The sequence below is a fragment of the Cygnus atratus genome, chromosome 3 (genome assembly GCF_013377495.2).
Source record: "Cygnus atratus isolate AKBS03 ecotype Queensland, Australia chromosome 3, CAtr_DNAZoo_HiC_assembly, whole genome shotgun sequence".
In the NCBI taxonomy this organism is placed as follows: domain Eukaryota; kingdom Metazoa; phylum Chordata; class Aves; order Anseriformes; family Anatidae; genus Cygnus; species Cygnus atratus.
This window is the reverse complement of record NC_066364.1, coordinates 51,542,507-51,686,685: the sequence shown is the minus strand read 5'-3', so window position 1 is coordinate 51,686,685 and position 144,179 is coordinate 51,542,507.

Here is a 144,179-nt window from a genome sequence, read left to right as displayed (position 1 = left end):
GTTGAGAGCAAATACTGCCATTTGTGTTCCAGGACCTGACACAGATTGAGGGGACTTATTTCCAAATAAGAGAAGGACAAAGAGATGGCTGGAAATTTATCAAGGGCAAGTTGTGCTTGACCAGTCTGGCTGCTTTCTATAATTAGTTGAATCAATCTGTGAACCACAGGAGATCAGTGGATTTTGTAAATTGACTCTGGCAAGGTATTTGATAGGGTGGCCAGTAATTTTTTTCTATCTAGATTAGTGAGATATGGATCACAGCACACTAAGGTGTTGCCTGGAGAGGCTATGGAATATCTGTCCTTGGATATACCCAAAACTTCACTCAATGTGGCCCTGAGCAACCGGATATAAATTGGCATGGCTTTGAGCAGAGGTTAGACTAGCTGACTGCCTGAGGTACCTTCCATCTTACATTACTCTATGTATTGATGGTATTGTGTGGTGGTGAACGTCATGCAGAAGTACCAGTCACTACACATGCTGGATCCAACAGAGTGATTACAGATGCCTCCCAGATTCTGTTTGCACATGGGCTTGAACCATGTCGCCTCCACCTTCACTTGGATGCTTCCTTGCTACTGCAAAAAGGAGTGTCATGTGAACTGCTACCTCAAAAAAAAAAAAAAAAAAAAAAAGCAACAACAACCAGCCATTTTCCATAGGAAGAACAGTAGGAGAAAGAGTTGTGCACTCCCTTTTTCTTTTTCCTCCAGCCCTTTTCAATATAACTGTACAAGGTTGGGTTCATGTATGTTTCTTATAGAAGTTGAGAAAGACAAGGAAGGAGAACCAAAATTAAGTCTCCAATCACTGTCATGTTGAAATATCCCATCAGAGCTTTATGTGCTAAGTAAACTCAACGAACAGGATAGAAAATGATGTCAGTGATTGTAGGGGACCACTTAAATGAAGACCATTGAAGTTGCAGTTAAAAAGTCCTAAGGTTTAATGAATCTCCACAGGTCGGTTTATCTCATAATTGCAGATTAAATTTAGAAGAACAAGACTAATTAGAGGTGATTTATAAATGTGTTTATGGTTAATTGAAAGTAAGATTTTCCCGCGTTAAGTTCAGGATGATTCTGTGTTAATATAAAAACATCCATTTTATGTAGATGTTGCATATAACTAAAACCTCATATTCATGTGTCTTTTTCATAAGTATTAGCCTTCATGCTTCCTCTTTTCTATCAAATGCTAAAATATATTTTAAGTAATTAAATTATTTTAGTGTTGAGGTATTTGATTTTCAAAAATAGTCCCAAAACACTAACCCTACAAATTATTTGCAAATATTTTATTTCAGAGCTCTATTTAGAACAAATAATAAAGAAATAAAAGGGCAAAATTCCACACAGACCAAATAGATTTTTGAATGGCTATATTTGTTAGCTGAATGTTTTACATCCACTATAGCTACAATATATGTAAGTTTTTAAATTATTACATATAAGAATATGAATGATATTAATAGGTATATGCTATTATGAATTAAGTTTCTAATTATTATTCATAAGTTCGGGGATTTTTCATTAGCATTATGGACTTCTGATTTACATGGTAATGTTATTATGTCTCATAATTAGACATCATATAAACACTGTTCATGACTGATGATAAGAATGGTTCACTACTCCTCATTGCTGAATTTTGAGGTGATTAACAATGTGCAGCTTTCATAATCTGAGAGTCTTGCATGGAGCCTGTAACTTCATGGATGTAACAGCTCTGCTTGCTAGGTTTCACAGGGTATGAAAAGAAAATACTATTTCACTGCTACATATTTACTGGAAAACAAAATTTCTTGTGGAGCTGTGTCTTTTAATGTTGAAAATGGAGAAAAGACTGTGAAACATAATCAGAAGATAAACTAGATTTCTCTGATTAGTGTGCTAAGATATGAATACCATACTTTGCCAATGAAGTCTGATAGATCGGTAATGGATGTTGAATACTATCATTTAACAGCTGTGATAGAAATGTATAGGAAGTAAAAATTCATAAGCTATTTGGAAGTAAATAAGCCTGTCATTAAGTTTCAAAACCTAAATCATCATAACATGACTGATTCAAGAATTCACTTTTCAAGTATATAGGCCTCTTTTGTACGTATGCTACCTGATCAAGCAGCCAAACATCTGATATGGCTGTCCATGGAAAGGAGTGTCTCTGTACTCTGTACAACATTTTTCATAAGATGTTTTACTGGATCTGGCAGGGATGGAGTTAATCCCAGTTGGTGAGGTAACAAGAATAAATCTACTCTTCTCATTTGAGCTGCGAGTCTGTGGTTGTTTTGTTGCCTGCCTGTGCTGACTCACACCGAGGTGCACAAGATGTTGGGAGAGGTGCAATCTGTCAGATGACCTGAACTAACCAAAGGGATATTCCATATAGCGTCATGTTCAGAAATAAAAAGGGAAGAGGAGTGGTTTAGGAGTTAGCCCTCCTTTTGCTCAGGAACCAGCTGGGCATTGGTCTACCTATGGGAGCTGGTGAGTGTTTCCATTTGCATCACTCTTTTTAGTTGTTGTTTTGTTTTCCTTCTCTCTTTTTCTACTTCTTCACTTATTAAATAGTTTTTATCTTGACCCACAATTTTTTCTTGTTTCTACTCTTCCTTTCACTATCCCCAACACCATTGGGGTGGTGTGGAGAGGGAAAAGTGAGTGAATGGCTGTGTGGTGTTTAGCAGTCTAACAGGGTTAACTCACAACAGATGTCAAGAACAAGTGTGGATCAGCAGGACTACCTTGACCACACATATTGCTTGAGAGTTATATAAACTTGGACACGAAGAAGGACTTAAGGTCTTCAGGTGGAGGTGAGGTTTTGACCAAGACACTTAAGTGTCTACATGAAAATATCAACACATGGAGCAGATGTCTAACATTGGATTATAATCAGCAGAGGAATTTTCAATGTATTCAAAGATCATCTCTTCTGATAAATAACCCCTAATACTCAATGTATACTAATAAATTAAATCTGCCTGGGCAGAAATCTGGGCACTGACAGCAGCTGACAGAAACTGGCACGTGTTTATGCCAGTTAACTTTCTTGTATCTACAAAACGCCTATTGTAATGGTCTCTGTACTGTTTTAATAATTAGATCATGTCATAAATTGTCCAAAATTAATTATGGTTGTAATTAATCAAATTAATGGCAGGAAATGCTCTAAGAGCTTGCTGTTATGGACACTTGCATTACACTGCCAGGAGCATATCCAAGACATGCCTGAATTCACTGTGGTAGAGACAACATAACTGTCTACTGCCACTTGAGATGCTTATGGTGTCCCACCTGCCCCTCGGCTGCTGCTCTAAAAGGAGAACAATCTACCGTGGCTCCTTTATCATCTCTCTCAGGCCTCTACGAATATCTTGCATATCCAAGAACATCTGAGATGACACTACACAACTAAACATGGGTAAGGGAATTTAATTTCAGGTGAGCTGAATTGCCCTGTAGACCCCTTCAGACCTTACAGGTTATAGCTCCATCACCTTTAATAGGAGTCTAAGAACCTCAATGAAATGCAAATGCCTAAATGTAGGTGTCTTAATCTGATTCTGAAACTTATCCTAAATGCCAGGAATTTTCTGTTTATTTGCAAGAATAAAATAATCTTTTAAATTAAAAAATAATACTACTTTAAAAGCTGTTCATTAATGCTCTTCAGCAAGACTGTGTTATATCATGAATGTTTCACTGTTATACAGTTTTGTTTGTATCTATTACAGTAGTTTTAATGTTGATAAATTTTCTTCTTTAGAAATATGGACTATATCAAACGCCAACAAATTTGGGCAGCTCATTAGATATAATACTGAAACAAGTTAATGACAGGAGAAAAAAGGCCATTGGGATGAAGTAAGGTACATGTATACATATATATATATATGTATACAGCTGCTGTATATATATATATAGCTGTTTTGGGGTAAGAGTTTAAATTCAAAATTAGAAATGTGTTACCTGAGCAAAACACAGAAAACAAAGATAACTTCTCACTCATGTTTTTTCAGCAAAATGAAATGGAAATAACGATTAGTTAGATTCTGAAAGAAACCTCAATCCAAGAACTGATAGAGGATGGCTTGATTGCTAGATCTCTGTACAGCCCTATCAGAGTTAATAGAGCTCCATATAGCCAAAACAATCTGCCTGAAAATGACCAATTTCTGGGTCATGGTTAGATAGAGGACTATTATATGCTATTTCAAGAGATAGTAGTGAAGGAGAAGTAACACTGTTTGAAAGAAGCCATTCTGAAAAAAATGAAGAAAAGACTAAAACAAACCTAACAACAGATAATAATCAACAATAGGCATTTAGGGAATTAAAAATGACACATCTGAGAAGATATATTTCCTGCCTGTGGAAATGGAAAAATGGCTGAAGGAGAAAAAAAGTTTAATTGTTTTGGTAAAGTAATTCGTAATTGTTAGTGGTTTGAATTAATCCCATGTCTGTTTTGTTTTGTTTTGTTTTGTTTTGTTTTGTTTGTTTGTTCTTTCCTATCAGTTTGGTAAATGCAGAGAGGAAATGTTCTGATTTGTTGTCCTTTATTTCTTACAACATCATTAGCATTTTCCAAGAAGCTTTGAAGAAAACTGCTTGTGATAAAGTTACATATATTTTATATATGTTACATATGCATTTTATATATGTTACATATATTTTATTTTAATATAAATATATTTTATCAGAGGTCTGGCATTTTAATTTGGGCACCTCTTATTAACATGGTAGTTAGAATTGTGATAAAAATCACTAGATCAGGTAGAATAACTCATCATTTACACCCTGGATTAAAGTCAATATTGACACTCCCAATGATCTCACATGCACCTTTCATGTATAATTGGCTAATGCTATTATGTGTCTGTGATCATGCTTTCCAGGAAGGAAATTCCTGTAAGGTTAAGTTCAATAATCCTCACCAGAAATTATGATTAAAGGACCTGAATATTTCTGATAAATTTTAGATTAACAGACAAGACGACATTTAAGCACAAGATGTGAGCAATGATTAAAAGAAGATTATGAAAAGGGGATCACACTGTGGTTTCACTTAATGTGTCATCTTTTCAACAGTTTATGCTTCTATAATGATCCTTAGATGCTTTCTCCAGCTACTCTGGGGAAAAGAATCCCGGTGTCAAAGGTTTCTTCATATCACAGTTAATGGTTCAAATTCTTCACCTTCTTCTTTACTAAACTTGCATTAACATTTTTGCAAAATTAGAATAAAGCTGTGTTATGCAGCCAACTGTACAAGGTAGTGCTTTGCTTATCCTTATTCTCTCTTTGTTTATGGTAGTATAACGTACAATTAAATAGTAAAGATCAAAACCCTGAGGGAAGTGAGGAAGGCAGTAGCAGAATACAGAGCCTGGGCTTTCCTAGAACAGACTTTGGCTTGCTTGGAAATGGTAGATAGGATACTGTGAGATGCAGATGTGGAGGGCAGAAAGGCTCAAAAGAATTGGCAGATCTTCAGATCTTTAAGAACAACCTCCTCCAAGTGCAGGAATGATTCATGCTCATACTCAGGAAAACAAGCAGACCTATCAGGAAATTGTGAAGAATAAAAAGGGATATGCATGATTAAGCTCCATTACAAAACAGATATATACAGGAAGTTGAAACAAGGACAGGCCACAGTGGAGGAACACAGAAACACTTCCTGGGTATGAAGGAATGCTGATGGAAAAGTTAAAGCTCAGACAGAACTTTACTAGAGCTTTGTTTGTGGAAGCCATTTTGTGTGCACAAAGAATTTGACTGGAAGCAATAGCATGGATTTACAGCAAATTGTGTCTGATAATTACCTTCCATGATGAAATGACTAGATCTGTGGAGAAAGTGGTGACTTTCCCTTAGTCATAGATAAGGAATGCTTTTTGACTTTAGTGAGGTTTTCAGCATAGTCTCCCATAGCATTCTCATATTTAGTTTTCTCCATGATGATATAGGTAGATGTATTACAAAATGAGTGAGATACTGTCTGGATTGCTTGACTCAGAATAGTGGTTAATAGTTTGTAATCTGGCTGGCAGTGAATTACAAGTGGAATTCCTCATAAATCTTTCCTGTCACCTGCTAGTCCTGTCTAATCTCTTTATCAGTGGCCTGGAGGAGGCAAGGAAGCACGCTCTGATCAAGTTTTCAAATGACATCAAGTTGAAAGACAGCCTATAAGCTTGAGGACCGGGTTGCCATTCAGAGATCTAGACAGGCTAGAGAAATGGGCCAACAGGAATGGAGAAAGAAGAAATGAAGAAGAAATGAGCCTTATGAAATTAACTGAAGTCCTGTACCTGGGATGTACCGTCCTCACGAGATTACAAGTAGGGTAAGTAGAACTGAGGAAAGGACCTGGGAGTTTAGTACAGCAGAATAAACATGAGCCAGCAGTATGCTTGGACAGCTAAGAAGTTTAACCACAGCCTGGGCTTTGTCAACATGAGTGTAACTAGTAGATTGGGAGATATGATTATTTTGGGTACCATGGCATTTTTTAGACCGTATCTAGAAGACTGCATCCAGACTCAGACCCCCAGTAGAAAAAATAAAAATATAAATGTTGATAGACTTTAACAAATTCAGCAGAGGGCACCCAAGACAGTTGGGAACTGAAGGCTGAAGGATTTTTTTTTATTTTTTTTTTCAGTCTGGAGAAAAGAGGGCTTCAGGGGGAACTAAGAGCAGCCCTGCAGTACCTGTGAGAAAGTCATCAAGAAGATGGAGCCAAGATTTTAACTGAACTGCACAGCAGGAATTTAGAAACAATGGCCATAAATTGAAATGCAGGAGAAGCCAACTGGTTATATGGGGAAAAAAAAAAATCACAAACAAACACCAAAAACCTCTGCGAAAAGAATTTAATATTGAAATTGGTTGCCCAAAGAGGTTGTGGAATTGCCATCATTGGGGATTTTTAAGACCTGACTGCATAAAGTACTGACCCTGCCTTGAGTAGGAGATGGGACTAGAGACTTCTTGTCTCTTGAACCAGAGACACTCAAAGATTTTATAATAAAAAGATCTAGAAGATAGGATAAGTATACTTAGTAATATTTTTAAAAATATTTTGTAAAATTGAAAGAAATTTGGTAATGCATGTGTATATATAGTTATAAAGCATTATTCTTACAGTCCTAAATTGGAGTTTGTTTTAAGGCTGCTGGGACAGGCCACTGATTAACTAGCATCCCATCTGAGCCACAGGGGAAAGACTGAAAACAGATGCTAAACTTATGATTTATGAAGGCATTGGTTTTCTGAGTTCATTTAAAATAAAATTAATATTATGTGACCGTAAAGGATATAATCAACAATACTTGTAGAAAGTAGATAAAAGAGATGATATGCTCTAGAAACTTGTATTAAAAAGACATAAAAACAAGGTCCATCTATTATCCATACTTAAATACAAAGTATGCAAACCTATATGTATCTGTCTGTCCATCATTCCATAAAACGGTTGCTTGCTTTTTAGTTTATTACCCAGACAGACACACATAGAAAAGCAATGCAGGGTTTGTGGTGACCTCCAGAATTAAATTTTCACCTTGCTACTGCATGCGTTCGTAAAATCAAAATATTTGCTTTAGTAATTGCTTCATGCTCACTAGAGATGTGCAAACTATTTTTATACAGGTATTATGCAGGCATCCTTCTTCTACTTCTTCTTTCCCTGAGTTAAGATTACACATGAAAAAGTTAGAGATTTTCTGCTCAGTGAGTTTTATATACTGAAGATATTGGTTTGATTCTCTGATTCATCCTGCTTTGCTGGCCTCCTTGTCTCATGCTTACATCATCCTCAGTATCTAAAACTGTTGTTACTAGAAACTTTAACTGTCTGGAAACTTCGGTATGATCTCATTTTTAATGAGTGTTTCCACACATTAAAAAATAAAATAAAATAAAATAAAATAATAAAATAATAAATCCCTAATACAATGTGCTAGACACCACAACATGGTGATGTCAGCATCATCTATACCTATGTAAGTGTGCAGATGCATTACAGTGGCTGTAGGACACCTGTGCACACTCAGGTTATCTTGGCTCAACTTGAACATATGCACTAGATCAGATCTCAGCATGTGTAGTCAAAAACGGTGATTTTAACAAATCCTGCCACAAACAAGCTCATAGAAGTACTCAGGTTATGAGGGACAAGTTTACATTTGTCTACATGATTTGTAGTTGCTGCATAGATAATTTTCTAGAAGTATTAATTATTTTACCGCTTAGAAGGAGGTTTTATTCTGTCCTGTCACTTATCCATGGGTATTAAAGAAATTCCTTGGTGTTAAAAGAACTATTATTGTTTTTACACAGGATAAGCATAGTAAATGGAAGCTATTGCAGTGCAACCAGTTTTATAATGGCAAGTTTCCTACTGAAACCAGTATTTTTTTTTTCCCTCCTGATTACTCTTGCACTTTGGAAAAAAGACACTGTTAAATAAAACAATCAGCATTATTGCACCATAGATTTGGCACAGTCAAGCTGGTCAGTACACAAACAGTGATAATGCTATTGGTTAGATCAGACGTTTTCAGATTGGTGAAGGTTGACTTGACCACTACTAAATGTTAAAGCAGGTTTAAGATACTGAAATTGCTATACTTTTTGCTTGCTTGGAGTCACTGACATATTGTGTGGTATGGCAGTGTCCTTGCTCGTCTTACTTTCCATCAGTATGTTCCTGTTCTAAAGGCAGACGAACAGAAGCAGGTAGTGTAGATCTAAATGATAGAAAGAAATCTCGCATGGAATGCATCTCAGATGGAGATTTCTTTTATTTGTGCCTAAAGAACAATCAGGTGAAAATAACAAGGAGGAAGACGACTGTATTAAGAAATGTGGGCAGCTTTATTTCTCAGGAGGAAGATGACTGTATTAAGAAATTGAGGCAGCTTTATTTCTCAGGTCTCCAGGTAATTAGAGTGTCAAAGCTTCAGTTCAGCCTGAGCTTCTGTGGAGGGCAGCTTCCTGCTATCAGAGAAACATGAGTGTAGGCTTTCCGTTCACATGCTGAACATATTTAAAACCAAACTTGCAGCAACTAACCTCCAAATTTTACTGCCCCAAGCCTTTAGAATAGAAGTAATAATCTGGAAGAGTAGTTGGTGTCTTTCACCTCTGAAGAAGGACTTTTCTAATTCATTTGATCCTACCGTTCTTGTAATGGAGACATTTTTACAGCTCTGAGAAAAATACAGCTCATTAGCTCAGTACATGAGGGATATCAGACACTCTGCTTCCTTGCAAGCATCTTTGGCTCTGCAGCAAAGACCAGTTTGATACGTATTGTTTTCCCTGAAGGGTTTAAAATAGAATTTGACCGTATCCAAGATAAGAGAGTAGACGGGAGGAATGGAAGAGAAGGAACGCAAAGGGAAATCAATATCATCAATGTCCTTAACAAATGAACAACTGATTCTGGCCAGATTTCTAGGAGAAATATGATTGTGAATAAAATACAATCACTCTGAAATGGATTTGTTGTGGCTGATCTCATGATAGTCCAATGTACTGTATTATGAATGTGAATCACAAGATTAATTTAGAAGGCTGTTTGCCACATAAAATAAACTGTTAGCCCCACAGAAATGTATGCTACACACCCTACCACTCACTGCAGAAAGAGCATATTTGCTTCAGCATTTTTCATTCCTATCTGCGGATAACTATGCCTTGTAGTTAAGGAGGAACTGCGGTTGCATTAGACACTACTGGTTTCTTTACAGTCATGTATTATTTCCTACAGAAAATAAATAAATCTGATATAAATGTTGATATCAACCAGTTGATGTCTTTACTACTGAAAAAATAGGGAAAAAGTAAAGGTTAAGAACGCAAGGTTTGAATTGCGTGGTGTGAGAAGATATAGAAAGATTTTTCTTAAAGAGGAAGGTTTTTCTAGGCACAATTAAATATATATATATATATATATATAAATACCTCTGTGCTTATGAGTCTTCTCAGACCATGGTTCAGTAATGTAGTAAATGATAAATATTAATATACATCTCAGTTTGAGGTCAGAAATGCTGTAGAGAAGTGCTGCTGCAGAGTAATACAAGCTTGAATTTCTTTTCCATCTTTGTTCAAAAAATTTTGGTAGGCTTATCTGGTCTTTTTTTTCTTTTTTTTTTTTTTTTCTCCTTGGGTCAGTAATTGTCTCTCCACGCTATTCTAACTTTGTGCTGAATCAAACATTTTATGACAAGTACAAATGGTGTAATACAGGTGTAAAATCAAGGACCCAGAAAAATCTGAGAGGCAGTCTGCATTGTATTCTAGCTAATTCTGCAGAAATGTGATTGTGTACCTTTGTCTGATATAAATCAGGTTAGTGCTGCTGGGCTACAAGACAGTGAAGTGGTCTGGTATTGGCAGCTGTGGAAGCAAAACATCCTTACTGCACATTTGTTACACAACCTCTCAGACTCAGGTCTGGATTTGCCTGTGGTGTGAAAGCAGTTCTAACAGAGAGGAAAATTCATCCTTGTGCAAAGCCAACATCTGAATTAACTCTGAAGTTTCATAATGCAATCTGTGCACAAGGAGTAGACTATACCTGGCAGGAGTAGACTATTGCTGGCAAAGCTGTGGAACTTGCTCTAACACGACATAGTAGGATTGTTCAAAGAAATGTTGAACATACTGAGAAAGCCAATAACCCTATTAAGAAAAAAGTTCTGATGGATTATGTGGTTTGCCTCACACTAATCTACCAGTGCTGTTTTTTTTTTTTTTTTTTTTCCTAACACAGGTATTTCAAGGTACAAATATCACACAGTGAGCATTTGTTTTTTTGTCACATTAATGCTGTGAGTCTTGCTAAGACATTACAATGAATAGTCATAAGCAGCTTTCTACTTCTAGCTTCAGACAGCAAGGGCATGTTAGGCATGTGGAATGAGTAAAAAGAATCCCTCAAAATGGTGACTGCTTTAATTTACAGCGGAAACAAGTATAAATATGGCTCATAGTATGACAAGTGAAGCTTTACTTATGTGTAAGCTAGTGTTAGACCAAGTGGAAATATGTATCTACTCTGTGTGAAGATGATGGAGCTCCCACTAGCTGATCAGTTTTGCATGTTTGCTATATCAGTACTCGCAAGTTCCACCCTTCAATAGTTTGCATGGGTGCAATTTGCCTACCAAAGTCAATGGGAGTTGTAAGTATTGGCATATGCATATTTTGGTACCATCACTAACCACTGTCTCCCATACATAAATTAAATTGTTCAGGTATTGTGTGAGAAGGAGGGTTAAATTTTTCTATATACTGAACCAAGCAAGATTTTAAGAACAATTAAAACCAATGCAGGAACCATTTCCTTTTAGTATGAAAAAAAGAAAAGAAAAAAAAAAAAAGGAGTTAGCAAGTCACCTGAGTAAAGTGGGAATACTGAAAATCTGAGCTACTTTTACTTTACCTCTCATCTATTTGCCTTTGAAATTTCTTTCCTGTCATCTGAGAAGGCGGAAAGACAGAGAGAGGGAATGGAGAAAAAAAGAAAAAGCAAAGCCCCAAAGCTTTAATAAAGTGTTACATGTGACAGAGCAGACAGACAACTAGTGAAGAGAAGAGACATCTTTAGCAAAGTGACATTGACAGCTTTCAGAAATGCTTGCTGCGTTCATGCTGGAGGAGCCTTTGATGTGTGCAATAATCTACAGCCAGAGACCTGAAAGTTTCTTTCTCTATATATCACCTTTCCCCTTCCTGCCACCATAGTTCTCAACACCAGAAAACCAGCAAAATGAACTGGAAAGCTCTGAGCTGGTTTTGTTAAGTAGAAAAATAAAGAAATAAACATTTGTTGCTTGTTTCTTGGTGGTTTAGTTTTTGTTTTTGTTATTCTAGTTTTGTATTTTCCTCCTGTATGTCGCTTTTAGTACTTGGTGGGTTGGGTTTTGCTTATTTCAAAGAAAAAGCTGTTTTACACCTTCACAGTGCTGCTACCACCAGTGAACATCAAGAGTAATGGACTTCATGTATAATTAATGCAATCAAAACTTTGCAACTGTGCAAAATTGTGTACCCCACATCCTGTGCCTCCAAATCGGCTTCCATAAACTGTCAGAAGTTACAGCAGTGTGGCTCACTGAGTGGCCATAAACTGAAGCACTAATGAAGCTGCCTGAACAGCACCATAGAGAGTCATTTAATCAGCCTCTGTTTTTAATTTTGATCGGCTGACAGGTGGCCAAAAGTACTGAAAAAATAAAAAGAAAAAAGAAAACCTGATCCAGTTACCACTAAACAGAATTGGAAACACACAAAGAGATTTTAATCAAGGCTTCACTTTTGATGGCCAAAATTAAAGACTACTTTGAAAACACCTAGGCACTTGTAGTATTAAATGTCGAAAATACACTATTCAGCTTAATAATTATGGAATTAGGTACGAATTACTGAAGTAAATGCCTTTGAGGCACCGTGACCAGGGAGGTGTGTTATCTCAAATTTACATATGCTTTAGAGTTTTTTATAAGATTTAAAATATCATCCACTTCCCAGCTCCCCAAATTATACTTGTGCTCCTTTTCTTTCTTGCTCTCCCCATTTACACTGACTTGGTCTAATCAATGGCTTCCTGAATTTAGACACTACTGGCTGTGCTGCTTCAAAGATTTATGAAATCTGAATCCATTCTCTTTTATTAAACTGTGCCAAGTGAAATCTCAACTGCTGAAGACAATGAATGCTTATTTTTGTCATTGAGCTCAGTGAGTGTGGGAACTTGCCCATGAGTTGAGCTCAGACACAGTAAAAAATTGTCCTGTCCAGAGCCAGTAATGGGTGGTTTACCTCCATGCAGTCTGAGTATCCTTTTATTTTTTAGAACATTATCTACAACCTGATGACAAATCTGTATGCTATTTATATGCATCTGTAACCTCTGCTTCTTACTTTTTAAAGTCCTGATACCGGAATTGCACAGGGATGTGAGAGGTTAATTATGCTTCTGTAAAAACACACTTGATTTTATCATTTGGAGGTGTGTCAGTTTTCAGTGTTGCTATGTGGCCGCCAGATTTAGGACTTAGACAAAGAATAAATAGGAATTTGCCTTCCTTGAATTACTTATGTTTTCTCCTTCTATCAAGCCCTCTCTTTTTTGTTCAAACCTATAAAGTCTCAAGCTTTTCAGTCTCACAATTTGTATAGTTCTCACTGTGCCTGTGTCATCCATGACACTAAAAGCAACACTTACAATTCCTTTTTTTTTTTTCTTCCCCCAAGGAAATTCATTAAAAACTAAAAATATAAAAATATCATGCATTCAGATTGCCTTACGTTCTTGAATTCTCTATTCTTGGAAAAGAAGAAAAAAAATAAAATAAATAAGCTTGAAATTTACTTAGACAAGAGTGAAGAATCTCCACAAAAGACTTTAGTATTTTCTTACCTTCTCTAAAATTTCATGCAGTTTCCTCAGTATCTCTACATGTGTTAGTATACTTTATTGGTGTCCCACACCTTCAACACAACATACATGTTTTTACAAATTTTTCAAATTGTTTCATTCTCTTTTAATTTAAGCTTCTGAGAAGAACCAGTGTAGAGCTCCTGTGGAGTGCAGACAGAAAATCCAACGTAGTAATGACATACAGGATGGCAATATGTTTGAGATCAGAAAAGAAATACCATAAACTTTTACTCAGAAGTACATAAAAAAGCATCTTTCTGCCTACAGCTGCTGTTTGATCTTTTCAAAACAGGTCTGGATATAACAAAATCCCATTGCAAATCTAATACATAAATGGCGAATGCTATGCTTGCAATTCTGCCTCTGAATCTCATATCGTTGCCTACTTTTAGCTGCCTTTTCTCCTTCATCTTTAACATGAGTGAATTAAGTCAGTCTTTGTCCAGTCTCCGATTTTATTAGTGCAGTGGGTTATTCATTCTTCTAGGGTTGTTGTGTCTGATTCAAGTGATCTATAAAAGATAGCCACCTTTACTTTGAGTATCTTTTATCTCATTACAATTCCAAAAAGACTTCTACATACAGTGAACAAAAACAAAATAAATCCTGGCAATATTAACATGCTTAAAGCAACTAAGCAGAAGTACACAGAAGCAAATAATCATTTGGAAGGATATAAGCAGAAATAGCTCAGAAATAACTCTTTAATGTCTGCTAGTAACCATTGACACAATAAGAAAACGTATTGCAAATAACAAGCCCTCCAACATCTATATTTAACATTGTTCACCTGTTACTAAACAGATCAGTATGCCTCCTAAACAGACCCGTTTTCTAAAACAGAGTTTAGAAAATTTTGAGTATTACATAAATTGCTCTCTCACTTTTTAATAGACTGCCTCATTATTTTCAAAAGAAAACAATTTTTTTTTGCATGTGTGAGCAGACATGTAGATACTGTTTATCATGGTGTATATGCTACATGGAGGAATTTCAGTCAGATGCTGCCCATTAAGATCTTACATCTTCTCCACCAAGGAATCAACAGAACTAGCTCCTGCAGAGTAAGAGAAAAAATAAAACAAAACCTCTGTATATTATGAACTATCTTTTAGACTCTGTGTTCCCAGTTTGTCTGCAGGTTCAAAAGGTGGCAGCAAAATAGTTGAATGTATCTTCTGTGTCTTTGGTAAGTGGGCCAGGTAGATTAGAGCACAACAGGGGCTCCATGTTAGAATATATAAAGAACTGTAAAATGTGGAGGTTAGACCAAGTCATACCACAGCCCCTTTTAAGCCTCTTACTGGATGTGGAGGCCGGCCTAAGATGGAGGTCCTGTACTTTTGTGAAGCTTGTACTCAAATGTTTAGTAAGATTTTTTATTACAAAACCCTGGCAGCTGTAAGAAAGAACTGTGCTTGCCAAATGGCACTACTGAGCAAGAGAATCTGGCCCAGATTCCTTAGGACTTCTTCGTATTTGTGCATTACTTACCTATGTATGTAATCCTTCCAATATGAAATTATAAAACTGATATCTGAAAAAACATGAAAAACAAACCTAAATTTGGTCATTAATTTTACAATACCTGGGTAATGTTGCAATTCATCTTAGATTTTTCAGTCTTACCAAGATTTCTTATTTAGGCAAATTGTTATAGAATTCGTGTTTCAAACAAAATTTTACTTTCACTCTTCATTTCCATCTTGGCAGTGTAAGAGTTGCACACATTGGGATATTTCTGGATAGATCCTTTCAACACCTGAGCAGTGAATATTTCTCTTCATTACCAACAAATAGCCTCTCCCATGTTTCTGAATAAATAGAAAGAGATTTAAATTATTATTTTTTTTTTTTCTTGCAAGGATAAATATCTTTGCCCTTCTTGGTTCTGCAATACAATTAGATATTGTTTCACACATGACATCATATGTGCATTTTCTCTATAACTCCATTCAGAGCCCATTTCTGACCTTGGACAAAATGAGTTTATATATTTTACATGCCTTTACATGTTGTATTTCAATTTCTAACCCTCTAACTACTGGACAGATTCATGTTGATACTACAGGGAGAATTCATTGATTTCTCTAACCAAGAGTAGTCAATGTAAATACACTAGATTTTTAATTTTAAAATTTTATTCTTAATGTTAGTAGTGAATTTGGGCTTCACATCCAATAGTAACAGGTATGATACATTATAATTAAATTATAGAATATTTCAAATTACACTCCTATATTTAGGACTTCTTGCACAGCTAATAGTTAATTTCTTGCTCTGTCAATTGCCGTTTGGCTACTCAATATATAAAAGGCATTAAATGAAGCCAAATCCTGACCCAACAAACCTGTACTTGCATATGCATGCACAGTCACTGATTTTACAAGACACACATAGTGCCTGCATATCTGAAAGCAGACCTGGTTTCTGTAGTGCTTAGAAATATAATCATTTGCTGTTTCCAAGGCTGTGCTTTTCCTTGCCTTTTATCTGTGAACTGGTAAAGTATTTTCTATCACTCCATAAGAATTAAGGTTGCAAAAGTCAATAATAGATGCCTGAATCCCCATCAGAATAAGTCTCTCTTATGCAGCCTCATGTTTTATGCAGATTAGGTTTTTGCTTGATTTTCTATTGCTAGAATACATTAAGCTTTAATGGACCCAGACAGGAATTGGATTACAAAAATTAGAGCTACTGTCATAATCTTTATGGACAAATGGAGGAAAGAATGCAAAAAAATAAAAGTACATGGGGTGAGGAGTGGTAGGATTTGTGGAGGAGAAATTTTGCAAGACACTTAATGGCAAATGTTCTGAAAATTGTGATTATAGATATACAATGAGATCTTATATTATCCTCAGTCTAGCAGGATGAATATTTTCATCATGAGTACAGCATGAGTTCCTCCATAAGTTTTACTATTGCAGCTGAGGTAACTTCTATGAAAAATTTTGTTTCCTCCAGGTTAGACTATCATAATCTGTATGTTCACATTAAGCGGAGAATTTACTACAAATATAAATTCATCTACAGCTATTAGTAGCTGTGGTGGTTTTACCTAGCTGGGCAGCTGAACTCCACCACAACTTCTCTCACTCCCCCTCCTCGAGGGGAAAGGGGGAGAAAATTTGATGAAAAGGGCTCAAGGGTTGGGATAAGGACGGGAAGATCATTCAACAGTCATCGTCACTGGCAAAACAGACTCAGCATAGGGAGATTAATGAAATTTATTACCTATTACTAACAGGCTAGAGGAGCTAGAAACTAAAAGCAAACTAAAAACACCTTCCCTCCATCCTCTCTCTTTTATGTCCTTCCCCTCAGTGGTGCAGGGGAATGGGGGCTGCAGTCAGTCCCTAATGCTTTGTCTCCACCACTCCTTCAAGGTCACTCTCTGCCCCTGCTCCACGTGGGGTCCCTCCCACGGGATGCCGTCCTGCCCGAACTGAGCCTGAGGGGGCTGCCCACAGGCAGCAGCTCTTCAAGAATTGCTCCCACACGGCTCCGTACCACGGGGTCCATCCTCCAGGAGCAAACTGCTCCAGCACGGGTCCCCCACGGGCGGCAGCTCCCCCCAGCCCCCCTGCTCCTGCGTGGGCTCCTCTCCACGGGCTGCAGCTCCGGCCCGGGGCCTGCTCCTGCAGGGGCTCTCCATGGGCCGCAGCCTCCTCCAGGCCACATCCACCTGCTCCACCGGGGGCTCCTCCACGGGCTGCAGCGTGGAGATCTGCTCCACGTGGGACCCATGGGCTGCAGGGGGACAGCCTGCTCCACCAGGGGTCTCTCCACAGGCCGCAGGGGAACTGCTGCTGCGTGCCTGGAGCACCTCCTGCCCTCCTGCTGCACTGACCCGGGGGTCTGCAGGGCTGCTTCTCTCACACTTTTTCACTCCTCTCACAGCTGCTGTTGCTCAGCAGATTTTTTGTTTATTTGTTTTGTTTTGTTTTCCCCTTTCTTCAATCTGCTCTCCCAGAGGCCCACCCAGCATCGCTCACTGTCTTGGCTGTGGCCATCAGTGGGTCCCTTTTGGAGCCAGCTGGAGCTGGCTCTGATCTGACCTGGGGCAGCTGCTGGGCTCTGCTCACAGAGGCCACCCCTACAGCCCCCTTGCTACCAAAACCTTGCCGTGTAGATCCAATATAGTAATAAAACAAAGCACTTACATGATTAGTTGCAAATGTTAAAGAAGAAGTATAAAGACCTGCAAAGGTGAACATACTTGTAAAGTGTCTTACTGTGGACTTTATTCCTGTCTCATTAAAGTCATTGACTGGGTATCTGGTTGCTCCATGTCCTCCTAGCTCAATTAGAGATGTTATTCTTTGTTTACAGATCCAAATAAGTAATTTAAATACTTGTGACATTTCAACGTGAAGGATTATACATAAAGTACACCATTTAAAAATTGTGTTTCTGTGTCTCTGGCTGAAAACAATAAGAATGTGACAGGATATGAAGGATTTTAATTCCTTCTACCTAATCTCCATCTACGATTCAGAGATATCCTGAGGTATCCTTATTCTGTAAATAATTGCCTTATATTTCTCTTATAGCAAGGGGCATCTGTGATTAGCAAACTCATTTTTTTTTGTGTCTTGGATTACTCAAACACAACAGAACTTTTATCCCCTCATATGTAAATATTTTAAAAATTGCATTCTGTGGGAAAAAGTAAGGGTTTTACATAGTTTATGTAAATCCACAGTTTATGGATTATTATCTTCATATTTGCATTAGAAACAAGAATTAGACAGATTCTTTCATGAGGTAACATTTTCATGCCAAAAGAGTATCTTAGACTGAACATATTTATTACCTGTGTCATGCTATAATGCAGTAAACATCAATAACTTTGATTACTAATGGGAAATCATGCCATGAGCCTCCTTCATCATTTCTGGATGAGCTTGCTATGTCTTAAGAAATCAGGAAGCCTGTAAATGATATTATGGTATAGTGGGAACACAGGTAATTTCATAATAACCTGCTTAACTTAGGTAAGAATACATAATAAATACCAATTGGCCAAATATATATTATTTATTTATTTTCCCCCACCCCAAGGATTACAAACAAGGTACTTTCCTACTACAATTCAAATGAAGAAAGAAAAAAGCATATTACAAAGAAATAGGTTAAAAAAAAGAGTGGAAAGACTCAGTGATGTTCATGAATACAAACAATGCTCTTTGAACATCTTTCACATTAAAAAATAAATACAAGTCCTATAATCACTAATATTGATCTTAATATTAAGTATCATGAAAGTATTTAAAGGAATCAAACCTATAGAGGAAAGCACTGAATTACTAATCTGAATTACCAATTCAGATTCAGCTTAGTAGTGGATAGTCATTCTTCTTTTAAGAATGAGTCCAGGGAAAATGTCTGACCTTGATTAAGTTATTTTATGTATGTAGCATAGAAAATTCCATCCCTGTCATTACCTATTTGGATGCAAATATTATAAATTCATATACCTGTTAATACACATAAAACCACATGAAGGTATTGATACATATATATATTTATATATATATATGTGTCTTAGTAAAATGTCTTGATTGTGGAAAACAAAGATATGTTGCGAATGACATTACCCACACATTCAATTTTTGTTTGATGTTAGAGATAACATGACAGTTTGCTCAAAATATAAAAGGGACAGCATGGTAATAATGCATAAAATTACCTTTTTAAATTATGCTGGACAATGATTTTTCAATTTTAATATTGTAGAGATCACATTTCAAAACACTGCCATTATTTTTTTTCACTGAATTATTCTTTATCATCTGTTTGTAGAGAAAGCAATAGCAAAATGGTATCCTACTGAACTCAGTAAAAAATCCTGACTCATACATTAACTATATAGCTCCAATAAACTTTGATATAAAGGGCAACAGATGAGATGATAATACTGTGTACAACATCATCACCAAAGAGGTGAAAGGAGAATATAGGATTTTAAAAGAAGGATCTTTTTTTTTTTTTTTTTTTTTTTTTTTTTTTAGTATAGTTTTAGGGATAGCTTGGGTAGTTTTACAGAAAATGAAACAAAGATAAGGAAACAAGGAATGAAAAAACAAATGAGAATTTCAACTTTTCAAAAAGACAGTTAACTTCAGCTTAATATTTTTTCATGAGATCTGTTAAATGGTCATCACATACTGACTGAATTTTTCTTAATAAAGCATGCAGAGCAAGGTCTTTTTGTCAGAAGACATGCCATTTTTGCAGTATTCCAATGTTACCCCTTTTACTCAATGCTCCTTGAGTAAAAATAAAATCCTTCTAAGTTTTGCCTATATAAGGCTCAAGGCTTCTTTCCTTTCCTTTCCTTTCCTTTCCTTTCCTTTCCTTTCCTTTCCTTTCCTTTCCTTTCCTTTCCTTTCCTTTCCTTTCCTTTCCTTTCCTTTCCTTTCCTTTCCTTTCCTTTCCTTTCCTTTCCTTTCCTTTCCTTTCCTTTCCTTTCCTTTCCTTTCCTTTCCTTTCCTTTCCTTTCCTTTCCTTTCCTTTCCCTTCCTTTCCTTTCCTTTCCGCTCCCCTCCCCTTTTCCTTTTCCTTTCCTTTTCCTTTTCTGCTTTTCTTCTCTCCTCTCCCCTCCTCTCCTCTCCCTTTCCTTTCCGCTCCCCTCCCCTTTTTCTTTTCCTTTCCTTTTCCTTTTCCGCTTTTCTTCTCTCCTCTCCTCTCTCCTCCTCTCCTCTCCCTCTCCCTCTCCCTTTCCTTTCCTTTCCCTTTCCTTTCCTGTCCTTTCCTTTCCTCTCCTTTCCCTTTCCTTTCTTCCTGTCTTGCCTTTCCTTCCTTCCTTCCTTCCTTCCTTCCTTCCTTCTTCCTTCCCTCTATTTCAGAAAAATTATTCATACTAAATTTCTTGGTGTCCTGATAATTTACTAAACTTAGAATAGAAAACTGCATGCTAGTCCGTCTTAAATGAGCACATTCAGACAATAAATCTACTTATTCAGTTAAAAAGTTATTCAAATTATTAGAGGTCTTTTCAATCTTCATCCACCACATCCAGTGTTTTTTCTCTCAGTTTTTCCATGAAATCCCGTACAAACATAAAACTTCTAAAAAATTATAAAGGTGTGTGCAGTTTCCTTTGTTATAGTTTGGATTACTCTTATTATTATTATTAATTATTTATTTTTGACTAGAAGTCCTTAAAAGGGGTAGAACAACTGGCTATGATTTCTTATATTAACATGAAGGTAGGCAGTCCATCTTTGTCAGACATGTTTCTTCCACATTTCTCTGTGTCACTGCCTTGTTTCATGAAAACTGTGTTTAACATCTGTGTTCCTTATTCTTATTTATGTTTCATGCCTCAGTTTTTAAAGTGTCTCTATGGACACTTTTTATGTCTTTGCCTCACTCTAGTTTCCAGCCTCAGTCTCCCCGCTTCCTAAGACACTTGTTATATGTCTTGCGGTACACCTAGATCATAGAATCATAGAATCATTTAAGTTGGAAAAGGCTCATAAGTTCATCAAATTCAACCACCACCTAACACTACCATCAAATACTGACCCATGTACCCTCTTCATTCAAGAGGGGATAGTGGTTTCTGCACAGGAAAAAGACACAAATCTGTGACTTCAGGAGACAATCCAGAATCAACCTTAAAGCCCTGGTCATCCTTAAGCCCTTAGTTCAGCTTGCAGGATAGACAGTAGCAGTCTAATCAGCTCTAAATACAGTGAAGGTTAGACAGAGTGTGGTCAAGTTAGAGTTTCCTAGAATTTTAGCTACTGAAATCTTATTGGTTTCTCTGATATACACTGAGTCAAATTTGGGTGGCATTGAGTGTGGCAAATGACACGAATCACTTACTTAAAACCAATCACCTGTAAAACTTCATGTCCCCATTCCAAAGTACAGGAACATTTATTTATGTAACTTCCAAAAACTCTTTCTCAGCAGCTGTACTCTTTTGGAAGAGACCTAATTAAATGCCTGGTGGCAACTTACATGCTTCAAGTTCCCAGGTGTCTATTTCTGAACATTTGTAGGGATGTGACAGTGGAACAGTCTAGATAATACCTCACACCTCAGTATTTCCACAGCCCTCACCTGTCTTGTGTGCAGGTTTTAACAGAGACAGAGAAAAAAAATGCTTTCATAACAAGATTTTACCTTTGTGAAAATGAAGACCTCCTGACTCAAATGGAGGATGGAATCCCAATGTCCCTGTTTCAAGTGATTAAAGTGCCATGTCTCTCTCTGTAAGAGGAAGTGATGGAAGACTCTTGATGAGTTTAATAGGCATGGAAAGAAAAGCCCCTGCTTCCTCTCATTTCGATGTTCCCATTGGGGATCCACCTTTCCCGGTCTTTGATATGTCTGATTATTCGGACACCATTTTTCACCTCTGAAGGAAAGTTTTAAAAACAAGACTGTTTGGCTTGGTAAGGGGGTAGGCTCAGTCACACCCACTTAGGCTGGTTAGAGTGCTATGCTGACTCTGCGCTATTTTATCGGACCAGTTAATCTTCAAGACTTTTATATAAGGAAAGAACAGCTTCAAAAGGCCAGACTGAGAATGCTCCTTCTGTCTCCTTTACCAGAAAATGTGTGTATAGGTGGTGATAATGTCAAGAAAAAAGAGGAGAAAAGACAAGATTTTACATCCTGGTTGAGAGCTCTCAGTCTGTAGAGAACAGGGAAATTTGTTTTAAATGAAAGAATAGCATAGTTTTTCAGTGAAATGGGAGAAAAAGAGTACATAGGGGTTCAGGAAGAGGTGGGACTGCAGAGACACTCCTGTCCTTGATTGTTTAGGTAGCATCGATCTCAGAGTAGTGCCCTTTCACAGACCACAAGCACTGCAAGACACCAGCAGCCCAGGGCTACCGGTTCTGCTATTGCACACACATCCTTACCAGTCAGTCACCACAGTGCCATGTGTTGTGTTACCCACAGCCTTTTGGGGATCTAGCTCAAAGTGTTAATTTTATCCTATTTAACACTATGTTTGGCAACTTCAATTAAAAGTGAGTTAGAAGAGTGTGAAATTACTGTTAACTACCTATATAGGTAGGCCTACAGTCAATGGGCAGATTAGAGATGATGATTATATCCAGAAGAAAAGACATATTAATCATTCTTGCAAAGCCCTTCTTTTTTTCTAAATAAAACTACTTGATAAAAGATCAATCAAGACCAAAGTGCCAAAAAGAAAATAAATAAATAAATACATAAATAAATAAAAAGATTATTGCAGATCCTATACAGCATGTATATGTAACACATGCTGTGCTTGTTACAGAATCTATTTAGTTTTTGGTTTCACATATGCTTCTGTTTGCATAGCACCTAAGTATATTAAGTATTTAAGTAGATATTAAGTATTTAGGTATTTAACCTATTGAAAATAAAATATTTTATATTCCTTATCTGTTTTTCCTAAATTATATGAAATAATAAAAATAGACACTGCATATAATGAATTCATTTTCAGTTGTGAATAATGATAGGATGTCTTCTAGGGAATAAATTATGATCCCACTGAAAAACTACTGGTGGACTGTTATTGGTAACAGGGGTTTGATTTTATTTTTCTTTTCAGCCAATTAACATTATGAGTTCTACCAGACTCATATTTCCACATCACGGTGACAGAGAGAGACCCATTTGCTCTGGCAACAGAGTTACAGAACAGTTTCTTGATTAGAGTAGACAGATTTTTTATCATAAAATCACGATTATCCTGTGAGAACTGTTTAATATATCATACAAAACCAGACAAGCAATAACTTCTACACCCATGCATAAGTCTTCCAAGGATATTCTGAACCAGAAATTGCTTCTAAATATTTCACAGCCATTGATAGATTTTTCCATGAATGTATATATCAACTTTTTGGATATATGTATTGTTTGCTACAAATATCATCCTGTAGCAATGAGTTCCACAGTTTCATTATGCAGTTTGTGGGAAAAAAAAAAAAAAAAGTTTGTTTATTCTGATAGATTTTATCTAATGTTTTTCATTTCTTTAGTTAGGAATTACAATAAAAATTCATACTTTATTTTTATTCTAAATTACTTTTATAATTTAAAAAACACTAAAAGATATTCCTTAGTTGTCTTTTTTTCCAGGCTGAAGAATCCTTCCGGGTTTAATCTTTTCTTACTTAGAAGCCACTTTGTATTTCATGTCACACTTACCAGCTTTCTGAGGTGTATTGTGCTTCTATTACATTCATTTTGGAATGATAAAACCAAGATTGCATAGAGTGTGTACATTGTGCATATATGCATTAGCACAATCAACTTTTTTTCGTTTTTTTTTTTTTTTTGGGTTATGGACTGTGGAGTAAACTGCTTATGGTATAATACTAAAAGCTTGGAAAAACAAAACAAAACAACAACAACAACAAAAATACTGGTCCATGCTTCTAATGAAAAATCAATCTAGGAGGTTAGCACTATAATTCTGTTATTTACCTGCCCTTGTTAGCTGTATTTTGCAAAGCTGCAATCTCTGTGGTAGAGCTGGGACTAGTATTAGACTGTGAGATCCAGATTTTTCAGCGCTACTGTCATTCAAGCTTAGAATTTCTAGTTTCAAAGTTCAGCTGATCCAGCAATTAGCTGTCAAATCATACTGAATGCATATATGACCAACCCATATGTTTCCACATGGCACATGTTCATCTGGTAGTGGAAATACAGCCCAAATCATTCCGTTCCACCTCATTTAATTTTAGCGTAAACATATTCAGATTTCTTGTCTCTACGTGTGTTCTTATAAGGCAACAAAGGCCAGTTAATTCAATTTCTGTTTGATCATTATCACATAAGAATTACAATAGGCTTCCATAGCTGTCATATTTCTGGTCTTTTTAAATTTCAAGTGCAATCACAGAACAGCTATGCCCTACTCCTTCCCATTTATTCCTAATGAATGGAGCACAGAATTGATAGGCACCCTTTCAAAAAGAAGTGACAGTACTGAAAAGCATTAAAAACTGCCATCCTGTGTCCTTTCACAACTTCACAATTTAAACTCATTTTCAGGAGGAAAGAAACTGCTGTTATCTTCAGATTAAAAGAGGATCTCATTGATTGTTTACCTCAAATACAAAGCCTTTCCAAAGCAATCAGCAAAATATAGAAAGTAGTATCAGAAGGAAATTCAATGGCTCTGTTGGAAATGTCACACATACGCTGGCTCATTTCTAAACTTTGCCTCTGTTTAAGTCTCGCAAAGTAAAATGTGAGAAAAATAAAGCCATTAAATTTTTAAGAATCTGACTTCATTTACAACACATGATTTTTAATTAGCAAATTAATTTGATTTTTTTTTTAGTGCAGTATCTACAGGGAGGAGTATCTGGGTAATTAAACAAAAGTATTAGTATGATTTAAATTTTACTTCTTCAATATTTTTTCATGCTAATTAATGTATTCATGTAGCAAGTCACTTCACCTACATAATGTGTTGTCTACTTCAAATAGCTGTTCCTCACTGCGGTATTTAATACACATCCTGAAGCTGAGACATGGATTAAAGAGGTGTGTGTGTGGGGGGGGGGGGAATGAGAAATGAAATTTTAAAAGAGTTATAAGTCCCAGGAATGATGTTCAATTCTGAATTAAGAAACCTACATGTATGCATATACATGAGTTCCCATAGATCTGCCAGAGGATTATAGAAGAAGCAAAATCTTCGACTTAGTTCCTCCATGGAATGGAGGATCACTGTCCTTTGAGACATTCAAAGATGCAAGTGGCAGATACGTATAGGAACCATGGGCCTCATCCAACCTGGTCTTGAACACCACCAGGGATGGGGCATCTACAACCTCTCTGGACAATCTGTTCCAGAGCCTCACCACCCTCTGAGTGAAGAATTTCCTCCTTACCTCTCATCTAAATCTCTCCTCTTTCAATTTAAAACCATTTCCCCTTGTTAATATCTGATTGAGTAAAAGAGTTGCTCTCCATCTTTTTTTATAAGTCCCCTTCAAGTACTGAAAGGCTGCGATGAGGTCACCCCAGAGCCTTCTCTTCTTCAGGCTGAACATCCCCAGCTTTCTCAGCCTGTCTTTGTAGGAGAGGTAGCTTTGTAGGAGAGGGGCTCCAGCCCCTTTATCATCTTTGTGGCCCTCCTCTGGACCTGCTCTAACAGCCCCACATCTTTCTTGTGCTGGGGGCCCCAGGCCTGGATGCAGGACTCCAAGTGCGGCTTCACAAGGGCAGAGTAGAGGGGCACAATCCCCTCCTTCCACCTGCTGGCCACTCCTCTTTTTGCCCAGGATGCAGATGCCTTTCTGGGCTACAAGTGTATACTGCTGGCTCACACTGACTTTTTTGTCCACCAGAACCCCCAAGTCCTTCTCTGCAGGGCTGCTGTCAATGAGCTCTTATCCCAGTCTCTACTCCTGTCTGGGATTGCCCCGGCCCAGGTGCAGCACCTTGCACTTAGACTTGTTGAACCTCATTAGGTTCACATGGGCCCACTTCTCAAGCTTGTAGGAGGTCAGAGATAAAAGAGGGTGGATGGGGGGAAGGTATTTTAGGTTCATATGTTTTGTTTTGTTTTGTTTTTTTTTGTTTTGTTTGTTTTCTCACTGCTCTAGCTTGCTAGTAATATGTAATAAATTTCATTAATCTCTCCATGCTGAGTCTGTTTTGCCCTTCACGTTAATTGTTGAGTGAACTCCCTGCTTATCTCAACCCTTAAGCCCTTTTAATTGCATTTTCTCCCCCTTTCTCTTTGAGGAGGGGGAGTGAGAGATTGTCTATGGTGGAGCTCAACTGCCCAGATGAGTAAAACCACCACAAAGTGCTATGACTTTTTTTTTTTTTTTCCACTTCTGAGTGTGTAGGAAGACAATTTCTGGCAGCCACAGGCTGTAGAAGACAATTTAAGTCATCATTCTCTTTCATGGTAAGTGTTATGGCTAGATTAGTCATCCATAAAAGCTATTTAAGTATGGCTTTCAGTCAAATTAAAAAAAAAAAAAAAGAAAAGGGGGAAAAGAAAAAGAACAGAAAACCAACTGTAGTTTCTTATACCTATAAGTTATTTGTAGTAGTTTTTTCTTTTGTTGTTGTTTGTTTGTTTCCCTAATAGAGGAGGGGAGATAAATGTCTTGGTTATGATATGTTTTTGTTAAAAACAATGTTCCTTCATAGCCCAAGACAGATAAAACTGGATAGGGATGTCTCTCTTCCCCACTTAATTTAAGTTACAGGATAGGACAGGGCAGGCCCACATGCACTGGATGTTCTCTAATGTTCTCCACAACATCCTTCTGACTCTTCACATTGTAGATCAGTGTAGAACAGTGTAGTCAGAACACGTGCACTAAGAACACGTAAGGTACCAATACCAGAGATAGCCCATTATACTTGTTAATAAATCTGACCGAATGAAAACAGCCTGGATGATTTTATATTTGGTGATCTGTCTGATACTCTGCACCAACATATAAATTGTCTTCCCAGAAATGGTGTCCAAGAACATTATCTTGTTTTATTCTCTTATTTGAAGGATTTGACCAGAGAATAACAAATAGTTGAGCTATCTAAGCTTAGTAAGGTACATCTATTAACTGTACCTTGTAAATGCAGCATGTGAAATTGCTAGCTGTTACAACAGCAAACTAAGAATTTCTGAGTTCAAAGCACCATCATGCTAAACTTTCATGTGTATTCATTACATCACAAGAGCTAAGAATTTCACATAAATAAAATCTATTTCATAAAAGATTCAATCCATCTGAGCAAACGATTTTTATTATCTCTGTCCAACAATTTTTATTGTTTCTTTACAGAGATGGAGAACCAAATCGTCAGGATTATTTGTTTTGCACTTTCAGTGGACCAGGAAGGGAGTTTTGTGGCTCTGATGATACCTGGTAAATTATTAAGCTATGTTAACTTGTTTGCTTTTAATCATCTTCTCACATTTTAATAATCTTCTGCACCAACAACATTTTATATGTAGCTTATGTGTATCAGAAAGTAGAACTCAGACTTAAACACCTGAAGAAGTATGTTCAAATTCATTTAACCATTTCCAGCTACGTACATATACAAACACACATGTACATGTATAAAGGTACATATCGTCCTACACACAGGAAAAGAAAGCTTTTGGTATACTGGAGTTGTCCAGTGGAGGACTGCAAAAATGGTTAGGGGACTGGAGCACTAAGCATGTTAGATCACGCTGAGAGTCAGGATTGTTCAGCCTGAAAATGTGTATATTCAGCTACCTTGATGAGTGATATAAGTAATTCAGAGACTGATGCTTTGAAGTGAAGAACAATTGCACAAGAGGCAAAATTAACAAAATACCTTAAAACATCTATAAAGAGATGTTTCACAAAACACTTCACTTTATAAAGCCCCACCTATCTAACTTTCAATTTAAATAAGGTGTCAAAGTAAGTAAGCATTCATGGTTACCAATTAAATTAGGTTCTGGTTAGAGCTGGCTAACAGGTTATGGCCTGCTTGCCGTAGAGGTTAAGATAATAAAATTAAGGTTGAGTGCAGCAAAGTTTACTACCTCTGTCTTATTGCTGACTTTCAAAAACCAAAATTGTGTTAAGCTGATTTATGTTTCCAGAGCTTGAACGAATATTTGAAAGTGGTTGATTGCGTTGCAGCTTGCCTGTTGTTGCTGCTCCAGGTATTCTTTGCCTCTGCTTGCTTTTTCATTTTCCACCATAAATGCGAGGTTCAGTTTTTATTAGCCTTTTTCTGACCACTAGTGCAAAAGGCCATAGTTTAATTTAAAAAAAAAAAAAAAAAAAATCGTGTCTCTTGCATTTCTGTCATCTGAGATCTCTAAAAGCTGCTACCGTGTTGCAACTAAAAATAACTAATTTTAAATTACTCAAACCCACAAACAAACCAAGCAGTGAAGGAAAAAAAATAAAAAAAAAATCCAATCATCATCAACAACAAACAGCCATTCCTGTTATTCATTTCTTGTTCATTAATGGATTGTATTACATAAGAGATGACTGGTTGACATAGCATAGATTCAAAGTGTAGAGGTTCAAATAAAGGGCTTGTAATTGAAAGCATAGCAACAACTTTTATCATTTAATATTGTCCTGAAATTTACCAGTCCAAATATTCTAGCAATGTTGTACAACTAAAGGTATCATTCTTTTTCCTTTTGTAGCAACTTCGGAAATTTAATTAGGAAAATACAAATCAATGTCTTGTTTACACAGAGTTTATTGTTCAGATTGGTTCCTGAAAAATAATTTTTCACAAAACACTTGGAATAAATGTTCCATCATTCTGGAAATTGCAGTGATGCAGTCCTCTCAGCAAAGTCAGGCTTAATAATCTGCTGCTACTTGCACACCATTTTCCTCTCCTTCCCTTGTCTGAGGTATCATGGTGTTTGGAAACCTGAGTGAGAGTACCGCAGGGTGACCTGATGCAGTGTTTAATGGAATACAGGGCTGTTGATGCTGCAAAACCCCGGGAGGGAATTCAGCTGGGAATAAGTTGTATCTTTGCATGTAACAGCTCCATGCTGTTCAATCTCACCACTTCTTCAATTAAAGAATGATTTTGTTAGGATTTTGCCAGTGGCAATGAGGCAGCTGGCAAACGTCTGTTACCCCTGGGTGCTTCCAAATATTGTATCTTCCAGCCCATGGGATATAGCAAATTGTGTGATATGATATCATGGCTCAAAATACAGGCTCTGGAAGACACTAGTGCTGAGACTATATCAAAATGTCAGACAATTAGGCTTTTCTGTTATGTGTGCAGAGTAAATCCCTTAAGTACCTAAAGATGTACTGATGAAAAATAAGGCCAGCACCCATGTGGCTGTGGCTAAGAGATTACTTACCCTTTCTCCCTGTGTTATGATGGTAACTCAATTAAATAAAATTCATCAAGCCAGGCAAAATTGAAACACACATGAAGAACATATGGATTGTTGTGCTGTGGCTTTCTCTGCACTTTACCAAATCCTTTACTGTCATTAATCATTTTAATCTGGTTCTTGAGTAACTGGCCATTGACTCTGTCTCTGAATTTACAGATTTAATCTCATAAGAAAAATGACTCCTTCAGGAACTTTTAAACCGTGAGAAACAAAACTTATATTCTCTGCTACAGTGATTTCAGCAACATTTGTGTAAAAGTCTGATTTCCTCTGTGACCCTACTCTATACTATTAGAAGGAGTCTTACAAGAGTTTGAGGCTTACTTAGTTGTTATTAAATCCCGTAGATCTTTATTGCTGGATCTGCCTGATGGAATGGATGGAACGCTTCATCCAGAATCTGACTGGAAATAGATGTTTGTGTTGTGTCCCCCCACCCACCTCCCCACCCCGGAAAGCAAGAATGCACTTGGCTTTCCCTTTCCAATTCAAATGAAAAACAAGTGGCAGATCTATGCTCATAATGCCAGGGGCATCAAACACAAACTTTTACCTTTGTTATTTAACAACAGTCACACTAAGACTATTAGCCTCTACAGTCAAGTACCTGACCTCTAAACACATCTTGTAAAACCTTGTTCTTCAAAACAAATGGATAATACTCTCAGATAAGAGAAACATGCCTCTTTATCACAGAACCCTTAACTTGCCTCCTGATATGTTAGAATGGCATGACTTTTGTAATAAAACTACTATTTTTCTTTTTTTTTTTTTTTAATATCATATCATTATTTTTATCAGTGTCAAATATATTTCAGGTCTGCTACTGTGACTGCATGTCTTGACCAATGGCTTTCATTGATGTAGGCCATTTATATATGTTGGGCATTGTGTCTTTTTGACAGTAAGTAACATGCAACTATTGAATTCTGAGGGTCCTCTTATCTCTCTAATCCAGTGCACTGTAAACAAGAGAGCTTTATTTTCCAAAGTCAGGGTATTGACTGGTTAGTGCAGCTTCAGCAGAGCAAAATATACAGCTCATGCATTTTCTGAGGGAGGCTCTGCATCTTGGCACTGGTGGTTAGTGCCCAGAGTTTTCAAAATCAGGTATGGGAGAACTAGGTAAAGAACTGGGAATTCTGTGCATTTTATTCTGAACTAATGTGGTGAAATAAAGTCACGTAACAGAACAACTAAATATCAGGTTGTGTTTTAGCTACCCACTATATATTACGCAAAGACCATTACAGGGGGGTACCTCCTGCCTGAAAAGACATTTCCAACATATTACAGCAAACTGTAGCAGGTTGTTGAATATAGCAGCTCAGGCTGAGAAGTAGGAAAAGGTCTGATGACTCTTCACCCCGCATTGAATATCAAACATAGAAAGTGTGACCAGCATCTGAATGGTGTTCTGCAACCACAGCAAACATTTTCTTTGTAGTGAGTGTCACCATTTGATTTCATGAACCTAATAATGATTTAACTGGAAAAGAGGAAGACTATGATCAGATGGCAAATAATTTTCCAGAGATTTCTGTTTCAGTTATGTGATTTCAGATGTTCCCATCTATGAACTACTGCAAAGACTAGAGGAGGGCTAAACACAGTGAACAAAACATAGTATGTTTCTTTTGTACTGGACTGGTTACTTACAACTTGTTCATACCAGAACAACTTAGCAATATTTTATATTTATATGCCTTATAAGGAAATGACAGAAAACAGTTAATGAATCTCTCCACAGAAAAGCTGGATTGCTTCATGTTTGAAGACCATCAGAAAACAGTTACCTTATTCAACTAAAATTCTGTAACTGGTGGCTGTAGGGAGAATCAAGCTGTTTCAAATCACAAGTTTGTGGCTAATCCAGTTCAAAGCACATAAACTTGCTTTGAGAAACCTAATTTTTGACATGGACAATGATTCTGCTTTAGTGCAGGACTCTGAGATATCCACAAGCAGTGAAAAAGAATTTAAAATATTATACAGTATCAAGTCTGCTCTTGACAGGAGCATACATTTATAAAATGTTCTTCTAACTTGTATAGAGGTGCTATGGGAGAGACTCATTTGAATGAACATCCAAATCTCACACATCCGTCATCTCGTAATGTGGCAACCAGAAATACAGAGAAGGGAAATAATGAAAGTTGCAGGCGATGTTTGCTTAGCTGGAATCACTCCAAAATCTTTTTGCAATACAGAACATATAAGTTAATTTAAAAATTACTGTTTTATCTGGCAGAACACTATGAACCATAGTTGACTCATAAAACCCCATTTATTCCTGATGATACTTTTTTTTTTTCCCCTTCATAAAAGGGTAAAAGAAATGTGGGGAATATTACAACAAAAGCATTTTCATTGATTTGTACAGTTGCTACTAATTTGTATTCAGAGAAAGATGGATACATCACACTAAAGTTTTCTTCTGATGATTGCCAGTCATCAGACATTTTTGATCCCCAAATCAGAAAGGTTGACCACTATTGCCTCATTATTTCAAATTACCTAAATTGTGGGAACACTTCCTTGGTTCCCTTCAGCTTCAGCTTCTCTTTTGCCTGGGAAGTATACAGACATATCATCAGAAACTTTGGCAGAGCTTCCTGATAGGTCATCAGATCTGGCAGATCTACCTGATAGGTCAGCCAACTTGTTCATTGTTGCAGTGCAGATCATACGATAAATGGAGTAGATGCTAAATTCAGTGTCCTGTCTCTTGGGTATTTCTGCCTCTTTTTCACTGTGTTAGAAATTATCCATAACAGCAAATATGAATATGCCATTCATTTCCTCAAGTTCTTCTATCAAAATCATGTAAGGTAGTCACCTAGGCTTTTTCTCTAGATAATGCAAAGATTTAGACACCTTTGCTAAGCAACCTGAAGCATCTTTCCTGGAAAAATAAATTTCTTAAACAGAGTGGAAATCTCTTTGGTGACTCTCTTTCTTCATGTCTTTCTACATAAATGAAAGATGGACAACAATCTTCTGCAAGATGCCAGGTCTTGAACAGAGTAATCATATTGAAAGGGTCAACTAGAAAGTAGGCAAGACAGTGATAATAACAAGAATCTCTACTAATGGGAAAGAGAAAATTCCTGCCTTACTACAAATTGCAATGAGCATGTGATATGTGAGTATAATTTGAATTAGTAGGCATATACTTAGGAGTTCTTATAAGTTTAAAGTGCTTGAGTGACATCATAAATTTTGTGCTATTTCATTTGCAGATAAGTATATTTTTATCAGATGTCTCAAACATAATTTTGCAGCTCTGTACAAATGAGAAAAATAGCACCTCTTTTCCCCTAAGATGTCCTCAAAAGCTCCTCTGTATGTAGCAATTAGTTCATTATTCTGAATCCATGTCTGGCATCAGATTCGACACTCTAAAAATACAACTCATACTTACAATAAGTAAATGTATTTTCTGTTTGAAAGACAGGCTACATAAAATAGAGACACTAACAAAATCAGTGTTTGATGAGATCTGAGAACTAAATTCATATTTAATCAAAGTATGATTACTGGGAAGGATTAACTAGCTCTGGGAAAACAAGCAAAAGAACATACGCTTCTTGTAGCTCCCTTTTACAGGACAGTGAGACAAATGTTTTGGTTTAGAAGCTACATTGATGTCACTAATATTTGGAAACATCTTTAAGTTAATGAAACATATCCTTTTGAAATGTCCTTGTATGGGTATTGCACTTATTTGTTGTATTTATGAAGCTAATGGAAGGATATCTTCTTCAGAAAGGAAGGTACTTTCTTGCTTTCTTTTTTCTCCAACTACGTCACACTGTTATGAAAAATACCATGTGTTCTTTTTTCATGTTGTCATGATAACCTCACACAAACTTAAGACAATTGCTGGGCTACCGCTACTTAGCTTGTGCTATCTTTACCTTTGTTCACTCTGCAGAGAGCAAAATAGAGCAAACGATCCCTATCTTGAATCACTGGTTACTTAAGATTTTGGTTCAGAAAGAGTTTTCTTATGATCTGACCTTGCCAGAAAGGGCCATTGGTAAGTAGATGCTAGAGATCCTTCCACTCACAGCAACATTAGCTTCAAAGCTCTAACAAGATTTACCATATACTCCATGATGAATGCATTCGAAAAAGGTCAAGAAAACAATGACAGTTTTATTGTTTTGTTTTATTGCTTTTTTTTTCATCTACTCTTTTATCTCTATGTCGTGACCTTTCACAGAAGTCTAAAACATATTAAAAAATAAAAAAGAAAAGGAAAAAGAGGGAGAAGGGAGAGAGAGAGAGAGAAAGTCTGTATTTTTTAAATCTGTCTGTATTTTCTTTAAACCTAAAGATCCCATGGGGCTTAAACTCTGTTTCCATTGATGATTAAATCCTTGTCCCAAAATGCTCAGAAAGACTTTTTCCCCCCTTTTCCTTTCCTGTCCTTTCCTGTCCCCTTTCCTTTCAATAAAATAAAACATAGTTTAATCAGAGAGATGAAACAGAGACTAAATGACATTTAGAGTGGATTTATTATTATTTTTTTTCTAGGAACTAAGAAAAGTTATGAAAATGAGTTTAACCATATATATGGTCCATTTTTATACATGCAAATTTGACATTGAGATTTTCTTGAACAGAGTGACATGTCCATGCATATAAACAAAAATACCAAAAAAAAAAAAAAGGATTAATTTGTATCATCTTCCCTGAAAATACTTTCATAATTAAAGCATGTTCCCCTCGTGAAAAGAATCATCATTCAAAGGCAGGTTTAAGTGTCCCCAGAGCACAGGAGTTTTTGCTTCTTGTTATCAGCTTTCTTTGTGTCTGGGGAAGAGACTACACCTCCCTTCCAGGCATGGCTGTTTCAATAAGACCATCAATGTGATTTATTTCTGGCCTCATAACTCCAGACATTCTATTGCTTCGCAGTGAAATATGACTCCTTAGAACTCTTCTAGCCACACTCTTCAGGTCCGTGGAATTTTAAGAGCTGATGAAGAATGGTATTATTTGGCTTCCACGCTGACTGTTTGCCAGATGTGCCTCCTTGTTAAAGTTCCCTTGGCACCTCTGGTCAAGGAAGATTGTTAATCCTTTTAGCTTGGTCAAATTCCAGTTGAGGGAGTTCCATTCTGCCTATATCAACTCCCTTCCTCCACTTTAATAAGAATACCTTAGGGTTTTGTTGGTTTGATTTCTGTTTCTCATGTCACGTGGTTTTCTTTTTATGAAATTTTATAATTCATCTGAAAATGCATCATATAATAAGAAAGTAAAGGTAAAATGTTGGTATAAAGAAGTCAAATTCAAGACCAATGTCTTGAAATTGACAGTTTGTAAAATATATAGGAATTAAAAGCAATCTATAAACATGGGACAGCTAGTTTTTTTTCTGGAAAAAAAAAAAAGTGGGATATTGCTTCGCTAGTTCAATCCACATGAGCTGTTAATGGAAATACAGACCAAGTTCAAACACATGTAAGATTAAAATTGAATAATATATTTACAAGAATGACCACAAGTGATTGTGGAAAGAGGATGCATACATTTTAAAATTAGGGGCGGGGCAACAACCTAGAGAATAGTAAATTTTAATAGAGATAAAAAAAAAAAATGTGGATATAAAAGTGCAAATCAGATTTTTTTATTTTTTATTATTTTTTTTTAATTTCATTTTAATAATTTTTAATTTAATTTTTTTTAAAATATTTTTTAATTTTAGTATTATTATTTTTTATTTTTTTATTATTTTTTTCCCCAGGAGTACTGGAATCTGAACAACTCTGGCTCTATTCCACCTTTGCTTTCTGTCTTTTGTGAAATATTTTGGGTTCACTTTGCATGAACTTTACTTACTATTGTTATAGTTGCTGTTATTTATTTTCCTAAGGAATTTTTGGAATGATTTTACACTAACATACACTTTTGGTAATTCTATAACCATGTCTGGCTAGTGACATCTTTATGAAGAGGAACATTACATTTATTGCTTTTTAAATTTAATATTACTATGATTGATAAAGTTAATCCATGTTTTTCTTTAATGTCTGGGTACATTGTTTAATGAGCTTGGTTATCAAGGAAACAGGGTTCAGGGATGGCATCTAGCCACATAGCCCAAGCCCCAGAAGGCAGTGGCAGGGACAGGGAGAATGATGGACTGCTCACTGCAGGAGAAGATCAGGTTCAAGACCAGCTAAGGAACATAAAGGTGTACAAGTACATGGGACCTGAAGAGATACATTCATGCATCTTGAGGGAACTGGTGGATGTAGCTGCTAAGCCACTATCCATTATATTTGAGAAGTTGTGACAGTCCAGTAACATTCCCACTGACTAGAAGAAGGGAAACATAACCACCATTTTTAAAAAAGGAAGACCCAGGGAACAATAAGCCAGTCAGTCTCACCTCTGTTCCTGGCAAGATCATAGAGCAGATCCTCCTGGAAACTAGGCCATGGCACATGGAAACTAGGGAGGTGATTGGTGACAACCAACATGGCTTCATTAAGGGCAGATAATGCCTGACATATCTGGTGGCCTTCTACAACGGGGCTACAGAATTGGTGGATAGGGGGAGAGAAACTAACAACATCTACCTGGACTTGTGCAAAACATTTCACACTGTCCCTCATGATATACTTGTCTCTAAATTGGAGAGACATGGATTTGACAGATGGACCACTTGGTGGGTAAGGAATTGGCTGGATAGTCAGACTCAAAGAATTGTAGTCAGTGGCTCGATATCCAAGTGGAGACCAGTGATGAGTGGTGTTCCTCAGGGCTAAGTACTGGGACCGGTGCTGTTTAACATCTTTGTCGGTGATATGGATGGTGAGATTGCATCCTCAGCAAGTTTGCTGATGACTCCAAGCTGTGTAGTGTGGTCAACACGCTGGAGGGAAGAGATGACATCCAGAGGGACCTGGGCAGGTTTGAAAGGTGGGCCTGTGAGAACCTCATGAGGTTCAACAAGGCCAAGTGCAAGGCCTTGCGTCTGGGCTGACCCAGCATCTGGGCTGGGACAATCACAAGCATAAGTACGGAGAATGGATTGAGAGCAGCCCTGAGGAGAAGGGCTTGGGGGCGTTGGTTGATGAGAAGCTCAACATGAGCCTGCAATATGCACTTGCAGCCCAGAAAGCCAACCATATCCTGGGCTGCATGAAAAGAAATGTGGCCAACAGGTTGACGGAGGTGATTCTCTCCCTCTGCCCTGCTCTTGTGAGACTCCACCTAGAGTTCAACTCTGAGGACCCCAGCACACAAAGGACATGGATGTATTAAAAGGAGTCCGGGGGGGGCCATGAGGATGATCAGAGGGCTGGAGCATCTCTCCTATGAAGGCAGGCTGAGGGAATTGGGTTGTTCAGCCTGGAGAAGAGAAGGCTCCAAAGAGACCTTGTAGCAGCCTTCCAGTACCTAAAGAGAGCCTACAAGAAAGTAGGAGAGGGGTAGGACAAGGAGTAACAGTTTTAAACTAAAAGAGGGTAGATTTAGATTAGATATAAGGAAGAAATTCTTTAGTTTGAGTGTGGTAACGGTTGCCCAGAGAAGTTGTGTATGACCCATCCCTACAATTGTTTAGGTCCAGATTGGATGGGGCTTTGAGCAACCTGGTTTAGTGGAAGGTGTCCTTGCCCAAAGCAGGGGGGTTGGAATTACCCTTGCCCAAAGCAGGGGGGTTGGAATTAGATGATTATTAAGGTCCCTTCCAATCCAGACCATTCCATGATTCTATGGTTCCATGGTGTGGTTTTTTTTTTTTTTTTTTTTTTTTTTTTTTGGGTGGGGGGGCATGCTTGGTAAGGAATAGATCCCTATAATTTGTAATTTTTTCAAGGAATTGCTCTACATTTCTAGTATAAAAGTTCATGATGTCAAAAGGTCACACTGTCATGACCACTTTACCTCCAATTTCTAAACAAAACAATTCTAGCAATTCTGAAAATAATACTGTCAATATCTTAACTCATTATTGTTCAATTTCAACTCATGTACTTCAATTTTCCAAATTAAGGCCTTCCAGAACAGAGGACTTGCATCTTTTGGTTCCTTTATTCAAAACAGGAGAGGACAGGACATGGCTTTGGGATAAAGACCTGTTTTCCATGTGTCTTAATACAAGGATTTCTTATTCTTGAAAATGTGGCTTGGAAATGGCAGTAAATAATATACACCAGAACAGAAGGGAGTGAATGCATTGCATAACTAATGAGAAGGTGTATCTGGGAGACAAACTTTGCCACCCAAGAATGCAGGAGGAGCAAGAACTCTGCTACAATTTGATATGAAAATATCTGAAACCACTAAGGTAAACCCCAACTTACTGTTGTCACCAAGGAGCCCTTCTCAGTTTTCTTCAAAGGCTCTTCTGAGACAGGCTGAGCTCAGAAAGCCATGATGAAAACTAGCACTACATTTTATTTATTTATTTATTTATTTGTTTGTTTGTTTTTGCAGACATTTACTACAAGCGCCTTATTTTATTCACATTTACATACCTATACTTTCTTTGTGGTAAAGAGTTTTCAGTTTCCCAGATGTCTGTGCTGTGAAACCTTATTGGCTAAAATAAGCTCTACGAAAACTAATATTATTGGGAGGAAAAAGTTTCTCAAGACCTCTAAAGCTTTTTCAAGTACTGTCAGTGAATCTCATTTATATCACCCTTCCTTCCCTCCTTCCTTCCTTCTTCCCTCCCCCCCTTCCTCCCCCTCCCCTCCCTTTCTTTCTTGAAAACAGAACAGATTTGCTGTATGTCCTGCTTTACCATACTTACTGATACTGAATAATGAAGATGTAGACAAGTATCTTCCAGTCAGCATACCATGCCATCAGTCAGATAGATGAGGACTTGGCCACTGTTGTGATTTAACCTGGCTGGCAGCTAAGTACCACACAGTCATTCACTCACCCTCCCCCCCAGCTCTGTGAGATGGGGGAGAGAATCGAATAAAAATGAAAGTCTGTGGGTTGAGATTAAGACAGTTTATTAGGACAGAAAAGGAAAATAATAATAATAATGATACTACTACTAATAATAATAATGTGTACAAACAAGTGATGCACAATGCAATTGCTCACCACCTGCTGATCGATGCCCAGCCTATCTCCAAGCAGCTGGTCCCCCCATCCTGACCAGCCCCCCATATTAATTGTTCAGCATGATGTCAGATGGTATGGAATACCCCTTTGGCCAGTTTGGGTCAGCTGTCCTGGGTCTGTCCCCTCCCAGCTCCTGCTGTATGCTAGGCCTGCCCATTGGCAGGACTGTGAGAGGCTGAAAAGTCCTTGGCTTAGTGCAAGCACCGCTCTGCAACAATTAAAACATCAGCATGGCATCAATATTATTCTCAACCTAAATCCCAAACACAGCACCCATTCCAGGTACTGGGAGGAAAATTAACTCTATCCTAGACAAAACCAGGACAGCTACAATGGCAATTATATCTGTAACCTTAATATTCAAATATTACAGAATGCCATGAAATTACAATCTTTCATTTCACTAAGTTGATACGTCTGTCTTAAAGAACTATATTCTTCCCTTGAACATATATAATGTGTAATGTATAACATATATAATGATATGTTTTAAACCAGTGCAACATTTCAAGGTCAAATTTTTTTTATATGAATCTCTAAAATAATGGAGAAAAAAAACACAACCAAACAACAACAACAAAAACATTCAGGAGTATTAAATACATGGACTAGGAAAAGAAGACATGGAAAAAGAAAGGGATTAAAAATAGCAATAAAGCTAAGACAATCTTGGTAAACATTGACATTTTCTTTCCTTCCCTATAATTATACAGACATTGACAAACACATTCCCATAAATGATTAAAATATAAGTATACAACAGTGGAACATTTTTTATATTTTATTTTTGGCATTAGAACAAGTGTAAGTTTGAGATCCTAATTCATATATCAAATTCATATTTAGACTGCACGTATTTACCAGGTAAAAGATGTCTGATAACACTTATTGGTGTTCCTTACTTGATCCTCTGTTACACAGGGATATATAATGGATATGCAGAAAACTGTATAGTTAACTCTGCAGATTGTGACTCTGGGACTTCAACTCTTGTCTTCTGGATGCACATTTGCATTCAAGTTTAAATCAAATAAAGCAGTCTATTACCAGTCTGACTATACAAATAGTGACAGTGATTCAATATTCTGATTACTCATTTTATCAAAAAATTCCTGTTTTTCATTTGATCAGCTTATGCTCTCTCTTGTCCACCAATTTAGACAATTATTTTTAAATTTCAAATAAACTTTATGTAAAGAAATAGTACCTGAATTTCTTATAAGCTTCTTAAATTTCTTAACATCAGTCCATGACTGATGGAACAACTGACAGTGCTAAGCAGACTGATTCCTTTCACTGTTAGAAATAAAATAATGCAGTCTGCCCTGCTGATTATCCTTTAAAATTTGCTTCAATCTTTCAATCAGGTAAAGGGGGACAAGTATTTTAACAGAAAAGACTGAATCATCTTACACACTGCAGACTCAGTAGTCTTTGCAGGAGTCTAGCAAAAAAAAAAAAGGGCTTCATATTTTATTTCATTTCTTTAATATTAACGTGTCAAATTTTGCAAATCTTATGTTTTCTTTATTATACAGGTAGACTCACCAACCTCATGAGAAATATAAAGAGTCAGTAACGACCAGGAACAAGTCTACCTTTCTAAGTAGTAAAGTTAAAAAGTCCAAAATGAAATACATTTCTATTAAAAAAATAAAAAATATATAAAAAAATAAAAACTAATGTTTAAAATACAAAGCTTTAAAATAATATTCCTACTGTTTTATATATGTTTCTAGCTAAACTCTTAACTGTGTTTATTTTTATTTTTCTAAACAGGTAACATGCAAAATATGGGACAAAAAAAAAAAAAAGGAACAAAAAGTTATATAAAGGAACATTAATACTTGGTGAAAAAGAAGTTTTAAATAAAATATCAACTTTTTCCCAAACACTGTCCTAAACATCCTTTCACCTGAACCTTCTTCCCGTAATTAGCTTAATGTTTGAATATACGCAAATGAAAACGTAACATATTTTCAGTGATAAATGCAAAGCATTGTACTAACATAGTCTGACAAGAACACCAATCTCTACCCTACCTGTGGAAAGTGAAGGAGCTAAAAAAAAAAAAAAAAGAGGTCCAGTAAGGTCAATTTATATCAAGAGGTTCTCCAGGGACTGTTGCAGTGGGATACACAGTTGAAAATAGCAGTACAGTGGGGTGACCTGAACTTTCACCTTTAGAGCAAAGTGGTGTTTTGATACCTAACAAAGTATCTTACATAAAATAGACCATATTAGTTTAAAAGGTATGCAAGCCTTATGCAGAAGTTAGGATATGGAACACAAACTTCTAAATGACAGTAGATAAAACTTAAGGGCTAAATATGTTAATTTAGTATTGTGGAAAATACATTACCCACAGTGAAAATAAAGATGCAGAGAAAACTTCTTGCTCTGAAGTTCAATGCAACTTGGCATATAGCTTTTTCTGACACAGAGTAGTTATTTATTTATTTATTTATTTTCTCCTGTCAGGCAACAGATTTTTCTATATGTAGAGTAGTATCTTGTATATGAACTTTCATTTGTTAGGATTAGCAGCAGTCTGAATTGCAGATGCCCTTTCCCTGTCTTGGCTGAGCATGGTAATTTCTGAAGATAAAGCCTCAGGGATGTTGCTACAGTTTTCTTACACCTTGGTGTCTTTTAAGTTTAATTTCAAGAGGTCTGGCCTGTGGTACAGATGATTTATGGAAAAGAAAAAGTTACACAGTCTTTGAGTTCATTTAAAAGAAAGAGATACCTTGCTTGTGCATAGTATGCTTTACTATTCTTTACTGACTTACGCAGCTTTGGTAAGATGATGGCTATGCATATATTTTGTGTTGAGAGCAAACAACATTTTGCAAACTTACAGAAGGATCCATTAGCTTCCTGGTAGAGATGACTAACATTAAAATATAGACACAGTACAGACTAACAGGGTTTCAAATCCTCCCACTACATACTCTCAGAAATATACATCAGTATTTTATTTCTATCTGGGGTAGGATATCTAGAAGCAATGGTGACAGGACATCACTCAAAATTGAATTGAGGCTTTTTTATTTTTTAAACATTTAAAAACCTTGATCAGATTTCTCTTGGGGTAGGCCCATACCATCGTAATAGTTTGAACATTGACAGATAACCCTGGATCCCCAGTCCAAATTCCTGAGATTTAAACTTTTCTTCCTCATTCTTTATACTAGAAGAATGGTAACCATTGATTACTAAACAAACAAATAACAACAACAACAACAGAAACCCACCAGGATATTTCTATTTCACTACATTCCCTAACTAGTCTAATTTCATGTCTGGGCATCTTGGATTGTATAGTCTTTGTCTTAGTTTAATTTCTGAAAAAAACTGTAATATTCACAGAAACACGTAAGTGCCAGGTCTGACTTATGATCTATACCCACAATATAGACTTCTAAATTCTGTGTCAGTTCCAAAACAGATGGCTCATTCTTTTCACTCTTAGTCCTTCCAACCCTCATGCAGAACATTCATTTACTTGAATGATGAGCCCTCTATAGTTCTTAAGGCTTAATTCTCCCCAGCTGTAGATTTTTAAGTTTAATGAAGAGATGGATCATAGTCAGGATAGATCCAGTTAGGAAGCTACTAACTTTTCTCATCTGATGCAATAAAGTGAAAACCCTGTGATTCAGTGACAGCAATTTTAGAGGTAGAAAAAATATTCTAGGTGGAGAAAACAATTTTAAATAAACAGCAAAATGGTTCTCATCGTGGATCAATTGGTTTCTATATCTTTTACATTCTGTTTCAATATACTTAATTTAATAATAATTCATGCCTCACCATTAACTTAACTTTGTATTTTTTCAAATATTTTTTGTAGTTGTTGTTGAATGTCAATCACTTGGTCAACAACAAGCATTTTAGAAAAATATACCTGTATAACATAAAATGTTTGCAGCCAGGATGATACAAAGTTATCTAAACTGTTTATAAAATCAATCTTGAAAGACTACTCAGGTTTATAGATTATGAATTCCTTTCTTGAACATATTTATATTATTGTTACTTATGAGAAAAATGTCGTCAAAAATGTTGTTGATTATTCTTAAGGATTGGTAGCTGTTTTATATTTTTTAATTTGTTTCTTTGTTTGTTTCTTAAATGCATATACTTGATTATATTTTATCTTCAGGCATAACAAACACTGAGTACCCAGTGACTGTAGTCAAAGGAGATATGTAAATGAGAGCAAGGAAAGTGTCTAGTCCACAGCATTTGGAAAGTAAAATAGGTTATGGAAAGACAAGTGAATAAATTACCTGCTTTCTGACTTTCAGACCTTTGAGAATAAAACATTTCATTTTATGAAATGCAGAGATTTTCATCTGTATTTACATGAACTATATCGACAACAAGTGATCATCTGGGTTATGCACTTTGTGTAGTTTAACATCATGTATCATACACAAAAGTGAGAGTTTAATCATAATGGAAAAGGATATTAGGCCACTTAAAAGAGAACTCTTAGCTATCTGCACAGTCTGTGGAACTGGCGCAAATATGGAGCAGAAGCTTAGTTAGGTTTGGACAAAGAATACAATATATTTTGTTCTTTTTGTGGTTGTAGCTCCATTCTACTCATTGGTTACAGTCATTCAAAGTCTTACAGCAAGAATTTACAGAAAGCAGGCTTCCCAGAAGAGTGCATGCTCACCTCTAATCAGTCATTAATACTAGGTCAAAAATGGTAAATGAGATTGGCAAAATTATAGGTTTAATAATAACTATGATATTATTATGGATGATTTTTTTATCTTAATTGGTTTTGAAAGTAAATTGAGTGGTAACAAAAGCTGGCAAAAAAGCATTTAGTTTAAATCAGAAAATTAAAAATCTTGGAAGACTTGGGGCTGATAATATTAACCAATGTTTAAAAGATTAAACATTTCCAGAGCAAAAATCATCATGTAATATCCAGATGAATCATTATCTACTACTAGTAGCAAGTCTAATGCATGTTGTTGATAGATGATCTGTTGTTTATCCTCACTAGTAAATTCCCTATCTTAAATTTTATTCTTTTTCTAAGTTTTGTACACTATTTCATTTCACAGCTAGCATTAAAGTAACAATAATAATAATAAAAAAAGAACATACCAAAAGTCATTTTAGTACTCAATATTTTTTATGACATAAATAAGTGCTATTTTCATATCACATATTATAAAATGTTTTTAAACTTTCTATTGCTTCCTGAGTTTGACATTTTGGGGGAAGATTATTCAGAATATCAGTGAAGGAATGTTTTCCTTTATTTTGAAAGTTAGTTCATTTGTAATAGGATTCGTATTACTGATTTTGGAAATGTAGTGGATGCCAGTTTTACAGATCTGCAGTGGTGTATATTACCTAAACCTGATTGCTGTTTATAATGTTTTTGAAGGCTATTATTATCAGTAAACATTTGGTTGTCAGGTCTGTGGAGTGGAAGATGAACTGAACCACTGGCCACAGAGGATCTCACAAAAATCATAGAATCATAGAATGTCCTGAGTTGGAAGAGACCCATAAGGATCATCAAGCCCAACTCCTGGCACTGCACAGGTCTGCCCAAAAGTTTAGACCATGTGACTAAGTGCACAGTCCAATCACTTCTTAAATTCAGACAGGCTTGGTGCAGTGACTATGTCACTGAGGAGCCTGTTCCAGTGTGCAACCACCTTTTCAGTGAAGAACCTCTTCCTGATGTCTAGCCTAAACTGCCCCTGCCTCAGCTTGACGCCATTCCCGCGGGTCCTATCCCTGGTAACTAAAGAGAATAGATGGTCGCCTTCCCCTATGCTCCCCCTCGTGAGCAAGCTGTAGACCACGATGAAGTCTCCCCTCAGCCTCCTCTTTTCCAGGCTGAACAGGCCAAGTGACCACAGTCACTCCTCATATGTCTTCTCCTCTAGGCCCTTCACCATCTTTGTAGCCCTTCTCTGGACACTCTCCAACAGTTTAATGTCCTTTTTGTACTATGATGCCCAGAACTGCACACAGTGCTTGAGGTGAGGCCACACCAGCGCAGAGTAGAGCGGGACAATCACTTCCCTCGACCGACTAGCAATGCTGTGCTTGATGCATCCCAGGATACGGTTGGCCCTCCTGGCTGCCAGGGCACACTGCTGGCTCATATTCAACTTGCTATCAACCACAACCCCCAGATCCCTCTCTGCGGGGCTGCTCTCCAGCGTCTCGTCGCCCAGTCTGTACGTATAGCCAGGGTTGCCCCGTCCCAGGTGCAGGACCCAGCACTTACTTTTGTTAAACTTCATGTGGTTGGTGATTGCCCAGCTCTCCAGTCTGTCCCGATCTCTCTGCAAGGCCTTTCCACCCTCATCCGAGTCCACAACTCCTCCAAGTTTAGTGTCATCGGCAAATTTGCTCAAAGCACCTTCTAATCCTACATCCAAGTCATTTATAAAAACATTGAAGAGGACTGGCTCTAAAATGGAGCCTTGGGGGACCCCACTGGTGACCATCCGCCAGCCTGATGCAGCCCCACTTACTACAACCCTTTGATCCCTGCCCGTCAGACAATTGCTCACCCATCATATGAAGTTTTTGTTTAGCTGTGTGCTGGACATTTTGTCCAGTAGGATCCTATGGGAAACTGTGTCAAAAGCTTTACTGAAATACAAAAAGACCATATCAGCTGGTTTCCCATGATCGACTAGATGGGTTATCTTATCATAAAAGGAAATCAAATTTGTTAAACAGGACCTACCTCTCGTGAACCAATGTTGTCTGGGACCATAACACTGACTTGCCTGCAGTCAAGTATTGTTCAAAGACAAGTAAGCAGAGTCTGTTCAGAAGATGAGCATAATATAATTTTTGTCACATAATTGACTGAATGTGTCCTACCAAAAATATATTAATTGACTTCATGAATAGAAAAGACTGTACCCCAGCCATATATATTGTGTCCAATAGCAAAACCAAAGGTATATAAATATTGCCTAAAATAGAATATAGAAAAAGTTTAGATTGATGTAAACAAGACAGCAATTCAAATTGCTTTTTTTTTTTATTATTATTATTATATCAAATATAACTCAGACAGCAGTTTAGGAGAGCATGTTTACGGATCTTCTTTTACAGAACTAGAGTATTAATTTAACATGGTGCGTTGATTTCTCTCTCTAAGGCTTTCCAGGACATGATCTGGTGACCGCATGGAGAACCAAGAGCAATGGGCTAGTATAACAAATAGCCCAGGTTATTTTTTCTCGAAAGTTCTACAAGAAGAATCAATGCCCAGCTTTTATGTGTCTTCCAGTAACATGCCCATATAAGAGGATGAATCACCTGGCTTCTTTACACTTTGACTATATTTCAAGAATCAAACTTCAAAGGGAGTAAGAGAGGAAACAAAAACATGGTTCAAAAGCTCTGGTCTGGATCCCTTCTTCCTCCCCCTATCCCATTCCCCAATTATTTATGTACTTTATATTATGCTATGACAACAAAAGCCTTGAAATGGGAAGACACCAACTTTCTAATCACAAATTAGGAAAGGCTTATTACAGGTCAGGGTGGGAATGCAAGCTTGTTTGCAGCATAGAACCAGATTTAGGGCATAATAAAGAGAAAAAAAAATGTATTCAGCATATATAAATCTTCCTACGTGTATTGAAAACACAAAGGAATTAACAAGTATAAAAGACAGCTACAGCCCCTACAAGAATGCTAACAAAGGAAGAAAAGACGGCGACAAATTACTCTACTCTACCTTTCCTACCCTGGTTAAGGACACCACCCCTAACGATTTATCTGTTTTATACATAGCTCTTCTTTTTGCCATTTACCAATTTTGATACTGTAAATTCAGCTCCCATATGTAAAGGAATATCCTTTACTATATCATTTGGTTATGCAAACTGGAATTTTAATGAGCAATGTGCATCTGTTTGTTGCAAGCCCCAACCTTCCCCCATTATAAGGTGATTGATGATGTGTGATTATCAATCTGTGATTCTGTGATAACAGCAAAGAGCCAGAGCAGTATACAAAGCAACAGGTAACAGTTGCATAATGACAGGCACTTCCTGAGGAATGGAACGTATTTTTCCAAGTTGCCTGTCATCCAGGTGGTGTCCTGAATTTCCATGAAGCTACCAAGAAAGGTAACTCATAGAGAAGTAAGCCCAATGTCAGTAAACTCATGTTTGTATTCATGGATAAGCATCGCCAAAAGATTTGGAGAGCCAAAAATCAAAAAGTCTGAAACCACTGAAGTTGGCTACATGGAAGTATGGGCTACCCAGTAAACCTTCCAGTGGACTATCCAAAAGAAAAAAAAAAGAATATAAGAAACAAAACAAAACAAAACAAACAATTATTTAACATAATTTGCTTTCTCTCACTGATCTTTCTTCAAGATATGATTGCTATTCCTCCATAGTATTTGGTTGTTTGTTTTATTGTTTTTACAAGCAACTTCAGAACTGAATAAATGGTTTAGATTTTGTCTTCAATTGTAGGGCAAGTTTGTTTAAATTTATTTAAATTTATTTAAAAGTCAGATTGTATGTTTCTTACTACATAAATTTTGACAAAATTTTAATGTCTACAAATGTGTCCCTCTGCAAAATAGTCTTCCCTCTAAACACACAGTTTACATAGTTTATTCATATAGAAAGTGTAAAAAAAGTGCTTTTTATCCTCCCTTCTGAAAGAAGAATGAGAAATCCAAATCACAAACAAAGAGGAAAAAAAATTTGAAAATGAAGATTTTATATTTCAGTAAGGCTTCCAAGTTTTAATTTTAGAATAGGTCTAAGAAATATCAGAATGGTTGAATTTTCATGAATTCAGTATGAGTGTTTGTTTTCAAAATTCCACATATTTTGAATAAAATCTCTGACAAGATTGTTACGTTTAAAGAAAACCTTCCAAGTTCCTAGAGCAACCAAAATATCTCATCAAAAGATATTGATGTGGTATGTAGAGGAATCTGAAGAATTATGCCCTATTTTTTTTTCTTGTTGTTATTTTTGTTTGTTTTTGTTTGGTTTGTTTGTTTCCCAGAGTTTGCAGCTTCCTTTTTTCTCTGTCTTCTATTATGAAATAAGCTTTTGTCTGTTTTAGGTCAGGCAATTCCTGACATGATGTCAACTCTTCATCTTGTTGCAAAGTATTCTTTAAAAAAAAAGATATTTTTTTTGTTGTTGTTGTTCTTGAGCATTATGTGACCTTTCGTGATGCTTTCAGACCAACTGAGAATGCAGAGCAGAAAAAGTCTATGTGCTATTGTTCACATGCCAAGAAAGACATGGAAACATGTCAACAAAAAAGAAAATATGTCACCTGTAAGAATTTTTGTTTCGTTTGCTATATTTCTGCCTAATGACTGACTTTTTTTTTTAATTATTATTATTTCTATGTCAGGTTATAATATTTTGCCCGATTGGCAAAACACATCACTGTTTCACTTTGAACTTTTGCAGCCCACTTCCACAAGGTGGTCAGAACTGCTGTTAATCAGCACCATGGACAGAACACTGAATTTTAATGTTTTGTTTGACATCCAGTAATCTCATGCGCAGTGGAACCAACAGTGATTGATATCCTAACACTATAGTATTTCTTTCACCAGAAGGTGAAGTTCCAGTCCTCTACCCAGACACCAGTTCTTAAGAAATATGAATAAAATAATATATTTTAAAATAATATCTCTATCAAATCTGCCGATGAGTTTAAAAACAGACTCACACGTGCGCAATACAGCCCACATGCAATGGAACAATGTGATGGTTACTGGAGGTTTGTTTCCTTAGGAAACTTTTGAACTTCATCTTTAAAAACCCCAGATGTTACCACTTTAACAACAACAACAAAAAAAAAAACAATAAAAATAAATGAAATAATAATAACAGTAATGACAACAATAATAATAACAACAGCAATAAAAATCTGGAAAGTGAATGGAAGGTGTTTTTTGTTTTTTTTTTTTTTTCAAAAGTCAGTTTACCCCACTAACATGTATATTATATTTCTGTAATTATTGGTCAAAGAACTAATTGAATAGATAGATAATCAAACAGTTTATCAAATTCATGGCAATTCCTGCTCTGAAAAAAGGCAGAGGAGGGAGCCAAAATTGTGTCACTCACTGCCCATGTAAACTGAGCTTTTGACTTTTTTTAGGAGAAAGAAAAGCAAACATGAGGTACAAAGATTTGTTGGTTTGTGGATCGATACCATACAGAAATTCTCAGTCATGTCTGAATGCAATAGAACATGAACTCATACCTACTATCCATTGTAATATTTTATTTTGAATATATATATATATAATCCAAAAAATGTATATATATAAAAGACAAGAAAGTGGAAAAAGTGTGTGTGTGGGGGGGGGGGGGGGGGGGGGAGCAGATCATAAAACAAACAAACAAACCAAACAAAAAAAAACTTTCATTCAAAGACAAATGTGTTTCTCCACACCATTTCAATTCTAAACCTTCCACAATAATGGATGTGTTTGTGTACAGAGATGCACACAGGTCTGCATGTTTAGTTGATTCAAGCATGAAAGTCATGGTTATTACAATGCTCATGTATTCCTGAGGCCACAGGACTGCCAAAGCTTTCAGCTGTGTCTTTTCCTAAGAAGTACATATCAAAGGCTCAAATATGCTTTATCTGAAGATTAGCTGGAGTAATTGATCTTTTAGAATAGAGGAAGTAGATAATGAGACAAAGATGTATAATGAAATAAAATTCATCTTTTTCCCTGCCTGAGGTGTCTTGTCTGGCAGGTTTGTTCTCTTTCCAGTAATTCCAGGGTGCAATAAAGCCCACATAATCCTTTCTGTGTCTCTAGGGAAAATAGAACTCTTTTTGTCATCGCTTAGGCCTGGCTTGCACTTTTCAGATGTCTTTTACTCTATTGTGCCTTTACAACTTTATCTCCCTGTTTTCTTCCTGCTACACCCTTTGATTTTCCAGAAAAATCCTGCTTGCAGGTAACAGCGGTCTGAGATTCCATCCCAGTTCCCTCCTTGATCAATAATTCATCAGACAGCAGAAGGCAAACAATAATTTTCTTTCTTACAAACCACCCACATCTTTTTGAAGGACCATAGCATAAGTAAGAGGCAACTAAAACTAAAACCTCTCTATCACATAACTTCTCATCTTTTGTCTTTTCAGGAATCAGATTTTGCACACATTGCCATGACTGCATAAAACATATTCTGTGCACATGTACACATTAAGTTTGGAGTCTTCTATTTTTATTTTATTTTTTTTTTATTTTTATTTCTACCCAATTAATTTGAGAAGACACACACACACACACACACAAAAAAAAGAGAGAATGTGATTCAAAATGCTTCATATTTCACAGGTGAGTTTCAAATTATATGTTTTCCAAGTGCTGTCAAAAGATGTTAGCCAAATTTGATCGACAGCAGTAAAAAAAAATGACAGCTTTTTTAAGAATGTGGAAAGTGATGAAAACTGTCTTCATTATTTAAATGTTAATATGTTACAGATAAGTCAAGTGCAGAATATCTCTCATTTAATCACATTTCTCACATTAGTAAAATTAGACACCTGTTTACACCTTCACCATGCCACTCATTAATTGTGTTTGACTCCTTTAAAGTTTGTTATCACTGGTCCCAAAGAGACACCCAATTCTTAACCAATGAATAAACAAACAAACAAACAAAAAATTTCCTTGTTTTTCTCTTCTCTATTACTATTTTTATACCATGAATAAATGTCATTATTGAGCACCAATATTTATTATTTTTGTTTAATAAATTTTTAAAAAAGTAATTAAAGCAGGTAACAAGTACTTTTGCTAAAAATTATTCTTCACTCTATCTTTTATAGCAAAATTTCACACATTGGTGCTCAGGACACCTGCCGAACAGACCCAACATGATCCAGTTAGCCAAATACAGACCTGATCTATTTTGCAATTATCAATGAACACGTCTGTTCCTTATAAATGCAAAGCATAAGGAGTAGTAATGATATTTTGCCAATGTGTATATGGGCTATTCAAGCAAAATCAGAAAGAAAATAATTGCAGAGAGTTACCATGAGTAATCCATCTGTTTTTATGCATCCTTAAAAATCTAAATGGCTGAAGTCTATACCAGTGAATATACTCTAATTTATCAGACTTTGCCAGGGTTAGGCCAGGTGCACAAACTTTCCAAAGTGCACCAAATTATCACATTTTATAAGCTTTGATTAGCCCTGAGTCAAATGGTATTTCCAAGGGTAACAGCGTCAATTCAGAAATTTCTCTGAACTGGAAAGGAAGCCAGGAGGCAAACAAAGTTAGAGAATTTACCTCTAACCAGAAAATTAGGTCTTCCCTTCTCTTAGAGAAAGATTCATTCCTATCTGAGTGTTGCTTCAAATGACTTCCACTGTGGTACCAAAATTTTCAATACCTCTTGAAGTGAAGTTGATAATGACCGCCCTCTTGTTCCCACTTAGATGTCATTTGGGTTGGCCATGCACTGGTCTGCTGGAGGACATGAGACCAAATGTAAAACAGACCTAAAAAAAAGTACCTTGGACACAAAGCTGGTAATACAAAATGCTTTAGTTATATATTTCAAACAAACAAAACGTTAATCTAAATGTTTTAATTTTCTGATATCAGTTTGGGGAAAGCAGCTCTAACAGAATTAAAATTTTAATAAGATGCTTTGTAGGCTCAGAACTGAAAGCTAGATCTAAGCTTGTATGTAGTATGTATTTTGTGATCAGAGTCTAAATGAGTGCAAAAATGAAGGATCTGGCTGGAATGGTATTTCCAGATAAAGCTGCATTTCTGCAGACTTTTGGTGAACAGATTCATTCTTGAGTAGTACGATTCATGAAAAAGACGTTACTGTATTTATAATAATTGTTACTCATAACTTATGGTCTCCAATGAGGAAATAAGTAGCCCATTTATTTAGAATGTAAATTATACTGTATGTATAGTGAAATAAACTATATACTCGAATCTCCCTAGCTGTTATAATTGTTCAATAGGGAGCTGCCTACTTATATACAGTTCTACATATTTTTCAAATAAATCATGGATTCAGATGCAAAATACAGAATATTAAGAGCATTGTGTGGATTTGAAATTACTCCTGGGATTTCTAGGGTTCATAATCTAATGAGTGTGTTACATCCATCTATCAAAGATACATCCCATAAACGTGGAAACAGGTTAGACTCTAAAGGAAAAAAACTGTCTGTAGCAATTTGTGATATGAGTGCAGTCAAAGGCACTGGTAAGGAACATCTTGAAGGTTTCTGAGGTTTCCTGAGTGTTGTGTTACACACACACACTATTGAATGTAACTTTTACTCAAGAGCATGTCATGTGCTATGTTCTTTCTGATCCATAGAATGACTTAAATTAAGGTATCTGAGTATGAACTGCTAATGCAGTTCAAGGCTTTCATCAGCTTAATGAACTATTCACAAACAGCATCCATGAGTTTATACAAAAGAATGGAAATTAATTTTAAAACATGATGGAGAGACTAAAAGGACCACCTGCTGAACTACTCTTTGCTGCTCCCACTGGTACTGTTTCAAACTACCTAAACTTGTAATCTAGTCAATGGGCCACATGCCTGTGCAAAAGCTAACTTAATAGCCTTAAATGCCATTTTTTGCTGGAATGTAGCTATACTACAATGCATTCTACTGCAAAGGCACATTAGTGAGCTGAGTATATCATCTGTTTTTCATTTCACATAGACCTGTGTGCTAGATTCCATTAAAATATCACAGAGCTTCATTTTTCTTTTCCTGTGAGAAACCCTTTGATTAAATTCATTGAACAATGAAAAGTCATCAGCTTTTATAGCATTTGAGGACTTACTGAATTTGTGGAAATCTTTTTTTTTTTTTGTTTCTGTGATCAGAAATAAATACTTAGTTTTACATACTCAGTTTAACACTATGTCAAGTAAGGTTGAATATCCCATCCTTTTTAAGATGTAACCAAAATACTTTCTCAAAGGCTAGCTTTGTGTTCCTAAAACAGGCCAATTATTCACTTTTGATTTTCTTTTGTTATATTTGATGTTCAGCTAAAGCCTCAGTCTATTAACATGGATATAATAATAGTAGTAATAATAATATATTTCAGGTACTTGCATTTCTAGTCGCTATGAGAAAGAAAGATTGAGGGTAGATATATAAGTTTATGTACTGCACATGAAGTAGCAAATCACACTTCACTGAGAGTCACAACATATTTAATTTCCACATCATAAATTGTGCCTTAAATCTGCTCATCTTTTTAGCTGCCTTACAGTCAATAAGGAAGGATTGGTATGGAGATGTGGATTAATTTAATTATTTATTTTAGTATAAAATAAATATCTGAAGTAGGGTAGGTGCTTCTTGGAGGTATTACCTTACACTGAAGTTACTACCTTCTAGACGGGTTAAGTCAGGCAGGAGGAGAAGGTAAAAAGAAAATCCTTGTCACATAAAAAGGGACAAGTTGCACATTAGAAATAAAGCATCTAAAATACAGGAATGTTGCAACTAAAATAAGCTGGTATAAGCACATATTTTCTATTGAAGTTCAAAGTAATATACATGTTGAAATATTGATGGCGTTAACACACTTTAGGTGATGTACCGTTTTTTGGTTCCAGAATACATATCTAGTGCTACTGTGACAAACACAAACCTTCACAACCTGTTTGTCCATGTCCTTTCTTTTCCAGAAATAGTATTCATAGTGTAAAGCAATGCTGAAACTAGGAACATGAAAAAGAAGAGGGTGCTTCAGCTACCTGCCCCTAACTGACAGTGATTCTTCATGTGTGAACAGATGAACTTATTACATCTTATAACTACTCTTTGTTAACCTTAGGGTGGGAGAAATGGAAAAAGAGAGGGAACACCATGAAAAGACATATATAGGTTCTATTTAATTCAGTTCAAATTTCATCCTCAGTGAATGGGAAACTTCCTGAATATAGTCTGAGTATATTCAAAAAATGTTCCATATTTTCTTTTTTTGACTATGACTTTTAGTGTCATTAAATATATGGTGGTTAAACACAAATAGAATATTTACTTTCTCTCTTTTAGTTTCCAAATGCTGAAGTCTTCAGGCAACTGAAAATGGAATTCACTTGCCCAAACACGTATTTTCTAGAGCCATTTGAGATCGCCTGAAGTACTCAAAGCATCCATGCTGGACATAGGCGACTCAATCACTCTGCAAGAAATAGATCTTTCTGGAGTGGTACCTGGGGGACAGGTGTGATATGTTAAGAGAAAATGCTTAGAACTGGTTAGCAATTGAATCCTGCCCTTGAAAGTATTTTTTTTTCTAGCACTTTTCTAAAGACTAAAGAATCACCAGAGAAAACGGACATGGAAAATATATAAAAGAAAATATATCTTCCCTTACACTGTGTGTCATTAGCCTGGGATATTCATGGCTGCAGGGAAATGGGAAAGGCAGATGCTATAGATTACCTATTCAGAAGGGCTGAATAATTTTATAGCCAATAATAACATTTGTAGTTTTCCATGTAAAGATGAGGGAGATCAAATGTTATGCTTCAGGGAATAAGCCAATCATTACAGAGGAAAACAGGAATTTGTCCACTTCATTGTCTTTCTCCATGAATGACATTATTTGCCTTGTGAAACGTATCATATTGTTTTACCTTTTTCTGAAGGAACCATACAGTTAAGTGATTTGTTTCCATACAGAGAACTGCCACATGCTTATGTCTCTTAATTTGAAAAGTGTATTTGCAGGTTTAAGCTCGTTAGTGATGTCTCTTTCATTTTGAGAAATATTTGGAGTAAAATAACCAAGGCCTATATAAAAATAATATCATGTTGATACAGAGTACTGTTTTTTTTAAAAAAAAAAAAAAAAAAAACTGAACCAAAAGAACTCTTAGTTTTTTCAACTTTAAAATTTAAACTTTGCTCACTGTCAACTGATTTATATCTTTATGGTGACAAAAAGGCTATAAAAGATAAATGTTTAATCAGTATGGTTCTGTTGAGAGCTAAACTTGTAATTCTACCAACAGAAGGTTGATAAGAGCTTTGAAGTGCAACAACACTTTCTGCCCACACAAAGAAATGACCTGTATGGGATAAATGTGCCAAAAGGGAAATCCATGCACTGTTTGATTTACAGCCTCATTTTAATGATGGGACAAAGAAATAGCAACAGAATGTACTTGTAAATCCTTCTATTTTTCAGACTCAGCTTTCAAAAAACAAATATGATCAGATAATTTAAAGCTGCTTGTGTCAAATGGAGAGTAGCTGTAGAGACTGTGATTTTACAAATGAACATAGTCTTATTTAATGCACTACTTGCAGGTACTGCAGTAAAAGAGTGAAAAAAATGTTTGTTTCTAAACTGAAATTCAGAGCTTGTTTGGATCAGGCTATTTACCTTTTTCTAGTAAATGAGGGTAAAATGAAAACTAGCCAATGAACACACCATTAAGAGATTTCAGCCAAGTCTTGTGGGTTCTGTGGTTTGGTTCACAGACCTATGTACTTTTGTGCTTTTACAACAATGAAGTTGAAATATTGTGGCATAAGACCAAGAATGGGAAAATGAAACCAGAAATTAAGGATTGGAAACTACTTTGGCTGATTTTCTGTGATTTTCTGATTTTGATACAGAAAGTAATATCTCACTGGCGCTTTTTTTTTTTTTTTTTTTTTTTTTTCCTGGTTCTCATCAAGATTAAAGCAAGATATTTTGCTTTTCAAGCCAAGTATGTTCTTAAGGGTAACACTTCATCTAGGAATATTAGACAAAGGATTTTTGTCCAATTTAACATCCAATTTAACATTTCGAAGTCCAAGAAAGTAAAACCAGGTAAAAATAACTTGCCTACATTCTCATATTAGTTTGGGAAATAATATATATTATACAGCACATACATATAATACACTAATTTCATTTGCACCAACTCTAAACCATGTAGAGTAAGGACCCATGACAATCCTGCTTGTGGCAGGAAGCAGTACAGGTGCATTGACTTAAGAAACAGGAGAATCTATTATGGCAGCTGCATAATACCGACAACAGCCATCAGTCTTTGCTCAGTATTTTTGATTCAGGACAACATCCCAAATGAATAACACTTTGTCCTTGGAACGTGAATCATTGTCCTTAGAATGTGTTGCTGCTGTTATCCCTTGTACTTCACTTTGAATCTATGACAAGTATTCCTGGAAATGCTGCAGTCATATTTTCACTGGCCCTTCACAGGTTAAAGGAAGTATGGATGCATCAAACAAAGACACAGATAGTGTTCTTTCTTCAGCAACAGACAGTAGCTGTCAATACAGAAGAAATAAACGCGTATAAAAACATAGAGGATCAATAAGTTTGCTAAACCCTAACTGCTCTTCAGAATACTTGTGAAGGAATAGGCAAGATTAAACTCTTTGCTTTTGTATGTCATTTCAATTGAGTTCCTGTGTATTTATGCAGGGAAAGGTAAGAACACATTTGTGGTAAATGTGAATAAAGACCTGTGACCACAGGATATATTTTTCATACTTTTTGTACCTCAGATATATGTTACTTTTCTTATCTGAAAAATTTAGAAATTTGTTTCCTATCTATACAGCGTGTATATCTAGACTACACAACTTCACTTATATACTTACGTAAATTCACTTAAATATGTGTATGTCAGTCAATATATGTATTTAAATACATTAAACACATGTACAAAAATATAGATGACCAGTACTGATTATTTAGTATTTTAAAGTTTTTTATTTATTTATTAAAAAAAAAAAAAACAGATTATGTTGTCATTTTTACTCATGATTGGTGAACCATGCTCAATATCCAGTTTTTTAGCATGGGGAGTCAGTTCTTCACTAAGTTCAAGCTGAAAATACATGCACACAAATTCCTCATCAGCCCATTAAATTTGACACATTTCAAAACCATACACGCCCATGCTAAAAATGTAGAACAGCTTATGAAGTGCTGTAGTTTGTTGTGAAAATTTCATGTTTAATGAAATCTACATTATTTCTGCTTAAATTAAAAAAAAATAAAGAAGAAAAACAAAAAAGACAGGGAAATATTATCTCGGCTTTTTTGTTTGTTAGTTTTTGAATTTAATAAAAGTTTAAAAGGGGAAAGTAACCAAAATGCATAATGAACCTGGATAATTACAAAGGAAAACAAACAAACAACAACAAACAAACAAATTCTAAGCACTTTAAGATGTGAAAACAACTTTATCTGTTATAAAATAAACGCCTGTAAATAATTCTGAAAAAATCTGAACATTAAAATAGTGTATGACAAACAAGAAAGGCATTTCAGTGGTGATATATAAAGTCTCTAGGAACAGATAATGTTTATCCATGATTTTATAAATCAAAATATAAGATTTTATAATGATAATTCTATAGAAAAAATACATATATAACATAGCATATTTCCACCAGCCAATAAAATTTCATGCATTGTGATATGTAACACAAATCAATGACAGACATTTTCCATTAACTCCAAGCTCTACAAATGTTTGTATGTTTTGAGTTCCAGGCAGCAAGATGTATGTATAAACAATGAATTTCATTGTTCTGTCTTCAGCATTCACTAGACATTTAGGACTGCCAATTAACACAAAGGAGATCTACTGTGGAAATTATGCTTTTCATTTACTCCATTATGGTCATATGGGACCTTATAACAAATTAATAGAAATTGCTTTTGCCTGTAGAAGCTCACAAGCTGCAGATAAACCTAAAAAAGTGTAAGTGGGTATAGGGCAGTCACTCAGAAGCATGCTACCATTAAGAACAAATGATGATTACAGGATGTGATGTAGAATATCAAAATATACATTTTAATCTCAAATAGATGAAGAGCAGCATATCTTTGGGGTAATTAATTATATGGAAATCTGTTGGGTGGGGAGCAAGGGGGGTATTCCAAAGTCTAATGTGGAAGTCTTGAATAAGTCTGAGAAACCAACGTACATGGAGATATCTGTGTATAGTTAAGACAGAGAATATCAACCAGAAACATACATTTGCTAAACTTACAGTTGAATCATACTTCATTTAAATTTAACCAGATAAACAGTTACAAAATCATTCTGTTGTTCATATCAAGCATAAGGATGAGCCCTTGAGTGTCAACTCAGACTGCAAACTCATTAACATGCACCAGACATTGTCTTGGAGAAGACCGTAATATTATTTTAAGTTACTGGAGAGCATAATACAACATCTAACTCAGGCTTTTTGGTAGAAGTACCAGAAGCACATTTATGCATTTATCTTTGGGAACAAATTCTAAGCCCTAGCAATTAGTTTACAGTAGAAGAGAATATCTGCTGTTCTAAAAAAAAAAAAAAATAAAAAAATTCAAATCTCATGCCTTTTTCATCTGGGAGATTTCTAATACACCTTTCAGTTCTGTACAAAAGCAACTTCACCATCTACCCATTCAGGAAGGCAATTTCATTTGGCTTAATAGGTACTTTCATTTTAAGCATTGCAGCATGCAATTCCTTTGCTTCACATCAGCAAAATGCTGTTTGTTATTTGAAAAGAAAGACAATCCTGGTACTATTCCCGTATTCACAAAAGCAATAGCTTTTTATTTCTTTTAACATTAACCTAGCTAGGCCCAAGTAGACATACCAAATTGCAAGAGTGCTTATGTCTCCTTTGTCTCCTTTGGCGACATTCTTTCTTGAAGAGTGAGTGTACACTACATATTAAGTTTTAACGTATAAGACTCTAACCAGATGAAATCGGCAAAGTGTGATAAGGAAACTACATATAAAGTACAGAGGTTTGTATAACTCATTTTAGCATGGTTCCAGTGTGCTCTGGTTCAGGTACTTATACATTATAATTTAAACCAGAAAATATATATATATATATTTATTTAACATGGTGACTAATGGTGACATAATGACAGGTGCTGAATAGTTTATTGTAGTAATGTATGAAAAATAATGGTGCTTCTATTTTTTGATTTTCTTGTGTGTACATTGCTATATATTCTCTCTCATTTTATTTTAATTTTATTATTTTATTTTATTTTATTTTATTTTTTATTTTATTTTATTTTATTTTATTTTATTTTATTTTATTTTATTTTTATATATAGTTAATCACTTAAGATAACTTATGAGGTAAAACCCGCCTCTACGAACTGAAGCAGACTCAAATTCTCAAGCTGACTACTGATTTGTTGTTAAGGAAATGAAAGCAATGGTGACATCAGAACTTCATAATCCAGAATTTATTGATCCTCTTCTGTTAAGGAAAGTTGTGCTTTCCCTTTTATTTCTAAGCAAGATGGGATAGGCATAACTGTTCCACCTGGGAGTATCCTTTGTCCTCAGATTTAAGTGCAATAAAAAATATTATAGAAAAATGAAGGAAGTTTTCAATGATACATGTCAAATGGAGTCACTTGACTTCCTTATCTTCATTGCCGAACACCCCAAGAATAAGTGGCAAAAACAAAACCTGAAGTATGTAAGTGTTAAAGACATTTGAATGTGTTGTATGTACTACATATAGTATAGCTTCAGGTGAAAGACATACCATTTCTGAGTGTATTCTACCCAGAGAATCTTATCTAAGAGGTGCTGTCAAGAGATGAAAGTGGTTAGATTACTGTTACAATCCATGTTACACAATGAACAAATATTTCTTAGATTTTCAGTGAAGAAAATTCAGGCACAGACCTTCTGGTGAAGTTTAAGGACTGTGTTGCCTTGCCCCATCTTTTCCTTTACTAACTTCTTTCTGCTGTACCCTACAGATCCCTTGCACTACTAGAACATGTCCCCGGTGTCCTTGTTACAGTATAAAAGAAGCCAATGTCATGTTGGAAGAGTGGGAGAAGGGAGTAGATGATCCTGTTGGCTATGTTTTCTGTCTGGGTTTTTGTGGCACTTGTGCCTTGGCTTGGGCAGATAATACTCAGGCTTGCCAAGCAGAGAATGAACTTGCAGGAGACTGGGACTCAGCAAGATCCTGCTGTGTTCATAGCTCATCTAGGAGACATGAGCCATCTCAGTTCAGTTCTTCTAAATCTAGGCTATTTCTGCTTCTTTTGACTGGTTTCCTTGGTGCTGAATGAATTAAAAAAAAAAAAAAAAGCTACTAATTAGATTAAAAAAAAAATTGTTCTGAAGCTTGAAAATTCTGGAGAAGGTGGGTTTTTTTTGTTTTTTGCCTTTTTTTTTTCCCCTCATTACTAACAGCATATACCTTTGTCGTTTGCTGTCCATGTCCAGTCACAAGAAACAGAAGTCTAGAAATAAAACAAATAATCTGCAAGCATTCCAGTAAGTGCTTTTGGCTGTTGCCATCTAGCACATCGTACTGGCTATCTGCTGACCACCTGATATGAGAAATAGTCCGTGACCTTCTCCTGACATATATTCTAATCTCCAGGACTGCTGAAACGGAACCTGTGAAGGCTCTGTATAGGCTTGTAAAGCTTGTACAGCTTTAAAAAATTCAGTTTCTACATCTCCAAGATTTGGTGATTTCTTTTTTAGTCCATTTTACTGGCCATTAACCTATCATAAAAGGACCCTAGGAAGAGCAGGAATCTCATTCCAAGGCTTTCATTTTTCAGTCCAAAGTAACACTTACATGAAAGAACATTATCATTTAATCTGGCAATGCAGCATGCAAATCACCAGAACCTGTATTTTAACTAGTGAAAGATGAACCTCAAAAGCTTGAAAATTCTTTTCACTCAGACAATGTCTAAATGGTAGTATTGTTATTTAAATATCTGCAGTCTATACATTTGTGATGGAAATTTTCCTACTTTACATTAGGCATTTTTATAAGACTTCCAGGTAAAATGAAAAAAAATATAATGCATTTTTAAGCTTCAACTTTAACATCAGTGTGCATAACCCTTATTTTTAATTCCATATATTTTTAGCCTGAAAATGAAATACTGTAAATTAAAAATACCACAGAAACATAGAAATCTGGGCTAAAAACTGAATATTGGAGAAGTTCCTCAGTTGAAAATATTTTTATAAAGCTACTTTTCTGCCACTTGCACTAGTTGTTTATGTAGCTGAATGACAAAAGCATGTGGCTTGAAGTAAAATATGATTGTTGTATCAACTTCTTTTACATTTTCAAATTAAGTTGTGGCTATGATATTAAGCATGACTACATCAAAAATTGCTGACTGTCAGCTGAGCTGTAATGAGCATCCATGTACTTCTAGTTATGCCAGCTGTAAAATAAAACTTGATAGAGACTTTCATTGCTAAATGAATCTTGTGCTTGCTATTTTTGTGATAACAGGATTTAAACTGAGTAATGCAATACCACCTGTAACACATAGGGTGGATAAGAGTCCAGCAATGATTTCAGTAGTCATTACTTGGTGGTATTAACTTGCTGAACAGGGGCCTTAAATCCATTAATCCTGGGGGTCAGTCTTCTGTCCTTCAATAGTTCCAAATGTGTGTGATTTAGTTGCTCCTATTCCTTTCTTTGTCTTGCTATTTCCACTTTATGGCAAAAACAAACAAACAAGCAAACAAACAACAACAAAAACATTTTTATATGTGATATAACTTGTCCTACGTCTTGTATCAGTTTGGATCAGCACTTTAATAGAATACAACTTTCCTTCCTTTTGAAGAAAAAGCCAATGAAATAATGGGGGTGGTGTGTGTGTGTGTGTGCAGGGGAAGGGAAGGGGATAAAAATCAATTTTAGCATATTAAAACACAGATTAGGTTTTAAAATGATTTGAATATTAGTTAATTATCCAAGTTACTAGTAGAGAGCTATACATAATTTCTGCCCTTCATCTAAGAAGTCAGGCTCTGAGAAAACATTAAAAGTACATGAAACTGTTGGAGAGTGTCCAGAGAAAGGCTACGAAGATGGTGAAGGGCCTAGAGGAGAAGACGTATGAGGAGCGGCTGAGGTCACTTGGACTACTCAGCCTGGAAAAGAGGAGGCTGAGGGGAGACCTCATGGCGGTCTACAGCTTCCTCACGAGGGGGAGTGGAGGGGCAGGCACCGACCTATTCTCTTTAGTGGCCAGCACTAGGACCCGTGGGAATGGTGTCAAGCTGCGACAGGGGAGGTTCAGGCTGGATATCAGGAGCAGGCTCTTCACTGAGAGGGTTGTTGCACACTGGAACAGGCTCCTCAGGGATGTAGTCATGGCACCAAGCCTGTTGGAGTTTAAGAAGCGTTTGGACTGTGCACTTAGTCACATGGTCTGAATTTTTGGGTAGACTTGTGTGGGGCCAGGAGTTGGACTCGATGATCCTTGTGGGTCCCTTCCAACTCAGGATATTCTATGATTCTACATGACAGCTCTCAGAGTTGAGTAATCTTAAGTTAAAACTTCATGGAAGTGAATGAGATGACTTCAAGTGTTCTTTGGATTAAATATATATCATCCAGCAGTTTTCAAGAGACTAAACGTATTGCCAATTTTTATAAAGATGTACTGCATTAGATCTCTACATGTCTGTGTAGAGTTTCTGGGTGAATTCCATGAAAACTGCTATCTGTCTCCACATGTCCACATCTGTGAATCACATTTCACGACACCCAACTGTCCCTTTGCACTTTAACGGGAACTTGTATGTCCAGACATGTGTGTGCATTTCCATCTAATTTCCCTGTGTCTAAAATTTATGCTTAAATATGTGAAGCATTGTCTTACTAAGTTTCAGTGATTCAGAGAAAAAGCATCAAATAAGGTATTGTTAAATTCCAGGAGAGACACACTTACTACATATTGGAATAGTCTAGCTAACAGATATTTTACTTCAAGTATTTTCCAGGGTATTCTTTAACACAAGGGCATCATGGCCTTAAACAGATCAAGAGTTAATAAACGACCTAAACAAAAATAGTGTCAGGAAACATGGTGTGGTCTATGGGTCACAACAATTATAATCAACAGCTACATTTTGCAAATATTTACATTGTACTTATATTTTACTTTTACATGCCCTACTGATTATCTGTTCTCAGCTGTTTTATCTCTATTTCATTCTCTTTTGTCTTTTTCAAGAAGGAAAGATGGAAATTCAAGAATGAAACCTGACTTCTTTAGACTGCCAGTGCAATTAGTTCCCTGAGTAAAATTCCTGGAAAAAAATTAAACTGAACTATAACATTTTTGAAGTAATTGCAGGAAGTTTCTTTAGCAATGGAGTCGGTCCAAATGCCACCAATTGTTGCATCCAAAATTTAAGCAGAACTATTTTACAATCCACCATTTTGATGACAGCCTGAAGTGAAGCCCTAGATCTGAAAGTTTCCTTTCAGGGAGCTTTATTATTATTATTATTATTATTATTATTATTAATTATTATTATTTATTTTCTGCATGTTGGCCAGCTGCCCAGTGGACAGATTATCATTTCACCTCATCCTCAAACTGTTACAAAGTGGAGCTTTGTGACTGGTCATTTTCTTTCCCAGGTTCCTATTTCTGGTTCTCACTGAAGTCCCTCCTCTCTGTTCACAGGCGCAAGGCAGTGTTCTGCCATGCATTTCAACGTGAAACTAATGAAAAGAAAGAAAGAAATAAACCAGCCTCAATCACTCCTATTGATCCTTTAGTCTCAATGAGAGCAGCTCCAGAACAGAGGGCACAATATTAGTGATTTTTCTGTGATGTTCTTATAGCAATGACAGACTACTGGGGACAAGAAACAACCAGGCTATAGCAAGTGCCCAAGCCTCAATACAACCCGGATGCAGACCAGAACACAGAACGGAAAATATTAATGGCACTGACATATTATTTTTTGATGGTGCTGAATGAAGGGCTGACACCTCTTCTCATATTTATTGACCTCTTTTCAACATTTCACACACATGGTGATCATGAGAGATTACTGAAGGAAATGGCAAGGCTATATAATGAATCTATCCAAATGGCCTAGTACTTCTTTGAATGTATATAAATCTAATAATGTGACAGGAAATGTCATGTTTATCAACTAATTTCATAAATATCACTTCTGTCTCTTAACATATTCAGCATCTACAGGCAGATCCTAGAAGTGGTGTAATTGTTATGAACTTAATATGAAAACTACACAGCTGTCATAATGCTTATATACACCAGAGGCAGTAAGATGGAGTCAAATTTTGGCAACGAACAATGAATGAATGCTAGTTGTGCCTGAATGAAGAACAGTGAACCTAAACAAGGTAGAGATTGTGCTGAGGGAATCAAAACAAATCAACAATTAAAATACCTTAGGGGAGTTTACATATATGAATATTTTCATATATTAATATTTTCATATTTTTTAATAATGAAAATTCTCATATATTGACATATGTTAAAGGTCAGGAAGGATGAGAAGGGGGAGAAGTGGAGAGAAATAGATCCAGATTTTAAATTTTTTAATGAAGCAGAATGAACAAAACTTACAAATTTGCTAACATTTCCATAAACCATTACCTGGGTTAGAGTGTTAAGAGCTTCTGACATTTACTAATGAATTATGAGATTGCAATAACAGGTTTGTATTTTATATTAGGGCTGGAAAACGATATGTTCACGTTTGCTTGTAAATATATTTTAACTTATGAGTTTTACAAGTGTTTAATAGTACTAATGGAATAATGGTACTACCTTCAGATTCTGCATGTTCTCACAAGCGTGACTCCCATCCCAAATTATTTAGCTTTTCTTCTATGGTCTCTCCTTATATACTCTGTTCACTGTTAGGGATCTCTTCACCTCCAGTGTTTTCTTGGCTTGGCTCTTCTGAGTTATTCAAGTCCCTCCAGGTTCCCAACGCAGAATGAGTTTCAGTTTCCAGTCTCCTTGACTGAGATTTTCATATTTTCCCAGCCAAAAAATCTCCCCACCAAAAGCATCCTTGCCCAGCCAGTCTGGGTTTCTCTCTCTCAGCTGTCTACCCAGTAACCATTTGGTGATTTTAGCTACTCAGTTTTCCTTAGCTAACCTGTTACAATCACTTGGTTACAATCACCTGAAGATCTGGCTGCCTCCTTAGGCATTATACTCAGTTATTCATTTTACTACACTCACTTCAACTCTTAGATCCTCACCTTTGAACTGAGGACTCTAATTGCCATATTGCTTTTGGTGTTGAGATCAAAGAAGAGAAAAGTATGTCTTTGCATGGTTAACTCACTGTTGAGCCCTGTATTGAGCCCTTTCTAATACTGTACTATCTTTGCATCTGTACAGAAATTATCTTACTGTGTTGGGAATGAAGTTCATCACCTGCAGAGAGTGAGTGAGAATGTGTCAGAGCTCTTGTTCTGTAGCTCTGTGTGTAACAGAGTGCATAGGAACAGTGTTCAAGTCCTCAAGTACTTTTTAACTGACACAGGACATATCAGTGAGACCTTTGACTTTAGAACAAGGCAAAATCAAACAGAGTAGAAATTTTCAAAGCCACAGATTCTATTTAAAGGCCACCAAAAAAAAAATAAAAATTGGAATTCTTCTTTGAACTGACTTTCTCCCTTTCTATTTTCTTTATTCCCAGTTTGCTCATCAGAAGCAACAAAAACACAAATTAATCTTTTCCAAGTCAGCTGAAACCATAATGAAAACATAAATGTCCCAAACTATGGTGATGAAATTGTTATAATAATTATTTGTAGGCATAGTAATTTTTTATTTTTATTTTTTTCCAAAAAATTCAACATTTAAAATGGTTAAATGATCTTGTGTGTTTGTGTGAAAACCAAAATATCAGCCTGAGTTTGTCTGGAAAAGGTAAGGTACGCAAAAGTGATGAGTCATTAAAAATGATTTGCTGTTTGACAAGCTTATGCGTAAGTAGTACTATCATAATGTTAATAAAATGGCTGAACAGGCATGAAAGAAATACAAGCCATTGTCTTCACTGTAAAAATCTAAAAGTGTCACTTGTATTTAATTCAAAATCACCAGCATAATTATCTAAATGAAATGCCCCGAATTAAATGGGAATGCATAACAGATGTGACAATATCTTTATTAAAATATATTAGATGAAAGCAAGTAAATAATATGAAAACAAGTGATAGCACCAGAATACAATAGTAAAGTATATTTGTCCATGTATGTGACAGTTTTGTATAAAGCTCTCATGCAAAACTATCTATGAAAAAGCCTGTGGGGAAGTGAGGCTAGATAAATGCATTGGTAGCTGTCAGTTTAAAGAACAGTTTAAAGTTTAATTTAAAGAAAATAAAGAATATGTATTGATATGGCGATTATATGATTATAATGATCCACCTTTCTTTAAAATAGGTCTTTTAAATCTATGGAAGAAAGCCAAAACTTAAAAGAACAATGGTCTGTAGTCCTTTCTATGGGAAAAAAACAATTGGCCTTTCTCTGACATGAAAATGTGCAAAAAATTCCAAGTAAAATGAAATCAACAATTGGTCATGACAGACAATGATGAACCATAGTACGGTTCGTAATGTGTAAAAGCAATTACGTATTGTCTTTGTTCTTTTCCAAACAGAAAACAATAAGGAGGGAGAACACCCCCCCACACACACACACACATAAAAGCCAGTGTGAATACAATAAATTATTTTTAATATAAAACATCTAGAAAGTAAAAAATGAATAGAAGATCCTAGGTTTTCTTATGTATTTATATTGCCTGTACAGGGCTATTAAAAACAAAACAAACAAAAAAAAAAACAAAACAAACAAACAAAAAAAAAACACATCATTGGAAGAAATAAAGTGGAGCTATTCCTCCACAGGTTATATTATACCATAGATCTCAAGCTCCCTCAGGCCATATTCCTTGTGAGTCACCCCCCTCCATATCCCCCAAATACTCAGGTAATCAATCCATATCCCCCTCAAATTACTACTTTGTATGGGGGAAGAAGTCCTGGTCTCAAGAGAATGTTAGGGTTGCAGCATGCATTGTACTTTGAGCATTTCTTCCTTTGAGAGCAGCAGACCTGATTTGCCCTGAATGTGCCCTTAGTGAAAAGTGGAACCCTCTCTCTACATGCAGCCAGGCAATTCAGACAGTTGTCCTGTGACAATGTTGACAGTGCCAACTGAGTCAACTGTAAGACACTGTTCCTTAAAATTCAAGTGATCAATATAGTCTTTTTTTTCTTTTTTTCCCATGTCCTCTTTTAATATATATTTTTTTTTCCAGTTGAAAATTCCTTCATTATTTTCATAGACAAACAAATTAGGGAAATCTCATTGCAGTCTGAACTCCCTGAGTTCAAGGAAAACCTTGAGTTTATAAACTGGAAATGGCTCCATCATATTTCAGACAGAAGATTTCAGTAGGGTAGTAGGATAGTAGGATAGAGAAGTAGGACAGGTACTCGGGAGGTCCCTGGCCCAGTCCTGCTGCAGCAGGCTCAGTGCAGAGGGCTGATGGGCTGATCAGAGTTGTCCTTGCTGGGACTGAAAATCCCCCAAGGATGGAGCTGGCTTGGCCTCCCCTGCTGTCCCCATGGGGAAAAGCCTTCTCCTTGTGTCTGGTATAAAACTGCTGTTTCAGCACCATGAAGAGCCTGGTCTCCATGGCTCCTTTCCCAGGCTGGGTCAGCCCTGGTCCATCAACCTCTCCTTGCATAGCCACTGCTCCAGCCCTGACCAGCTCAGTTTATTGAACTTACATTCATTTGTCCACATCTCTGAAATCATTGCTTAATATTCTCACTGATGGTCCATCTAAATTTCAAACATTTGTTTTGCCACATGAACACTTCAACACAGCTCTCCTGTGAAATTAAGACAGAACTTTGTTGCTTCTCTTTTGTGCTTGAATAAAGGCAGAATTATTTTAACCTTAAGTATATTCATTATTTTGATTAATTTTAAAGCAATTTTTAAGTATTTGTAAATCTAATGAATTTAATATTTATTTTGATATTTAAGATGATAGCTTTGCAACCTAAATGTTCTCTGATCCAGAAATTGTTCTTTCCCTCCATTACATATAATTATATAGTTGCATATTACTTTACTTTCATGGCAGATTTAAATAATTTTTTTGTTTGTTTGTTTTTTGTTTTTTACCAAACTAATATGGAGATTAAGGCATGTAAGTAGTATTCTCCAAGAGTCAAAACACCACACTAGCCAGTATGTTTACACAGAGAAAAATGCTGTCCAGCTAGTGAATAGTGAGATCAATTCAATTAGGTTTGGCAAAATCTGTGAGATCTTTGAAAAGGAAGTGTTCTTTCTATTTAGTTTTATTTATGTGATTTTATTAATAACTGCTAACCTTTGATGTGACAAGAAACACCCTAAAAACAGCAATAAACTTCCCTACACTTCTCATGTCTGGGAATTTCATAGCTGAATTTCAGGCTGCAGGGAGGCCAAGACAGCCTTGCTTGACAAAGATCTGGGTTCCCAGTCTGCAAGCTCCCAGCTTTGCTAGTTCAAGACAGAAAAACTCTTTCCATTCTGGTCCCATTCTGAGCTAAAATCAGGTTGAAGGTCTTGCTGGTTCAAGGCCCTGTATCATACAGCAGTGACTGCAACTGCTTCTGATGCTTTGTTGACTGCACTAAATTAATGGAAGACAAAATTGCAGGCTTTCTGCAAACATGAGCCTGGAACCATCACATATATTTGCATGTGGCTGAGCTATGGTTGTCGTAAAATAATGATGTATTGCCAATTTGGTAAAATTTTGAGTGGTTTGGGAGAACTTCAGAAATAATAAATAATTCAAGCATGAACGTAAGAGCAGGCTACTTTTATTCATTATCATACTACATTTTCTGTACAATCCTTAAAAAAAAAAAAAAAGTATTTGACTAAACCACATTTTTTTTGTTGTTTTCAAGATATCAGATAATGAAGAAAATCAATAGGTAAAACTGAAATAACGTCCGTATTTTTTTGTAATTTTAACATCACTATGTGTAAACGCATACACATATAGTATGAACTAATAGTCATTCTCTGTTTTTTTCAAGTTGAACTGCATTTTCTCATATTTTTTGATTAATGTGTGATATAAAAATCTCCAATAAACAACTTATTACAGTATAAATCAATTCCAGCTGTACTGATATAGCTTGACAATGACAGTTTTGATTGTCTTCTCCTTTTCTTTTAGAACTGGAATGGTGTTTACACTGACAGCTCTGCTGTCTGCTGTCTAACCTATTTTACTTTTTTTTTTTTTTTTTTTTTTTTACCTATGAACACCAGAGATCTATACCAGAAAATATTATGACATTTACAATAATGCTTTCAAGAGAAACAAATTCCTATGGGACAGATATTAAATGTGTTGTGAATATTGGGGAGAAAATCATTCAGCATGTGCGTTACTCAAAGGGAAGTTCTCATTGGGCAATGTATAATACTTACTTGGGTTAAATGATACAGATGGACTTATTTCATTTATTCATGGAACATGGTAAAATTACTTGCTCATAAGAGTCTGGAAATTGTCTAAGCAGAGAAAAATAAAAAGCAACTCTGATAAAATCATAAAGGTTTTCTCCATCATTTTTGAAACTCTAATTTTCTTGCTTATTGCTTGAGTTGATAAAACAAATAAAAGGAATCTCAGAGAGATTTCTTTAATATGCAAAATGAATTTCAATGTTCTCTCCCGCTGGTATTTTTATGGAAAACCTGACTATATACTACACAAGGAACAGAAAAATCTGCATTTAGATGGAAATATTATGAAATGCATGATATGGTACAAAGTAAGTCTTTTAATGGAGATAGCAAAGTGTTGCATTATATGGTTGAGTGGAAAGACAGCATGCATATAGGCTTTTATGTCCAGCTGCCCTGATTTGCCCAAGAGAGCTCACTGTATTTGAATTTGAACCTAATATTTGAAAATAAATAAATAAATAAATAAAAGCCCCACAAAAATTCACCAGGGAAATGATTAGTGCTTTTACTAAGTAAAATGTTAAGACCTGTGTGAGTTGCCACAGTAAACAATGATCATTTGGATTTACATAGCAATTTTTTTCAAAGAATCCTTAAGCATTTTACAATCAAGCATTAATTAAGCCTTTCAGTACTGTCTCTGTGATATAGATAAAGTAGTGCAGCCATGATTAAAGTTATACCCATAGGTTTTAACAACTATTTTAAAGTCATTTCGGTATCTGATTCAGTTTGAATATGTCCTTGGAGACATGCTTTGTTGCAATTTGTTTTTTTATTTGGTTTGTTAATATAACTGTTTTTTAAATATAAATAAAGTCATTGGGCAAACTGGTGATTTATCATTATGAGTCATTAACTGCAAATTAAATTTTTAAAAAATATAGTGCATAATATAAGAAGATATATATTTTTTTAATTGTTGTGGACAGTAGATTAAACATTTCTTTTATGTGAAATTCCTGGGAATTGTATTCACAATTTTTATTGATTAAACTAACAGAAAGTGATTCTTAGTAGAGCTTATATCATATCTGAGGAACTAGTATTTTTATGTTCTTAAACTGCATCGCTGTTGTGATGACATGAAACCAAAAACATAATTCATGTAAGTGAATGAAGGCACTTGATGCAATTGTGAATTTTGCCCACAGTGATTTCTGTTTCATGAAAATGTTAAGAGGACAGACAAAAATGGAGCAACAACAAATAAAGTGAAAAAATTGGAAGCATGGGACAATATTGAAAACAATGATTTTTTGTTGTTTGGTTGGTTGGTTGTTTTTGTTTGTTTGTTTGTTTGTTTGTTGTTGTTGTTATTGTTTTAATTTATTTTCTGCAGCATTTTTAATTTCCATATGTATTTGCACAAATGAGTTACCTGGGTGTTTAAAAAAATGTCAGAATTGAGCTCCTATACTGAAGGAATTTTGTAGCCCACGTTGTGACCTTTGTGATGCTAAAGTAACTTCTACAACAAGAGTATACAGTGTGATCCATAGCATACTGCTGCTGCTGGTGGTGATGATGATAAAGTACACCATCAACAGCCTAGTAACGCTTACTTTTCTGCCACAAGAGCAGGGAGGCAGAGGACAGGGCTGGAAGAAAGAAAGAAAGAAAGAAAGAAAGAAAGAAAGAAAGAAAGAAAGAAAGAAAGAAAGAAAGAAAGAAAGAAAGAAAGAAAGAGAAAGAAAGAAAAAAGAAAGAAAGAAAGAAAGAAAGAAAGAAAGAAAGAAAGAAAGAAAGAAAGAAAGAGAAAGAAAGAAAGAAAAAAGAAAGAAAGAAAGAAAGAAAGAAAGAAAGAAAGAAAGAGAGAAAGAAAGAAAGAAAGGAAGGAAGGAAGGAAGGAAGGAAGGAAGGAAGGAAGGAAGGAAGGAAGGAAGCACTAGAAAGATAGTTATGGAATATAGTTATTTGTTTACTGAAAAATTTAAAGCAAATTTTGTATCTATATTTGAGTCTCTCTGCTTTCTCTATGTATTAGAAGAGCTTTATTTATTTCTTATTAAATTCCACAAAACAAACGAAAAGTCTAAATGTATCTTTCTTCACCATGAGAACAGCATCCAATCCTTCCAAGAAATTCTGAGTTCTAATACAAAATATTGATCGGTAGGACTAATAGTATCAATTAAACATTTTGGAAGCATTTATAATTCTGGAAGTTGTGGGTGGGGAGGAGTTAAATCCCCTCATATTTCCAGAAAAGTGGAAATACTTTCATCTGTTCTGATGAAAACAATGATATCTGTTTTTCCATAGCCCTGCTTCTGGTGTTATTGATGCTTAACCCACGAATGCCCTTGAATACATACACCAGATTCCTCCCTCATGTCACTCTGCTTTTGGCTGTGGAAGGGATACATTTTCTCCCATAACTTTTATTGAAATGACAAAGAGTGACCTTAGGATGTTTCTATGTGTCCTGGTGTTCTTTCTGTAACATTTTAAATAATGGAGACATGCTAAGTGACATGGCCTTAGGCATACTGAGGGGGGCGTAAGTCTCTGGGGGTTAATGGATGACTGTTTTTAGTTGAGTAATCAAATATAATACTGTATTGCAGAACTCCTATAAAGCGCATACAGGCAGACTAATGGCTATTACTCTAATATGCTTTCAACCTTGAAAACACTTTAAAGACATTGCTTGTCATTTTAATGTTACATTATTGTAGTCTAAGAAATACAATTCACTTTTCTTCTATAGTTTTTTGAGACAGAGAACAACTGCGACTTTTTTTTCTGATTCAAAGAACTGCTCTAATCAAATCTGCAAATGCAATGCTACTGTCAGTAAAGGTAAAGCTTTAGTAATCAAAGTATAACCTCAAAGATCACACTGACACTAATATGAAAGCAATACAAATAAGTTTTTTTTTTTCTTTACATACATTTTGCTATATTTATCACAGGCTGCCAAATAAATTAATCTGCATGTTTTCAATTGGATCCTGTCCAGAAAGTTTAGTTACATTCATCAACTCCAAGCTGGAATTTCTTGGGGATGAAGCTGGGAGAATGGCGGGTGGAAGAAAACTATCTTGATTCAAAGTTAAATAATTATTATTTTGAGGGGGTAAAATCTTTGCTGTATAAAAGAAAATTTATAATTTTCCAGAAAAACTCATTTACAGTACCTTCTCTATAGCAAGTCAATTAAGTCCTTGAAGCTATACCTGGCAAAATTGTGGTCATGACTGACCAGATTTCTGTTTGTTCTTAGAATCATAGAATCAAAGAATGGTTTGGGTTACAAGGGACCTTAAAGAACATCTAATTCCAAGCCCCATGCCATGGTCAAAGACACGTTCCACTAAACCAGGTTGCTCGTCCAATCTGTCCATGAACACTTCCAGGGATGGGGCATACACAGATTCTCTGGGCAACATGTGCCAGTGCCTTACCACCCTCAAACTAAAGAATTTCTTCCTTATCTAATCTAAATCTACCCTCTTTTAGTTTAAAACTGTTACTTCTTGTCCTATCCCTTTCCTGCTTTCTTGTAACCTCCCTTTAGGTACTGGAAAGCTGCTACAAGGTCTCTTTGGAGCCTTCTCTTCTCCAGGCTGAACAACCCAATTCCCTCAGCCTGCCTTCATAGGAGAGATGCTCCAGCCCTCTGATCATCCTCATGGCCCCCCCCGGACTCCTTTTAATACATCCATGTCCTTTGTGTGCTGGGGTCCTCAGAGTTGAACTCTAGGTGGAGTCTCACAAGAGCAGGGCAGAGGGAAATCAGCTCCGTCGACCTGTTGGCCACATTTCTTTTCATGCAGCCCAGGATATGGTTGGCTTTCTGGGCTGCAAGTGCATATTGCAGGCTCATGTTGAGCTTCTCATCAACCAACGCCCCCAAGCCCTTCTCCTCAGGGCTGCTCTCAATCCATTCTCCGTACTTATGCTTGTGATTGTCCCAGCCCCGATGCAGGACCTTGCACTTGTCCTTGTTGAACCTCATGAGGTTCTCACAAGTCCACCTGCTCTATGATCATGCCAGGCACAGAGGTGAGACTGACTTGTTTATTGTTCCCTGGGTCTTCCTTTTTCCCTTTTCTAAAAATGGCGGTTATATTTCCCTTCTTCCAGTCAGTGGGAATGTTACTGGACTTCCACAACTTCTCAAATATAATGGATAGTTGCTTAACAACTATATCCACCACTTCCCTAAGGATGCATGGATGTATTTCGTCAGGTCCTATGGACTTGTGCACCTTTATGTTCCTTAGCTGATCTTAAACCTGACCTTCTCCTGCAGTGGACGGTTCATCATTCTCCCAGTCCATGCCTTTGCCTTCTGGGGTTTGGGCTTTATGGCTAGAGTTCTTGACAGTGAAGTCTGAAGTAAAAAAGTCACTGAGTGCCTCAGCCCTCTCCATATAGTCCTCTCCTGGGTAGCCAGGTTTCCGGTTGTCTTCTGGAGGGGGCCCACAATTTTCCTAGTCTTCTTTTTGTCACTGAGGTAGCTATAGAACCTTTTCTTGTTGCCCTTGATGTCTCTATCCATATTTAATTCTAATAGGGCTTTAGCTTTCCTAACCTAATTCCTGTTTGCTTGGACAATGTCTCTGTATTCCTTCCTTGTTTTACAGAATCACAGAATCACAGAATGGGTGGGGTTGGAAGGGACCTCTGAAGATCATCTAGTCCAACCCCCCTGATGAGCAGGATCCCCTAAAGTACTTTGTGCAGGATGGTATCCAGGTGGGTTTTGAACATCTCCAGAGAAGGAGACTCCACAACCTCTTTGGGCAACCTGTGCCAGTGCTCTGTCACCCTCACAGTAAAGAAATTTTCTCATATTCAGCCAGAACTTCCTGTGCTTTAATTTGTGCCCGTTGCCTCTCATCCTGTCACTGGGCATAACTGAAAAGAGAGTTTCCACCTTCTGTAGGCCTCCTTATTCTGTTTGAGTTTGGCCAGGACCTCCTCCTTCTAGCTATAATTTAATAGACTGTGTCAATGCAGGGATAGCTAAGCACCTAAATAGATCAGCTCCAGTGATCATGCATGGAGCACTCCTAGCACAGATGGGCTGCTTCTGGGACCCACTGCACAACACCATGAGCTCCTTTATCATTCACATGTAAAACATTCACACATGACAGCATTTTTTGACAAACAGATGGCTTATGTTTTACTTTTGGCCCTTTACGATAATGCCATTGTCATTTAACATCAGCTGGATAACATGTCTACTCAACCCACAGCCGCTGTTCTGATTTGGTGTACGCTGCTCTTACTATGGGATGGGTGGGGAAGTGATCTGGATGTTCCAGTGCGATGCCACACAGAAGTGAACCACATGAGCTGTTTGGATGGAGATGGAGTCAAGGAGAGTGCTAAAGCTAAGCAGCCAATGTCCCACCTATGTCCTATGTAGAACCATGTAGAGCCAGTAAGACTTTTCCTGTACTCAGCATCATGCATATACCTACTTTCTGTGCTAGATCAAGTTTGGAAATACTTTGCTGCAGTGGTTACTAGTATCCAGAAAAGCTTTTTCTCAACTTGTAGACAATAGTTAATGACGTTAGAAAAGGATCCTCTGGTTTTCAGCAATTCAGTGCAAGAAATATTTTCTTGGTGTTAAGAATGAATGTGGCTATGAACATACACACTAACTAGGCACACAAACACACTAACAAACACACACAAAGGGAAACATGAAAGATGTCAGCAATGGAACAGATGGGACAGCTTTAGTAATATAGGATCTTTCAGTAGAGCAGTCTGCCTTGCTATTTACATGATAGAAGCTTTATTTCTGTTATAAACTACCTGATTCAGATCATTAATGTCAAAATTTTGCTGCAAACAGTAGGAATGATTCAAAGCCCATCCTAGTTAAAGAGATGTGAAGGAAGATTCAAATGGACTTGGAGCAAGAATCCAAAATGAATAGTGGTTTTGGTTGTGTGCTTTGTCCTAGTGATTTATGATACTTCTCTTTAATGAACAGAGGTTTGTTAGCTAAGAAGTTTAAGATGTTCAAATCTGAATCCACCCCCCCTTTTTTTTTTTTTTTTTTAGAAATTGCACAAGATTTATTTGTTTCAATGACAAATATGAAATATGAATTATGATTAAATTTCCATAATCAGATTTCTGAAGGTCAAGTTTTTGAGACCATGTGGTGTCTTTCATTATCTTTGTGATCTAATATGAAATACCTCTTTTTAGTCTTCAGGCTTATTGGTGATGAAAAAAGCTTTTCGGTGTAACAACCCAGTAAGATGCTTCATTAGACTTGATCACTAAACCTATTTCATTACATTCTCTATTCTTCTAAACAGAGAAATTCAATAATAATTGAGACCCAAGAACTCAGCATTCTTTGATGGATTAATGATCGATAATTTCTCATGTTAATATTGACATCCTAAGATTATAAGCATGCATTATTATTGTCTATTTTCATGATCTATCATAATAAACCTAAACAAACTTGCTTTCCTTTCTTCTGTTTAATAGGCTGTAAGGCATTGACCGGGACTGAAAGCTTGCTCATTTCCATGACTGATTTATTTCTCCTAAATAGCATACTTTTGTCCTGCAGTCAGTATTGCAGTTTTGAAGACTTTGGAAGGAAAGTTGACATTTCATAAATTTATCATGCAAATTCTTGGGCTGAATTAATATATCATTAACTGCAGGCATGATAAAGAGAAATAAAATGTGCTTACAGAATAAAATGCAGCCAATTTTGATGTCAGGAATTGAAATTAAAAGTTTCTTATAAAGTTTGTATTTTAACTAGTGAAAAATTATGGATACAGAAAACTATTAAGCCAACTTCTCTATTGTAACGCAATGCATGGAAAAGTATAGTAGATTTCAACAGGATTTTGGTCACATTTCCATCGCTTTTGTTAATACCTGGCAAAATATTTAGCTACCACTGTAAAGAAGAACCTCTGTGGATTCAGACTGTGATATGTATTTCCTTAAGTACTTTGGGACATTTAAATGTTGAGTCCAAAAGCAAATATTACAGTCACTGTCTTCTAAAGTTTTTGAAATCACTGCTGAGGATAAATAAACTTGATTGCACTTGGTTACTGTCTTGATGAATTTCAGTTCATTTCTTCGTTAAGTCATATAGTTTGATTAATTTGCTTTTCAAGAGAATTATAAATTAATTCAACCTCTTTTTCCTTATGGAAATAGCTATGAGAATGTAGAGTAATAATACCAATTTATCTTATATTTTCACTAAGACAAATGAATTCTTCCTTGATTTCTCCTAGATCTGAAAAATCCAAAGATCTTCTCTCTACATACATCTTTAGAATATGGAAAATGCAACTTGGCTTTCACCTTATGAATCATCAAGTTTGATTTTCAACAAATTCTGTTGAAAATCCTGAGGCACTTCATATACATATATAGGTATATGTATATATATATCTATATGTATATAGGTATATATATATATATGTATATACGGTAGTATCTTATCCAGACACTTGAATGTCTGACAGAGGTAAAAAAAATCGTTAAATCCACTGATGTTTCCAAGTGAAGCGTACTTCAGCTGTATTTCTCAACCTCAGCCTCCAATCTTACATATGTGACTTGTTGGTACTGTACTTTCCTATATAAAGCCATATGCTTGTCTCACAAATTAATTGTTGGTGTTGAGCTTCTTCCTCAGCGTCTTTTTCACATTTTTTTTCCCTGTATAATCAATGTATTTAGCCTCTGTTTTTTATTTTGCATTGGTTTTCTACTTCATATGTTAAAAAACTTTAACAAATTATGTCTTTTAGCAATGTATATGAATCACCAAACGAGGTGGGTTTAATCAAAGGATTTCTTCCAATTGTTTTGAGACTCAGTTCACATAAGCTGCCAAAACCTTACTTCTTAGCAAAATTATCATTCCTTAACAGTAAATTAAAAAACTGAAATTCCAGAATATTCTACTCTCCAAGTCAGGCTTCTTCTTAGATTTCTAGCTGACCTGTCCTGAAGTCAGTTCTGGATTATATTCAGTTCTGAGACCTCATTAATGTGTATAAATATCTAATGGGAAGGTGTCGAGAGGATGGAGCCAGTCTATTTTCAGTTATGCCCAGTGACAGGATGAAAGGCAACAGGCACAAATTAAAGCACAGGAAGTTCCGGCTGAATATGAGAAAACTTCTTTACTGTGAGGGTGACAGAGCACTGGCACAGGTTGCCCGAAGAGGTTGTGGAGTCTCCTTCTCTGGAGATGTTCAAAACCCGCCTGGATGTCATCCTGCGCAACGTGCTCTAGGCGATCCTGTTTGCCAGAGGGTTTGGACTAGATGACCTTCAGAGGTCCCTTCTAACCCCACTCATTCTGTGATTCTGTGATTCTTAATATGCAAATCCTTTGATCAGATCCATATTCCTTCTTTATATATTTATTTATGTATTTATTTATTTATTTTCCCTACCTCTCTATGTACATTTGAATTTTTGTTTGGATTGCTTTGTTTTGTTTTACTTTGCTTTTCTTTCCATTGCTAATAGCGTTTACCTTAAAAGTATGTTCCTGAATTTATTTTTTCATTTTTATTTTTTTCCCTTATGCTGTGACTTTTGTCAGTCTATATTCCCTCTGTACCTCGAACACTTATGTTTAAATTTTCAAACCAAAAGAAAACAATGCGCTGGTCATAGAGCAACAGAAATATTTTTCTTGCAATATGCAGTATACCAGTTTGCATCATCTCTTCTTCCCTGACCATTTCTTTAATATTGGCAAATCATTTTTATGCTCTAGATATTCACAGGAATCACAGAATCACATGAACCAACATGTACTGATCTGAGTACTCAGGTCATTATGCAGCTCATCATTTGCCTCTTGACAGTGCTAATATGAAGAAGAAGAAGGAGACTTGTGAAAAGTCAGTGTCAGCCAGAGCTGAAAGTGAATGTCTCATCTATTTCTCTTCTACTTAGCTTTTCTGTTTACTTCACAGTTCCTTCCTATCCTGCATGGCCAATCATTTCAGTTAGTTGATTTTGAACTGAATAGCTGCAAAACCTACAAAAACAGAGATGGAGATAAGATGACGCTTATTTAGGGCATTAATATGCCCATGACAGATGAGACCCTGTGAGAATAGTTTTCTGTTGCATTAAGATATACTAAAATATTAATGACTTTAAATCTCTTCTTTGAGGGTGGGGGGAGGGGTGCTTCTTATATATATAAGAATATATATATATATATTGGTATCCTATAACCTTTTTAGGAAGCTTAAGAAAGATTTCATATAAAATGTTTCCAAGCCTATAATTAACACTAATGAAGCTTGAAATGATCGAGACATGAGTATTACAAAAGCTGCAGAATTGAAATGATTATTCAGTACAGAGTAGATCAGTATGAGGATATCATCAAATATATTTGAATACAAAGTGTAATCATATAGCTATCATGTGCCATCAGTCTACTATATAGTACAGTTCTATAAACTTTTTCATAAATAATGTGAAGTTTTAGAATTTTTTTTTAACTAGCGATTTCTACTCATTGTTTTTTTAATATTAAAACTGTGCATTATTCATTAAAAAGGAATGCATTAAATATTTCTAAATATTTTCAAAGTATCAAATGCAGCTCCTTTTGTTAGCAAAGTGAAACTCCATAATACTGTATTAGCTAAAACCTGTAAAGGATTACTTGCTATATTCCCATCTCTCATACTCTTTCACAAAATAAAATAAAATTAAATTAAATTAAAAAATTAAAAAAGCCTATATTATAATGGTGAAAAATGCATACACATTTCAGTCATATTTTATTAGTCATCCTGCACTATTTGCAGGTAATTTAAATGCCTATTCTTCATCTCTGTCCCTCTCGAAAGAAAGAAAAAAAAACAAAGCACAACAGTCCTTCACTTTAGATGATCAAATGTTAAAAGAGTTTGAGTTTCACTCCTTTAGTGAGATAAAGATAAAAACAATATAATTTGGCATGTAATTAAGTACTTCACAAATTCACTACCTCAAGTGTTAAAAAATGGACCTTCAATGTGAACTTGAAAACTGCACATACATCAATTCCCTGTGCGAGCTCTTTTTTTTTTTTTCAGCACAAATCTAATTTAAAGCCAATTTGTATCCAGATGTAATCAAACAAATCTAATTTCTCCCACTTCATTTATGTTGAATCCTTTCTCAATCCACTATGTGGATTGAAAATTAAGATTTAGAATCTTGCTTGCGTGCTTGTTTTTAACTTTGCTTTTCTATTTATTTCTAAAAGAGTTTTTGTTTGTTTGATTGATTGATTGTTTTTGGTAGTGTACTATATTTATTTCAGATCTACCTGTTGATCTTTCTTGTTCATGACTTCATCCAGTAAATAAATAGCAAAGAAAGGTCAATTTTATTTATTTATTTATTTATTCTTCATCTGAGCTTCCCATCACCATTCTATCCTAGACTCAGATTCTCCTTACCTAAAATAATTTTTATCTTATCAATACAATAGTCCATAGGAATGTAATACTGGCATATTCATAGGAATGAATACTGGACCCTCTTCCTTCTGCTGTTTTGTGACTTCTTTATGATTACAAAGAACAACTTTATAGAAATTCTTGTGCTGGACATCATGTATGCTTAATATATATGTTACGAAATTATTTTACCAAAGAAGAAAAGAGGAATTCTTGCCAGCTCTCGCGAGGGAGGCTGATGGGGAGCGGGCGTTGCCAGTGCAATGGCGACTGAGCCCATGCCGTTTGCCTAGAAACACCCTCTGGGAGGCGGCACTGCCTACCGCGAGCAGGGACAGGCCAGCAGCGCTTGCGCACCGGAGTGCACCTGGTATGGCAGGGTATGGGACCTGTGCACCAGCTCTTAGCAGTCTGAGAGATCACACAGCTGCCATGGTGTCCACTCAGCAGAGAGCTCACTCCAAAAAGACTGTGGCGACCTGGATGGAGGGCCAGCCCAGAGACATGGCTGTTCAGGCCTCTGGCTGCAGGGAGTGCCCGAGCCTGCCATTGCCGGGGGAGGAGGGCAGCGGGGAGACCGTCTGTTCTCAGGTGGAAGGTCTGCTCACCATGGTGGCTGAGCTCAGGGAGGAGGTGGAGAGACTAAGGAGCCTCAGGGCGTGTGAGCCGGAGATTGCCTGGTGGAGTAACTCCCTGGTGTGCCAAAGAAGGGCGCCAAGGGGATGCCTCCCAGAGGGTGGTGGAGCCTCTGCCCTGTCGCTGTTGGGCAGAGGGAGGGGGACAAAAAGACGAGGAGGCTTAGAAGCGAGTCCCAGTTCGGTGTCGCAGGCAACCCCCCTACCTCACTTCCCCAGGTGCCCCTCCATAATAGGTTTGAGGTCCTGAATCTTGAAGGAGAGGTGGGTGAGCATGTGGTGGAAGGCCCACCTACAAGGTCACATCAGAAGAGGCAGCTGACACCACACCTCAAGACTGCCTCTGAAAAGAAAGAAAGAAGGGTAATTGTAGCAGGGGATTCCCTTCTGAGAGGAACAGAGGGCTCAATATGCAGAGTTGACCCTCATCGACGGGAAGTCTATAGTCTGCCTGGAGCCCGGATGAGGGATATCACCAGGACACTCCCCAGCCTGGTGCATTCAACAGACTACTAGCCACTACTGATCTTCCAGATAGGTGGGGAGGAAGCTGCGTCCCGTAGTCTGAGGGGAATGAAGAAAGACTTCAAGGCTTTGGGATGATTAGTGAAAGAGTCTGGAGCACAAATCATTTTCTCTTCCCTTCTTCCATTCTGGGGTGATGATGTGGGACAGAATAGAAGGATCTGGTCCATAAAAAATAGTTATGTGACTGATGCTACAGGCAGGGCTTTGGGTTCTTTAATACTGGCTGGTTTTATAAGACACCAGGCCTGACAGTAATATGTGGGAAAGGTTTATCTCACAGGAGCAAAAGGGTTCTGGGACAGGAATTAGCAGGGCTCATTTGGAAAGTTTTAAACTAGATCCAAAGAGGGAGGGGGTTGTAGCTGGGCTTGCACTGGTGGGGCAGCACCCTAGCAGTGATGAAGACCGGGAGGCCACCCACCCCCATAGGGTGAAATCAGCATGCTCAGCTTGCTCCCTGAAGTGCCTGTACACCAATGCACATAGCATGGGGAATAAGCAGGAGGAGATAGAAATCTGTGTTCGGTCAGGAGACTATGATCTAGTGGTAATTACAGAGACATGGTGGGACAGCTCACATGACTGGAATGTGGTCATGGATGAGTATGTCCTTCTCAGGAAAGACAGGCCAGCAGGGCAAAGTGGCGGAGTTACTCTTTACGTGAGAGAGCAACTGCATTGTATTGAGTACCGTCCAGGGGCGGATGAGGAGTGAGTCTGTGGGTGAGAATTAAGGGGCAGGCTGGCATGGGGGATACTGTTGTGAGTGTCCATTACGGGCCACTAGATCAGGAATGAGGAAGTTGACGAGGCCTTCTACAGACAGCTGATAGCAGCCTCGCGAACACAGGCCCTGGTTATTGTGGGGGATTTTAACTACCCTGACATTTGCTGGAAGGCCTACTCAGCCAGCCATCCGCAGTCCAGGAGGTTCCTTCAGTGTACTGATGATAACTTCCTGATGCAAATGGTGGATGTGCCAACTAGGAGAGGAGGGCGCTACTGGATCTTGTCCTCACTTACAAAGAGGGGCTGGTTGAAAAAGAAATTAGCAAACCCAGGATGCGTTCCTGTGTGACATGATTTAGGTGTTCTTGCTCCGGCAGGGGGATTGGACTAGATGATCTTTCAAGTTCCCTTCCAATCCCTAAAGTTCTGTGATTCTGTGAATGAGTCATCAATAAAAAACATACTAAGTGGATTTGCCAAAAGATTCATATCCTTCCCTTAAGAGTCAAACCAAGCTACACAGCTTTCCTGGAAAAAGTCTTCAGAACATAGGTCAATGCTCTGTATTGCCTAAAAAACCCAGCAGATATCAGACTAAAAATGATCTTAGATTTTCTCTACCTGACTACCAGAAATAATTATTTCTGGTGTCAGCCTTATAATTTCTGTTGATTACTTGATATATTCATTTGATGATTTGATAATTTCACATACTGATTTATTGACTCACTCTTAATTTTGACCTTGATTGGATCATTGTATCATTCCATTTTTAATTAGCTTGGTAAAGTTGTCATAAATTAGTTCAGTAAAATGCTTGTTTAAGTATATAATTCTTACTCTTTTTTTTTTTTTTTTAAATAACATCTATAAAAAATACAAGCATTGTATTATTTCAATCATATTACACCTTATGTCACAAACTCTGAGGATATAGGTATATGTTAGGATGTGTTGAAAAAGAAATTAGCAAACCCATTTTCTTGTGCTTGCAAATTGGCATCCAAGAAAACAAACGGCTTATAAACTTCTTAACTTCCAATGAAGGTAGAGGTAAAAATCAGCCTATTATTATTTTTTTCTTTAAAATTATAGAAATTTGAAGAATAAAATAAAAATATTTCTTTCATGATTCTTTCCATGTGCAGGTACTGCTGCAGTACAGCTTCCGTGTCCTCTCCAACAGGTTTCAGAAGCAGATTTTTATGTAGAACTATTCAGACATTTTGTAAAGAATTAGCTGTAAAAAATTAATCGAAAGTGAAGTGTTCACAGAAAGCAGCAAAAATAATGACATTTCAAAATGTAAGGTATATTTTTAGGAAAGTATTTGAATAAAGGAAAATATTTCCTATCAGTCTATTCGGAAAGATAATTTTTAGCTCTTAGTTTATGTAGTGTGCAATTTTAAAGTTAAAATACAAAGAAAATATATAATTTGATTTAAAGGCATATGAATCTGTTTTTATGTAGAACTAGTAAAACACTTTGAATATTTTTAGATTAAAACTACAGTGTAAATATAAAGTACTAGTATCCTTCTCTTCCCAGTTACTCTATTTCTGTTTAATGTTGAATAATTACAACCTCTTGTAAGCACCTTTTCAAAATGTAATTGAGAGTAGAGGAATTTTTACATTGCCATCACGAGATCTAAAAGCACAGGTCTTCAGCATTCTAATAGTGTTTTTTCCTCTGATTTTGCAATGGACTTTTCTGTTCTTACCCGGTCTTCTCAGAAGTTAGTTTTGACTTAGATCACTTTGCCATAGACGTAATATTGGCAATTTTACCTTTACAGAATCGCCAGCACATAAGCATGCAATTAACTGTGTTGTTACCTTCAAGGAGTTACTCCTGCTAAAAGCCAAATTTAACTTTTCTGTTAAAAAACATTTTATTTTTTTCTTTACTTGTAGATGGGTACATATTTTAAGTTTCAGAATGTGTCTCTCAATTTTCTCTACCTGTTTTCTATTAAGTGACTACTTCCAGAGTGTAGGTAATACATCTGATTTTAGTTCTCTCTCTCTCTCTCTCTCTCTCTCTCTCTCTTTTTTTGCATCCCTTTCTTTATTCCTGTGGAAAAATATGCTTAAAATTTTCCAATCTATCGTATATGAGACATTCCAGGAAAATTCTTATTTTTACAACAGCTTTTGAAAACACCTTTAAAACTGTTTTCAGTGTTTTCATGTACTGAATCTCAAACTTGTAGTAAATTTGGAGAAATGAAAATTATATTATACTTGAAGCAATCATTAAAAAAAGAAAGAAAAGAAAAGAAAAGAAAAGAAAAGAAAAGAAAAGAAAAGAAAAGAAAAGAAAAAAGAAAAGAGAAAAGAAAGAAAAGAAAAGAAAAGAAAAGAAAAGAAAAGAAAAGAAAAGAAAAGAAAAGAAAAGAAAAGAAAAGAAAGAAAAACATTTCAGCCATGACACACACATCCAAACTGACTGTCTCTATATGGAATTCTGGAAGAAATAGTTTGATGGGAAAAAAAAAAAAAAAACAAAACCAGACAAATTATAATGATAATTAAAAAGATGTGTACTCCCTTTTGCAATACAAGCTTAGATTCTGGTAGTGAAAGGGTATTAAGAATTTCAGGCTGTCTCTTGTTACGCATCAGATTGCAGTTTCCCCAAGTTAAGTCTTGAAAGTTATCACTAGTAATCTCTTGTGCACTCAAATCTGTATCAAGTTTCTGAAATGAAGAAATTCATAGCATTGTAACTGCAAATGTATAACGTGATATGATCAGAGCCCTATTGTGCTGAGCACTACACAATACATGCAGACAGCCCCTGACACTAGCAGTTTTCATTCTAAACAAACCATGAGGGCAAATATTTTTCTTTTCACTTATCCTTTACAAACATTATTGACAATTTAGAAAATTAAGTAGACGTTCATGGTATTTGAGAATATAATTGCACTAGTTAACAGTCACCAGAAAGCAGCTGCCATTATTCCTGTGGGAAAGCCAATCATGAGTATGATTACAAAGAAGCTGTGAGAACTGAATTAATCAGAAAAAAAAAAAAAAAAGAGGAATTCTAGGTAACAGCAGGGTAAAAAGAGACAAATTAGTTTTCTTTATACTTCACAAATACGAAACTGCGAAAATAGGAATACTCTCTGAGTTATGCACTTGCAGTATTACCCTTACAAAAGAAAAAGAAAATATTATCCCCTTGCACTTTCCAAAAGACATCAACATGGGCCATTTAGATTGGATAGCTTATTAAAGTCAAATTGAGTCTGGCAACAGACAACAAAAAAGGCTTCTTCAATTACGTCAACGGCAAGAGGAGGTTACAGGAAAACATTGGACTGATACTTGAAGTAAATGGTCACACAATAAGTGAGGAGAAGGCAAAGTCATTTAATGCTTTTTTTTTTTTTTTTTTTTTTTTTCCCCTCAGTGTTTAATAGTAACAACAGATCTTGGATAGCCCAGTCCTTAGAGTTGGAGGACTATGCCTGGGGAAGCAGTGACTTTCCATCTGTGGTCTCTGAAATTGTAAGCAAACTGTTGTATCAGCTCAGCCTTCACAGGCCTGACGGCATCCACCCAAGAGTGTTGAAGGAATTAGTGGTCATTTTAGCTGGACCTCTCTCAACAACTTACCAAAAGTCATGGGAGTCTCAGGAGGTCCATGCTGACTAGAAGATTGCCAACATTATATCCATCTACAAAAAAAGGCAAGAGAGATGACCTAGGAAACTGCAGATTTGATAGTCTAACCTCAGTTCCTGGAAGTATTACAGAGAATATCATCCTGGGAAGTATTGAAAGGCATTTAAAGAACAAAGGCATAACCAACATATCAGGCATAATCAACATATCAGGCATAATCAACATATCGAGTTCATTAAGGTAAAATCCTCTGTTAGTAATTTGCTCTACTTCTATCATGACATCAGTCACTTGGTAGATGAAATGAAGGCAATGGAATTCTAGATTTTAGTAAGGCTTTTGATACTTACAGTGTTGTTCTGGACAACTTTTCCAACTGTGAGATAAGCAATTTCACGCTATGCTGGGTGATGAACTGGCTCAGTTCATCAGGTTATGAAGCTCAAAGGGTTATGAATGTGGCTGCATTTGGCTGGTGGTCAGTCACTATCATTGTCCCCCAGGGCTCAATTCTAGGGCAAGTCACGTTCAACAATTTTATCAGTGATCTGGGTACAGGAGCAAAATGCCTATGTGTATTTTTACAGAGATGGTAGTAGGTGTGAGGCATAAAATAAAATCATATTTTCCTACTAAGGAAAAGTAAATTTTAATCTAACTCTTGAGCAATACTTTGAAAACATTAAAAGGAAAAACACTAGAAAGTTTGAAAACATGAAACACAAAACTTTGAAAACATTAAAAAAAAAAAAAAACAACTTTAAAACATTCTTTTTCTGCTAGCTAAATGTATCTTCCATTTTGTACTTTGCCAGAGATAATGATGGGAAGTAGGAGGTGGATTAAGGCGTCACTTCATCTTGCATAACACTCAAACAAGAGCTTTGTTGGATTTTAGAGACTCATAAATTTTGAATTCAGCTGAGAGTCCCTTTGCCTAATTCAAAATTAGTGAATTTTTGTTTACTATGATATTATGTTCTTGTTGTTTCAGACTATTGATTTTTCTGTTATTATGGTAGTTGAAGTGCTTTATTAAATTTACTTTTTATTACTTTATTCTTAAAAGTAAACTTTACTAAAAGTTGTTCTGCTCCTGGGTGATTTAAATTAGAGAACTTTGTAAGATTTACAGGAATTATCTAAATTATAGATGCTTTTTCAACTTTCAGTTCTGTAATATTGCTGAATCTAATTTATTTTGATTACGTGACAGTCATATCTCTGGGAACCCCTTCATTCTTCTTAGAAACTAATTTCAAGCTGTTTTAAAATAATCATAAAGCTGGAAAATGAAGATGCAGAATAATATCACCATTAGAACCCAGTTTCTCATATATCTAGTGCATATATCTCACTCTTGAGCTAATGGGAAAAAAAAAAAAAGTAACTTACAGTAGTTTCTAAAACTTGGAGTTGCAAGTCATGTAACTAACCAAATTTGGAGGAAATAGTTAAGCATTTTCTGACTCTTATTTGAAATTAAAAGTTCTTTATTTTCTTCCAATAGTTTTAGTTTCTGCTTTATCTCAGGTTAAAAGCTTTTTTACTAAAATTTTGTCATAGTGGTGTGTTATTCAGGAAAACCAAACCAAACCAACCAAACAAACAAAACCACGTGAAAATCACAGGATATTGAGGTAACTCCTCCTGCTTTAACTGTACAAGTCACTTCAGCTTGCCAGGGAAGAATTAGCATACTTTTAGGATAACATTGTGACAGGAATATTTACATCCATAGCCTTATTGAAATGCATGTAATAGCAGAAACATTATTAGTGGAGAAAATTAAACGAGGCTAACATTCCTGTTTTATGCTAATATTTGTCTTTTATTTTATTTTTTTTCTGTTCTTTTGTATGCCATTCTTCACATGTACTTCAAGTGGTGTAGCCACTTATTAAATCCCTAGCACCTAAACTATTCTGCTGGAATCCTCTTCACACCTCCAGGGTCATGATTCTGCTTGGGATTGCATAACTCTCTGTTCTAGGAAAACACTTATGTGAAACTTGTTCAAAATCATGTCCAAGAAACCCAAGCATACATACAAATTTTAGAATTTGTATGTAACATAGATGTTATAGCCAAATGGAAGTGAAAACAATGCTGTTTACCAAGTCTGCATTCCTACTCATCTCAGCCTGAAGCATAAGACAATTTCTGGTCAAATGAATATCTCTGTGTATTCCATATACCATAATGGGATCCTAGACACATTCACACTTTAATTTAAACATCTTAATTTCCTGTTAAATCTCAGCTCTTATGTTCAGTTCAGTTCTCCAAATGTATACAGATGTATACAAATTCACCATTAGAGATGTCATACAATATCTGAGAAATCTGCATGAGACTGACAAGTTTGATGCTGTCTTCAGAAGACTTGTGACCTTCTGCTTTTGCACCTGAAGGGCAAGAACTGTATACTGAAGAATCGGAGTGGTTTTGGATGCCCAGTTCTAAACATCTATTCTGCAATGGCATATCTTTATAGTAATTTATTGAAAAATAGAGAGTTCCTTTCATTTCTTTATTGATGAGAATTATAAGATAAATTTTGCTGATGTAAAACTAGCAAGTAACACAACAAAAAATCTAGTCTTCAGTGTATCCCCAATGAAATCTGTCTCATTACCTTGTAAGGTTATATAAATACTCGGATTAAGAAAAATTAGAATATTTATCAGAACAGTGATCTTGTCCTATGGGAAACACAGAACATAAGTCAGAAGTATGCACATAATAAATCATATTTTTATCTTTACTAGACCTAAAGTAAAATAAGTGGAAGAAATATTTTTTTTTGTTATTTATTTTATTTTTTATAATTATTATTCATATCCTAGAATTGCTATTTTGAAGCATTAAGCATCACAGGAAGTGTACAGCTGATACTTTCAATGCCTAAGTCTACAGTTTAGTCAAATTCAAATGTTTCATGCATTCACTGGTACAAACATTTCATATATATGCTGTAATCCTGTCATATTCATATGTTATACTTCTAATCTAAAGAACCTGGTTCATATGATGAAGTCATGAACTGTAGCTCTAAGAAAGAACCTTTACTTCGAAAGGTTGGAGTACTGGAGAATTATGTCAAAGTTGACATTTTGGATTCAACTCCATCCTTTGTTAAGAATACTTGCTTGGAAAATGCTCTACAATAATGTTAAGTTACTGTTAAAGAAGGGGGTTCTGAAGGAATGGAATCTTTCAATCTCACTTTTTAAAGTCATTCTATTTTGAGTAAATTAGCTGTTATCTAAGGAAGTGACTGGGATACAGTCTCTTTAATTATTGATCTATGCTTGGTTTCTAAACCAATGAACAATTAATGATTGTGTGCATGAATAGCTTTAACAAAGCAGGCTAAGAATCACTGAATGATTTACAGGACACTTTAATGAGAAGTGAGAAACACAAGACTTCCAGCAGAGAGATTTTGAACCCTTTTTCTCACATCCTGTACAAGTGCTGGATATATTGGCAAGGCAAGTTTCTAGGTAGACATAGTAAATATCAATTGTTGAAGAAGCTATAAGAGGTAACCTGAGGTTTGATGGTGAAGTCTGAGCAGCAAAAGTTATAATGATAACATCTCTGGGGGTGATGTTTCCTTCACATATGTGCAGGAAATCAGCATTAGTTTTAGCCTAGCCTGTTTCTTCTCCATTCCATATAACCTTTGTGTTAAAACACATCACTTGGCATTGTCTATGCTCTAATCTAGTAAAAACTGTTAATTGTACTTGTACACTGTACATCTAACTTTTGATGGTAAAGCAAAACAACTAGGCACATATCTAAGCTTTATATATTCTGATGCACACCGCAGGTGAACAAAAATGGAGGAAGTAGAGGTCTGCATGCAGTTGCTGGACTACTATCTCATTGCAGTCACAAAGCCATAGTGGTATAGCTAACACAACTGCAGTAATGCAATGGATGAATGTTGCCAGGGAGTAGTAAGGGCCAACTGCTACATAAGAGAGTACAGGCTGGAAGATGAGAGTGAACCCAGTTCAGGTCATGCCTTCCTGACAGGGCACTCTATCTCAGGATCTGAACACAATGGGTTGGTAAGAAGGTCCACCTACAGCCCTTGATACTGAAAGAGATGAACCTGGTCCAGGGTCCAGCATGGGAATGTGACAGAGAAAATAATCCTGGAAACAGTTTCCAAACGCATGAGGGACAAGAAGGTGACTGGGAGTAGTCAGCATGGATTAATGAAAGGGAAATCTCATATGACCAACCTAATAACATCTATGACAAATTAACTGTCTTGGTGAAGGAAGGTAGTGCAGTGAATGTTTTTTATCTTGACTTTAGCAAGATAACACCATTTTGACACCATCTCTGGTAACATCCACATGAACTGATGAAGCAGTGGATAGGTAAGTGGCTAGTGAAGTGGACAGAAAACTGTCTGAGCTGCTGGGTTCATAGAGTTATGAACAGTGGAATGAAAACACTAATGATGTACCCCAGGGTTCAATGCTGGGGCCAGTAGTGTTGAGTGATCTGGGTGATGGGACTAGAGCATAATCTCAGCAAATTTTTCATGCTACAAAACTGGGAGGAGTAGCTGATACACCAGATAGTTGTTCTGCCAGAGGACAGGTGGGCAAAATAAGCCAAGAGTAATCTCACAAAGTTCAACAAAACAGAAATGAAAAATACTTCACCTGTGGTGGAAAAACTCCGTGCATTAGTAGTATGCTAGATACCAACTGCTTGGAGAGCAGCTTTGAGGAAAAGGGAGTGCTGCTGGTCATAAAGTTGAACAAAAGCCAGCAATGTGTCTTTTCCGCTAGGAAAAACACCATCCTGGGCTGCATTGCAAAGAGTGCAGTTAGCAGGCTAGGGGAGGTGATCCACCAATGGTGGGACTGTAGTGTTGGATCCATTGGCTTCCCAGTGGCTTCCCAGTGTACGAGAGACATGGATATATTGGCATAAGCCCAGCAAAGGGCCATGAAGATGATTAAGGCATTGGAGTATCTCTTATATGAGGAGGGCCTGTTAACACTCAGACTGTTGAGCCTGGAGAATTGGAAGGTCGGGAGTTTTTTTTGTTTGTTTGTTTTTTTTGTGAGCATGGTCAAACACTACCTGTGAATCTGAAAATTAATCACTATTTAAAAAAAAAAAAAAAAAAACAGAAACAAAAAAACAACTTAAAGAGGCATGACTGGAGCAAATGTGAAAAAGTCAAATGAATCAAAATAATATAATGGCAAATGTGAAAAAGTCAAACGAATCACAATAATGAAAAATACCTTTCCAAATAATAAATGATGGTCTACTAAATTGTGAATTACCAACAAAATATTTTTCTTTTTAGGTGAGATACCACTAAATGAATCAGTGGTAAAGCTTACAAAGAAAAATTGATAAACTCCTTTGACGATGTACTGATTAATAGATTTCTTAATGTATTTCACAGATGGCAATGTGGCATTTCAAACTGTGAGGTTAATTTTATTTATTTTTTTAGTCATTTTCTTCTGACCATCATTTTTTGTATTATTTGTATTTTTGATGTTGATTTTATTGTTATGATTGCACTCTTTTATGCACAGATTTAGCTTGTTGCAAAGAGCATTGCACTGAAAAGTGGATTTAATTATTGTACCATGTTCCCCAGTTGTATTCAGGAACTCACTGTTCTTTGTAGAAATAACCCTTAGTATGGAGTCTCAATCTGCAGAATGGAGAGTTTATCTCTATTTCAATCTTTTAGTCTTCAGCACTACAGATTCAACATCTTCACAAATAATTTTTGTTTCATTGTTATTTGTTATCCAGTATGTCCCGCTTCCAGGCTGCTGTTTATCTAGTTATCACTTGCCAAGGTAACATTTCTACCTTCTCTTATTAACATGGCTTTTGATCATGAGTTGAACTCTGCTTCTTTTTGCTGAATCACTTCCTGGTCATTTAACTTAAAACAAATTTCTTCCTGTGTTTCACTGCACCTTCTTTATAACCATTTTTCTTTCCAATCTTCACCATCTAATTTTAGTTTCAGTCTTGAAAGAAACCCAGAGCTTAATATCCATTCTTTAAAGTTCTTAAAGTTAAAGCTTCAGCTTTCACTTCATCACAATCTTTTATGACACTACACAAGCACGCAGTAAGCAGCTGATTTTGCAAGACAAATGACTGAATACAAAAGGGTCAGAGAAAGCTTTTAAGAGCTTTCAGAGCACATGTGAAGAGAATGATGACAATTACTTTTCAAAAAATTTATCTACAGGCATTTCTATGGTGCTCAGCAGTAGACCATGCACTCCAAGAGTACTGATTAATCTATTCTCATGGCAACCATACAAATGAACCAAATGGTAGGCTCTCCAATTACAAATGGGCATTTGAGTTGAAAATGAACTCACTAAAGTCAGTTTCTTCTTAGGAGTCTGCTGCCTTTGGGTGGTCAGCTTGAAACGTGTCATTGAATTTCAGAAGAGCAGAATGTGCAGCATCCCACTGTAAGTATTTGGTAGCTGTGTCATCCACAGTTGAGGATATTGACAAATGCCAAAGCAAGTACATTCAGTGGACCATTCACAGGTGGATGACGCATCCAGAATAACCATTTGATTCATCTTTTTGGTCAGTGTGATTTTGCCTCAATTCTCATGGGGGAGAGTTACAATGAACTAGATAGAAGTCATCTCCATCTTATCCGCAGAATGCTGTTTTATTTTGTCATTTTAGCTGCTTAGGTTGTGTTTGTAGCCTACAGAGGAAAAACAGAAGAGATGAATCCTGGGTCTGAGCATATCTTGTCTTGTATGTTTTAGCAGGCAGCCTTCTCTATCCATTTTCATCCCTTCAAATGAAGTCATAGTTTTTATTATGGAACAGCAATGGCCCTAGTGTAGCAAAGACTAGCATTTGCCCAGGTTTAAATTGAATGATCTAATTGAAATCAAGGGGAATTTTCATTTGTTCTATGTGTTTAATCAGCTAGCTGAAGTGAAGCCTAAATTAATGAATGTGACCTGTGATTCACCAGGCCTTTGGATGCTGAATATGTAATGCCAAGCACAGATTTGCAGGGCAGACCATGAAGGTTTTTTCTTTCATGCTAGTCCTGTCTCCCTTGCTGCAGTGCTGGCACTCAGTCCACTCAGCACATCCCTGCAGCTTCTGGCTTTACAGAGCAGCTCTGGTGCTGTGTTGGGAGTTGAAAGGGTGCCAGCACTGTGGCAGGAAAGAGGGACAGAGCTGCCTCAAAGCTAGTAGGGCTGCAGGTGCTGTGCCTCTACCAGATGCAGGCTAACTCTCCATGGAGCAATGGCTGGAGCAATGGGGCAGAGCCCACTCTCCAGAGGAAGATGAGACAGCAGGGTACAATACCTGCAGTGGGGCTCTAGTAACCACTTATAACATGGCTGTATCCAACCTTCCTATTACAAAATTCATTTCTATAAAATTTAATATTAGAGACCTAATCTTCACGCTGGAGTGCAGAATGATTAGTAGCTTGAGTACTAGCTTGTGTACCATTTTCTGCTGCACAGAACAAATTGCTAGACCCAGAATGCTCACAAACATCAAATAGCAACCATAAAATTATTAAAACACTCTAGTGATATTCAGAAATTCTTACTCTGCATTATTTCAAATTTGACCTGCAGGTCTATGATATTTTCAACTTCTTTGTCACTCATCCAGAAAGTCTCTTATTGGTCAGAGAAGGACTTAGATATTTGGCATCAGTCAAACAATGAAATTAAAAAATAAAAATAAAGATCAGCATTCATCTCCCCAACTGTAATATGTCAGGAACAAAAACGTTCTGCCAGGAAGTTACTATACAGCAGATTTTTAAAAACGGTGATCTAAAAAGGGGCATTTAGTGGGAGATAGGAATGTTCTGTTTTTTAAATCTATGTCCTTAAATACCTTGAAAATCTTCCTTCGAAAATTTCTGCAATGTTTCTTAATCCAGTAGAAGGAGAATATGAAAATCGTGATGCTTAAGCCATTTTGCTGGTAACTACGTTTTAGGCTTATGAAAATAGTGGCCTTGCTGCCAGGTTTTGGCCACTTAACTAAGTAGGAAAAACGATATATCATTTAAATTATGATCAACAGAACTGGTATGTTCTTTCTCTTGTAATCTACTTCTGTTATTGAACATGAAAGGTCTTTGAGACATGTTTTAATGCTCAGATGTCACTTTTAAAAACATCATTTTGGGGGAGATTTTTATGATTTTTTTTTTTCAAACTTAAAACCCTTTTAATAATTAAAATGCATCCTGCTATTACATATTATCATGTAATTTTTCCACAGCACAGTCCTATACTTTGATATTATATATCTACATATATATATATATATATATATATATTTTTTTTTTTCTTGTGGTGAAGGTGTTTGGAGAATAAATTCAAGTGCTCAGTGGGAGCACTTTGATAATAAAATCCCATTATTACTTCCCCTCTGTTTTCTCCTCAACTTTGTTCTTGAGTTATAGACACTTTTAAAAATTTTTGTTAAATCCTCATTGTTGTCCCTATTTTAACTATATTGCTTCCTTTTTCAGTCATTATTAGAAAAAATATCAACAACTAGAAGATTAGGAGATTTAACAGTTGAACATGGTGATATTGGAGGTCTTTTCCAACCTAAGTGATTCTATGATTGATTCTATGGTCTATGATTGATTCTATGGTTCTTTCCTAAAGGTACATTTTTAATAAGTAACCTGTCATTTCCTGTATTATTGAAGATGTCAGTCTCTGTAAAACCACTTCTTTTGTTTCTTCAGACTCAATAAGCACTAACAGCACTCCTGGACTAGAACTGCTGGTCAGACAGAGAGGTCAACTAACTCCATAAACATCTGTCCTACTGCAGAGCACTGGGGAGGCTGAAGACACTCTAAACGATTGTGTTGTCCTGTATAACAGTTCAAAATGGAATATAATTAGTCTTCTTTTATGGCTGTAAAGTATCCTGCAGAAAATCCTTTGTGAGCTATAGAAACTAATTATAGTATATCTTTTCTGTGAGAAATTGTGTGTCTGATGGAAGATGGGAGACAGTGAAAAAAAATGGTTTTAAAGGTTATGCACAAAATGAGTTTCTTGCAAAAAAATCTTTACTAGATGCACATAAACTGATTACACTAGCAGAAAATAACCATCTGACTGTTCCCTCTTTGTTCTCAACAGCTTCTTGATAGGTACTAGCTTTGGATTGTCTGGGAAATCAGACAGACTAGAAGTATTGGGGATTGGAGGGGATTTTTTAGATGCAGAGTGTCAGTCTGGCAGCATACGTCCTTCTCTTGATTCTTAAATATCTCTCAATGCATTTCCAAAAGATTTATTTTTTCTCAAGGTTGTAGTGAGGGAGAAGGAAAAAGGCTCAACAAGAAACAGCTTCCTGGATGGCAAAAAAACAAATCATATTAGCTTGTGTCCTTTAGAGAGCTTTTTTTATTCGTCATTTACATTTTTTCCCCTCTGTCCATCTAAAAATATTATTGCATTTGTTATTACATTTGTAATAACGTTTGTTATTACACTTAGATGGAGGCAATTTTACAGTCAAAAGATTACTTTATCATTTCATAAGTTTATCTAAACTAAATCCTGAACTTTGCAAGTCCTTACACAGTGTTTAAAATGCCAATAAAATAATCTGTTGGTTGCTTGGACTGCTCCGAGAAGAAAAGCAGTTGAGCTGAATGCTCGCATTAGAAACAAATTTTGGACTCCCATGTGTCCTTGTTTCCGGAAAAGTTTTGCTAGATGACATTCGATGTTCTGGGAGAACAAGCTCATACCGCTGGAATTCTCTAGAATGCTATGCACAAGGGGCATACTTGTAAGAGGCTGATAGCCACTGTCCCCTCGTGGGGACAGTGAGAGCAATGTTGCTGTATCCTAAGGGATACACAGGCAGAGTTACAGGCAAAAGAACAGCAATGCAGCTGTATAGATTTATGAAAAAGGATTGGGGCATTGACAAAGTTCTTTTGTTCAGTTTCAGACAGAAAACAGATAGTCTGTCATAGCATGGCTGTTCTAGGGCTTTTGGATTCCTTTTCTGTTCTGTGGGTGACCTGTGTCCAACTGAAATCCAAGAGCAGGTAATGTGCTGCAGCTTGTTCATGCACATTTGGCCAACTGGGGCAGAAGAGGCAGATGTGCTTCAACAAAATGTTTTAGAAAACAAAGCAGATAAGTTAAGCAAAGAAGACAGTGGTGACAGAATTTGCCTTCCCTAACCAGGCTGAAGTCCAACTGTTGTTCCTGGCAGCAACAACCTAGACTCAATCAAACCCAGGTGCAGAATCAGCCAGCTTGGAGTAGAAGTGTGTTTACATCTGCCCTTTTCTGACTCTAGGGCTCTGCTCAGGGGGAGGAACATGCTGTTGGGAGATAAATTTCCCTCCTTCTAATTATAGGCCTTGCCATCTTCTGCCCACTTCAAGTGTAAATCGCCTAATCATAAACAATTCCTCTTCAAAGCTCAACACAGATTGGATGTAATTCCCTGACAACACCAATCTGTTCACAGTATTGCATGCAAAGGCCAGAATTACATTAAAGATCTTCCAGCCTGCTGAAGGACTGAAGAAAAAAAAAATACAAAGCAAAACATGAAATGAATTACTCTTGTCACCTTCTAGTAAATAAGAGAGCTAATAACACTGGGCTAGTAAATCTCAGGTATTAGACAAAGCAGAAGATGTAAGCCTTCCTTTTTTTTTGGGGGGGGGAAGGTGGGGGGGTGGAGGAGGGTGAAGTCACACACATTCCCTACTAGTAATTAGTAAAGCAAGTATAAGGCAGATGGAGACTAGTGATAATTTATTTACATCAGAATGCTTCAATTATTCAGAATGACCAAGTCATTCTCACTACTAAACTGTACAAGATCACATTACTGCTATGTTTGCCTGTTGTTCACCCTCCACCTCCCCTTCCTCTACATGTTCTCAAGTGGTATCTGATTGCAGACAGTTACCTATTCCCGAAATGTATTGCACGTGAACTGTCCCACAGAACTGGAATTACAGATTAACAAAACAGATAATTATTCTGCACAACCAAAACATTACTGACAGGAGGCAGTACATTTTCCAAAATGTTAGGACGATGGTAGACTGCAAGTACGTGGTTTGTACAGTTGTACCTCAGTCCTGTCTGTGCTTTTTGGGAAATATAAAAATACCAACATTAAGTGCAGCAATATTAATAAAATAGTATTATCAGTAATATTTTTTAAGCAATGGTTGATAACAGGATCAACATCTAATTTTACACTGATGCATCTTCACTGAATGAAATAACATTCTTCCTGATTTATATCATCATAAGAGGAGAAGAAAATTAGGCCTTAAATTTCATACCTGTCTGGAAGACCTGGAAAAAAAAGCTGGAAATGATCATCATATTTTAGCACTGTCAAATGGCTAAATCTAAAAATAATAACACATGAAAATGATCAAACTATATATAAAAATTCAACTCTACAAAGTTTTCCATTACTTAATAGTAAATAAGAATTGAAAACTATTTTTCTATACATTTAGTGGACTGATCTATCAAGAAGAATTTAGGCAAAATGTGTTTTTAGGTTGCAGAGGATATATGAATTTATACCTAATTATCATATAAAATGGGCTTTTTATTATTAATTAATTATTGTTTTTCTATATGTTTTGAAAAATTGTCAGACAATGAAAGTAATGAGAGTATAGCAAAATTCAAAATTTATGAAGTACAAGAAATAGAAAGAAAAAATAACATCCCAAGGATATCAACCTACAGTTATTTAGTGTAGGTGGTTGTGTAGTTGCTATACACTTGGGAAAACTCAATGGCTTCCTGCTAATTTGCAGTGGGAGTTCAATTAAATCCTTTATACAAAGGATTTGAAATATTTATATCTCATAAATGTAAACACTGTAGCAGTTTCTATATACACAGAATAAAAAAGTCCTTGTCAGATATCACAACAATAGAGGTACATATCTGGGGAAGCAGAGTGCTCTTCTAGGTGGGTGATCTTACTAAAGAAAATTTAAAAAAATCTTTCTTAATGTTGACATTATCTTATACTTGAAATATTATGTCATAGGAAAATAATTTAACAAAGACATTCTGAACCAACTACATTTAATCTAAAAATAGCAGAAAGCATCCCTCACCTGGCAGTGGAAGAGTTTGCATCTAATAGTAAGAAATCTTTGTGTTCAGTTTGTGTCATCATTAAAATAGTTATTCAAAAACTGGTAGAAAAAAAAAAAGAAAAAAGATATTTGTTTTTCACAGTACCATCTGGTTTAGGTCTGATTATTTAGCTGATCTGTTAAAGTGTTTTCTGAATGATCATTGTTTTAGCTTGCACTGTCGGATGTCGTCCAAAGGTCTAGCATAGGCAGATGGGGCTGTAATATAGAACAGAGCTTCTGCAATAAAACACATCTTCTCCCCCTGGCCCTGAATACCCGACTCCCCTTACATTAGGTGGTCCATTACTGAATGTGCTGTGTTTGATTTCATTTTTTACACACCATACAAACATTAAAAGGGAACGAAAAAAGACAGTAACAACGTAATCCATGTAGGAGAACAAATGGGGTGTTCATTAATTAACATCATCTGAGGGAGGAAGGAGAACAATGATTTTTTTCTTGGGTGCTATACAGTTCAGAAGGAATGCATACATCACAATTATTTTAGGAAGATGTAGTTTCTGTCTAATGGAACAGTGTGAGAAGAATGTCAAAACATAACTTGTCAGTGGACAAACCAGAGCACATGAAGCATAACTGGTCTCTAGAACCCTTGCATGCAAAGAAATGAGGGAGATGCCTGTGTAAAGTACTTTATAATCTACATTCATAGCTAGAAGTTAAAATGTTATATAAATTGTTGGAAACACCTGCATTTTTTTGTAACTTTTATTATGAGTACAGAATTTCAACAACACGGCAATCAAATAGGTACTCAACAAGAATGAGAGGTAAGTAATTAAGTAGATAAACATTAACAAATTGCAAGGATGGGGAAGCACACAAGCCTGGGTTCATCTCACCTATGTTTTGGATTTAGCTTAGCTAAAATGTCAAGGACTGGAGCTTGGACTCACTTAAGAGATAGGACAATATCATTAATCAAGATAGAAGGTGTTAATATTAAGTATTCTTGATTTCAGTACCTGAGGTAGGTGCAGTGCCCAGCATCTCCCTTAAATACCATTGAGAAAAAAAAAAAAAAAAAAAAGAAAAAAAGTATTTGCCTCTTAATGGCAGAGTGGGACTCTGATTTTGAAAATGTCATGAAATTTTCTTCTAAAATGCTTGTCTCCCTCCACTGACTGCAAAGGGACTTTATATTTCTAGATTAGATATCTAGATTAGATTACACTCCTACCTTACTATATAGAAGATGGGAAAAGAGGGGCAAATCAAGGATATGATAAGCAGGAAGTATTTATTTGCAGAATATTGCAAAATATATTTAAAGTAAATACATTCAGTGGTTTGGAGAGAAAGCATAGTGACTCCAAGCATAGTGACTTTACTGTTAGACTTTACAGTAAATAGTAATACAGAGACTTATTTCAGTCTTCCTACAAACATTTCTTTAAAAGTAGAAACAGAGGGCTTTCTTTTAAATCAGAGCAGAGGTTTACAATTTCATCTATTTTTAGATGAGCTTCATAAACTATATTTTCCCAAAATGTATGCTCGAATTTGGATCTTGAAGTTGAATTCACTTTCGCAGCTGTGACAAGCCATTAAATACAGTAACAACAACAGTGAAAGCAAAATAGTTTACTTAGACTAAAGAAAAGAGTACTGCTAGACAAATAGCATGCAACATGTCCATAGTACAGTGGACAGCAAAGACCCCAGTGCTTGCACACACCATAGTGCATTGCAGAGTCTAACTTTTCTCTGGATTTTAGATAACTGTATTTGGTGAATTAATAAGCCATATGTCTCCACAGAGTTTACCACTTCAGAGTGATCCTTGCCCTGGGGTGCCTGTACTATCCTCAATTGGCATTAGCTTGGTGATATCAACATTTTGCAGGTGTACCAATTTGCTTACCACTTTTTATTGCTACATTAAATAGATATTGTTCTCCAACCATCCTCCATCTGGCATATGTCTCAAAGCTTACTGACCAGTTTCTTATCCAATTTCAAGATGCACATTATCATTTGAGACCCTGAACATATTGCAAATGCACTCAGGCATTGCTACAAATAAGAACAGAGATAATCTTTGTCCAGGTCAATTCAGGGTCCCAGGTAGATGAATTTTGTTTGCAGTTTAAAGCTGCAAGTTGTGTACCAGCAGAACTTAATTTTTAGTCATCTTTTGGATAGAAATGGTTAGAAACACTTTAAAAAAATTGAAATGATTCCACCAGTTTCATTATATATATATATATATATATATATATATATATATATAAAGTGTAAGAAGTACTAAGCTAAAAATAACAGAGGAAAAGAAACAGTGAAAGCTAGACTCTGTATCATGGAAGAATAAAGATGAGAACAAGAACACAATTGCTGGAAGGCAGGGGTGGTGAACAATAACAGGTACTGAATCTGGTTTTCTGATGGCAAGCCAGGTTGTCATACTATTCCTAATGGTTACACAAACCAATGAGAAACTAAGAATGAAGCACATCTGTGAGAAGGAACATGTTTTACTGGTTAAATAATGAGTTGCAGCTATCTTACTATCGTGCATCTCACATGATGTCTATTCTTTACCCAGATATACATCCCAAGAATTTCCATCAGTGTCTCAATGACTTGATGGCAAGACACTGAGGAAAATGAATTCTCCAAAGACAGATTTTGCCCTTCTCTGTGAAGGAAATCATGAAGAAGGATTTCAATATTTATACATCAAGAGGAAAGATCAGGACTTTTGTTTCTGCTCTATACCAGTTTTGAAAGAGTATAATGAGGTAGACTAGGCACAAGTAAGACTCTGTAATCAGCAAGAGTTAAAAGAACATAATTTCAAAGGTGTATATTCATGTCCTGGGGCATTTATATAGGTTAAAATGTCTCCCTCATTTTAACTGAACTCAACCTTTAAAGAGGGTCTGAAAGCATAAGTCATTTTAATACAATTTTAAGTTTTATATCATAGTGTTATCCCAATAAAATGGCTTTTTATACGTATGTATAAGCCCTGTCTTGAATTTGATTTTTAATAGTCTGTTACTGCACCTTATATTTTATATAATGTTATTTATTACATTACATCTATGTGAAGTGGTGAGCACACTTCAGCTGAAGGACATGCTGATGATTTATGGACCTGAAAGTCCATATACTCTAAATTAGGTTTTTGAACTGCACTGTAATTTTTATCATGTAACAAGGAAATTCATTTACAAAGACTATCCTGCAGCTTTGAAAGTCACTCTAAAGATTAAGTTCTGTTTGACATAAGGTGGGAGATTTAATTGTGATTATTTTTTGGGGGGAGGGGGGAGGGTTTGAGAGGGGAGTCAGATTATCAGTTATCTTAAGGAATGCAAAACACACTGTTAGAAATATTACTTTTTTTTTTTTTTTTTTTTTTCCCCCTACAGGTTTCACAAAGTATTTACCAGAAATCCACATATCTATCTTTTTTTTTTTTTTTTTTTTTTTTACACCAATGTAATTATACCCATGGAAAAAAAGCATGGTAATCTTCTTCTAGGTGGTCAGTTTTACATATGTGAAGTACAAATGCTAAAAAAACAACCAAGAAAGACCCACCATAAACACAGGCATTAGAAGGGCTGGATTGCAGGTGGAATATCTAGGACAATAATTGTAAGTACAGCAGAAGGGACACTGAGGGGAAAGGGTCACTTCTCCCTGATGTCTTGGGGGTCTGGTACCCCCGGGACCAAGGGTGCTAGCAGTTGCAGATGTAGGATTAAACAAAGAAAACCTTAAAGTTTTATTTTCACTAGGCCAAAATAGTTTCTCAGGCAGAATGCATTTCAAGACTAAGAAATCTGCCCACCTACTATAGTTTTCTGCATATGAATTCTCGTTATAACCAGCAGAAAGCTCATCGATACAGACAATGGTGTCTAAACAGACATTTGGCTTACTGGATAGGTGTCTGTCTCAGAGTGACTTATATAGTCTCTATTCTTTATTGTCTGTATTGACTAGGGGCTTGGTTCAATTGACTGTATACTATTTGAGATGCCCCATGAGATCCAGTCTTCCATATTCAACACCAGCCCTTATTAAACAACAATTGCCTGCTTCCACAGTTGATTTACAGTAGGAAAAGACCAAAAATATCTTTGTCTCATATCAAACTCAGATATGAGCAAGAGTAAGAAGAAATTTGAACCCTTGTATTGGGCTGGGCTACTGAAGAACATGTCACAAAGAGAATATTTTCTTTCAAGCATTTTAAAAGGAATAGATTATATTGTATAGACACTTTGGGCTGCTAAAAGGTGACAAAATATAGGTTGATCCATAATCTACTGTTCCTCAGGTTAGCAGAAAAATAGCTGTAATTTTTAATAACTATAAAATTGCAAGAGATTTAAATACAGACAGTCATTGTTCAGGTTCAAACGAAAGACTGAAAGTGTGATTTGTATGAAATTCACACTTTTCAGTAAATATGCTTTGGCCATAATTGTAGAGCTTGTTTATGTGCATCCTGCAAACACTGGGGAATGGAATTACACTAGTTCAGTTGTTGGTGGAAAGCAAATTTAAAAGTTCCATTTGTATTCAGAAGAAACAAATAATACATTCAAACATATTATAAACTACTGGTCTCCTCTCTTAAAGCCCTTAATTAGAAACCAATCCTAGATCCCATCATTTCTCTGATACTGAGTCATCAAGTTGAACGCGCCAGAAAACACCAGCCTGCATCACCCATCAAGCCAATTTTCCTTCAAATATCTGTATGGTTTCTTCCATTGCACAATTGATGTACTCAAACAACTCCTTCTAAGACTGTGCTGTGTTACTGTGTTAATCAACTTCAAATCTCTAGCTAAAATTCTTCTCTCCTCTAAGGTCTATAAACAGGATAAACACCTGGTATGTTGTGACTATACTTGTATGAGTCAAATAAATTTTTCATTTTTACCTCATATGTCAGGTATTTCTTCACCTGTTACGCTCATAAGGCAAACTCTTGATGGCCAGGGAATTCATTTGTGGATAGAGTATTTGTATAGAATTGAGCATATCACAGAATGTCATTGCTGTTCAATAACAAAATATTAGATCAGTTCTGAGGTCCTGAATAGAGAATTTTTTCACATTTAGTTCCATTGCATAAAAAGTCTATTAAAATTTGTAATTAACAAATGCAGAGGAAATATTTAGAGCATTCTTTAAACTATTAATCAAGTTTCTTATTCTCCCTCTTTGTTTAGGTGTAGGTTTTGCCAAAGAAATTCCACTTAACTTTTATGACATATTAAAATCATATAAATTATGTTGGTTTTTTGTTTGTTTGTTTTGTTTTGTTTTGTTTTGTTTTGTTTTTAGGGAAAAAAAAGTAATTTGAAAGATGTTATCATTCAGTCTGTATATTTTATTTAAGATTAAACAAGGCAAAATTCAAAATTTAGACTGAAAGTGTTGGATCATAATGTGAACACAGGTTAACAAAAATTTATATTACCAAGAACAGGTAAATAGGTAAACAGAAACATTGTCTGCTGAACAAATGATGTAAACCCAAAATTCCAGTCTGCACTGGAAAAGCCTAATAACTGTGGTAACCGTGGCCCAATTTTGTTCAACTGGATAAACTTCAAACTTCAGTAAATCTGAAAAATAAGGTAAGCATTATGAAGCCGAAGGAGGAGAAGAAATTTCAACAGTCTAAGATAGCATGATGATAGGCTGAAATAAATCAGCTATTTAAACTGAAAAAAGCTCCTTCCTGTAAAATGTGTTGATTGACTAATACTCATTTGCCATACTTACCAAGAACCGTGAAAAATAGAAATGAAAATGCAAACACAGTCAGGATTTTTAATGTTGATATTTACGGTACTTCACAAATATGACTCATTCTTGAGAGTAAGGCTACCATCATTAAACATGCCATTTTTCACCTAAGTGATTAAGAACAATGTTTAACCGTATGATCTTTAGAAACAATTTAATACATTTAATAAATGTATTCTTCATTACAGAAATACTGCTTACTTGCTCAAAGATCTTGACCAGTTAACTACCAACCCTTGGGAAAAGTTTTGGGTTTGATATTGTACTGTTACAGTTCTTCCTGTAATGGAGATTTTGGATAAAGTTCATAGGAACTACTGTAATATCCATACTAATAATGATTATTATAAAGCATGAGTTGTCAACATTAGTTAAAGGGATTACAAAATATGTCGAGCTGTCAGATGAAATCTCTGTTTTGGTTGCTTATACGGAAAGTATATAAAACAGTTTAGTGATTGGATTCAAATGGCAAAGATCACAAAGTTAAGTAAATCTGGAAATCTGAATTGCGTGTCATAATTCCAATTTAAAAATTAGAAGCTCTTAATTTTCTTTTTTTATTTTTTTTCCTTAGAATATTCCTAGTTTATAAAGAATGGTGTGTTTCTATTTTGCAGCAAGTAAACCTTTCTTTAGCTTTCTCTAATTCTTATTCAATGTGCCTTACCATGCCGCAGGGTGTCTGACATGTCTTCCCATATAAACATAAAAGCCATAGGCAGCAGAACATCAAATTCAGGTAATAGAAATAAGAAAGTCTTATATCTTTATTTTCTGGGGGTTCAAGTTAGTCAATGAAGTGTGCAATGTGCAGGGAGTAAATAACGGCAGAATTAGAAGCCCTTAATCTCTAATTACATTATGTGAAGTTATATATGAATAAAACATAACAGAATGTTGACATAATTTGTTGTAGACATTAATTGTTCTCTCAACTGGATGTTCAATGTTGCAATTTTTGAGGAGTTAGTTAATTAAAGCAAGCTACCTCATGTTGCTCAGACACTACTGGATTTAGATTACTCAACGTGTGATTTGATCTTAACCAGTAATGTTATTGCAAGTCCTCTTCTGGAATTAAGAAATACTTTTCAGTTAAAGTAATTAAATTCTCACAACCTGAAAAGCATAAACTATTAATATACTGAATGTTTGATGCAAACTTTTGCAAGGGACTCAAGGAAGAGCATCAGTCAGGACTGTATTGCTGTGAAGTGCTTGCTATTTTTGGCATCTGTTTCCTTACAAGATTTACCATCAACCTGAAGTGCAAAGGTGTGTTGCAAAGACTGTCAACATCTCTGTTTAATCTGTTTTTTGTTTGTTTGTTTGTTTTAATAAGTTAATTAATTAATTTAATGACAGTGAATTCCTAGTCCTGTTGTTGAATTAAACTTCAGAGTATTCCCCTTTCTTTGAACTATGGGAACGTCAACCTATTTCTCTGACACAGTTTGCAGAGTGTCTCTAGACCTTCCCTTTACTGACCAATTTCCCACCAATGAAGTCATCTTCCTGAATGACACCTCAGCATGATTTCCTACTGTTTTCATAGCATTTCACTGCTAAAGGGTAAGGAGTTAAAACTGTGGTCTTTGGATTTGAAATATGAATGAAAATGACAGCTTTGGATTGCAACATTTTAAATCTGACTTACTGAAGTTAAATTCTTAAGTGTATATTTAAGCACATAAACAGAATCGTCTTGCTTTGAAATAAAAGCAGTTATAAATCCCTTAAAAAGTTAAGATGCAAATTCTCAGACTTTCTTTCTTTCTTTCTTTTTCTTTTCTTTCTTTTTCTCTTTCTTTCTTTCTTTCTTTCTTTTTCTTTCTTTCTTTCTTTCTTCTTTCTTTCTTTTTCTTTCTTTCTTTCTTTCTTTCTTTCTTTCTTTCTTCTTTCTTTCTTTTTCTTTCTTTCTATCTTTCTTCTTTCTTTCTTTTTCTTTCTTTCTTTCTTTCTTTCTTTCTTTCTCTTCTTTCTTTTTCTTTCTTTCTTTCTTTCTTCTTTCTTCTTTCTTTCTTTCTTTCTTTCTTTCTTTCTTTCTTTCTTTCTTTCTTTTTCTTTCTTTCTTTCTTTCTTTTTCTTTCTTTTCTTTCTTTCTTTCTTTCTTTCTTTCTTTCTTTCCTTTCTTCTTTCTCTTTTTCTTTCTTTTTCTTTCTTTTTCTTTCTTTCTTTCTTTCTTTCTTTCTTTCTTTCTTTCTTTCTTTCTTTCTTTCTCTTTCTTTCTCTCTTTCTCTCTTTCTCTCTTTCTTTTTCTTTCTTTCTTCTTTCCTTCCTTCCTTCCTTCCTTCCTTCCTTCCTTCCTTCCTTCCTTCCTTCCTTCCTTCCACTCCTAAATACATATTTAGAGACCATATAGCCCTAACCGTAAGAGCAGTGCTTTCCTTTTGATTAGTGTTTCTATCTAACAGTGCTTTTTCATATCATCAGTCTTTAGAATAATGGTCCTTTAACTAGAGGCATTAATTTCATCTATATAAAATATTTAAAGAAATAAAAGTTTATTAGCCTATTTTTATGTATTTGTTAAGTTTATGCATTCGTAAATAAAATGAATGTTAATCTAAATCAAGATGTTCAGACAATTGGTTAATTCAACTAAAATACTATTTTTATTAATTTTTAGTAAACTCAGTGCTGCTTGAAAAATTTGAAAATAAATTGCCATAATGTATCCATTGTTAACCCTTCTGCAAACATTGTCAAGAAGGAGTTAAAGTGATTTTTTTAAGAACTAGAGTCTGAGAAAACATAAATGTATGTGATGTCTCTAGAACAGCCCTAAAAACAGCACATTTGACTTAAGATAGCTCCTGATTGCAATAAAGATAAGATGTCAGACTGAGGTGTGGTGTTTTTCTTTAAAAAATATTCCAGGTATGTATTCTGAGGTAAATCATGTAGAGTAAAAGTACTTGATGGCAAGTTAGTAGTCATAAAAATATGTTATTTTGTCTGAAATGTTACATCGTGTTAAATATTACATCTGGCTATGATTTAAGCACAGTAGCATAAAAAATTCAGTCTTACCTGAAGAAAATCAGACATTCCCAGGGAAGGATTTTTTTTCCTTCTCATCTAAAAACAATTTAAGCAAAGGATCATATTTTGCCAGATCTCTGGATTGATAATTAGGTTAGTGTTGGAAACACTATGTGATTTCCATGATCACCATAAACAGCTCTACACAGTCATCGTAGGTGGATAGTAAAGGTTTTGCTGTTCATCGCCACATGTTAATTCAAGTGGGAGAAATTTGTGGGAGAAAATATTCTTTCAGTCTTCCAAATATGTGATTCTGTATTACCAGTGAGAATGGCTGACTTTAACTGAAGATACTTTGATAGCTAATTACTTACGATTTTAGACAGCTGCATCATCTTTCCAAAGAGATCTACTGTGAAGTAGCAGAACTCTTCATTCAAGTTCATAAATACAAACACTTTTCCAATGACTGTATTTGTTTAGAATACAGGATATTTTTTCTCTTATAATATATTCCATTTAAGACATTTTAACATTTAAGAGGGGAAAAAAAGAAATCCTTTATAATTTTAAAATCTTGAAATAATATTCTGAAGATTTTATATATATATATTATTTCCATGCATGGGCAGGTATTGTTTTTCTGGAAAGGTTAAAAGAGTGGCTTGAGAAGACAGCTGTCTTTAATAGACAACAAAGTAGCTGAAAAATCTCTAATTCTAATTGGAAGTCTCAAAATCAGATACATTTTCATTATCCTTGAAGTGACATTGATAAGCTTAGACTACTGAAACCAAATAAAACCCTTTGAAGTTAAACTTTTCCATAAAATAAAAAAATCCATTCTGAAGTACATATCCTTCACTTTACCTAGCTGAGCATTACTGAATCAAAATTAATTGTCTTTGAAATGCATATGTTCTACATCTTGGAGGCTAATCATATCACTGAATGTATAAATTGCTGTATAATGAATAAATTCAAGATAGAATGAAAGAGGTTATTGTTTTTTTTTTTTTTTTTTTTTTTTTCATATTTTCTGATTGTAATTTGGTCGTCTAACATTAATCTATGAAGAGACAGAATTACTAGCCAAACAACAGATTTAGCTTCGAGTCAATTACCGACTTGCTTTATCTGCTTGATGAAATTGGAGAAACACATTGTATCCCTCCTCTGTTGAAAAAAACACAGAATAAGAGAAGTTACTTGCAAACTCTGTTTTCTTTCAATCTGTCCTTCTAAAAGAACATAAATCCTCTATAATAAAAGACATTCTCAAGACAACTTTGAGACACTGTGGATAACTGCATTCTAGACTCATGTGCAAGTTTATATCCGTGTTCTTCTGCAGTGAGGGAGATGTATGTGCCTGAGTTATTTTTCTCTATCTGCCCAGTTCCTGTGCAAAAGATGGGCACCATGCAGCAGTGTGAACTGGAACCCAAAGCTGAAAAAGTGTATTGGGCTTATGTGGTAAGTTTTTGATAGTGCAGCATGGCAGCAGTGGTGCCCTCTGTGAGCAGAGCTCAGCAGTTGCCCCACGTTAGATCAGAGCCAGCTCCAGCCAGCTCTAGAACGACCTGCCACTGGACAGAGCCAAGCCAATGAGTGACACTAGTTGGGCCTCTGGGAAAGCAGACTGAAGAAAGGGAAATAAATAAATAAATAAAAATTAACAAAACAAAACAAAACAAAAAACTACTGTGCAACAACAAGTGGGAGAGAGGAATGAGAAAATGAGAGATGCAAGCCCTGCAGCCTCCAAGGTCAGTGAAGAAGGAGGGCAGAAGGTGCTCCAGGCACAGAACAGCAGTTCCCCTGCTGCCTGTGGAGAGGCCCCTGGTGGAGCAGGCTGTCCCCCTGCAGCCCATGGGTCCCACATGGAGCAGATCTCCACGCTGCAGCCTGTGGAGGAACCCCCGGTGGAGCAGGTGGATGTGGCCTGGAGGAGGCTGCAGCCCGTGGAGAGGAGCCCACGCAGGAGCAGGGGGTCTGGGGGGAGCTGCTGCCCATGGGGGACCCGTGCTGGAGCAGTTTGCTCCTGACGGATGGACCCCATGGTACGGAGCCATGTGGGAGTGGTTCTTGAAGAGATGCTGCCTGATCCTATCCCACATAGTATCAATTCAGGAAGGACAGCATCCCGTGGGAAGGATCTCATGCTGGAGCAGAGGTAGAGAGTGACCGTGGGTTGGTGGAGATGAAGTGTTATGGACTGACCACAGCACCTATTCCCCTGCACCAGCTGGGGGGAGGAGGTAAAACAGAGTGGACAGGGGGAAGGTGTTTTTAGTTTGCTTTTAGTTCTTACTGCTCCAATTTGTTAATAATACGCAATAAATTACATTAATCTCCCTACATTGAGTCTGTTTTGCCCATGATGGTAACCAGGGAGTGATCTCCAGGTCCTCATCTCAACCCAAGAGCCTTTTTTCATCATATTTTCTCCCCTTGTTCTTTTTAGGAGGGGAGTGAAAGAGCAGCGTGTTGGAGTAGCTGCCGTTCAGTGTGAAACCACCACAGAAAGGCTCACTTTGGTTTTGTACCCACAGTTTAGTGGAAGAGATTATCATTTAGATATAATAGGATCTCCCTTTGAACATATTTCTTGTATAAATAATGTGGGACTCATACTATTAAATATCAAACTGCAGGTCTTCAGAGGTTCATTGACAGTGCATGTTATTAATATTCAACACTTGTTTAAACTCAACTGATCTTCATTATTTTCTATTTGCAAGTTTTATCTGGATACCACGGGAGAGGCAAAAGCAGAGAACAGTTTGCGAAGTCATGATCCGAAACATCCTGTCCCTGGAAGAAATCAGAACAGCAGGTCAAAAGAACCATACTGGAGGAGAAACAATAGTAGTGGAGCTCTGCTCCAGCACATCCTGGGAATGCCATGACCTTGCACCAGGAAAAGCCCTGCAACTTGGTCAGCCAAAGGCATATGACATCTGTCCCTCATGAATGGCTGTGGCAGCCTGTTGCCAACTTCAAGGATGACATAGCTGTCCAGACAAAATAAAAATAAAAATAAACATAAACATAAAAATAAAAATAAAAATAAAAAAAATTGGGTAAGCCATTGTATTTACAGCATTCCTGAAGTTTGGATGTTCTCCGGTTTATGGTGTGCCACTCAAACTGTAGGGTTTTCTGTGGTGGAAATACTGCAGTACTGTGCAAGTGAAGGGAGATTGCATGAACAGTAATTCATGTGTGAGTAGACAACTTAAATGAGAAGCTAAACAGAACTTCATATTGGCTTAATTTGACATGAAAATAAGTTCTAAAATTGTGCTAATTCTTGCTAGTGGAGAGTTTCTTTAAGCAAATGGTGAAATCAAGGCTAATGAATCACACCCACACCCACACCCACACACTCACACACACACCCCCCCCACACACACACCCACCCACCCACACACACACACACACCAGAAAAGCTCACTGACAATCTGCCTATGAAAGGTAGATCTTGAGGAGATCTGTAAACTTATATCTGATCTTAGCACATTGCTGGCATGTAGAGAAAAGCTCAAGTTGACTTAGGAACCTAAATACTGCCTTGCTATTCATTGCTGAAGTAAAATTGCATTAAAAATAATAATATTATGTATCTCCAGTCTGAAGTACTGCAGAAAAATATATATATATATTGTGAATGCAGCAAAGAAATAAAGCATAATGTATATGGTAACTCAGGAGAAGACAGATTACAGGAAGATAATACTACAGAAGTAACTAATGCATTTTCTATTATGATAATGCAGCAACTTCAGGAGAAGAATAATTAGAGATAAGCACAAAAAAGCATGTACAGCAAATAAATTGGTGTTTTAAACAAATATTTCATTATGTTTGTCAGATTTTCATTCAGAAGTCAATACATACACACACAAAATCATTTGACTGATGTGTAGCATTTTAGGGCTCAGTGAATACTCATGCTGTATAAGAAAACTTGTAAATAAATAAATAAAAAAACTTTTAAAAACATTTAAAACATTAAAAACATTTAAAATATATATAAAAAAAAACATTTAAATTATTTAAAAAAAAAAGTTTGAATGGATTTTTCCCACTTTATACACCTAGTCAATTACTTCCTTTAAACATATGCTTTTATGAACAAAGTTTCCTTGTTTCGTTTAAAAGCTCAATAGACATCATTAACTTTTGCATTTTTTGGCTTTTACTGAGTTCTATTTCATTTAGAATATTTTGCTTATTGATCTCCATTTTGCTTATGCACTTATTTTCTTGAAATACTCAAAAACGCTTGCTTTTGTTGTAGTTTCTCTAAAGTTTACACTTTAGATTGAACAAAAACATTAAACAAAAGTATATTGCTTTAATATGGTTGGTGTGAGTGAATGGCAGACCAGCATGAACTTGGTGATATAATTCCCAAAGAGAATGCCTCTATAAGCTCTTTAAAGAGAATACTTCTTTCTAAATAGGTCAGATTCTGCTATTACTTGTATTGAATAGGTCTTTAGTCAGTGAGTCATCCCAGTTAATCAATGGCATTATGCACACAGAACAGCATTAATCAGCATGACTAACTGGATCACAATAGAACCTAAACAGCATCATTTACAGTGAAATGCAAAGATAACTAAACAGTTATTCTTATAAATGCCAGATTGTGTTAACCAGTCTTCTGTCATGACAACTTCTAATTATGATACTCTGGAAATTTATTATGATTAGCAGCTTAAAGCAATAACTATTATTATTATGTAGATTTATTTATTTATTTATTTATTTATTCTGCTATGCTATGTGTTATGCAAAAAGAGTTTGGAGTATCTTACAATGACTTAGATCTTTGTATTTTTATTTTCTGAAATAATTATTCAAACTGCCATTTATTTATTTATTTTATTCCACAATACTCTTAAATTTTGGTGCTAGAGATTCCAGTGGATCCATAAGAATCCTTCATTTTCAGATACCATTTTAATTAAAGAAGAGGTTGTCCATTTAATTGTGTCAACTCACAAAATGTAAAAAAGGGCTAGAGAGACATATTTATGTATATCTAATGAACTGTGTACCAAATTAATATATCAGCATATCTAAATTATATCCTCATGGATTACTGCTCTCATGGAGCTGAGGCTTTGGTCAGAATTGAAGCTCCATTGCAATTCAACCAAGATTTCCTTTCCATCTACAAGTGTTTAACATTGACTACCTGCCACAGGTTACCTTCCCCTCAGCTATTCTGGAATAACTGTCCATGTAATTATGTCATAAATCCAGTCCTATCAAAATAATGCAGGTTTGGAAGCCTATTGTAAATATGCAAGACTACGCTGACAGCACTAGGTTAGATACTACCTCAGTTAGTTTTGGTGGCCTGGATAGTCAGGGGCAGGCAAGAGGCAAACATTTGCTACAGCTCAAATACAACCAGAACAGAATTTCTGATCATGGCTTTACTCATTTTTAAAATGGCAAGTACAATGTTACTTCACAAGGCTGTTGGAAAGCTCAACCAGTGTTAACAATGCAATTTGAGAATTTCAAATTAAGTCATTACAGGAAAAAAATAAAAATCTCAAATAGATGTGAATCAGCAACACACTGCTCATGCAGAAGCACAATATCTAACCCTGTGGCTTTAGAAGAATTATTGACATTTGGTTTGAGAAAACAACATCAAAGTGTAAGGATTTTGCATGGCCCACCTGGGACATGACAAGTCAGAAATTAAAGACATTTAGACATCATAATTTTTATCAAATGCAATAACAATTCATAAGCTCAGATACCTTGCCATTGCATATCTTTTAGCTTGACTCCTCAGGAAATCCAGGCTCACCAATTTTACCTTTGATCAATATTTATACTTGTATGGATCTCTCTTTTCTCTTTTAGCTTTGAAATCACTTGGTCAATATCATCCAGGAGTGGAGAGTTCTGAGAAAATGAAATATTTAATGGAAACAAGTGGCTAGGTACAGGAGAGAAACTCTATACATATGTGACTAAGAGACTTCTTCAGTTCCTCAAACCTGAGAAATTAACATAACCCTACCAAAGTTACAGAGAAGCAGCAGCTTGTAATGAATCCTCAAAAGCTGAACTTCAGACATGAGGAGAGACAAAAGTACACACATTGTTGGGCATCAGGCACTTTGCAGTGCAATGAGTTGGAAATGTTTCGGCTACAGGAGGAGGTTCAAATGGGTTTGCAGGAAAGCATACCTCACTTCATTGTTTCTTCTTTTCATTTTGATATCAGAATCAAGGGACCATGATGGGTGTGAAATCTGAAAGAGCAGCACCTAAAGATTAAGACTCTTTCCTAGACCATATTTTTGATTAAGTTCCTACTTTCTCTGTTGTCTTTCCTTATTTTTTTTTTTTTTTTTTTTTTGATGGGGGGTTGCTGATTTTGGTTGTTTTGTTTTGTTTTTAAATGACCAGCCATGAAATAGTTGAGCTATGACAAAGGCTTTATTATGTTTCACATGTGCTGCTATTTCTTCACCTTTCTTTTGAGAGTTAGCATTCTGCCCAGCCATGTGTCTTGTCACTCTTCTGCACTGCTTTATAAATAAAGTTACTGAAGTATTTGCTGAAGAAGAGTCACTGGGAATAATATTTGTTTCCTACCTCTAGGAGAGTGACTGACATAGACATACTAAAATGACTATAGTGGTCTTCTTTTGCAGGCCTCTTCATTTCACCAGGCTTGAGTGACTTCTACAGATCACAGGAGAGGCAGTGAATCAGAGGAGCAGTAATTCGGAAAACATCCGTAAGTGGTGAAGCAGCCCCTGTCCTTGCTGGAAGTGAAGCCAAAGCACTGGGAGAGCCAGCTAGAGAGTTGGAGTTTTTCCCCCAGAAAATAGTTCTATGATTCTTTAACTTAGGAGACTGTGGACAGGGAAGTGAATATTCTTTCTTTAAAACTTTAGTCTAATTTCACTACTTTACCGAATTACTTTGCAGAATATATTCATGAAAAAAATAATGGCATGATGTATCTGTTTCCCTAGCAAACAATTTCCTTCTTTTTTCCATCAAACTATGGTTTTTGCTTCAGGAAACAATTGTAATAGCTTTCCAACCAATTGACACATATGGTATTAGATAGATGGACTAAAGAGAATTCCATCTAGAAATCTGCTTACCTGTCTCTGCCTTTCAAAAAAACACTGAATCATGCTTATACACCTTGATAGCACAAAGTATTAACACAGACTATTTTGATTATGAAGCTGTGAAAAACTGTGGGATTTCTCTGACAACATTGCTTAGTCCAAATGCAGATACCCTGATGGAAAGAATAGTAACTCAGGAACACTGATAAATGAAGCTTGTCACAGTGCCCAAGAATTAACACTTGTTAACTGTGAAAGAACATAGGGTCTATCACTGCATTCAACAACAAGACTTACAAATGAATAGATTAATCATTGCTCATTTTAAAGGATTATTAAGCATTTAATGAAATTGTTGGATCAGTGGGATACCCAGATCAGCAGAGCAAATGATATTTCACACCCTGTATTGAGAAACTATTATAAATGGTACTTAAGAAATGATTTTGGCTATAGACAATTATTGGCATGGTTGTTCTGGTGTTTCTAATTGAAGATTATATCACACACCTTCTTGCTTTGTATGACTTTGTCTCAGGGCTGGCTATAACATAGAAAGAGGATGCCTCACGCTTCAGCGCTCTGACTTCTGGATATTAAACACCTGAAATCCTTCTCAGTCAGGAACATCACTGGCTTGGTAATCTGGTTCAAAATAGTGGCTTGCACATTTTCATCAAAATGCTGCAGCTGTCTTTGTTGCATCTGAGGGGGATCTGGACCCCCTGCTCAGCACCAACTCACCATTAGCCCAAGGGAGAGCACAGCAACACCATTTCCTTCCCTGAGAGATACTGTATTAAAGTGCAGGTTACCTGATGTTGGCAGTAGGTCAGCAACAGGCTAAGTTTGAAGCTTTAAAGAGGTAGACAGGAGTTTCTGAAACCTCATGCCCTTATAGGATTTTGGAGCTCTAAACCAAGCTATGAAAAGACACCTTATGCCTTGGGATGTACCACTGAAAGCCTACACAAAAAGAGAAATACAGTTTCATTTACAAAAGAGAGCAGACCTGAATCTTGTTTTAAAATGCCAGTGTAGGAGAAATGATACGCTTTTGTATAGCATATGTACAAGAGATGAAAGTGCCCAAAGAGGTGTGGTTCATATCACCTGCCTTTGGAAAGACAATTTTGTTGCTAACCTTTGTTGCTCAAGGTGCTCTTCTCCCTTATCGAATCTGGCAATAAAACCTTGCAAGCAAGAGAATGGGAGAGAGAGCCAGTGAGCATCCATTAGCATATTCAATAATATGTCTGAGAGTGGTGCAGGATGGAACTGGGATGGTTCTGCTTTCACATGCTCCTGTGCTTGAATCACAGGCTATCTAATAAAAAGACAAGTCAGTGGCCTGTTCTGAGAATTTAGCAACAGAACAGAGGGTAAACACCTCTTTAAAAAAAAAAATCTTTTCATTTCCAACTACCGCCTTCCAACCTCCTCCCCCCAGATGGGGAATTAATTTTAAAACTGCAAAACTACCTAAATTCCAATCAGCTGTATGCCTGACATTGTCGTGAGGGTAAGCTTACTTTTTTCCCATTAAGATTCTATTTTTTTCTGATATGTTTACAACCCAGGATATGTAAATATTAACATGCTAAAATGTTTAGTAAACTCCTGATTTCATAAAGTATTAACCAGAAGGAAACAAGATTTCAGATAAGATAAACTACATTTAGGATAGCAGCTGACTATTTTGGATAATCTTGCACAAAATGACAAGTACTAACAGCAGTTCCTTTAAAAGCCATATAGATAATTTTAATGGTCTTTACTATCAAGTGTCATTTTTCCATGAACCTTCATGTATGCCAGAATTACTCATAAGCAGGTATTTCTTTTTATATTCACACTTCCACACTCTTACACTAGACAAATAAAGTCTTAGAACACCTTAAAGAAGTATTTTGTTTGATTGTTTGTTTTTAAACTCAGTTAAAAGAAAACCAATGACTTCTGAAGTTAAGTTTGAGGAAGATGACTTTTAAATAACTTGGGTAGGAGGCATTTAAGAACTAATTGTAAAGGAGTTCTGTGTTTAATTGTATTTATCAATTTACTTTCTACAATCCTTTATTCTTTATAAGAATTACTGCCTATGTAGCCATGCTTATATCACTCTCACTGTGTAGAATTTGTATTCTGAGATGAATGTATGCAGTTGTATGTGTGTTTGTGTGCATACACAGAAGTCTATAAAGAGAACTAAATACAAACACATTAACTGGGTTGCTCAAGAAAAATAGATAAATAAATAAAACAAAAAAATAGATTATTTGTGTCTAAGGATCATGAAAATTAACATTATATCTAAAAATATTGCATAAAAATCTTATTTAGAATTTTTATCCTCATCTTTGTTAAGGATTCAGAATGAGTACTGAACACCAGCAGAATGATCTTGTAAAAAAATAATAATAATAATAACAAAATTACATGACAAAAAAGGAATTGGACAGTTTTTCTTGCTTAATGGATTATCTTTGGTGGATGGGAAACTTGTGTTTTACCCACCCACATGGTGTCTGGTCACATGTACGCACCTCACTACAAAATACAAATATCATACCATTTCATCTTTGTTAATATATGATTTTATACCAAAAAAAAAAAACCACCCCCCAAAATGTGTTACTTATTCATATACACATTACACTACCACATTCCCGTATTCCCATGTGGTTCATTCTTATTTAGAACATGTTGCAGTCAGAAGTAAAAACTGTATGGAGAAGAAAGAGTCGCTGACAGGTACATGAACAAAAATATTTTTGGCAGGCTTTATCAAGTCTGTGTTACAGCTTCACAGCAGCTGATGAGATCACAATGTGCTAATGTCTGTACCAACTGATGATTTCTTTGTCGTGTTCCCATCTCACTTCCCTCCTCCTAGCGCCTGACCTACTTTACATCATTTTTCCCTGATGGGCTGTATAAAGTACCTGAAATCCTTCAAACCGTGAAGATCTGTTAATGCTCCAGATACAAATCCTCAGTTATTACTGTCCGTCACTTATATGCTAGATACATCCCAGCGGCCATTCACAGACGTAAATTATCATTCTGTGTCATGCAACTGTTTTAGTCCCAAAAGCACAGGACTGTTAAGGACTGTTCCTACTGTCCTGTACTATTATTTGCAGATGAGAGTTCAAGCAAAGACTTTAAGAAACTGTCTCCTCCTCTCTGGTTAGTGTTCTCTGGGCTACTACTGCCCTCTAATAGAACATAAGTGATATTATAGTTGTACAGAGGAGATCTACAGAATTCCACTCACAAACTACCAGTATAAAACACTTTAAAAATAGAACTGTAGAGAGAAACAGCATTGTTCTTAACCCATTTTAAAATGTCAAAGTTAGTCTGGTTAAAATGTGTACAAATGTGTCTAATCTTTCCTTATTATTAATACAAAATAAGTACCTTAAAATAGAAAATGTAAATTTGTAGACAAAAAAAAAAAAAGTGAAAGTTTAAAAAATTATGTCTAATTATTTCTGTCTTTTGGAAACCTAGTGCAGAAGATGATATAAATGTATAATTATAAATAAATATTTCCAGAAGAATGTTGTGAAACAGTGAAAATACTATGCACTATATGCATTCAGAAAAAGAAAAACAACAATGCAACGAATAGTTATTAGCTGCATTATGTTCCATCCATCATTTACCCACAGGCATTGTACCATTATCACAGTTACTGTATATCACAAATTACAGACCAACTCCCAGTATTTGCTACCGTAGAATTACAGCCATGGGGAGTGCCAAGTTTTCTGTCATCAGCATTCAGGACACTACCTTTGCATGGATAATGATAGAAACCTAAGAGGGCAATCAACAATGTGGAAAAACTGCAGTGAATTACAGCATAAAATATGTTACTTCTGAGCTATTATAAAACCCAAGCCTGTACTTATACATTATGTAGTTTCAGGTTCCTAAGTGTGGAGAGCCTGCAGCACCGCAAGGCACACCTAAGGATATATTTACAAGCACACATGGTATGCATGCTTGAGCTTACTTTAGACTCCAAAGCTTCATGACCAAGCAAGCAAATTATCAAGTCAGAGCTAATAAACCCTGCTGGAAATCTTCACTTCAGAGCCAGACCAACCCACTCACACTCCTTTTTTATTTTTATTTATTTATTTATTTTTCTGGCATGGGGTGAGGGGAAGATCTGAATCCAACAGCTCCTGAGACATGAAGGACTCTCTACCCTGGGGGCCAGTGACAAAGCATAGTAAGTTTTCAAGAGACTGAAATGAGACAGACTTTTTTTTTTTTTTTTTGACCAAGGATCCTTGGAAATACAGCATAGTAGTTGGCCTTGGGTAAGACCGTGTTTTTCAATGCTGCTCTTAGAACAAATATGTCCCATATCTCTTTGCATGTACTAGATCTTGAGATCTTTTTAGATGTCCTAAAAATGTATATCTTCAGGCCAACAACTGTGTAGAAGATAAAGTGCATGGTCCTATGACTCTTCAGACACAACAGTGGGTCCCAGTAGCACCACCTTTTTTTTTTTTTTTGGGGGGGGGGGGAAGGGAAGGGAAGGGAAGGGGGGGGAAGGGAAGGGAAGGGAAGGGAAGGGAAGGGAAGGGAAGGGAAGGGAAGGGAAGGGAAGGGAAGGGAAGGGAAGGGAAGGGAAGGGAAGGGAAGGGAAGGGAAGGGAAGGGAAGGGAAGGGAAGGGAAGGGAAGGGAAGGGAAGGGAAGGGAAGGGAAAACTATTGAACTTTTACATTAGGTTATTAAACAGAATACTCTTTTGAAAGGCTTACCAGGAAATATAATAATAATTAAAAAAAAAAATGGGGGAAGGTTGGGAAAAAAGGGCTATTTCCCTCAAACCCTTCATGTATCAAAATTTATGATTTCATCCAGCAGAGGTCATTTGAGAGTGTATCTACTGAGTGATGCAGAATACTACTATGACGCAGGATGTGTTTTCCTATAAAGCAGCAGCCCAGGACTTCTTTCACAGGCAGTGTTCTTCTTTTACACAGAGTGGGAGAGGGTGGGCCATGAGAAGTGTATACAGTATATTTCTGTACTTCAAATCGATAAACAAAACTACATAATATTATAACCACTTATTTGACCAGAGTCTAAACCAATCACAGTTTTGCTATGAATTTGCTTAGAGGTGTGGCTTTTATTGCTACTCTAGTGAATGTTGTATGCTTTCCTGAACATAGTGACACAATTCCACACAATACTGCAGTGTGGGGTATGAGACAGAGGCCCACAGAGGAGGACTTCCAGACTTGGGCATACAAGTCTGAGATACCAGAAGGAAAGACTGAACTTTCATTAACTTACAAATCGCTACACTTACCTCCAGGATATGGAGTTTCTGACTGAGACAACTCGGTATGATAAATATTTCCACTAACATTCTCTAAGCCAAAATTCTTTTCAGATATTAGCCTGTATTTATTAACTTCTGTGTTGCGTTTCAAGTCCTCCTTTCTAAAGGCAATTTTGGGGATTGTTTCTGGTATTTCTTTGTTGTTACAAAGATCCGGTGAGAATTCAAATCTGGTGAAGATTTGCTTTCTGAGAACTGAAACGTGAAGATGTCAGTGCTCTAAAATTACCTCATATCAAGGGTGTAGGGCACTCAAGCAAAATCACAAACAAGGTGGAAAATCCTTCTGAATCAGAGAACCAGAAGGTTTTCTGAGACTCTAGATTCAAGATCATGCTTAAGGAGCTTCATAACCTTACGTAGAGTAAGAATCCATACATCAGATATTTACTATTCTACTGAACTTTGCTTTACATGAGGATGTAGTCCTGGCCTAGGAGTCTTAAAGGAATCTTCAACACTTCATTTTCAGTGTTTGTGTAGAAATGCTTCCAACTTTGCTCATCAGCCCTAATGGTTAGTGTAGGAGGATACCCTACTGGGTTCAGTGTGGCCATGCAACAGATAGCCATGGTGACTTTCTATTCTGACATTGGTGGCATGAGGAAGAATCAAGGATGAAGGTCTTCTAGCTTTGGTGTCCACTGAGTAGTAGTTGCAATCCAAAACGAACTCCTCATCTGATGCTACTTTTCACTTCTTAATATTGAAAAGAAAGTTGGTACAGTTTCTTCCCTTTTTGCTTAAAATAAATAAAAAATAGAAACTAAAAAGCAAACCAACCAAACATAAAACAAACAAACCTACTCCCCCCCCCCCCCAACTTTCTGCTTATTTATTTGTTTATTTATGTATCTTTTGCCACTTGAAACTTGTCAAGTAACAAATCAGGGCTATTCTAAATGCCAAATGAATTTACTGTATGCATCACAAATCAGAAATGATCATTTTGGAAGTGGGCTGGTGCACAAGCAGAGAATATTTTTTGACATTATGCTGTTTCTGGATAACAGTTTGGCAATTAAGAAGCACAGTAACTAAATTTACTGAAGTTGATTGTTTTATCAATAGTCTTTTAGAGAGAAAACAAACAAACCAACAAATAACTTTTAATAAGAACAATAGTTTATTACAACCAGAAAACATTTATTGTAACAAATAGGATATCTAAAAGAAAATTAGGTACTACCTTCTATAGTGATGCAGGTGCAATAAAATTGATGAGTCCATATAATAAACTTTATGGAACTATGGTGAATTTGATTTATTTGAATATGCTCAGTTATGTTTTTGTTTATTCCCATAGCAGATGTTTAATTTACAAACCAGGCAATTACTACAGCTCTTCTGAACAAATAAGAACAGATTAGTCAAACGTTCACATCAGTTTTTATGTTTATCATTAGTTTTATGATGTATCATGAATATTCAGTGTGAAGAAAAAACTGTCATTATGATACCTTGAAAACCTTGAAATGATGTTTTACATCTCCAAATGCTGTTTTACCCTGTTTAAGGAAGCTGCTAATATGAGTTGCCACAAGCTGGACTTATATGTTAATAGGGATTGCTCAAGTATCTTCCTGATGTTTCACAAAGATTAGCTTTGATAGACCAGTAGGAATGTGTCTGAATTTATTCTATTTTTCTTACATAAATAAAGGAATTTTTGTTTCCCTTATAGAGAGAAATCTTGAGACTTAAGTGTTTTTTAACAAGGCAAAGCAATCCTACCCCAAAATACCTCTTCCCAGACAAACAACTACCTAGATATTTGTCTTATGTTTTAGGTAAAATCAGTGTGATCCATTTGGCCTTTGGCTCACTTCATATTTCCTGGAGTACGTCCCATGGTAGAAGCCCATGGTATTGTCAGCAAAGATGTCATGTTACAGGCTGCCTACACTTTATAGAGCATACCAGCTGATGGATAGGAGCAATTACTCAGCAGTCTGGCTTTTTTTTTTTTTTTTTCTTATTGCTAAACTGCCAGGAATATCATTAAAAACAAAACAAAAGTAAACTAAACTAAACTAAACTAAACAAAAACTAGTGTTAGTGTCCTTTTATAATGGAGTGTGTGTATATGTGTGTGTGTGTGAACACAGGAATGCTCCAGAAAAAAAAGGTATCTTCTGTCTCATTTTCTTTAAATAAATTGCAGTTTGCTGAGTTTCATACTAAAAGAGCAGAAAGCAGTCTCAGTTTCTTCTCCAGATTCCTATTATATATAATTCCCCTCAACCATTCTGACAGAGAGTCATTTTCATTAACTGCCAAGCCAAGAGAAGTTTTTAGGATTAGATCAATCTACTCAGATGAATACTTATGGGAATATTCTCAGTAGAAATACGCTTTGCAATGCAAGATAGATGAAACGGTGTAAAAGATCTCAGTGGAAAACAAGTATCAATTTTTAAAATTATTTAGTATTTTTTAAAAAGTATTTTTTGTACACAGTTGACAGTAACACTCATGACAATGACAAAATAACATCAGCTTCCTCTGCATCAGTTACAGTATAAATTCTGTTATAAAATTTAGCTTTAAAAATAGTTTCAGAATAATTTTATATAGCAATGTTATGTTACCTTTGGATCTATATACAATACTTTTTGGATGTGAAAATTATACTTTTTGGTCTTTTCTTCCCTTCCTGGGTTCTCAGTAGAATTTCTAAAGTCTTTGCCGTTACAAAAATACTAATAAAATATGCTTTCTGCATCGATTTACCCAACGCACCTTGATTGTAGCTGCACCAAATAGCATTTGTTTTTCTTGAAGCAAGTATAGTTGGCTGAAGTGATTTTCTCATCTAACTGAAACTTTAGGATTATGAGAACATCAAGCTCCTTCCAATTCATACTGAAACCCTCCTGCCACCTCCTCAAGTTCCAACAACCATCATTTCTTAATTTTACAGAGAACTTTGCAGGGAGCAAGGTATCTCTTTAATAATATATTATGATGTTGAGCTGCAGATCTGGAACATTAAGACTGCATTATGTAATTAGACATAACATCGAAAAAGAGAAACTGTGCTGATAAACAAGTGCGCATAACTATTGCATTTCTTCTGGAACAAAGCAAATGTTTCTAATGAGGAACAGTTCATTGGCAATTTAATTTCCAGAAACTAATAGTGTGGGGGTAGGTTTAGATGACAGACTATGCTTTTTGAGAGTAAGTGTATACTATACCATGTGCAAAAATGTATGTGTACATACTGGCAGATGAACAAACTGTACAGGTTTATGTGAGAATGTAAACAAAATCACACAATGACTGGAGGGATAAGCATTGATCAGCAACTTTGTTCCACTGATTATTCTAATACTACCACCACTTCCATAGTTTCAGACTGTTTCCATGGTATTTGAACCTCTGAAACACTATAAAAATGACAAACTGCTTAGAACGTCTTAATGAAGAAAATGCAAAGGTTGCAAAGCTAAGCATTCCGGTCAAGAAATTAACAACCAAGGTTGCTTGCACAGTCTTAGCTCTTGCCCTTTATGAATACATATTGCAGTCTTTACCTGCAGATTACTTAATATATTTCACACTTTTCTCCCTGTTATATATTTTAGTCTTTTGCAGTGATAATATGCTATCCATTGAACAAGCTATTTTTGTTTTGTTATTCATGCAACTTAACTCTGACAGGAATGCATTATTTTAGCATTTCAACAGTTGTTTCTGGAACAAAAACCATTAGCACTGTAATTGTTAGCACTTTTATTTCAATCTAGCAATTTTTATTTATTTATTTATTTATTTTTCTCCTATGATTTGCCTTCAGATTTCTTCCTCTTAATAGTGGATATATTTCCATTAAAACACTGGACTGGGTTATATTTATGAATCATTTTTTTTTCAGATTCAAAAAAAATCTTTCTTTGTAATACAAGAAGCAGCCCTTGCTGTGGAATTCCATCAACATAATGTACAGACATAGTGCCACTTTTTTTTTTCCTACATAATATCCATCTGTTTATACTTTCGAGAATCATTATAGTCCCTGTAACACGTCATTGCCAGGGAGCAAAGAGGTTATTCACCTGCAGCAAACACACTCCACAGAGAGTGATGTATCAGCAATGAAAAGAGGAAGAAAGAATAAAAGCACAAGAACACATTCAGGTGAGTATAGAAGTTTTGTCTGTTATGTTGAAAGAAAGAATTCTAATTAAATATCATGTATACCGACCTTTATCCAAGATGATCCAATTCAGTTAAAGATTTTTTAATTCAATGGGTCAGCTGTATGGTTAACTCTTTGATGAAACATTGTGGTTTTTAAAATAGATAGAAAATGTATTATTTTCATTAAAAGAGCTTGCATGAGCTATGCAACCTCAAATCTTAAACTCTCTTTGCACACTGGTTCTACCTATTCCTTTTCACAACAGTAGGGCTGATGCTACAGCAATAGTACCTGAAGGAATTGTCTTTTCTTCCAGCTGCCCTACTCAGCAAAGTTCATCAAGTACAGGAAGGACATATAAAGCCATGTTCTAGACAGTGCCAGTCACTTTAGTTCCTTAAAGTACATGGGGCTATAACCAGTGATATCAGCTATTCCATAATCTTTATTCTTTCCTCTGGAAATTAGAAAAATTTTCTCATTGCTGCCGTGTTCACTGAAGGATGATGGCAATGTTGCTACTGTTGCGTCTAGGTTTAGCCTGGGGAATGCATTGGCTTTCCTTCCTTGTAGAACTAAAACACAAGACGTACTGCTTACAAGCAGAAATATCTCATGAATGCAAGAAAGAAAATTTCACTCCAGTGTAGTTCTAGAGATGCTGAAACTGAGACAGCTCTTTGGCACTGATCACCACCACGTACTCTTTATTTATCAGACTACCCCACCAAAGGCACTTCAAAGAAGCTGAATTTCATCTTTCCTTTTAAACTACATGAAGTACCCTAAGGCAATAGAGAAAAGGCAAACAGCCCTTTCTATGGCTCTGTGCAGTGAGCTCTCTCCACTAGCTGACCCCAGAGCAGCTGCCAGGTATCCATCCTGGCTGCTGTTCCCTCCACCTGCTCTCTGCTTTGCACCGAGCTCCTGCTGACTGGTTCACAAAGAAATTGCCAGGTGTTTGCAGCCTGCTGGCCTGGCCACATGTTGGCTGCCAGTTACCAGCCTCCTGCTGCCCTGTTCACCTGCTGGCATCTCCACATTGCTCTCCTGATGCCCTGGTTCTCCTGCTGAGTGCCAGGTGGTATCCTTTCACCCTGTTCACCTTTCCTACATTTCTCTTCTAGAGTGCATAATTCTGATTATTTTTTTTCTTATTGCCTTTCAGAATGCAAACTGTCTCTATCTCTATTATCTCTATCATCTCTGTCTCTACCCCTATCTATATATCTATATACAAACACATATATACATATACATACATATATAACACACACACATATAGTCACATCTCCTCTGCCCCTCTGCCCGCCTATTCCCTGCCCACAGATCTGCTTGAATATATGTGGAGCAGGAGGTTCCATTTAAGATCCCAGCAGCACATTGACTTTATCTATGGTGTCAGCATGTAAGTGCATCTTCAGTAATAGTGCTGAGAAAGCAGGTTTTGCTGTGAGATTCAGCAAGGCCAATGATTCTTTCCACATGAAAGCTTCAGAAGAAATGCTTAAGTAACTGCAATTTTTTGATTCCCTCTAGAATCCAAAAAGTACCTCTGGGATTTTTATTTTTTTTTTATCACTCTGTGTACCTCTGGACAGGGATTTCTCCTGTAAATGCATATATTTAGAAAGGAAATTAAAATAAATTCAGACAAATCTCTTTTAACAAACAAAGTCATTGCCTTTTTTTTTCCTGACAAAATGAAGAAAAAGAAAAATAAAACAACAACAAAACACATATACACATACGTGTTCTTTATATCAGTACAGTTTATCAAGACTGTATTTACTCAGAGAAGCTGAATCCTCCAGTGAAAATAGGAGTAGATTTAAACTTCTCTAGTAATGGACACTTGCATGGGAAAAAATAAAGCGAAAAAGAACAAGACATCAAATTTAAGTTAAAGGCATAACAGCACAAATCTTCGTGGATATAATGAACACACACTGAAAATACTGTACTGCTTGTGTCTTGAGAGATACTGTAGGGCCTGAAGACAAACCTGCTGCTAGTGATATATGCATATCTGTATAATATATTATGTGGAAATCATGGGGCTCTTTGCAGTGTGAGATACTACTGAATATGACGGACTGAATCCTGGGAACCGAAAGGAAAGGAAAAGCTAGAAATTAGAGGGTATTTAATATTAAACTGCAGCACGTGTAATATTTCAGGCTGCTTGCAAATATGATTGATTTCAGATACAAAGCATAAGCTGCACATTGGGAGATTAGTATCTTGGTTAGCTGGCTATTGCTTTAATTTCTGATAAGAACCAGCTTATTAACCTATGAAATTTCTGGTGTTTCTGGAGACACAGGAGCAGTTAGAAAAGCTTTAAATAACACAGTAAGCACAGGAGAGATATTAGATTTAGACCAGATCTAAAGTACAAAGTATCTTTGATTCTTTTTTTTTTCTATGACCAGTTGTTTTATAACCTTTTTTTTTTCTTTTTTTCTTGTCTCTTTTTTTCTTTTTTTTTTTTTTTTTTTTTTTTGTCATTAAATAGACTTGCACATATACTGGTTTCTGCCAAGCCTGAAGAAAAATGCATCCACCAAGCCCTGTGGAATTTTTTCATATTGGACACAGATAATTGTCACAGCCTTGATTTGGTGGTCAGGCTCAAAGGGTCAAACTTATAATGATCTCAGAGACATTATCAAGTAGCTTTGCACAACGAGATATCACTGTATGTGAACAGCCCTCCTAGTCTTCTATGCTAGACGCAGAAAAAAGAAGAGTACAGTGCAGCACTGCAAGAAATTTCACTGCCATGTACTGAGTCACAAAGTCATAGCTTATCTGCACCTTTGCAAGTGCAATGACTTCATGGCTGTGGCCTTAAAATACCCTGCTGTGAACAGAGATAGGACAATCTAACCCCTTAAGTTTCAAAATGGGAAGGTCTGTAGCCTCTCTGAATTGGTGGCTGTCTGCCAGATTTGTTTAGAGATGTTTTACAAGCCAAAAGTCACCTAGAGTGCAGAAGCAGCTAGTTTAATCAGGTAGAGATAAATGACTACTTCAATGACTAGGGAAACAGAAACTGTGAGAAGCTTGTAGGAACTTTTGTTTATTTATGCATTGTTTTATTCCATGTCCAGATAAGTCTTCAAAAACTATTACTAAGAGTAATACTAATCGGCTTTATACGAGACGTTGTGGTGAGAATTAATATTTTCATAGATTTATAGAATGGCTTGGAAAGGACTTTAAAGATCACCTAGGGCCTCCCACTAGATTAGGTTGCCCAGGGCCTCATCCAACATGGTCTTAACACCCTCAAGGGATGGGTCATCCACAGCTTTTCTGGGCAACCTGTTTGAGTGCCTCACTGCCCTCTGAGTGAAGAATTTCCTCATAACATCTAATCTCAGTCTCCCCTCTTTTAGGTTAAAACCATTCCCCCTTGTCCTCTCTTTATCTACCCAAGTAAAAAGTCGATTTCAACCTTCTTTATAAGTCCCCTTTAGGTATCAAAAGGCTGCAAGAGCTCTCTCCAGAGCCTTCTCTTCTCCAGGCTGAACAGTTCCAGCTCTCCCAGCCTTTCTTCACAGGAGAGGTGCTCCAGCCCTCTGATTAACTTCATGGCCCTCCTCTGGACCTGCTCTAATCCTGCTCAGATCTACGTCCTTTTTGTGTTGGGGGCCCCAGACCTGGACACAGAACTGTAAATGTGGACTCACAAAGGCAGAGCAGAGGGTCATAATCCACTCCCTCAGCCTGCTGGCCACTCCCACTCCTGTGCTGATGAAGTCCAGAATTCAGTTGGCCTTCTGGGATGCGAGTGCACACTGCTGGCTCATGTCAAGCTTTTCATCTACCAGAACCCCCAAGTCCTTCTCTGCAGGGATGCTCTCAATGAGCTCTTCTCCCAGTCTGTACGCATGTCCAAGATTGCCCTGACCCAGGTACAGTAACTTGGACTTGTTGAACCTCATTGGGTTCATGTGGGCTCACTTCTCAAGCTTGTCTAGGTCCCTTTGGATGGCATCCCTTCCTTCTGTTGTATCAATTGCATCAATTTATTGATGATTTGGACAAGGGAGTTGAGGGCACCCTCAGTAAGTTTGCAGACGATACCAAGCTGGGGGGAAGTGTCAATCTGCCAGAGGGTAGGAAGGGCCTGCAGAGGGATCTAGACAGGTTGGATCAATGGGCAGAGACCAATGGGATGAGGTTCAACATGGCTCAGTGCTGGGTCCTGCACTTTGTCCACAACAAACCCATGCAGCGCTACAGGCTTGGGGCAGAGTGGCTGGAAAGCTGTGTAGAGCAAAAGGATCTGGGGGTGTTGGTCAATGCTCACCTGAACATGAACTGGCAGTGTGCCCAGGTGGCCAAGAAGGCCAACGGCATCCTGGCTTGTATCAGGAATAGTGTGGCCAGCTGGACCAGGGAGGTGATCGGCCCCCTGTGGCCCCCTCTGGCGAGGCCGCACCTCTAGTATTGTGTTCAGTTTTGGGCCCGTCGCTACAAGAAGGACATCGAGGTGCTCGAGCAAGTCCAGAGAAGGGCTATGAAGCTGGTGAAGTGCCTGGAACACAAGTCCTGTGATGAGCGGTTGAGGGAACTGGGGTTGTTTAGTCTGGAGAAAAGGAGGCTCAGGGGAGACCTTATTGCTCTCTACAGCTACCTGAGAGGAAGGTGTGGGAAGCTGGGGGTCAGCTTCTTCTCACAGGTAACCAGCAATACAGCTAGAGAGAATGGCCTCAAGTTGCACCTGGGGAGGTTTAGGTTGGAAATTAGGAGACATTTCTTCTCAGAAAGAGTAGTCAGGCATTGGAACAGGTTGCCCAGGGAAGTGGTGATGTCACTGTCCCTGGGGATATTTAAGGACAGGTTGGATATGGTGCTTAGGGATATGGTCTAGTGGGTGATATTGGTGTTAGGGGAATGGTTGGACCAGATGATCTTGGAGGTCTTTTTCCAACTCTAATGATTCTATGATTCTATGGTCAACTGTACCACTCAACTTGGTATCATCTGCAAACTTGCTGAGGGTGCACTCAATCCCATTGTCTGTGTTGTTGATAAAGATATTAAACAGTACCAGCCCCAAGAAAGACAGAATCACAGGGTCACAGAATGGGTGAGGTTGGAAGGGACCTCTGAAGATCATTTAGTCCAACCCCCCTCCTGAGCAGGATCACCTAGAGCAAATTGTGGAGGATGGCATCCAGGCGGGTTTTGAATATCTCCAGAGAAGGAGACTCCGCAACATCTCTGGGCAACCTGTGCCGGGGCTATGTCACCATCACAGTAAAGAAGTGGCCCCTCATATTCAGCTGGAACTTCCCATGCTTCAGTCTGTGCCTGTTACCTCTTGTCCTCTTGCCAGGTACAACTGAAAAGAGACTGGCTCCATCGTGTTGACTATCTCCCCTCAGATATCTATACACATTAATGAGGTCTCCCCTCAGTCTTTTCTTTTCCAGGCTAAACAGGCCTAATGGTCTCAACCTGTCCTTGTATGACAGGTGCTCCAGTTCTATAACCATCTTAGTAGGAGTCACTCCAGATGAGGGCTACTGGACAGGGATAGTGGTGTCCCTCATACCCCTGAGGGACACCACTCATCACTGGCTTCCTCCTGAACATAGAGTGCGGCCATTGAGCCAATTCTTTATCCATTGAATGGTCTGTCCTTCAAATCCTATTTTCTTAAATATTTCCTTTAAAATTACTTTCTATATAACATGTCTGACTAAGCATTTTTTGACAGTTCGTTTAACTCTTACAAATAAATATTAAATATAATTTTGACAAAGTGTAACATCATCTCTAACTAAAACTGATATTTTTCTCATTTAAATCACCATGAGATAGTAATGTTGCCTGAATAATTTATAAATCCTTAGACAGCTATTATCATGTGAAATGCAAACAATGCTGCTGCCTATGAGGAAAACCCAAACCAAAACTGAGATTTTTTCTAAAGTAACCAACCCATTTAATTTATAGTTTTCTCTCACAGCAAATTTGGGGGTCTCTGAATTCCACTGCTCTTTGTATAAGGCTGTGCTAGGAGACAAACACTTGTTCTTACAGCCCCTTGTGGAAAAAATAAAGTTGGAGCAAGGAAGTGAATATACATCTATATCTTGCTGCCTATACCAAATGTTTATGAAGTACATCAAATGTTAATGAACCAATGATTCTTTAAATGTTAGGGATATACTAAATTTCCAAGCAGTGATTAAAAAAGAATAAACAAAACCAAACAACAACAAACCCTGTTACTAGAACTACATGTGTATATATATGTCTTTTATATATATTTTCGTATATTTATATATATATATAGAAAGACCTCTTTTCAGAGTTTTTGAGTTCAGAATTCATCTTTTTGGTATTTAAATCTCAAGTTTATATAATCAATGATTACTTGTATATACTGGTCACCTCTAATATCATCTGATAGTGAAGAAAGTTTACTGGGTATTTAGAATCACTGTAAGTAATGACTATATCCTAGTTTATGACTGCAAAATTGAAAGAAAAAATATAAAACAGTAAAATATAAATGGTCTTTAAATGTGCATACAGCATGTACATATATGCATATAATAAAAACTAGATAGCCTGACCTCTCTTCAGTTAAAGCACCCTATTGCACATATGTTAGGGATTCTGCACAAAACAGGAATGAATCTATGAGTCTTTAAATATTGATGAGAACTAGCTGTTATGGTGTCCTGCTACATAACCTCTCACTGGCTCGACAGATGTAGAGATGCATTTGAAAACAGACATGAGCTGATGAAAACCCAATCTCCTTAAGCCGCCCCCACTTCTAATTATCAAAATTTCTACTTTTCGTATGTAATTGTGTACTAATAATTGAAGAAATGAGAAATTCCTTTCTCTAAGATAAGCTTGCAACTTGACTTAATTGCCAATATCATTTGACATTTTTCTTTTAAACCATGAAATAATACAGAACATTTTAAAAAATACTGAACAGTTTATTTGTGGTTCACAATTCACATCTGTGTTTATGCTCATCTGCTCACCCTCATGTTCCGTATTTGTCTCTGTGAACTTTGTAATAGTCACAAGCACCTTACTCACAACTCCACTAGTTTTCCACCTGTAAAGGCTTTAAATGTTGGTTGATACTTTGTAATTCTGAATCTTCTAGATTATCTTTATACCATTCCTCTCTCAATGGGTTTTTCTTTCTAATATATAGCAATATTTTGTTTTGTTTTGTTTTGTTTGTTTGTTTTTGTTTATTTGTTTTTCAGTAGAGTTTCTTATGACAGCTTTAGTTTTTTGACATTAAAAATAATTTATTTTTTAGCACAGGACACCTGAGAGACAGAATTGTCTTTGGGAAAAGAGATAGAGGAAAATAACAGTATTCAATATCTTAGCAGCAGCACTGCGTGAGGAAACTTCTGTTCATAATTTTATGTTTAATTCTCAGTGGAGCTTAATCAAACTTTTGAGATGTGTTTTGCTTGGCTTCTGGGCTTGTATTGAAAAGAGCTTTGCACAGGCAGAATTTAGATTAAAATTGACTGTTTTTTTTTGTTTGTTTTTTGTTTTGTTTTGTTTTGTTTTGTTTTGTTTGTTTTTCTCTGATAAAATTGGGAGTTCTTATTTCAGGAAAAAGAGAGCCTAAACTCAGCTTTGTGATGGAAACACAAAAATATTACATTTGATAACTAAGCTTATGCTGCTATTGAAAAGTAATGTAGATATGTCACATGTAACTTGTAACATAGACATATGAAAGGAAGCATTTTCTTTCCCCCTCACAATGAAAGAGGTGCTTTCCTGGAATGCCCTGTGTTCTCCTATTCTCCTAGTGTGGGGGAATCTGTTTTCTGTTATCTGGAGATCTGGACTGATGGGTGAAAGGTCAAATCTTTCATCAGTAGGAATAAAAAAAAAAAAAAAAGAAAGAACATCTTTTATCTGCAGGATAATATCAAACATTTGACAGTGGTGTTTGGCCTTTTAAAATGGGAACCTCATCATACCCTGAATATTTCTTGGATGAATTTTTTCTGGTACTGAGACCCTTCTACACTTGAAGATTTATTTATTTATTTATTTTTGGTTCCCAGGGTATAGATGTTACAACAGGCTGCACTGACACAGTGTAACTGGTTCTTAGTCAAGGACAAGAGGTCAGTTTGACCTCAGTGCCAGGAAAGCTCATGGAGCAGATTATCTTGAGGGTCATCACGCAGCACTTGCAGGGCAAGCAGGCGATCAGGCCCAGTCAGCATGGGTTTATGAAAGGTAGGTCCTGCTTGACGAACCTGATCTCCTTCTATGACAAAGTGACGCGCTTGGTGGATGAGGGAAGGGCTGTGGATGTGGTTTATCTTGACCTCAGTAAGGCTTTTGACACCGTTCCCCACAACATTCTCCTCAAGAAACTGGCTGCTCGGCGCTTGGACTGGCGTACGCTTCGCTGGGTTAGAAACTGGCTGGATAGCCGGGCCCAGAGAGTTGTGGTGAATGGAGTCAAATCTGTTTGGAGGCTGGTCACAAGTGGTGTCCCCCAGGGCTCGGTACTGGGGCCGGTCCTCTTTAATATCTTTATCGATGATCTGGATGAGGGCGTCCAGTGCACCCTCAGTAAGTTTGCAGATGACACCAAGCTAAGTGCGTGTGTCGATCTGCTCGAGGGCAGGAAGGCTCTGCAGGAGGATCTGGATAGGCTGGAGCGATGGGCTGAGGTCAACTGTATGAAGTTCAACAAGGCCAAGTGCCGGGTCCCGCACCTGGGGCGCAACAACCCCAAGCAGAGCTACAGGCTGGGAGATGAGTGGTTGGAAAGCTGCCTGGCCGAGAAGGACCTGGGAGTATTGGTTGATAGTCAGCTGAATATGAGCCAGCGGTGTGCTCAGGTGGCCAAGAAGGCCAACAGCATCCTGGCCTGTATAAGAAGCAGTGTGGCCAGCAGGTCTAGGGAAGTGATTGTACCCCTGTACTCGGCTCTGGTGAGGCCGCACCTTGAGTACTGTGTTCAGTTTTGGGCCCCTCGCTACAAGAAGGACATGGACGTGCTCGAGCGAGTCCAGAGAAGGGCGACCAAGCTGGTGAGGGGTCTGGAGAACAAGTCTTACGAGGAGCGGCTGAGGGAGCTGGGCTTGTTCAGCCTGGAGAAGAGGAGGCTCAGGGGCGACCTTATCGCTCTCTACAGTTACCTTAAAGGAGGCTGTAGAGAGGTGGGGGTTGGTCTGTTCTCCCACGTGCCTGGTGACAGGACGAGGGGGAATGGGCGAAAGTTGCGACAGGGGAGTTTTAGGTTGGATGTTAGGAAGTACTTCTTTACCGAAAGGGTTATTAAGCATTGGAACGGGCTGCCCAGGGAGGTGGTGGAGTCACCATCCCTGGAGGTCTTTAAAAGACGTTTAGATGTAGAGCTTAGCGATATGGTTTAGTGGAGTACTTAGTGTTAGGTCGGAGGTTGGACTCGATGATCTTGAGGTCTCTTCCAACCTAGAAATCTGTGTCTGTGTCTGTGTCTGACAAGTATTGTGCTGGACAAAGAGCCAAACAAGGGAATTCCTGAGGAAGGAACTGTGTCAGCTCTTCCCTAACCTTGCTGCCATCCTTCTCTATAGCAGCTCTCCATTACATGTCCTGGACTCTACCATTCTAATCCTCAGATTTTTTTATGAAGTGCCAACACTGGGGACATTTATGGACAGATGTGGGCAGGCCACATACCACTTGGCCTCCATCAGGAAAGCAAACAGTAGAGGATTGGTGCTGTGACTGTGGAAATGCACCCCTTTATTGTGTGAGCAGCCCAAGCTGGCATGTTGCTCCACTGCATGACAGCAAGCACCTTCAGGGGGTAAAAATAGTAAGCCTCAGGAAAAAAAAAAAAAAAAAAAAAAAAAAAAAAAGGGAAGATGTTGCTGCTTGGAAGTTGCTCTCACACTCTCACAAGCTAACAGCTAGAAGCACTGGGACAAGGAAAAAAATTTTGTTGGAAATTTGGGGGGTTTATTTTCAGATTTGCTTGCACAGAGATGAGGAGCTATGCCCTTTATGAATATTACCATTTGCTTGTAAATGTATCTACTCTTCTAGTTGCTAGAACTAGAACATGAAGAGCATCATTCATTCTATGGCTCAAGACCTGTTTAAAGTTTTTAGCTTAAATATATCCAGAATAGTTTAAGATCATTTCATTTACATCACAGTTTTGCATAAGAGTCTTTCCTCCATTATTTCCCCTATGCTATGTTGAAAAACTGCAGTTATATCTCATTTAAGCCTTTTTTAGGCTAGATAAACCAAGATATTTCAGTCTCCTCACAAGACAGACTCTCCTTCTCCCCAGAACTTTGTTAGCGCCCCCTCCGCACCTCCCCCCCCCTTTTTCTTTCATTTTTCTTGACTCAAAATGCATTCTGATCATGTTACTTGATAGACTTAATTGTCACAAAGATAATTAATATGTGTTCAGCTACATATATTTCTTCCTTTTTGTTTAGTAAAATCCACTCATCACTTTTTTTTCTTTATTCAGAGAAGATTTTTTATCACAATCCCCAACTGCTACGAGACTATAACAGATGCAAAAAGAAGGAAAAAAAAAAGTTTAAAGAAAATCTATACTTCTTATTCTCAACATGAAAAAGTTCTGAAAGAGTCCTAAAATAGACCTTGAGCCTATATTATAAAGGCTTACAGGTATTCAAAGAACGTTCTAACTTTGTCCCAAGAGGTTATAAAGAATCAGTTTTTGAGTCCAAGAATCATGAGTCTCCCATGCATATGTAGAGAAATCAGAAATGTTCCTACTGAGCTATTTCTTAATGCTAATTTGCCTTGATCTTATTAATTACCATTTAGTTCTATCTAAGATTTCTACATCAGACAGTTAATTCTAAAGACATTATTTGAGCATGCAGAGATGTACCTGTTGCTCTGGTATGTATTTTCAACACGTGGAATTTAACTAATACATATTTTCAATGACTCTATTTACATTTGAATTAATATATTGAACAATATTTGCCAATTTTGCTTTGAGTACAAAGACACCATTACAAGATTTCAAGGACATACTTTTTAATATTAAATGGAAATAACAAAACATTAGTGTAACATTTAGTCTGAGTAATCAGGCATACACAAGTCAGGAGATTCAAAATATGACAGTATGCAGTGCTTATTCAATTTATAGCCCATCCCGTAACATTTTGTCATGCATTATTCAGATTCATACTTAACAGAGGAAACAATGTAAAATACAATTGTTCAAGTAGTCTATGTAGACAGAAAATTGTTGCTTCACAATCTAGAGGAAAACTAAAAAAGCAGTACTCAGTCCACAAGGTCAAATTCAGATTAGGGAATGAAGTTTAGAATCACTCTGGAAATCTGAGTTTTGAAGATGTCTGGACCATTCCTAGGAGATTTCTGTCCAAGTTGTCAGGTAGCTTATAGTTATAAAACTCCTGGGTAAAATTTTAAAATATATAAATTGTGTTGCGTTTGATTATCTGAGCTTTCTCAAACATCTTTGAATCTAATGAGCAAAGTGATATGTAGCCTTTAACTATCTAGACAACGTTGTAATATTAACTTCCAGGAATGTTGTCATAGGAATAGGTTGTAGAACCAGACCTTCTTTGAACCTTTACCATGCCAAAAATCAAATCAAAATCACCTGGGCTTAAAAATTACAAATGTCTAAAATTCACTTAACAGAGGTATTATTTCATTTGCTCAAATATAGGCAATGAAGAACAGTCTAGATGCTCTGGGATATTTTTCTTCCCTCTTTATAGAAGCATGTGTCTTTCATAAGTCCCACAGCACATCTGCCAGCCCTTTGGCATGCCTCTCTTACCCTGGAACATCTGAATAAGTTTCTTCACCCTAGAACAGGATGAATTTTTCTCTGTACGTTAAATTTATTTTAAGACAAATCCCTACAACAAGCCTTAGTTCTTTCAGATATTCATATTTTAACTTAAGTCTTAGGATGGGATCCATATCACCCTCTTTAGAAGTTCTGTGATATGTCTATTAGGCTCTCAGTTTCTCACACAGAAAAGAAGACAAGGTGATTGAAAGAAGCTTGAATGTATTCTTTCTCATATACCATCATGCATGCGGAAAGCATTAATAGCTTTCTAAAGACGTTTGGGTCTGTACTAGATAAAGCCAATATTAAAATTTACCACTCTTTAGGTTTATTTAAGGATTAATACTATGTTCACACTTTCCTTTTATGTCCTTTTTCCTCTGTGTAATCATTAACACAACTCTGGAGCTAAAATGACACTGAAAAATTCTGTGGTACAGCTAAATTCTCTGCTCTCACAAACGGATTCCACCTGATTAATTCCAGGGAAATTGCTTCCATGATTTGAACTGCTATTCTGGAATGATACTGATGTGTATGAGGCCAGCATGTAATCCAATATTTACTATTTGGGCACATGCTACATCAAATACTGTGATGATGGTACTGTTCTGATGATGGTATACTCTGGTACCGTAGACTATTAAGTCACCTAATAGTCCTGTAGCTTCATGATCTGCAGAATATTTAGATAACAACAAACAATTTTTTGGAAAGTAAAATGTTAGTGCCTGCATTTATTGTTATCATCTACCCTTCTCATTCAAGTAAATATAATTTACTCCTGTAAGGCAGCAGACTTTTTGCCTCAGGCTAAGTGTGAATTAACAACAAACATAGAGCACATATTATTATTTTATAAACTCTCCTGCTGTAGAAAATTGAGTTTAAGCTATAATCTGGGATGAAGTTACTATTCCTCCAAGGAAAGAGTCAGTAAAGGGCAACATCAGGAGCCTTTGGGTGATTTCTGTATTCCTGGATGTCTGAGGGAGTACAAGAGTCCAAGAAACTTCTACTGGAGAAACGAACCAAGTGAATATAATTTCCTCCCACAAAAGCAGTTTAGTCAGATGGATTTAGAAAAGCTTGGAATGATACTCACTGTTACAACTTATAGTAGTTGAGTTTAAAAGTATCCCTAAAACAATCTAATAAAGTAGATTGCTCAGCTATGTTATACATATATTAATTGATCTCACAGAACTGTTTAAGCATACATTGTAATTTATGATAATATTTTATTACAGGAGGAAACTTAAGTCACATCTGTGTCATTAACAGTTAGGTAAGGGGGAAAAAATGTTATTTCATAATAATCCCCTAACACATAATAATCCCCTGAAACACTTCACAGAGGCTGATCAGGTTTTATTAAAACCTCCCTCAGAAGGATTTGATCACAGTCTATCTTATTTTATTTTATTTTATTTTATTTATTTTCCCACCCATTCTATTCCTGATGATGTTAGTGCTGACCTGAGACATTTTTATGTTTAAGAACTTTATCAGTTGAATTAGGGAGTCCTTAACCCCAAATGCCTTAAGACATAGTAAAGACTTCAATAGAGATGTGCTAAGGACCAGGTCAGTGCCTCCATTGATAGAAAATATACTTCTGTAATTAGAGAAGCTATGATCTAAAAGTTTTCTCATATGAAAAGGCTTAAATTTATTTCTGAAGGTATCAATTTTCAGAATGATTTCCTTTTCTTAAAAAAAAATAAAAAGTGGGGGATGGGGCAAACGACTCAAACCCAGGGCCTAACAATAGCAATATATATATATTCATTTTCAATGTAATGCAAAAATCATGTTTTTACACTTTGATGACAGACATGAAATTAAGCAGTTGTCCTCTGGCCATCTCTAGACATAATCACAACAAATTAATAAAATAAATTAATAACATAAAAATTACTTTGGCTGCAGGTCATATTAGTTAACCTCAACTCTCATAGACAAAAGTTTATTATGTTTCAGTGAAGTTTAGAGAACTATGTTATTTGCAGTTCTGAAATACCATTCTTTAAGCACGAGGTGGATCTGGAATTTGAACCTTGTGGCTGATATTGCTGCTGTTGTTCACTGTATTTTGCTGATTTGCATTACATGAATTCTGTAGAGCAGCAATGTTAAAAGCATGCCAGGCATTCTCAGAGAGAGTAACAGATCTTTACAGTTAATTTCTGCCCTTCTGATGTGTTGGCCCCATGTTCCATGGTCTGCACAAGCATTACCCTAGTTTGAATGTTCTAGTTTTCATAGAGGAAATGATAAGTCCTACAGTAGTTGTCATGGTAGATTAGTTTTTATAGCCACTTCAAGAAATCAAACCAAGCGAAGTAATATCAATAAAAAGACAGGTTCATCAGTAATTATCTTTGGTTATTAGGTGTTAACATTAATTTTGAAAAGTGTATAATGCAACCCGATTTCCATTTTTTCAGAGTACCCATGACCATTTTAACTCTATTTCACTAGCTCTAATAGTGGCTAATAATATCCAACTTTTGATTTTTAATAACCTAGCATGTTTCCTGTCATTAGTGTATGCTACAGTTCAAGCTTCTCTTTGGGATGCACAGTTGAGTGGAAACAAATGGATCTTCTGAAGCCAATAAAAGGAGTAATTAATACTCAAATAGGATTAAAAAACTGCATAAATGAAGATACACTTTACTTTAGGTGAGTAGTTTAATTAATTTGTCCAGTTTTCATGACAGTGGCATTAATTAAAATGGATTAATTTAATATTAATGCAGATATCATATGTACTTCTGGTGGACTTCTTCCATAATTCAGTATTAGCTAAATGTACCATTAAGAGAAATGGTTGTTCATAAAAAGGTTGGTTTAGTGCATTTGAGTTTGCTTTATATATATATAAATATATTTGTTTTTATAGAATATTTATAGCTGTAAGGAAAATGGAAGGTTTAAAGCTGTTAAGGAGGCAGAAAAATATATCCATTTGCAAATTTAACAATCCTTAAATTGGTTGTATTTTGCTACTTCATAATTAAATCTTGGAAATTAGCTAAAATAGGTTGTATTTAGAACAATGAAAGTATAAAAGAAATGTATTAAGTTGCTATAATATCTGATCGGCACTGACTTTTGTACCACAACTTGTGCTTATTAGCCAGCTTCTTTCCTGCTGCAGTAGGCAAGCACTTTTGTCACCTTTGTCTAAAAGCATTAAGAAAAAAATATACATTTATTAAGAATAGATATTTGGAGTTGACAACACCATACTTCAGAGTTTAATCAAATTCCCATTATATATGGATTATAAAAACAATAATCTTCTCAAAGAGTCAAGGCTAAAAGTTGTAACTCAGTATCTTTCCAGTGACTTCAGTGGAAGTGTACTATTTTATGAATCGTATATCTAGTGGTTTAAGTATTTGAAGTGTTAAAATTTTTGTCAGTTAAACATTAATTTTACCTATATAGGCTTTACCCCATACCCTATTAGCATATAGAAAGGGGATGTATTGAACCCTTAGAATTTGGGACATATTTGCTAAAAAAAATGCTAGAATTATTCTTAACAAAATGTTTTCTTTTTCATTTCAGGAAACACGCTCTTGTATGAAATAGCATGAATTATTATATGGAATAACATGGATTATTAAGATGTTTAAAGCAGACTAAATTTTAGTTTCTGTTTTCCTAAGGTTTTCTCATACAATTTTCTTTTAAGGATAAGTGAATAGCATGTATAAGCAAAAGGCTTTGAATATCCACTGAAGGCCCAGAGCTGTGCAGGGGAAGTTACATGGGCTCAATACCCTAAATCCCAGATGGACAATGATCTGTAGCCAGGCAGAGATTTATTCATGTGTTAATCCTTTGTAGCAGGAAAATTTTACCGTATGGTTCCTACATTTGTAAACAAATAATTCAGACAACAATATGCAAATAACATACGTCAATTGCTACACATTTATTTAGATGGTACTTACTACGGCGAGTTCACTCAATTATTTTACTGCAGGTTTCAGATGTCTCAGACATGTTTTCTCCTAACAAAAATGTGTGTGAATAATGGCATCCTTCAAAACAACTACCTAAACCAGCAGTTTCTAGGAAAAGAAGCTGCCATGTAAGTATCACAGTATCAAATACAAGGAACTTTACCAGCAGGATGATGAATGACTGCACTGAAATACTTGTGAACTTCTTTCTGTCTGCAAACATCTCTGTTGTGGGCTTCACATTTGCCAAACAGATCATAAAAGGGTAATCTACGTATGAGTTTTAAGTGCTTGGTTTAAAACAATTATATGAAGCACCTTGGTTTTTTCTATGCTCCTTTTATAATCCTTAATTAAGAGAGGTTGGTTGAGCTAATTTACCATAATAAAGGGTGGGGATCAGAACATCCAGTTTCATCATTGAAATGTTAGGCATAAGAAAAACACCCTTTTAGCTCACATTGAGATGAATTGCCTCTGAGGTGATGTCCTCTTCCTTTTGGCTACAGATGGAGTTTCTCAGTGAAAAGTTGATATCAGGTCAGATGAATCTATGACTTCACATGGAAATATTTTGAACATTAGTATAAAATGAGTTTTTTTCTGACACCAATTACTATTTCTTTAATTCTAAGGTGAATAATTCTGAGCTAATGAAGAACACTTTCTATGTGGTAAATATGAAAGAAAAAGAAAAAAACATTCTCTAGATAGCCAATAATACAGAAAATAATAACACTTTATCAAATATTTAAGACTATTTGGCTTAAATTTGTCATTTAACATTAGCATTCAGAAAGTCAGCTGCCTGGTCCATACCGTCATCTCTCCTCTAGCTCTCATCTTATGAGGAGAGACAACTATCTCCAGGGAGTGATTCATCCCACCTATCCAGGTTCCTTTACCACGGAGGATGATTCATTGCTGCAGCTTCTTCAGCTCTAGTGTCATTATGGTAAAAACACTGCAGAAACCCAGTAGGAGGACAGATGCTGTCCCAAAGAACTTGCCTTGTCTACACATCCTCTAGAATATTCTGCATCCAGAAAACACATACAGATATAACTGTTCATATACTGCAAATGAGAAACTATTGAAATTAGTGTGTAACTGTGAATAAAGAATCTACACAAAGAAAACTGAAATACATTTCCAGAAAAATGAAAACCAGAAAAAGGAGGAGCAAATATAGAGGATACTAATTTACAAGTTTTTTCCGCAGCATTCTCTTGGGGCTTCTGAGTATCTGTGCTAATTTCTCTCAGAGGGAGAGAACTGTTTACAAGTGTTTAAGTCCTATCAGATGGAGGAACAAGTTGAAACCTATATTTGTGTAGGGGAAAAAAAAAAATTACTAGTACCAGTCCACTTATCTGTGTAGAAAAAACACAAATGTCTTGAATGATTTACAAAAGGAATGCTATAATTTGTATATACAAACTACAATGACTGTATTATTTCACTTCATGAAGGATATTGAGTTGATCAAGCATGTGCAGAGAAGAGGAGCAAAGCTGGTGAAGGGACTAGAAAACAAGACTTATGAGGAGCAGCTGAGAGAACTGAAGCTGTTTAGTCTGGAGAAAAGGAAGTTTAGGGGAGATCTCACTGCAATCTCCTTTCACATAGTTATAGAGAGCGTCAGTCTCTTTTCTCAGGTGACAAGTGATAGGACACGAAGCAATGGCCTCAAATTGCACCACGAGAGGTTCAGACTGAGTATCAGGAAGAATTTTCTCATGGAAAGATTGGTTAGACATTATAACAGTCTGCCCAGAGAGGTGGTGGAGTCCCCAGCTCTGGAGGTATTTTAGAGTTGTGCAGATGTGGCGCTGTACCAGTATCCTACCTGCTTCTTCTAACTCAAACAGAACTTAAGAGAAAACTTGAGAGGTATAGCCGAATCTTTAAGTATTTTGGAGAGGCATGATGAAATTAAATAAATAGACTAGGAAATGAAATAGTAAGAAGGAAGAACAGAAAGGGCAATAAATAATTTATTTCTCTGATGGAGAACACTTGGAAAAAAGATCACTTTATATATACTTTTTTTAATTTATTTTGCCAAAGTCACAAGAAGAAATATCTTGTGTTTACCAATTTCCCCAGTGTTTGAAAACAGAAAAAGCAATCAGATTTCTGCCTTGTTAGGTTTTTGTTAGGATGGAAACACAGGTAGTGGGAAAATCTATCGCTTAGATCTTTCAGGCAGTGGACAATCTTATATTAAATATTTTTTTTAAAAAAAAGTCCGTTGTTGAAATTTTTACAAGCAAATACAAGGAGCACATGAGAAAAGAAAAAAGGGAATTGCTGGATACTTGCAAAATGTTTGAATACAGTCCTGGAGCTCAGAAAATCAAATAGTGAAGGTTAATCATGTGCAAATAAAAAAACAGGACAGCAGATGCGTGATGAGCCCTGCTTTCATGGAAGTGGCTGAGCACCTGCCTGCCAATGGGAAGTAGTGAATGAATTCCCTGCTTTGCTTTGCTTGTGCTCATGGCTTTTGCTTTACCTAATGAACAATTTTTATCTCAACCCATGAGTCCTCATGCTTTTACCTTTCTGATTCTCTCGTCCATCCCACCTGGGGACAGTGAACAAGCAGCTGTGTGGCACTTAGCTGCCTGCTGGGGCTAAACCACAACAGAGGCTTTTGTAGAGAAATGAAGCATGGCTGGTGAATATTCGCAGCAGGCAGGTCAAATACAAACTTGTAGACTGCAGTCAATACTTTACTGACTGTTTGCACTAACCAAAGATGTGGACTCGTGGGTTTAAAATTCCTGTTGCACTGCAATGTCCCTCTATATACTAGGAAAAGAATGTTTTTCTAAACCCTTTGCCTCATAGTTATTTAATGTCAAAGCAGTGAAAACTTACTAGTTAACATATGCATTAAAGGCATCTTGGATAAATGTAGGTGTTTTTATGATTTCATTATACACTCAGCTACTACTCCATGAATAACAGTTTATCTATAGTGGTCTGTATAGTGCAATATCATCTTGTACTGAAGCATTAAATATGTAGTTACCCTTAAGCTTATAGAACTGTCTCCTTAGGAGTCATATAAAATGCAACAGTAGAATTTGATTTTGTCAGGAAAGCAATTTCTCAAGAAGAATCTGCTTACTGAAATTACCTAAAAATATAAGTTTGCCATTTTCTTCTGCAATTACCAAGTGATATTTTGGGGGGCAAAAGATATCACTATTTCACATTTTGCTGTTTGTATGACTACAGGAAGGATGACTTCAATATAATGGAATAGCTGTCAAACAAATGGCCCACTATTTTATTTTCAAATAGTATTGCTCCTTCCAAAAAGGGAGAAATCAAATTTCATTTCAAATTACATTACCAACTTGGTTAGGGCAGGGATGATTACTCACCTTACAAAGCTGCAGGTTTACAACAGATGAAACAGGACTAGGTGAGGGATTTTGAAGATTTATATACGTAGTCCTGTGGCCTGTGAGCTGTTTTTGCTTGAGACTCTGAAGAGTCTTGAGGGATGAGAAAATCAGTTCACAGGATTTGAACAATGAAACCCAAAATGAGAAATGTTTCAAATTAAATCTGAAAGCCTTCTGTTGATTTCTTTAACTTTTGTGAAGTCAACAGGGAACAGATTTACAATGGAGACATAAAAAGATTAAAAAGGCCAAACACAGAGCAACAACAAAGCTGAAAATAATACTACTTTTTCAAAGGGGTTCTGTGTGCAGATTAGTTTAGTGGGAATTTTAATCTTGTTTACTTACAGAAAAGCCACAGACTTGTGCTTAATTTTACAGACACTAACACAGTAGTCCTCAGCTACCATCTCCTGTGCCCTAAATTCATGCTTTCATTGCAGCCAAACTTGTCATCAAGCAAGGACAGAAGCATTCCTTTCCTACCATTCCCTTTCCCACTGTTCCCTTTTCCTTCCTCTGGAAAAAAAAAAAAAAAAAAAAAAAAACACCTTTCTAGGTATAAACGTCAGTGGTACCAGGGCATAGGAAGCCCAGAAGGTTTAAAAAGGACTAGAAGTGGGTAGAAACACTGGTGAGGGCAGGAGATGTGTCCTGGAAACTCCAGCTTGTGCAACCCAGATGTTTGAGAGCTTCCCTCCACAGATGTAGTATTTTTGGATCCAAACCAGCCTGCCTGTCCTACTCCTTCCTTTATGATGTCAGAGACAGAAAAGCTTTGCACATGCAGGAAGTACTTTTCTGACTGTTTGCTTCTGCCACTGTTCATTAGCATGCCCAGGATGTGTTTACAATCAAAAGAAAGAAGCAGTGCATCAGACTAGAGTGCACATTCCTATGCTCTTCAGTACCAGACATTACATTGACTCCCATTCATTTTTTTACCTGCATGAAAAACAAACTTTGTTGTCAACAGAAATTCATCTGTATGAAATGAAATGCTAGCACTTACCACTATGAATAAGTATTCCTGTCATCTTCTCCCATGCTATCTTTTATGTTTAATTCTAGTTATTCTTTATAAAGCACAATTTGTTTCAGTTATATTGCAATCAGGTTTTTGCAGAGGATATCAGATGGAGGAATACTTCAATATAGGCAGCAGACTGAATAAACTGTCTTATGATGTCAATCATGAAAATGAAACAAACAAAAAGATAATAATAATTAAATAATAATTTTTTTTTTAAAAAAAGAGGAATTATCTTGTACCTGAATGGAAACCAGAATCAAGAGTAATTACATACGTCTCAGTGAATTCAAGTTAGAGCTGTCAAAGAGCAACATACCCACATATATTCATAAAATTTTACTAAAAATAACACTTTTAATCCATACCTCCTTTTGCTAACAGTCTCTGAACAGTCAGATTATTATTTTTTCTCTTACAATTTGTATAAGAAAATCCAGAACCAGCACATTTAGAAAGTGGATTGTATATGACGATGAAAAAAATAAAATGACTGTTTACACTGCATTTGTCTCACTTGGCATTTTCACGCTGAAATCAATTAAAAATATTGATCATTTCCTGAGAAATGGATTTGAAATAAAATTATATATTATAGAACGGTTTTCTTTACATTGAGAACTGCAAAAATTTACATGACATATCCACCAAAGTCTTTGAGAGGCAAAACCATAAAATTTATGGCAAGGAGTATGATTTTGTAACAGAAATTGACACCAAATGAAAATCAACAACAATAACAATACCAAATCAAAGAAACAAACAAAAAACACTGAAACATCTGTAGATAAAATTACTGTGGAATAATAATGAATTAGCAGGAACAAAACAAGACATGCACAAACTCTGCCAAAGTTGTGTTGCTTAGAATGTTGATTTAATTCTCTCCAGTTTGTAATATATAATATAGAATTGAGAAGCAATTGAATTACCATGCATCTCTATGTCTCTGTTGTGTATATTATCTAATGTATAAGTTATTATTTTTCTGCCTAGGGCTAGGAAAACTATATGTAGTAAAAAATAGACCATTGGCTTTAATTCTTTTTACTATTAACGAGTTGTCAGTAGGTTGATCAAGAACTTGCACATATCTTAAAAGCATCCAAAACACGGCATGCAAATATTTTTCAGGTTGGTAGTGCCTGAGAAATTTTCTTTCTTTTATATGCATGTAATCTTTGAATGTAGAATTCTCACAGAGTATACTTACATTCTTTGATAATCTTCAACTATTAAAAATGCCGAACAGCAAAAAGGAAAAGGAGGGCAAAAAGGGCTGCAGAGAAATGTTTTAAAGCAAGGTGAGAAAACAAGATCATGATTATT